This window comes from Equus quagga, chromosome 4, assembly GCF_021613505.1.
Source record: "Equus quagga isolate Etosha38 chromosome 4, UCLA_HA_Equagga_1.0, whole genome shotgun sequence".
NCBI lineage: Eukaryota > Metazoa > Chordata > Mammalia > Perissodactyla > Equidae > Equus > Equus quagga.
This window is the reverse complement of record NC_060270.1, coordinates 31,348,488-31,451,495: the sequence shown is the minus strand read 5'-3', so window position 1 is coordinate 31,451,495 and position 103,008 is coordinate 31,348,488. Positions and strand designations below refer to the sequence as shown.

The following is a 103,008-nucleotide window of genomic DNA, read 5'->3' as shown; positions in this document are numbered from 1 at the left end:
GTCAGAGAATCAATGTAAAGGTTCTGTTGACTGCTAAGTATATCCATCCTGATTATACATTTGTTGATTACGGAAATAACTATAAGTTAGTCTATAGACACAGAGGGCCCACTGAGAGACAGACTTGGATCACAACTCCACTTAACACTTCTTTAAAGTCTCTCTCTCATCAGGGGTTTAAGACAGCATTTCAGGTCCCCTGATATTACCTAATTCAGATCTCATATCTAACAGTCTTTTAAAAATCACCCAGGGCAAGTTATGTGGTCAAATGGCAAATGTCTACAGGTCCCTATGGAGAAGGTTGGAGAAAATGTATTGCGTATACTTGCAGGGATCCAGCCTCGCTTCAGTGCAAAGGACCTAGCTCTGTGAATAGACTTAGATGTGGAAACTGAAAGAGTTGTGATTTTCCAATGTGGATTCGATGTTATATACCTCTCCCTCTCTCTCTCCATTTATGTATATACTACAACTGTCCATCTTTGTTATGCCTAGGAAAACCATGACATTTACCATCACCATAGTCTACTGATGGTCAAACTACTCTGATTGTCACTCCAGAATTTCTGCACATTAACTTTGTATTTGACTGTGACCTTCCAGAATCCCATATTCTTCATATTTATTAGATAGCCTGGTTCCACAGTAGCATCTCCTAGTAATGGAGGCAGCTACCACTGAGCTTTTCAATCATGTGAATGCCTTCCTTACCCACGCATTCATTATTGCCTTAGTAAAGGTAGTATCTTTTGGGCTTTAGGTGATAGTTCTCAGGTGCTGCACAATAAATCCAGTCTAACATTTCCTCTTCTGACAAATTCCTCAGTACAACAGCATGGATGTTCTGGTATCACCACTTCATTTACTGCAGGCCATCACTATTGCCAGGTTTCAAGTAACCATACCAGCAAATTCTTAGGCTCGTACTTTCCTATTCAGGTTTTACCAAAACCTGATTCTGGATATCAGCCCTGGAGGCAATGAGGAATGGAAGGCATGGATCCTGACGACACCAATGGGCATATTAAAATTCATCTGTTTTGAGTAAGGTTATTACATACTTTAGGTTAGGTTGTTTTCCTCCAGAAGGTGGCAAGGACTGGTTCTCCTGGTCATGAGGGATCAGGGAATTTAGGAGGTTCAAAACCCAAATATCCTCATCCCAGGCATCAGAGACCTGTTCCTTTCCTTTGTCTTCAGAGATCCATCAAGTCTGCATTTACTTCTTTTTTTGCAAGTCTTGCAACTTGGTAATTACGAATGCCTCTATACTGATCAAGTGTAATGCCACTTGACCTCCTAATGCCTTCCTTCCACCTATACTTCATTCCACTCAACCAAAGGTGAAAGCTTTAATAATTGTGATTCCATTACAGGCCAGGAAGTTTTGCCACTTCATTTAACAATAGCACTGGAGTGAGTTGCTTTGGCTTCCAGAACATGACTGATCTAACCACAAAATCTTATCGCAAGGATTGGCTTTTGAGGGTCACTCTTTGTATCAATTATCTTTGCCTGGGGCAATTAGGAAACAGAACTTATGGCAAAACTTACTATATGCTAACCTTTTTGGGAGGTGTGACGGCAAGAGGAGTAAAGAGGAAAAGAAAATGAGTCAGAAAGAAGGGAAAATAAATACAAAGTGGTGTTTTCTTTGCAAGCCACATTTTTACAGGAAGTCAAGGCTCCTAGGATAACTGTATACTTAACATTAATAATCAAACAGTTTTGTAAAGTGTTGTAACATTTCACACTCACAGTAGTAATGTATGAGTTCCAGTTCCTTCAATGGTTGAAAAGACTATCCTTTTCCCATTTAATTACCTTGGCATATTTATGAAAAAATCAATTAAATGTGAGGCTGGTCCGGTGGTGTAGTGGTTGAATTCGCATGCTCTGCTTCGGTGGCCCGGGATTCACAGATTCAGATCCCAGGCGTGAATCTATGCACTGCTTAGCAAGCCATGCTGTGGCAGGCATCCCACACATAAAATAGAGGAAGGTGGGCACAGATGTTAGTTCAGGGCTAATCTTCCTCAAAGAAAAAAAAATCAATTAAATATATATATGTAAGTTTCTTTGAGGATTCTCCATTTCATTCTACTGAATTATTTCCTTATGCCAATACTACATAGTCTTGATTATTTTAGTTTTTTGGTAAAACTTGAGAACACATAGCATAAGCCTGTAAAGCGTAAGTAAGTGTAAGGGGGAAGAACTATTCCTCTCCCTCTATGTCCTTTTGGGTGGTCTAAGAATTAAACTGGGGGCTGGCCCCAAGGCCTAGTGGCTAATTTTGGCACACTCCACTTTGGTTGCCCAGGTTCGGTTCCTGGGCATGGATGGACCTACACTACTTATTGGTGGCCACATTGTGATGGCGACCCACATACAAATAGGAGAAGATTGGCATGGATGTTAGCTCAGGACGAATCTTCCTCATCAAAAAAATAAATAAATAAATAAAGGTGATTTGGGGCCAGCCCTGTGATGTGGTGGTTAAATTTGAACGCTCCACTTTGGCAGCTGGGAGTTTGCCAGTTTGGATTCCGGGTGCCAACCTACACAGCACTCCTCAAGCCATGCTGTGGTGGCATCCTGCATACAAAACATAGAGGAAGATTGGCACAGATGACAGTCTTCCTCAAGCCAAAGGAGGAGGATTGGCAACAGATGTTAGCTCAGGGCCAATTTTCCTCAAAAAAAAGGAAAAAAAAAAAGGTCTGCAAATGGCTTTGACGGACAGGCTAATACTTTTTTTATTTTTTATAATTTTTTTTTTTTAAGGATTGGCACCTGAGCTAACAACTGTTGCCAATCTTTTTTTTTTTTCTGCTTTATTTCCCAAACCCCCCTGGTACATAGTTGTATATCTTAGTTGCGGGTCCTTCTAGTTGTGGGATGTGGGACACAGTCTCAACATGGCCTGACGAGCAGTGCCATGTCGGTGCCCAGGATCCGAACCCTGGGCCGCTGCAGTGGAGCACACGAACTTAACCGCTCGGCCACAGAGCCGGCCCCCAGGCTAATACTCTTAGACCATAAGTATAAGATAATGTGAAACCTTTGTTAGATGGGGGAAAGGGCAAGATCACTGCAATAAGTGAGTAATTCAAATTAAATTGTAATATGGGAATCTGACTGAAGAGAGTTAAAAGTGGGGAGTCCCCATTGCTGTAAAAATGTGGCTTACAAAGAAAACACCACCTTGTGTTTGTTTTCCCTCCTTTCTGCCCATACCCAGAGTTATCTATGGTGATGGCCTGTCCTGGGACAGGCCTTCTGTCTTAAATCCTTTTAGGCAGTTAGGGGAAAGGTCAAAGTTTCTTTCAGAGTCTTTTATCCCTAAAAATAATCAAGCCAAACAGACACATTTTGAGGTGGCCCATTCTGATCCCCCACACCATCAACTTCGCTGTTTTTCAAAATTTCTTTGACCATTCTAATCATTTGCATTTCTGTATTAAACTTAAAATCAGCTTGCCAATTTCTACCAAAGGAAAAAATGGCTGTTGGAATTTTAAATAGAATTGCATTTCATCTATAGATCAGTTTTGAGAGAACTGACCTCTTAAAAATATTAGTCTTTGGGCCAGCTCTGGTTGCCTAATGGTTAAGTTCAGCACACTCTGTTTTGGCGGCCCAGGTTTGGTTCCCAAGCACGGACCTACACTGCTTTGTTAGCAGCCATCTTGTGCTGGTGGCCCGCATACTAAAAAATAGAGGAAAATTGGCAGGATATTAGCTCACGATGAATCATCCTCAGCATAAAAAAAAAAAAAAATTAATTTTTCCAATCCATGAACACAGACTGATTCCCTACTTTAGTTCATCTTCAATTTCTATGAGAATTTTTTGTTTTTTACTGAGGAAGATTCACCCTGAGCTAACGTCTGTGGCCAATCCTCCTCTTTTTGTGCTTGAGGAAGATTAGAACTGAGCTAACGTCTGGGCCAATCTTCCTCTATTTTGTATGTGGGTCATTGCCACAGCATGGCTGATGAGTGTAGGTCCGTGCCCGGAATCTGAACCCGCAAACCTGGGCCACCAAAGCAGAGCATGCTGAACTTAACCACTACACCACAGGGCCAGCCCCCATGAGCAATTTTTTGTAGTGTTCAGCCTAGAAGTCTTGCATTTATTTGTTAACTTATTCCTAAGAATTTTAGGTTTTGATGCTACAGTAATTAGACTTTTAAAAATTGTATTGTCTAATGGTTGCTAGTATATAGAAAAACAATTGATTTTTTATATATTGACCTCATACTCTGTGCCTTTGCTAAATTTATTATTTCTAATAGTTGCTTTGCAGATTTCTTAGGTTTTCTATTTAAGTAATATCATATATAAATAAAGTTTACTTCTTTTCCAATGAGTGTATTTTATTCTCTTTCTTTCCTATTGCACTGTGGAATGTTGCACGGTAAAATGTTGTATAAAGGTAGGGAGAGTTAATATACTTTCACTGCTTCCAATCATAGCAGCAGTACAATGTTTCACCAAGCTGTATGTTTTTCACGCATACCTTTTATGATACTAAGGAAGCTTCCTTCTATTCCTAGTCTGCTGAGAGTTGCTTTCCTTTTTTTCAAATTATGAATTGGTGTGGCATTTTGTCAAAATTGTTTTTGATAATATCTATAGAGATGATCAAGATATGGGACCACATTGACTGATTCTTGAATGTTAAACTAATTTTGGGTTCCTGAGTAACCTCAATTGCTGTTTATGTATTATTTCTTTTGCATATTTTTAGATTTGATCTACCAATATTTTGTTTAGGACTTTGTGTCTATCTTAACAAGGGATATTGGTCTATATTGTTCTTTTCATATAATATCTCCATCAGGTTTTGTACTCAGTGTATGCTGGACACATTAAATGAATTGAGTAGTGTTCCCTCCTCCTAACTTATCTGAATCTTTTACACTTCAACCTCATAGGAATTTAATTTCATTTATCCACCCATTACTTTGTGCTTTTATTGTCCTAAATTTTACTTCTACATACTTTATAAACACTACCTTACAATGATTTTTTTCTTTTTTGCTTTAAACAATAAATTGTCTTTTAGAGAAATAAAGAGAAAAAATAAAAGAAGCTAGCCTGTTGAAAACTTATCCTCATGTTTAGATTTTCTTTCTTCCCTCAAATCTGAAATTCCATTTGTTATCCTTTACTTTAGCCTTGAGCTTCTTTTTATATTTCTTGTAGTGTAGATACGGTGGTTACAAATTTTCCGAGTTTTCATTTATCAGAAAATATCTTTATTTTATCTTTATTTTTGAAGGATAATTTTGCTACACATGAACACTGATTTGACAGGTATTTGTTGTTGTTATCACTTTAAAGTTGTAATTTTATTATTTTCTGGCCCGTATTGTTTATAATTAGAAGACAGTCATTATTTACATAATCATTCCCTTGTATGTAATGTGCCATTTTTCTTTGGCTGCTTTGAAGATTTTCTCTTCATCTGTGGTTGTTAGTTTTTGGGCTAGAATGGCCCAGATGCTTTTTCTTTATATCTCTCTTTTTTGGGGTTTCCTGAGCTTCTTGGACCCGTAGATTGATATTTTGAAATGAAATCTGGGAAACTTTCAACTGTTATTCTCTCAATAATTTTTTCTGCCTCATTCTCTCTTTCTCCTCTCTGGATCTTTAAGTACTGAATTACAAACAGTATGATATTACACCACTGTTACCTGAGACTTATTTTAAAAAAACAATTTTCTGTTTTTTCAGATTAAGTAACTTCTATTGATCTGTTCTCAAATTCACAGAGTCTTTATTCTACCATCTCCATACTACTACCAAGCCCATCCAGTGATTTTTTTCACTTTAGATATTATCCTTTTTGCTTCTAGAATTTCCACTTGTTTCTTACTTTTTATCTGCTAAAACTCTATATCTGTTCACTGATTTTTGTATAGTTTCTATTCTCTAATAGATTCCCCAGCTGTTCATTCTTTATAACCATATATTTTGCTTTAAGTCCTTAAAAATATTTATAATAACTGATAGTAATAGCCTCTTTATATCCTTGCCTGCTAATTCCAACATCTGGGTCATCTTGGCATCTGTGTTAACCGATTGCTTTTTTCTTGATTATTCACCACATTTTCCTACTACTTTGTACATCTAGTAACTTTTAGTGGACGTTGTGAAAGATACATTGTAAAGAGTCTGGATTAGATTGCCCTTTTTTTTAATGATTGCTGAGTTTTGAGCTGGCACATAGCTATTTCCTAGAAGCTCTTCTTCCTTCTGTCAAAGCTTGGTTTTAGGCTTTGATAGGTTAGCTCCAGAACAGCCTTTGCAAGTAGGCTGTCCATATAATTTATGGCCTCTTCACTATCTTATCTGAATGCCAGGTGTGCTGATGAGATCTCTTCACTCTAAGTAGGTCTTTGATCTAACTTTTCCCAACAACCAGTGACCTCTAGAATCACTATTCCGTTATCTTCTTTGTGGATGCTGCTCTCTGTTAGGCCTCATAGTGTTTCATCTTGAGTATACACAACTCAGCCTTTGACCAAGGACTTGGGAACTCCTGTGTGCAGCATCCTCTTCTTCAGTACCCTACCCTACAAGTTCTGATTGTGTCAGCAGCACTACCTCCCCAGAGAGACTCTGCTTGGACCCCACTCCCTGTATAAAAGTTGGACAATTGTACCAATCTCCAGCATTGGCAAGGGCATGAGAGGCTCACTTCATGCAGTCATCTTCTCTCAGGGATCATTCTACCTAATGCCCTGTACTTGAAAACAATTGCCACCTATTTCTCCAGCTTTATCATTGTTTATGGAGGGAGGACACCTTTGGAACTATTTACTCTATCCTAGCCAGAAGAGCAAGTCTAAATACGTTTTTAAATTTTGAATTATGAAATATGTAATATTTCCTATGTAAAGGAAAAAACTAGAAAATGTAATAGTCACCAATGCATCACATTCAGATTCGTGGTCAGTATTTTCCCATATTTGTCTCCACTATGTGATCTTTTCTCAAAGAATCGAAACTTTACAGATTTAGTTAAAACATACTCTTTCGGTTATCTATTGCTGCATAATATACCACTCTATAGCTTATTAGATTTAAACAATAACATTCACTTATTTGTTTACTATTCCACAAATTGGGCAAGGACAGCTTATTTCTTTCCCACATGGATTCACTTGGAATGTCTCAATTGGCTTTTGAAGATCCATTTCCAAAATGCTTGGCAATCATCTTGGTGTTAGTTGTCAACTGGGAGCTCCACTGGGGATGTTGCCTGGGGGTATTGGTTCCCTTCCACATAGCCTCTCCACATGGCAAGTTGAGCTTCTCACAACATAGAAATATTAGGATAGTCAGATATCCTTCAAAGCAACTGACTTCTTTCAGAGCATAAAAACAGAAGTTGCCTAACATTCTTAATGCCTCCATTTTGATGAAGGGTCACAATGTCATATTGCAGGAGGCCACATGTGATAGGAACCGATGTTGTGGTCATTTCTGCAAATGTAATCTATGACACATTTTCCCACATTCTGTCTTACTGTCCCTCCCACTCAGAGGCAGCCACTGTACTCAATGTGTATACTTCTCATTTATACTTTTATACTTTCAGTACAGCTCTCTCTAGCACTGAATGCCTTTCAGACTTCCAGCATTCTCCACAGAGAGCCAAGCAAAATATTGAGAAATCTCACAAATGTGTTATAGGACAGGGATTCCCTAGATGTGTTTACCCAAGACTCTTCTAAGATTATCACATTGCTGACAGCTTGAGCTGCAAAAATTCATTCTTTTTCCTTCTCCCAATTTGAATTTATAGCCCTGCCCTTCTAGTTACAGGTTTCATAGGAAAAATAACATGTAGAAAAGAAGTTTCCTAAATTATGTGTCTCATGCAGAAAACCTGGCTGTGTGGCTCATCCTTTAAGAGTGGATTCCAATCTCTTCCAGGTTGAAGATCTCCTTTTAATTAAGACCTCTCTCCATACGTAATTGTTTTTAGTAGTCTTTAGCTGAAAAAAATACACAACACAAGATGTTACACTAATCTTAATACTACTTGTAAATAAATTTATGTTTATTAATCACTGTACTTGTGTTCATTTAAAAAATAGAAATATGCTTTATGAGATATTTATATATTATGCAGCCAGCAGATAATTATTGTTGTGTATATGACTTTGTGGAACTTATCATAATAACACCAGTATACAAGATGTTTGCAGCCCAGAGATGAGGAACTTTTACCACAGCTCACATTGCTGAATCTTGCTTTAGCTCTGTGTTAGTTCATGGTCCTCCTTACATTATGCTCCTTGCACTCATCAGTACCTGTGCCAGTGTGCTTAATATCCTTGAATGTGAAAACTGTTGACATCCCTCCCTAGTCCCTGCCAAGTCGCTTGGATGAGATTCCGTTGTCCTGGCTCCATACAGACTCAACTTCTTCATCATTGTCTCTTGCCTGAACTCTCGTGGAAACCATGGAAAAATCTGCCAAATGACACTGGTGTTCATAATTTACCCATTTTCTTTTCCTTCTTTTTCACACTAGCAATGTATTTATCTATAATATATAAATGGCTCTTAACAAATAGGCTTCAGGACATGGTGGTATAAGTTAAAGTTTCCTCTTGCAAAGCGAGATTTCTCTCTTTTTAAACTAGCTGTGTAGTTGTTTCTCTAACTCTTTTAAATCACGTCTGCTGTCTATTAAGGTCTAGATTCTTTTCTTAAAACTCATTTCTGAAAAACACATTTTTCTTAAAAATTTTCTTTTAAAAAAAATATCATTTGGTCGGCATAGTCATGATCTCCTTTAATAATTCTTCACCAAATGCTTTATCCAACAACTTACTCAAAATATATTTGTACGCAGCTATTATATGTACTGAGGATACAGTATCAATCCATAGACAATGTTCCAATCCTCTTGGTAGATTGGACAGACATAATAAGTAAACCTATAAACATACAACATTTGCAGGGATAAGTGACTTGGAGAAAAAAAGAGTGGGCAAAATATGGAACAACAGGGATTGGATAACCATTTTAGACAAGGTCAGGGAAAGTCTCTCTGAGAAGGTGGCATTTGAGGACGGAGACTTTGCAGGAAGAGAGACCAATTAAATGAAAAGGCTCTGAAGCAACAATATGCATGGCTTACTCAAGAAACACCAAGGAGGTCAGTGTGAGTGGAGGGCAGTGAGTGAGAGGATGAGAGAAAAGATATGAGGTCAGAGTAGTGAGGGGTGACTCTAGTAGATTATGGTAAGCACTTCAGATTGCATTCAGAAGAAGACATGTCATTGAAAGTTTATGTACAAAGGAATGCCACGCTCTGACTTACATTTTAAAATGCAGTCTCTCTACTTGCTGTGGGGGAACAAGGTCAGCAACAAGAAACCTTGAAAGAAGAGTATGATAGAAATCCAAGAGAGAGAGAATGAGAGTTCAGATTATGGAGGTAGTAGTCAGGTAATGAGATGTAATCAAGTTGCAGTTATATTTTGAGCCTTTAGTTGACTAAATTTACTAATGTGGGGTGTGAAAGACAAACAGGAGCCAATAGATGACTAACATTTTAGACCTGAGCAGCTGTGTGAGTGGAGGTGTTCTCTAAAGAGATGAAGTATACAGAAGGAGCAGGAGGTACTGAAGAGGTCAGTTTTAGTCATTCATGCTTAACTGCCAATGTATTAGTCGGCTTGGGTGGCTTTATTTCTCACAGTTCTGGAGGCTGGGAAGTCCAAAATCAAGATGCCAGCAGATTTGGTTCCAGGTAAGAAGTCTCTTCCTGGTTGGCAGATGGCCACCTTCTGTCTGTGCCCGGGTATGGAGAGAGAGGGAGCTCTGGTCTTTGTCCCTCTTCTCATAGAGACACTAATCCCATCATGGGGAGCCCCACACTCAGGACCTCATTAAAACCTAATCACCTCCCAAAGGCTCCAGCTTCAAAAACCATCACGTTGGGGGTTAGGACTTCAAAATATGAATCGTGGGGGGACACATTTAGTCTATAACAGCCAATTAACATTCAAAGCACTATGAAAAGTAGGCAGCTGGATACAATAGTATGGAATTCAGGAGAGAGTTGGGTTGAAAATATAAATTTTGGAGTCATCAGAATAGTAGGTTGAACCATATGAGGTGTAAATTTTTTCAGTCAAAAAGGTGTCATATTGGCAATTTGATTTACCTTAAGAGTTAGTCATTAAAGCAAAAAGACTGAATGAATTACCCAAAAGAGTAAGAACAGTTAGGAAGAAGAAGTTTGAGAACTGAAGTGCTGCCTGAAACACTCCAACATTTAAAGGTCTAGGAAATTGGGAGGAACTCCTAAAGAATATGATATAGGATTGTGAGTATGTGTACACGTGAGTGCACATATGTGTGTGTGTTCAGTTTTGGTATACCTTATAAGGGTGTCCAGTTGCCTAACTAGGATTACAAGTTGAGGGTATTGTAACCTAGAATTTTACCAGAAAACTACTCTCTAAAAGAAATTATAATAAGGACTTAAGTTACTTTTTAAAATTTTAGATTAATACCAGAAATTTTATAGCATAATTTAATGAATATTAGAAATGTGTTTAAAATTGTGGGTATTTGAAATATATGGATTGGCTGAAACATTTTAAAGAAACTCCTCACTCTTGTTTGAACAGGGTATAAGAACCAAGGGAGACTTTCGGCCTTTACTTTTTGCAGTGGTTCCCAAGCATGATTCCAAAATAATGTCTGTGTTTGCACAAGTCTTTTAGGGACCACGTAGTCAGAGCCCACAAAAGGATAAGAAATTGGGCTTTACCAAGTGTTCAGAGCAAGTTTTATGATTTCTTTGTACCTACTTGGTAATAAATAAATATATGTATACATATATATATGGATATTGATATATATACGAATGAATTCGGTTTCAGACTTACTTTCTTTGTAACCTGGTAAGGAGATTTTGGGTGGAGTTGCTAGCCTATAACTATCTCCAATAACTGGCAGATACCACTATCCGATAGAACCCCAAAACTGAGCTTTCATTGGCTTAAGTCACTTTTCAACAATGTGGCCAGTGGTGGAGAATTGTCTTGGGAAACAAGAGATAATCCCAAATACAAAAAGCAAAACCAAACCAAAAGTATGTTCCAAGACGGGGGGTAAGATCATATCTATTTCATGGTAACAATTAGCCAGTAAGAGGAGGGCTGAGAATTGACCTCTGGATTTGAGAACATGAAGGTCATTGCTAATGCTAATAAAAACAGCTTTTTTGGAGTTGGGGGCTAAAAAGTACGATAGGAATGGGTTCAAGAAAGGCTGGGAAAATAGGAAGTGAAGATCATTCATAGTCAGAATAGCTGACTATGTCTTATGATCTTATGGAGAGATTAGAAATGTGGACATTTTTAAGGAAAACAAAGCAATGACCCTTTGGCATATCTTTCCATATTGGTCAGAGTCTAGGCAGGAAACAGAAGACACTCAAAACGGCTTAACTGAAAAGAATACAATGAAGGGTCTATTTACAGAGGTGTGGAGACAGTTAAGGGAACGAGCAACAATGGGAAGCCATTACCATCCCACGCCTGAAGGGGCAAAGGAGGGAAAAGGTAGGAGACCCATGAGAGCTAGAGGCATGGAACAGAGGCCTCTAGACAGGCATTGTAGTCAGAGGGGCACAGTACGGCAAAAATTTTGGCCTAGTATATGAGGGGGAGGAGAGTGTAATACATACCCTGATATTTCCTTTCTCCCTCCTTTTGATTTTCTGCCAATGCTTTGTACTGGTCCAACTCAACAGGAAGCTACAGGGCAAGGAAGCCTGGTGATGTATTCATGTCAGCCTTCCAGGAAGCTACAGGGCAAGGAAGCCTGGTGATGTATTCATGTCAGCCTTCCAGGGCGGAGCATGACAGAGAAACAGAGACAATGGACTTGAGGAGGGAAATAGAGAATACTGTTATTATAAATATTCTCTACGACTGCAGGAAGTCAAAAAAAAAAGTCACTAGAAGGCAGGGAACTGAAAAATCCCCTTAAAAGTACCTAATATCACCTCCTTCCTATTCATACATTTAACGTACTAGGTGTTCTTTCTGCCTAGTACGGGGATCAGCAAACTTTTTCCGAAAAAAGTCCAATAGTAAATATTTTACACTGTGAGACCTAAGAGGCAAAATTGAAAACAGTATGTTGTATTTATATAACCACTTAAAATATAATCATTTAAACACATAAAAAGCAGTCATTCAAATCCAGTGGGCTAGACTTCGCCTGTGGGCCATAGTTTGCCACCTTCTGGCCTAGAAAGTCTTCTAAATTTTTTCTAGCCTAAAGTCTGCTTGTTTTTTCAACGTCAAGTCCAAATAAAACCTCCTTCATGTGGTTTCTTATACTGGGGCTCTTTGAGCTGTGAGTGACAAAAAGTCAATTTTTACTAGCTTGAGATAGTAAAAGTACCGGTTTAAATTCAGAGGATGCTGGGGGTAGATCCTAGAATCCAGGAGCTGCAGGAACCCCGGCTGCTCCAGGGACCTCCTGGTTTAGCTATTGTGGGAACATCAGAATATGCCTTCTTCTTTCTCTTATCTTTGTTTCTGTCTTCAGTTTGGCTTCATTGTCTACTAGTGAGGGCAAACCTTCCCCACAGGAAATAGAATACTTATCTATCCCTCTTTATGTAATAATTCCAGGGAAGTCTTCTGTCTTGGTCACACACCCATCCTTAAATGAACATGTGTGGGTGGAAGAGGATGGAAGACTGGTGGTGGTAGCCAAGAGGAGAGGCTCTATGATTGCACAGGCTTGGCAGAGGAGCCCACTCGCTCCTGAGGAGGGTTTCCCAAAGGACGGGAGAATTCTGTTGCTAGGAGATGCAGACAGGAGATGTCTATTTCGGGGAGATACAAATGTCCCAATTATAGTCCAATGTGTGACATGCCATAAGAGATGTCTGACACACGTTTTATCACCCCCAGTACCTAACATCACACTTGGTAGACATTCATGCGTTTTTGATGAATGAATGACTCAGTTCCCCCAGCTGGTTGTGAACACTCTCTTCTCTAAACTGGCCCAGATTTTTATCAGCTGCTCTCTAGTTCTATACGTTGTATTAGAGGATTTTTTGTGCCCCTATATTAGCTTGTCTTTAATCCCGGGAGGCAAAGAAGGCCCGGGAGAGCCAGGCACACCGTAAGCATGCCGCGGAAATCTCAGCCCCAGAACCAAAGCACAGAATGCTGACGGCACCGCTGACACTAATGATTCCGTTCTGGACGACCCCCGTGGCCTTTTTGTTGAGGCCTTCAGGACACAAAGCTCCCACCGAAAGACGCGACCCTCCTTTGGGAGGGAGGCAGGGCTGGGGGCGGGGGCACAGCGGGGCCTCAGCCTCAGGCGCGTCACCCGGCACAAAGGAGCCAGCAGGGAGGCGGCCGCGGGAGCCGATCTCAGCTCGCCAGCCACTCGCAACTGCGGTTCCAGACCTGCAGCTCCCCTCCCCCTCCATCTCCCCTCCCCCTCCCCACCCAGGCCCGCCCGCCCACCTTTCTGTCTCCTCTCTCCCTCCGTACTGGCCGGCCCGGGTCCATTTCCGGGCGCCGGCTATTTGGTATCGATCCGGGCCGGGGGTGCGCGAGCAGGTGGCTGCGGCGGGGCAGCTGGGCCGCCGCCTGGGGCGCCGGCGCCCGTCTCCCGCCGCCTTTGTCGCCAGCCCTTGCCCGGCGGCCCGCCCTCCTCGGGCCCGCGCGCTGCCGCTTGGACTTTGCGCCGCGTCGGGCGCTGCTGCTGCTGTTGCTGCGCGCGGGGCCGCGCTCGGGGCCGGCGGCGGCCGGGCAGCGGGGCGGCTGGGGGCAGCCGGACCCCGGGCCAACATGGCTGAAGTCGGCATCGACCAGTCCAAGCTGCCGGGAGTCAAGGAAGGTAGGGGCCGGGCGTGGAGCGCGCGCGGGGCCCCTCCCCTCCGCTAGCCCCGGTCCTCTCGGGGCAGGGGCGGCGTCCTTCGGCCCCGCGGCCCGGCGCCCACGGGTGCTGGCCTGCCCTGGCCGGGAAGGAGACGGAATGGAGGCTGTATTGTGGGACCTTGGGCAAGTCCCTTAGGTTGTAAGCCTCAGGTTTTTCCTGTTTAAGGAGATCGGGGAAGAGAGGATAGCACCACCCTCATCAAGTGGTTGTGCAAGTGTTCCAGGCACTAAGCACAGCCTTTCATGGACGCTCCAGGGCTCGCCAAGTTGGACTTAATTTGTGTTCTTAAAAATCAAGGCCCAGCCTAGTTGGCGTTAAGGCTAGCACAGGGGAGGGGTTGACATCCAGTTCCTTGTGGAGCCTTTGTTTTGAAACTTGACTCTTTCCCTCCTCTCTACTTTTTCTAGCTCAGCGTCTGGCTGGCTGACTTTCCCACCTTCCTCAAGGTTTAAAAGTTGAGTCTTGGCACTGCCCAGAGCGGGCGGCGCATGGGAAGCTGCTATAAGCTTTTTCCTGCGAAAAGCAGTGAGGGACGGGGAATAGGGGACTGACAGGTGACCTTGATTTTATACCCTATACTGGTATCCAGAAAATAAATATTGCTTAGTACTTGTCTGACTGGGCTACCAGCAAGTAGTCCTTTGACTTCCCTTCCCTGGTCTTGGTCACTTGCCCCAAGACCTGGCATTTTCGCTGCTGGATCACCTTAATCTTTAGTTATCTTACGCTCTTTTTTGGCCCTAGGAAGCTCAGAAGTTCCAAAGTGTTCTCTGGCCTTGTAAAGGTTCTCTTTGTTGTGGATGTCATTTGTTTCAGCTGAGCATTGTGGCCTGCGGTGTCTTGGGAATGTAGAATTGAAAATAAGGATCTTTGCTTTCTTGGAACTGCGTGTTTCATTGTCAGTTTGATTTGACTCAAATGGCCTTGTGGATGCACCGGCCAACCCCCAAATTCCAAGAAAGCTTGACTGCTTTCTTTCCCAGAGTTCCAAACACTAGGAGACCGAGTCACTGGTTTTATGTAGAATTTTTACTGGAGCTGGGCCTGTCCTATTGTTGCTGAAGGGTGTTAGAGCTTAGGCCTGAGATTTTAGCAGTAGTAGTTTTCATCCTTTCAGTTCCCAGCCTGGCTTTGGTGAAGATTCTGGCATTCACATGTAAATGTAGTTTTTACAGCACTGTCAAGACTGGAGCGTGAGTGATAGGAAAGGCAAATCTACACTTTGAAAGTCCTTTGAAGTTGTCTGGTTGTCCTAAGTCTTTTGAGAATGAGGTGTCTGTGTGTGTTGGATGTCTCTAGAGAAAAAGCGATTCTTATGTACTGTGTAGTGCTTCTTTGGGAGTGGGGGATGAGTAAAATGACAGTTGGAGTTAAACACAACCTTAGCATGTAAAGTATTCTACCATATTGAAACTAAAAAAAAAATCATATAGTGCTTTGATTTACTCAGCCAAGTATACATGTCAGTGACCTGGAACAAACTTGAAACTCATTTTCTGTATGTGCATTTATATTACTCTTAAATCTTCTGGTTTCTAACCAAGACATGAATGATTTGTTCTAGTGTATTTTTCAAGGGGTTCATCAAACACTTTCCATCTAAAAGAGTGCGAGATTTTTCCCTTGCAAAACTTTGGAGTTTAACACATTTGAATTGGCTTTCATTTTGTGTAATACGGTGTTTGGCAATCCAGTTTACATAATGTGGTAAAGGGGTAAGGAAATTTAGTGGGCCTCTTTCATTAAGTTAGAATTAAATATTGATTGATTTTGAAGGTGGTCAGAAATTGTTGAGAAGATCGATGTCTTTGTAAGCTTCTAACTTTTCTGGAAATGATGTAGTGGGAACGACCTAATGGTGTACTTTTTGATCTGGGAAGTACTGCAGTCTAATAAAGTGTATCTTTCTCTAATAAACTCTTAATTATGATCCATTTACTCCCTAACAATGTCTTTGGATCTAATTAAAGAGAATAAAGCTGGTTCCCATGATTGGGTAAAACATACACAAACATTGAGACTGTTCTTAATAACTGAAACTCCAACTCAGTTTGAGAAGGAAGTTTAGTAGTAATTTGCTTAATATTTCTGGCACAGTTTTTAAACTCCATTTTTAGAAATCTGTGTCCTCCACTTCTCTTTTCAGTTTAAACCTTTGGTGGGTTTATATACAATTATGATTTGGGATCATGGGTTAGATTCCAATAGAGATTGAGAAGAATAGTGCAGTGGGTGTCTGCCCCTGCCTGCTGTGTTTTCTCTAGGAAGGGGCGGGGAGCCCTGTGACCTTTGTTTCACATCTCAGTAGAGGTCTTGGGTAGCAGCTGACGTGAGGAAAAGGGAATACTTGAAAATTTCCATTTCTAGGTTGAAATCTAATGCTTGCTTACTTAGTTTGAAGACGGTCAAAAATAGTCATCATTTGGACAGACCTTTAAAAAAAAAGACTATGGTGGTATTTTTCCCTTGGGAAATCTTTTAAGATGGGAGACAGAGGGACACTTTTGAGTTCATATGTAGGTGAAAAGAATTAAGTCTAACTGAGTGTCCACACACTTCATTATTTCTGGTTTAAAAGCGTATTTGGAACAACCATTACTTTTTATAATAGAAATACTATTGCCGATGCTTAAGAATAATGCTTTATTTCTTCTGAAACATATGAGGTCTATGCAGCAAGATTAGAGATAATTCCCAGCCATGTTTTTAAATCAGTAGATGTATAACTGAAATGCGTCATGCAATTTATGAATAGTAGGCAAAGGTAAAGTCGTGTTCCAACAATATTCTGAAAGTTTCTTAGTTTAGATCAGAGCTGGGCATATGTTTTTCTAAAACTGAACACTTTTCATCAATTAACAGACTTACACTTTGGGTCAATTTTAGTTTCAATTTTGCTGAATTTTCTTTCTGAAACAACAATGGGGACTCCCCACTTTACTTTTTACTCTCTTCAGTTAGATTCCTTATTATGACTTAATTTGAATTGCTCACTTAGCGCTGTGATCTTGCCGTTTCCCTCATCTAACAAAGGTTTCACATTATCTTACAGTTCTGGTCTAAGAGTATTAGCCTGTCCGTCAAAGCCGTTTCTAGACCCTTTCAAACTTTATTAATTCCTTTGCAATTGTTTAGGTGTCGGAGTTTTCCCACTTTTAGCCATTTAGCATTTCTGTTTTACCCCTCCCATCCTCTCCCAGTGCCAGCCTTCTTTTTCCTTTCCTTGTAGCAGTAGGGGATTTTATTTTGTGTTATGTATGCTTCAGATGGAAGTTTCCACCATCTCCAAAGTTGGTTAACTCTGTGTGTGTGTATGTGTGGGTGTGCACGCGTAGCATCGGAAATCACTGCGTCTAGAAGTGACTTATTTCTTGAAGTAAAGGTAGCTAGCTATTCTGAGAGCAAATCCTTTTTCTTTCATGAAAGATAAAAGTTAATACTTTTTCAGAAATATACCTAGAAAGCACTGATTGATTTTTAGGCCCAGGACAACCCAGTGGCATAATAGGGTAAATTAAATTAATGGCATAAATCCAGAACTTTAAGGGAAAGTTACAGAATTACATCTGGTGCAGCCAGTTAGCCCAGTATTCCCAAGGATCTAAAGCACATCACATGCATGCTAGACGTCTAATGGGACTGCAGTCTGTGAGATGTACGTTACCAGGCTCCGGGGCAAACTCACTTTCCCTTTTCTTCAAAATTCCACAGCAGTTGTTTTTGGCGGTTGTTTTTTAATGAGACCACCACGGCTGGATGTCCTAGAGTTGGGAGGTTTATGTCTTGTTTATCTTTCTTCACCGTCATCTGGGGTCAGGTCTTTTACATAGGCAGCAGCTATTCAGCAAACATTCAGCAAATATTTGAATGTGTGAATGAATGAATGAGCGAATGAATAAATGTGTTCTCAGATGCTCCCTGTTGGTTCAGGAATCCTGTCTCGGGCATAATTATTTCATATTCCTTCTCAGAGTGTGAGCTCTTAAAGGGCAGAGATAATGCCTTTTAACCATGAGTATCACATATCATAATGCCACTATTAAATTTATAAAAACTTTTAATCTGTTTTTCTAATGTTTATTTTCTCATAGGTGTGTGTTAGAATTCATCTGACATAGGTATGTGTAACACAGAAAGTAAAAAAGTAATTCCATGCTCTTCTGTCTGGCCTTGGAGGTAATCATTATTAAAAATAAAATTTTAGTAAAAACACTTGTCAAATGCTATTTTATGGTTTTGATTTTTATTAAGTAATAGGTTGAATTTTTTTTCCTTGAGTACAAAGGAACATCACCCTTTGGAAGCTGGAAAGAATCTTAGATACGCATTTAAACAAACAAACAGTTTATGTGCTGTATGCCACTTATTGCTTGAGAATAGTTTCACATAAAAAATGCCCTTTAGTGCCTGGGTATGGTCTTCACTGTGGTGGAGAGGCAGGTGTGTGGAGTTCAAGGAGTTGTAAAGAACCTTCTAAAGTTGTCTGTGCACCCAAAATACCTCTCAGGTAAGGGGAAAAAACCCTTCAGTTATTGCTATATGCAAGTATGAAATAACTTTCTTAAATGAATCAGTGATTTTTATAAAAGGGATATAGCTGTTATTTGTAAAATAAAAATTCTTTTAATCAGCATTTCTGCAATCATTATTTTTTTTTTAAACAGGTCCTTGAAGGACAGCTTCTCCCTTGTGGGAGACTGTAAAGTTAATTGGTACTTAAAAAAAGGATCTCAGAGTAGAAAGCATTAAAAACCACTCATCTCGGCCAGCCTCCTCATTTTCCAGATGAAAATTTGAGGGCCAGGATGAGGAAGTCAGTGGTACCAAACCACAAAGACTGAATAGCTAGGAATTGGTGTATCGGGGCCTGGAATTAGAAAAGTTTAAAACTGTGAATTTTCACACCGTTCAGCCTTCCTTCCTCTGTTCTTCCCCGCCCCTTCTTCTCTTTCCTTTTTTCCCCTCCCCCTCTTCTTTTAAATTATTCTGTAGATACATTCAAGTCTTTCCTGATGTGTTTCATTAATACTGTCATATGTTTAAAACAGTAAAATGAAAATAATGAATGACAAAACAGTTTCAGAGATTTTTGAAGTTAGTTTAGGGATAATGTTTGATATGAATGTTAATAAGTTAACGTTGGTTTTATTTTGCTTTTTAGTTAAAAACTTTTTTAGGTTTTATTTTGATTCAGCAAATCAATTACTGGGTAAACTATAGGAGGTTGCACTCCTGCCTCAGTGTTTTTTTCTACCTAAAAAATGAATTTCTTCTCTGGTACACTCAACCTGAAGGAGCTAATGTTTAAAGATTTGGACACTTTAAGATTAAACATATTAGGGAAATAAACTCAAAGAAAGCCGTAGGCCGTGGTCTTTCCTCAGTTCTTGTAAAGGACATAGGAGTTTTTTGAGATAAACGAATTTTGCCTCGGTAACAAAAGGCAATGTGATATTCTGCTCAAGAAGAAAGCACTTAGAGATACCACAAAAGTTAAGTAAACTCTGCTTGGAATCCCAGTTCTCTAAGTACAGGAGCGTATTTTAAAATGACTACCCTGGCCTATAGGGGCGAAGAAAACCCCCTTATCGTAGCTATATTTGCAGTTTCAGAAGTAGCCACTGAAAGGGCTGTTGGATTAATGGTTTTAACTATTGACCCATTTAAAGCTGTCCTGTGCTTCAAAACTGTAAAATTAGGATACCCTAGATTTTGGATAAGACCTACATAGGATAATTGGTTTTTATATTCAGAAGGACCTTGCAGATTATTTAGAGCGTTTATTCCCAGATGTTTGAATTTAGAAACCAGTGCAAAAGAGTTCCCAGTTTTAAAAGGACATGACAAACACACACACACACACACAAGAACTGTCTGTTTTGCCATCATTTCATGAAAAAAAAGTACACATTGAGCTATGTAGGTATGCCCGTGATAGTTGGTAACCAGACACGGACATGAAAAGTGAAGACTTTCTGATAAACCAGAACCAGTGTATAACCAATCTTGTTTATATATCAGTGTTTCTTTTTTCTTTTCAGTTAAAACCCTTGAGGTATAATTTACATACAGTAAAAATTCATCCTTCTTAGTATACAGTTCTGAGTTTTGACAAATATGTAGAGTTTTGTAACGACCACAACAATCAAGATACAGAGCAGTTACATAACCCCTAAACTTCACCCTTTTTCCTGGCCCCCGCCAGCCACTGGTTTGTTTTCTGCCCCTATAGTTTTGCCTTTGCAAAAATGTCGTATAAATGGGATCATACATTAAGTAGCTTTTTGAGTTTGCCTTTTTCACTTAGCGTAATGTATGTGATATTATGTTGTGTGTATCAGTAATTCTGTTCGTTTTTATTGCTGGGTTTCGGAGTATGGCTGAACAGTTTGCTTATCCAATCACTGATTGAAGAACCTTTGGGTTAATTTCACTTTTGGTGGTTATAAATAAAGTCGCTATAAATGTTTGTGTACAGGTTTTCTTTTTTGGTGGGTGTAAATTTTCATTTCTCCTTGGTAAGCACCTTCTGGGGCGTGTGGTGAATGTGTGTTTAGCTTTGGAAGAAACTGCCAAACTGTTTTTCAAAGTGGCCATACCATTTTGCATTCCCACCAGCCATGTATGTGAGCTCCAGTGGCTCTGCATCCTTGCGCACACTTTGTATTGTCAGGGTCTTTTTTTTTTAATTTTAGCTGTTTTAGTAGGCGTGTCATGCTATCTCAAGTGCCTGTAATTTGCGTTTCTCTAGTGACTAATAATGTTGAGCTTTTGTCTTGTGCTTATTTGCTGTTCTTTTTATTCATTTATTTTTTTGAGGAAGAATAGCCCTGAGCTAACATCCACTGCCAATCCTCCTCTTTTTGCTGAGGAAGACTGGCCCTGAGCTAACACCTGTGCCCATCTTCCTCTATTTTATATGTGGGATGCCTGCCACAGCATGGCTTCACAAGTGGTCTGTAGATCCCCACCCAGGATCCGAACCAGCGAACCCCGGGCCGCTGAAGTGGAACCTGCAGACTTAACCACTGCACCACCCGGCTGCCCCCTCTTATTTTCTATTCTTATATCATTTGTTGAAGTGTGTGTTCTAAGCTTTTGACTTTTTTAATTAAGAAATCAGACTTTTCTTTTTATTGAATTTTGAAAGTTCTTCACATACTCTGGATTCAAGTCTTTTATCAGATGTATATTTTGCAAATGGCAATGACTTTTAAACCTTGGTGCATGGTTAAAATGATGTGGAGAGCTTTACTATAAACACATTTCTAGTCCTACTTGATAGCAGCTGAATCTCTTGGAGGCAGTCCCAGGAATCGATAGTTTTTAGACCCAGATTATACACTTGGATGTATACAGTGGACATTTGGAATCTACTGACAGAGGAGACTGGGGCCACCCTAATGCAGGGATCCTCCCTACGCTCATTTCTTCAGTTTTTGCAGTGACAAGTCATTTCTCTATCAGTATTAACAAATCAGCAGCACTTTTTTCTCTGCAGTAATTGAAATTTGTTCCTCTGAGATAGGAGTGTGCAAACTATGGCCTGTGGGTCAATCCAGCCCACTCACCACTTGTTTTTCTACAACAGGGGAGCTATCTTCAGATAGTTCTTATGTTTTTTAATGATTGGAAAAAAAAAAAGAGGATGGAGAGTGTTTTGTGACATGAAAATGATATGAAATTCACATTTCAAGGTTTATAAGTAAAGTTTTTATTGGAACATAACCTTGCTCATTTGTTTACATGTTGTCTGTGGCTGCTTTCGTGCTCCAAAGGCTGAGATGAGTAATTGTGGCAGAGACCAGATGACCAGCAGGCTTAAAATTTTTACTATCTGGTACTTTATAGGAAAAAAATGGTTTCTTTAGGACAATTTTCAGTGAAATTTAAAAAACTTCTGTATTTAACCTTTTTTTGATATTTCACTTATCACTGTGAACATCAGTGATCAAAACTTTAAGGGGCCAGCCCCATGATGTAGTGGTAGTTCAGCCTGCTCCACTTTGATTGCCCAGGCTTGCAGGTTCAAGATCCCGGGCATGGACCGACACCACTAGTCAGCCATACTGTAGCAGCGACGCATATATAAAGTGGAGGAAGATTGGCACGGATGCTATCTCAGGGCTAATCTTCCTCAGCAAACAAAAGCAAATAAACAAAAAAACCTTGTAATATAGTGGTGGTGTTGGGAACTATTGTTGATACAATATGCTATTATAATAGCATATTGTATTTTTATAATGACTTTTAAAAATATAGACTTATATCCTGATTTTTTTTTTCTTTAAGAAGAAAAAATTTTCACTCCATATAAATTTCTAGGGACTTGAAAATAAATTACTAGGTAGAAATCTTGCATGATGTAGGAGTATGCCGTATGCTAGCTCTGTGGGGCTTTATGAGTGAAGTGCTGGAGTAAACAGATGCAGCTTTTTGAAAAAGTTTGCTTATGATTTTTAGCCTATTACTTATTACTGCCTCCCTTGAAAACATGTTTCAGGCATTTGCATGAATGAAGTGTGACTTTGTCCTGTTGGAAATTTTATCAGAAGTACCTAGGCTGTTTTACCACTAAACTTTGAAGGCTTAGTAAGTGATGAGCGTTTCCAGTCCTGAGAAAACTCCTCAGTGACCAAATGCCAGGGGAGTCTCCACTGGACTTTTTTGGCTTTTATTTTTCTAGTGAGTCATAAAGGCTGAGTCATTTTCCATTAACTTTACCCCAGGACTTTTAACTCCGTATAGTAAAAGCATGAATGACTTGTGATGATCTCTTTCCCTCTTCACTGCATCCCCATAACAATGAAATTTGTTTTGTTTGCTGACTGTGTAGAGGAGTCCATGATTTACTGTAAGTATTATGTTCACTAATTTTCGAGCAGCACTTTCCCACCAAATACTTTAAAATATTAACTTTTTCTTTCACATGATGAGGTTCTGTAAAGTATGGAATGTTAGGATTGGCAAATATTGTCAAAAAGTCCTTATTGTCTAGATGGGAAACCTGAAGTAGAGAAAGAGAAAGAAGGGCCTCCATTAAGACCCTTATCTTCCCATCTGCACATCTTGAGTTTGGCCTAACATCTGGGCCAAGAGCTCTTTTGGAAAAGACTGTTCCCTCTCAATGTCTGCATTTACAAATCACTTTCTGGCTTTGCCTACAAACATTTCTTCATCCTGTCAGTGATTGCTCAATTCTGACTTCACGTGTCTGCTTCTGTCGTTCTCCCAGGTTCCCATGGTCAGACTTCATTATTTCACCTGGGCTTTAGTGTGCCCACAAGGCATTTCTTCTTTTCTTTTCTTTTTGTAATTGCTCTGTTAAAGCTCCACAGAGCTGATCCTTGAAAGATCGTTTTGGCTCTGTGTGTATGTTGGAGGGGATAGGCTGGAGGTTTAGAAAGTGGTTTTAGGAACCTGTTGATAAACTCCAGTTTACCGTGCTTTTAGCGTCCAAGAATTCCAGAAACTTGGTTTCAGTGGCGCTCACGCTCCCCAAACTAGGGTAACCACTGAGGCTTAACGGCAGGGGTCGCCAAATAATTTATAGGCCAAACCTGGACACTTGTGAGTAAAAAGGTGATTCTAATAATTTCACCAGAATAGGCGTATACTGGTGACCACACAACTGAAGGAGACTGAACTACCACCGTCTCTTGGATATGATGACTGAGTGAGGTCCTTGTTACAAAGCCCTCTCTGCATATGTAATGTAAAGCTTTCATTGGCACTTAGAACCTGAAGGGCACCTATCTCCCATGCACTGCCTTGAGTTTCTTAATTTATTTTTTCTTTCGTAATTGATTACTAAATGAAACATTTCATTTGGCTATTCATATTTGGGTTTATCAAAATTCTATTTTTATTTAGTTAGTTTTCTTTCTGTTCCCTCTCTAGGGGTTCTCTCCATGTATTCCCCCCAAATGTGGGGAACAGATGTTGAAAAGATTCGTGCAACTGAAGGAATGTAAGAAATGCACACATTTCTGATTCCTACTTACTTGGCAGTATGTAATATAACTACCATTTTCTTTTTTATTTTAAATTAGGAGGCTCCCTTTTTACTCTAAGCATTTTTGCTATGCATCTTTTCAGTAATTGAGCTCCTCCTAGAATTATTTAGCAGTATTTTCTCCGGTTTACTGATACATTGAATAATTCAACCCAATTGAAATCAAGCTTGTAGTATAAAATTTAGCTTCAGCAGACTTAATTTTTTTGTAAAGGCAAGTACCTCGAACCTAGACTTATAAGACTGGTTTCACATCTCCTCTTGACCACTTATTAGGTGTAAAGGCTCAGAGAAAACACTCAGTGTCTCTAAGCTTCAGTTTACTTATCTGTTTATTGGAGATGGTATTTACTGTGCCTGATACATGGCCTTGTGATGAGAGTTAACTGAAGAAATGGATATGAAAACGTTTTATAAAATACACTGGTATAGATTCAATCTCTTGATGATATTACTGTTCAAGTTGCCTTGCAATGCACCTGCTTTTCCTTCTTCCAGACCATTGTTCCCGTGAGCCCTAACCCTGTGCCGTGTCTGCCTCCCCACCGCCAGGCCTAGCTGAAATGCTCATTCTCTAAGTCTGCTTCTTTCCTGTGGATCTCTTCAACCCGTTTTGAAGTACTTCCTTCCTTAAGTAACATGTCTCATTCTCTATTTTGGTCTACTAGTTCTCTCTCAAGACAAGACTGGTAGCTGACGGATCTTAGGATTTCTTGGGGATTCTTACACAGAGGAGATACCCCAGAAAACTTGTCAGACTATCTGACAACTTGTGCTCAGTGGACAGACTGACCTGAGCTAACTGAACTAATGAGACTAGAATAAGAGCTATGATCATTTTCGTGCATTCACTAGAGTAGGAGCAAGTCACTTTTACTTTTTGTTGTATGAGTTTGGGCTAAACACATGGTAGTCTCTTTTGGAGGCAATGCTTTTTCCTGTTTATGGGTTGATTTCAGTTATGTAAGACCTTGTTAATGTGTGCACATTTTCCAGGAATGTGATATGGTGTCATTTTGTCACTGTTACTAGAGGATCCAGTTAGTTTCTTAAATGATGTTGGGTTCCATTCAGAATTTTTATGTTTACTATTCCCTCCTTTAGGTTTATTTTTAGATAAAGGGGCAGACTTCTTAATAAAGTTTTAATTTAACAGATGAAACAAAATGTATTTTTTAAAGTTCTTGATTGTAAGGGGAGATAGTTATGAAGAATCCCAAAGTTTTGGATTGGAAACTAAACAGATGAATGTACAGCTTGCAAACTTGGAATGGTTTATGATCAAAAGAGGGTGCGAAAGCGTGAACAAAAGAGTCAGCTCAAGAGTTTTTGCTTTGAGGATGGATATGTTTAATTCATAACTGATTTTAGGATGGTTTTCTAAATTAGGGCATACTAGTCTCTTAGCTTCGTATGGTGTATTAGAAGTTAACATTGTTGGAAAAACATGCAGTGCTACAAAAAAAATTATACTTCTAGGTAGATATTATATCAGTTTTTTAAAATCATCAAAATAGTTTTGACTCCTTAAAAAATGAGTCAGGCAAGTGAATCTTCTAGAACAGGAAAGTATTTAGGGACAGCTTGTCTTCCTGTTCACAGTTACGGGCTGCCCCTGATTTTCTTTCACTTCCTCTGCAGGGGAATTACATGATAACCAGTATACTGTAGGCTGTACTGAAGCCAGTTTCTGTAGCAATACATAGAGAAATTCAAAGCATTTAGAACACATTCCAGGTAAACTTAAAAAATTTGGTGATCTTCAAGAAGCCTTCTGAATTTGGAAGATGTTGGCGTTCCCAGGCTGTATGCTGATCCTCAGGCCCCAGGTGAACCTCTGAGTAAATGGCACAGTCCACATTCGTATCCATTCAACAGTAAGCGACTGATAACGTTGTCTCATTTTACCCTGATACCGAAGGTTCTGTGAGAACTGCTAGTTGAAACATAAGTCTCCCTTTTATAAGGCCCCAGATTGAATGAAAGGTTATTCTCAGATTTATTGGTGGTTAAAACTACTATACAGATGTTTGCCATTTTTTGTGGTAGAAATAGTAGAACCAGCAGCAGCGATGAAGAACATTTCGCGCAGGAGAAAGTTGGCAGGACAGTCATCCTGTGTGGACAGCCTTTCACATAGGCTGCGATGGTCACCTTTTAGATGATGTGCTGTAGCAAGAGACAAGTGTGTATCGCTTATCCAGAATCCGCTACATTTCATACAACCCTCTATCTAAGTTGGATGAGTTCTTAAAGGTAATTTGGGCTGTTACCTTCTAGATCAGGACTTTGAGGTTCTAATTGGGAAAGTGACTTGGCAAAGGTCAGTCGGTGAGCTGCTGACAGAGCCAGACCTAAAATTCTGACCGGGATCTGAAATTAAGAACAGGGCCTTTATACTTCAACTTGTTTGCTCCTTATATGCTACAATAAAACTATTATATTTCTATAAATTGGGCAAGAAATACCCACATTTCTTACAATAAAGGTACCAAAATGTCATATGGATTTGGCAGAAAGCTTTTCCTAGAGCAACTCTAGTTTTAAGCATGCTGTATTTTTAATCTAAATGTTAATACATTGTTTAGATTTTGCCCGGCTATGCTTATACTCAACAGTCTATCCTCCTGTCGTTCTTGATGGTGATACTTTGATGATTCTTCTACTTGAGGAAACTATAATTACGTGACTTTCACAGAGAATTCTATTTTGCTTTCTAATCCTGGACATTCAACTGAAAAGAATTTGGAGTGGTGGAACTTATTAAACATTCTAGACCTACTGATTTCCTTTTAACTCAAACACACGGTATGTATAGGAAACATGTTCTCCCTCAGTTGGACATTTGAGGTGAGAAAGCGCGATAGAATGTAGTAAACTGTTGATTATATTGTAATTCCTTGCCAGGAAACATTTCCACACATTCATAAGAGGAAGTAGTATATTCTGCTGTAGATTCTACACTAGAAAAGTGACTAGGTCTGTGTTAATCAGTGACTTAGTGGGACCTGAGTAGAAGAAATACTTACTGGAAAATAACTGATTATAAGAATTCATTAATTCTGTTAATACTAATAATAACAGGTTCAATTTATTGAACTTCCTTTTATTGAGTGACAGATTTTTGTTGTTGTTGGTTTTTTTTGAGGAAGATTAGCCCCGAGCTAACATCTGCCACCAATCCTCCTCTTTTAGTTGAGGAAGACTGGCCCTGAGCTAACATCTGTGCCCATCTTCCTCTATTTTATATGTGGGATGGCTACCACAGCATGGCTTGATGAGCAGTGCTAGGTCCACGCCCGGGATCTGAACCGGCGAACCCCGGGCCACTGAAGGAAAGCGTGCGAATTTAAGCTCTATGCCACTGGGCCGGCTCCAACAGATGTTTTATTTGGCCCATCACTTACCTAATTTAGTTGTCACAACATTTATCTTCATTTTACAGATGAGGAACCTGAGGCTCAAAGACATTAAATGACTTGCCCAAGGTATTTTAGTCTGTAAGTAAGCAGTATTTAAATCCTGATCAGTATAGCTCCAAAGTTGTTTTTCATCTCTGAAATAACTCTTTAAACACTATGCAAAATACAAAACAGAACCATGTTGCCACTTTCTGTACTCTGTTTGCTTTTGTATTATTGAGGAAATCTCAGCTTCCTCCCTGTTGGAATTTACCGCTAAGCTTCAGTTTGCTTTTCTCTTCCCGTACCACTAGCTGAGTTTCCAGCTTTCTTTGTGAATAGAGAACTGTGAAAAGTGCACATCTAACTTAAATACCATTAAGGTGAATAAGAATTTCTTTCTCAAAAAGGAAAAAAAAATATCCCCTCTGATGAACTATGTAGAGAGCCACAGTGGTTGACAGAATCACTTCTTTAAATCTACCCACAAATCCCTGTTACCTGTGTAGGAACTTTCTGGAAGTACTTTGAAACACAGGCTCGCTTCTTCCAATTTACTCTTGGGTCGCTGCCTTCTTCTGTATAGACTGTAATCCTAGGAGAGAAAATTTGATTTTAATGTAAGCCTGTTTGCATTGCAATTAGGAAGATAAATCCTCCTGATCTTCTGGGAAGGCATTTCCCTAGATTCCTGTAAAAACAGAGTTGATTCTAGGAATGTGCCCATGATCTCAAGATATCTTTTAGAAAAACGTATTTCTGGTCAGTAAACATGCCCAATTATTGAGCATATCACAGCAGCATATGAGTAGAATTCCAGAAGTCTCAAGATTGACCCATGTGTTTTCTGTTTATACTTTTTTACGTAGGTATGGATTTACATGATCCAAGATTACTGGAAATGTGTGTAGAGTTCTGATCAGTGATTACCGGAGTGGAACTGTGAGTGTTGCAATTTGCTTTATGGGAACAAAATTCTAAGAGAGTGCTTTTACCATGCCTACTTATCCCATGACCACTATTTAAAATAGTTTCTTGGGAATTTTGAGTATTACTCTCAATTTGCTGAAATGGGAATGAATTTGCTAATCTGAATAGGAAAGAAAGTGCTAGCTCGAGTATCTGCTTGCAGAAGAGAAGTGGAAAGTGGAAATATCTGCCTCAAGGATAAATAGAACTTGCAGTAGCTAGTACTTAAGGAAACTCTTGTCATGTGAAACCAATAAACCAAAATGGTTTTTCTTCCCTTGGTGTAAACTTGTACTTAAGTTGGGTTGGATGTGATCTTTTGGGTTTTCATGGGCATGACGGGGTTTATCCTACAGAGGTTTAAGGAGCTGGGTGGCTTTTCTTTCTAGGCTAAGGCAAACAGAAAACCAAACCACGTGAGGGCTGCCAAACCATTTGAGGGCTTGTTTAAGTGCCAGGAAAAGTGCCATTCAAATAGTGGAACACAGATGGAGTTTCTCTAGGGATACATGGAATCAAAATAAAACAAATAAATTCTTACCATGTGGATATTCTTAGTGGAAAATTGCTTTGGAAAAACTTCTGTCTGCCACTGCTTATCTGATGGTATTTACGCTTTTGAGGACACCTTGTGGTTATCAATGGTCTATTGTTTTCTACTTAGAAGATCTATCTCCAGAATAATTTGTGAGTACTTTTTAAAAAAATAGGCAAATTTCCTGCAGTGCTCAAGTACTTGCAATGGTTAGTGTTACTCTGATGTTACAGGTGAGCAAATGTAAGTGATATTAATTAGTTCAAAATTACTCAGCTAATGAGTATTAGAGTCAGGATTGGAATCAAAGTAAGAGTACTCTTGGTTATATCATACTGCATTCTTGTGCAGTAAGTATTCACTGAATATGTCATGTTATCAGGGCTTGTGCAATGGACTACAAAAAACACTGTATAAGAGTGTCGCCTTGGGGCCGGCCCGGTGGCATAGTGGTAAAATTCCTGTGCTCTGCTTCGGCGGCCCGGGGTTTGCAGGTTTGCATCCCCAGTGTGGACCTAGCACTGCTTGTCAAGCCACACTGTGGCAGCATCCCACATAAAATAGAGGAAGATTATAGCAGATGTTAGCTCATGGCCAATCTTCCTCACTAAAAAAAACAAAAACAAAAAAAAGTGTCATCTTTTTCTAAGTGTCATTTTGATAATCAGCTTTTTATGTTTAATTATGAAATTTTATAAATTTGTTTAAAGAATAAACTGAATCATTTTAAAGCAAGAGTGCTTCCTTTTTAATCAGTTTTATGATATTTAGAGTAATTATTTAGCTCCTTTGTAAGTTCATATATTCTTGGATTGTTCTAAAGTGGAGCATCCATGTAAAATGTAATTGTTCTTTAAAGAAGGCACCAAAGACAGTAAACGTAGGAGAATGGTTCTCCAGTTGTAATCAGTTTAATTTCCAAGGCAAGTTGAACTTCACAAATGCACAGATTTGCTAATCAGAATCCAGAGTTCTTCAGTAAGTGTTTGACTGGCAAAGTATTCAGTAGCAGCTGTATTTCCCAGAATTGAATTCCTTTTTCTGTGTTGAATACCAGTTCACGTTCCTTTCCAGGTGGAGGTGTGTTCACATTGTTTGTGTGACTATATCTGCACAATGGTTGCTTGATAAATGTAGAATATCGCTTGATCTTTTCACCTTGCTGAGGTTAGCAAAACTATCATCACTTGAGGGCTGAGGAAAAGAAGCATAGGAGAAATAATATACAAGCACTTTGAAGATAAATCAGTGGCTAACACAAGACCAACAATATATTTAAGAACCTTGGTTGTCCATACTGGCAAAGTGAGTTATATCTGTTGGTTAAAACATAAGCATGCATACGCATTCTCACACACACACATGAATGGTTAAAATGGTTTTTAAATGCTGCTAAAAGGTCCAGTTGTCTAAATTAGCACTGTCCTATCTATCACAACTGAGTATTGTTTAGAGCAGTGCTGTCCCATAGAACTTCCGTGATGGTGAAAATGTTCTGTATTCCACACTGTCCAAAATGGTAGACAGTGGCCCCATATGGCTATTTAGCCCTGGAAATGTGGCTAGTGAGATGGGGGAACTGAATTTTTAAAATTTAATTTTAATAAATTTAAAGAAATAGCTACATGTGACTAGTGTCTCCATATACAGTGTGAAAAAAAATTGTGATTTGAGTGGATGGAATAATAGTGGCTTATAGAACATACGGCTTTGATCCAGTTTAAGGAAGTCTTTCCTAATGTCTGTCCCATCCAACATTGGACCATGTGGGTGCTCAGCACTTGGCGTTTGGAGAAAGCCTTAGTGATCCTTTGGTGGGAATGTGGAGACAGAATCCAAGCATCAATTTGCTGGGGACTTAGACTCAGTGACCTCCAGGTTGAACTCATTTTGGGATTGTGGCTCTTTCTTGAGAAGAAAGGAAGCACACTTAGAGCAATTTGTGTTAATATCTGTATCTGCATTTTCTAAGAATAGACAAGGTCTGAGTTGTAACTTTTCTTTGTTTGGTTAGTGCCAACAGAAAAAGGTTTGGCTTCAAAGCACCAATCCATAAAGTTGACGCCTGCGGCGCAGGAAGCTTCTGAGGTTGTTTGTGTTTGTGGGTATTTTTTCTCATTTATAACTTGAGTCAGATATTTCCTTATGAAAGTCTTCTCTCTATCCGACAGTTCTCCCAGGATGAGTAAAAATTGCTGTTTCCACTCTGCTGCCTTCTCTCCTCGCTGTTTTCACCATTCCTCTCACCCCATCTTTTACCCTGTCAGATGGAAATTTCTGACTCAGCCATTTTCACTTTTCCAATAAGTTGCCCAGTTGCTCTGTGGTCTCTGATAATGATGTAGATGGTCTGTGATATTAAAGTGGTACTTCTGATTTGAGGACTTACATTATCTCAGCATTTCCAAAACCCACTTGCCTGCAATCGAGTGTGCCTGTGGTTAGCTATAATATATCTGCTTGCCAAACAAGTGGTTTGGGTTACTGGGATTTTCATTTAACTTTGAATTTGAGGGATTAGGAAAAAACTCAAGAACCTATTTTGATAAATTGCATCAGAGTAAAATGTTGAGATTAAATCAGTTGTTTTGGTTTTAAAACGTCTCTTTATTGTGCTTCGCCTTGTGCTTCTGTTGAAGGTGTGTCTGTGTGTGTGTGTGTAGGCACATGTTTAAAACTCATGCTTAAATTACTGATGATGCCCATTAAATAATGTAGGGCTTCCTATTTGAGTTACAACATGGTAACTGAATTTACTTTCATATTTGGTGCTAGTAAAACATTTCTCTGCAGTGAAGAACTGGTGTTATTTCTCCTTTATGTTAATGAGAACTGAGCAACTTTTCATATTTCCCTGCTTGCTTTGGTTCTCAGGAAGATCCGATATAAATTTGGGGCCTTATGTAGACTTTGTTTTTGCTGGCATACTTTTTTCCTTAGAAAAAACCTTCATTCTGTAACCTTAGGAAATGGTGTAATTAAATTGCATCAATAAAACGTTGCTACTGCAACTCGTTTATTTTCCTAGTAAATATCTGGTGCTTCACTGTTTAGATCCGTAAACTGGATTAAAAACATATCTATCTTTCATTATAAAGTTTTATGAAAAGGACTATAAACAATAAGATTCCCCTTCATGGCAGATAAATTGGAAAATGTAGAAATGTTTAAAAAGGAAAATAAGCTACACTGTAATCCTACAGTACATAATCAACATTAGGATTTTGAAGTCTATCCTTTTAGTATTTTCTAAATGGGATTTAGGTGGAAAAGTCAGGTATTTGAACTATAGTCAGAGTGTACCCTGTAGAGAGGCTCACAAGATCAGCTCTGGGCTCTGCCCATGTCACCCAGAGTACCTTTAGGACTTTACCTTTGCACAGCCCATATGATACACCACGTGGATGGTCATCAGTAGGGTGTATAAAACAACAACAGACTTCAGGGTGCCAGTGGTTGATACGAAACACCCATATTATACACCCTAGGGAGTGTACGTGCTCTGAGGCTGGGACTAGAACCAGTGGTGATCTCTGTAGATTGGCAGGTTTTGTCCTTCTGAGACCATTTTACCTGAAGGGGGCTGTGTCGAAAGGAGGTAGGCTTCCTGTGGCTGAAATATTTAAGAGGAGTCCAGATGATTATTTGGACAGGATAAGGCTGGACTTGACAACTATTAAGACCCTCTCTGATAATCAGTTTCTATAATTTTAAGAAAGTGATGAATCAGTCAATACCTTATGAACAGTGACTGAAATTTAGAAATAAGTGAGGAAACTTTGGAACCCAGCCTATCATCTGGGGCCTTTACTATTTTCGGAGGTGCTTCCTTGGGATTAAAGTCTCCATTCTCTAAGACAGTTTGGTGCTCTAACCAAGGTGGTGACTTTAGCAAATCAGATATTTGGTAGAACCTTGAAGAAGATTCTGAGTTGTACTCTTCTGATCCTTGTAGAACTTTTTATGAAAAGGGTAGCTTTCTATCTTTCTGTAATGTTAATGGCAAGATAACTACGTCACCATCAGTTTCTAGGATTTCTTAAGATTTTTCTTTTGATTTTGGTTCTGCTTTTTTTTTTTGATTCTGTTGAGTTTGACTTGTTTTTCATTCACCTTATAATTAATTTATTAACATTTTTAAATTTTCTGTACTATTTGGCAGCTGGCAACTATAGAGGATTTCTGAGGACATGAGACAGTTTTCTCAAACAAATGACTCAGGAGACTAGCTCCAGATTCTGAAAATTCCTGCCAGCGTCTCAGCACAAATTGCGTTTTCTGTTTCAAAACGCCACATACCTGCTATGCACCCTGTCAGATTGTTTAGCTTAACAAACATCCTCATGTATGCACACATTTTTCATTGTCCTGGGGGCCAATCTTGGAAATGCCTCTTATTTAACTGTGTGATCCTTGGCATGCTATTTCAGTCTCACAGCCATTGTTTCTTCATAAATTGAGTGATGTGTTTAATTGTGGTCTAAAGGGACCAACAATTGACGACCTGCCTTAGTGTACCACCTTTCTAGGTATTCTAGGATTCTATCAGGTAATTCACCTTTCCATTATAATACATCTGAAATTTGAGGTGATGGAAGCAGAAACCTTTTACTGTCATTTAAGATAGTGTAGGTAGGCATCAGTTCATTAGCCTTGTTTTAAGTGAGCTGGAGGATATGGATGGATTACACCTGCAAAAAATGCAGTAGTTCATGGTACATCATTTATACTAGTCATTTTTCTCAGGAGCCCTTTATTTCCACAAGCATTTATTTGAAAATCATTATCTCAGGTACTGGGATAAATATTGGAGAGAAAATGATCCATAAAATTTTTCCTGCCTTTCAGGGTCTTGAACGTATGCTGGGGAAACAGATAAGTAAAAGTAATTATAATATGATTAGTGTCCCAGTACTTTATTTGCTACATGCTGTGAGATCAAGGAAAACAAAAAGCATAGGTAAGTCTGCTAGGTGTGTGAGAGAATCAGTTGTGTGGTTTTGGTTGCATGTCCTATGGGATTGGATTAATAGAGAGATGACATTTGAATGAGGGTTTTGAAGGTTGATTATGAATTTTCTAGACAGTGGAGGGGTGCCTCAGGCAGATAGAACAGGGTTCTTACCCCTGCCCTCTATGTAATGGTGACTAAGCTTCCTTCAGACTTGTGAGGTTCTCCCATTCGCTGTGTTCCACACCCACACCAACCAGCCAACTCAAACTGAAACCATAACCATAAAAATCCCCAAACAGTCGAAACATTGGTTAATGATACTTAATGCCACAATCATTTGTACAATGTATGGAATGAAAGTCTTTTGTCTTTCATAAAGGAATTACAGAAATCTCTGTGCACTTTGTGGGTAGTTTTTTAGTAAGGGGGGATAATTATACTAAGGTACTCAGGATAGTAACTCTGGGAAGGTGGATCAGATTTAATTATATTAGGGATCTCTGCTCAGAAGGATCTTCTCTCTCTCTCAGGCAGATGGAGTAACCATAGTATATTGGAAAGAACAGCAGATTTGGAGACTTAATCAGAGAAGTAGCCCTGCCCTTGGCTACTTTGATTGGGAACAATGTAAATGAGGATGGAGCACCTGTGTTATTTACCTCCTTAGCATAAGCCCAAATTAGGTGCCACTCTCCTCCCTCTGTCATATGATATTTGGATTTTGTTAATTTCAAGAAGATGGAAATTTTAGGGCAGTAAAAGTCAGAGAAGGATCAAAGGTTTCTGTTACCCTTTATTCCCTAGTAAATTAATTGCTCAAACATGACTTAGATATTTTTCCCTTTGTTTTCAGCTTTCTTCCTGAAATTGGGAAATTTCAGTTGTCAGAGTGACCAGCAATGTTTGCTTTTTTGGGACTCATAATTGGGGCAGATGGGTAGGAGAGTGTCTGTAATCTGTAGCTGAGCATCTCTCAGCAGCTCCCTAGCTGCTACTCTAGCCACTGACGGTGGTGGTGATGGGAGGGGTGGTGTTTTTGGTATTGGTCTTAGTGGTGGTGATGTTGATGTCACCTTAGTCCCTGTATGTGTATTATAAACTTTGCTGGGGCTGGGAATGTGGACAATTTGGCATCAGAATGAGATCTGTTCAGTTTCCCTGCATCCCATTTCTCTTCTACTCAGGCAGTTTTATTAGAGCTTTAAATAAAGAGAAAAGACTCTTATAGATTAGGGAGACATTTCTCGTAGGGCAGTGAACAAAGGCATAGGGCTTTGCTTACCTTATCATTTCTTAGTTCAAATTGTCTTTAACATCTCTTAGACACTTAATCTAAAATTCATTAATACTGTCTTTCCAAAGGGAGGGAAACTCGTTGATGTTGGAGGGAGAGTGAGGGAGATGGGAGAGGTGGTTAGATTCCAAAGGGATATTTTCCTTGGAATTTCCCTCTGCAGTTCCTGCCTAGGATTTTTCTTGTAGGTCACCGAGGAAGCATGTGCAGATGAAAGGAACGTTTTATTGCTCTTGTTTTTCAGAAGTGAACACAGGCCTATGGTGATTACCACAGGCTTATTCTTGGGAGATAGTGAGACAAACTAAACCGTGTCCCATTTTTCTTGCTCTATTTTGGGACTTGGAACCCGACTTCTGAACACATATACTACCCATACCTAAATTTTATTTCATCCTCAGTTTTAAAGTACCTGGTGCGTGTTTGTCTTATTTTAATTAGGAGTTAATAATATCACTCTTCTGCCATACTGAAACATAGGCCTATTTTTTCTGAAAGTTCTTTGAGCAGAACTATTTGGGGCCAGAAGAGCTCAGTTCGGTTTCCAGTTCATTTGTTTATTTGTTGCGTCATCTTGGTCAAGCCACTTTATTTCTCTGAGCCTTAGTTTCCTCATAAATAAAATGAGGATATTGATAAAACGTTTATTTTCAGGTGGTTAGGAGGAATAAATGTGAAAGTGCGTTGTAATCTACAAAGTACTATATCACTGTCAATTGTGGCTGCTTGTCATTACCAAACTTTACAAGACACAATGTGTGTCTGGAACATCTTCATTCATAGAGGGTGTTTTGATGTACGCAGAACAAAGGAAACCAAGCATAATCCCTGCTCTCAAAGCAGCGAGTTTGTATTTCATCTGCTACTAGTAGCATTTACACAAAGAGAGAATAATTCACAAAATTATACTAGAACATAAAAGGCAATACAGACACAGTTGAAAGAAATAGTTTCCAGTGAATGTATTATTAATCCAAGCTTTTTTATGTGGGTGGAAGCTTGTAAAGATTGAGTCATAAGAATTGTATTTTCTGGGGCCTACCTGGTGGCATAGCGGTTAAGTGTGCATGTTCCGCTTTGGCGGCCCCGGGGTTCGCTGGTTTGGATCCCAGGTGCAGACATGGCACCGCTTGGCAAGCGATGCTGTGGCAGGCGTCCCGCATATAAAGTAGAGGAAGGTGGGCACGGATGTTAGCTCAGGGCCAGTCTTCCTCAGCAAAAAGAGGAGGATTGGCAGCAGATGTTAGTTTAGGGCTAATCTTCCTCAAAATAAATAAATAAATAAGAATTGTATCTTCTGAAAGTTTTGGAATGTGGGTAAAAGAATGACAGAAGGGGAGTGACTTCTTCACTCCTCTTCTAGTTTGTATAGAGTTAATTGTTCCTTCTGCCGCCCCATAGGAATTTTAACCTTCCTTTGAGATTCATTTTGTACTTTAACTACTTTAAGGTTTCCTGATAATGCTCTGCCCAAGTCACCCCTACTCCTTATACCTACCCCCAAATCATAACAAGCATAACTGCTCCATTGTTATGCCTGCAAAGATTTTCTCTAGATCTTTATAACATTTATCGGATTATATTATGCTATTTACCTTTCTATCATTTCCACCTCCTTGATGGCTTGGAAGTGACTTATTCATCCTAAAACAGCTCAGCAAATGTTTGTTGAACAAATGTGTTTACTAGTTGCTTACTATGCCATTTGTTTATTTAGGGGGATCTCAGATGAATGAGAATCATCTTTCTCTTCAAGGAAAATGGATGGAGGAGCTTTATATATGTATAAATCCTTCCAATTTCCGAGACTTGCTTGGCTTAATGTAAACTAATTTATTGTATACGTATATACATATCTGGATTAAAAAATCACTAACGCTCTATTTCTTTTAATGGGAATGAAGGAGGTTTCTAGTTTTTATTTAAATGATGTTTGAAAAATGTTAGAAGTTTCTATCATGCTATCCTAACGGCAGACCTTAATTCTATTCATAACATTATTTTCTTCCTTTTTCCATGGAACTCTTACTGTTTTTTGACTTTATTGACCAGGTTTTCTTCATTTTTTTCTATTAATGGGCATCTTCTGAAATCTTACTATATTGCTACATCCAGTGCTAATTGAGTGGAAGGCGCAGAAATTAGACCTCCAAGATCCCTACCCTGAAGAGTTTGCAACTGGATGGGGAGGCATCTACCTGCCAGAGTTGAAGGATAAAGTCTGTTTCTTTCTGTTGATGCTCTTCTAAGCAAGAAGGCGCAGTTGCATGGTTATTAGAGTTCCAAAGAGACTTAGCCGCCACACCCTAACTTTGGGGAAAATGTTTGGGCAGAGGGAAATGGCTACAGGACCACTGAGGTCTGGATGGGAATGAAGGAGAATGATAGGGTTGGCTTAATGGCAAGATCAGCCTGAGATTAGGGTGAGAGAAAGTCGACATTGGAGGGAAAAAGTTTGAGAAGTGGAAAGATAAAAGTCCAGAGTCCAGTGGTTCATCTTAAATGTGCTTACAGGGAAAGGTAGTGAAATGAGTTTATGCTGTTTATCATCAGTACTGTTTATACTGTTTACTTTGAAATAAAGTAGATTAGAGAAGGAGGAAAGATCGAGGCTCTGAACTTGGCCTGGCTGTGAAATGTTTTCTGTAATTCCCTACCTGGTTACTGATTTACAAAGGTGGCTGGATGTGTGAGTGTTGTCCAACTTGCATTAGAGTGGTGATGTGGAGAATACAGAGGCAGATCCTGAAAGCAGCTAGAGTGGATGCAGAAGAAATTATGGATTGAGCAAATAGTATTTTGGTATTAATGAGATTATATGTTTGGAAGTTCTTAGTAAACTCTGAAGCGCTAAATTGGTGTATTGACAATGCAATTCTGTGCGTATGAGTGCGTGTACTTCCTTGTAGTTAGTGAAGATCGTCTGGATTCTTTTCTCGCTCAGCCCCTACTCATATTTTGTGGGTACCAATTCAGCCTCTGCTGTAGGAAGATTCAGGGTCAAATCACAATGATTGACTATACTTCAGTCTTGCTGTTTAAGTATTAGGAAATCATTGAGAAGAGTCATTGTTGAGGTAATCAGTAATTCATAAATTCCTTGTGCCTGTTCTGATATGTCTAACATGTCTTCATGTTTATGGTTTAGCCCTGTTTGCTGTTGATGGAATAAAAGATATGAATTTAAAAGATTTTTATATTATAGAGTTTAAATATAATATATGTAAAACATTACGGAAAGGACAGAAAATATAGAAACCCAGGAACCTACTACCCAAATTTAGTAGATGTTAACATTTTGCCTTATTTGCTTCAGTCTTCTTTCTTTTGTTTGTAAGCAATAGAAAGAACAGCATATACAGCAATGGCACTCCTGCCCCTTGGCTCCTCTGTCTAGAGGTAACCACTATTCTACATTCAGTTTGTGTCGGTGCTGTATGTTAAAAACAGGTATTTTTACTACAGGTGTATGTCTCCATAAGCATTATGTATTTAATGTTGTGCTGACTAAAATAAAAAATATAAAATTATTGCAGTTCTTCACATGGTTATCCACATGGAAAACTGCAATAACTTTATAATTTTTATTTTAGTTAACACATTAAAAACATATAAAATATATTGTTTTGGCATAACTTTCTGCCATAATAATATAAATTGAAGTGGCTTTTAGACTTTTTCAACTGTAATGTACAGAGTGATACATTTTACTTTGTGATGTAATGCATATATACATGTTTGTGTATGTAAAACTGGGAAGATCTCTCCAACCGGTAGTTTCCTGTTCTAGGTTTGATATAGACTGTATTTTCTAGCCTATTCATTCTTAAATGCTTGTCCTAGACTTAATAAATTGATTTTATGACCCAATAATAGACTGCCACTCATGATTTGAAAAACAATCTTAAGATTAATCTAAAAAAACTAATCTTAATCTAAAATTAATACTAACTTTAGTATACAAGCATAAGCCTTTGTAGTATAATAAAAGTACTTCAAATAATAAGGCAGTGTATTTAAAATAGCATTCTTTTGCACAAGATCTGATTACATTCATTCTGAATATTTGTTTTCTATGAACTAAATCCGTACATGCCTTGGCCATTTAAGTAATTAATATTAATTAGCTAAATGTTGTAGAGAATGCATGTTAGTCAGTAGAATATCTCCTTTTAGTCTAGTCCGACTTTGGTTTACCTGGAGTCCGGGAGGGCTGTCTTGGTGTCCTGGTGTCAGGAAAGGAAAGTGATCTTGCTGGCTCAAAAGCTGGCTGCTAGCCGTGTCACCAGCAAGCTATGTCTATAGCCTTAATAAGTCCTTTCATCCTCTGGCCCTCATTTTTCTCACCTATCAATCAAGATGGTTAACTAGTTCATCACTTTCATTCTGTGAAATATAGAGTAACTTGGACCTGGGCCTCAGGTTATTAGAATTTGCTGAGAATATATCTGACGTAAAAGAACAGGACTGTCTGTTGGAATTACTGGCTTTACAGTTGCATTTGAGCAAGGCGTACACAGGTCATGTTCAGTTTAATATGGTTCTTGGGCAAAAATGATTCCTCCATCATGAAACCTTTTCAGAGGAATCTTGACATCTGTGAGATCTGCCTGCTTTTTTGTTGTATTCTCTCTCGGTGAGGGACAAGCTATGTGAATGGATATGGGAACATACGTAAGTGCTAAGAATGGCCAAGGAGTGTTTCTTCATTCCATTTCAGTTGAATATCCTCACAGGCAAATCCAAAGCTGCAGAAAGAAATCTGTCACCTGTGGTAAGCCCTAGAGGACAGTTTCATGAGTCCTACACGTTGCGGTAGTCTGAGGGTTTGGGGAATTTTCCTTTTTAGTGTGAGTTACGTGTTTGGAGTAGAGTAAGTCCATACTACCTAAATTACACGACCTTAAAATAAATAAACAAAGCGGCGCTTTTCATCCTAAGAGTTCTTTGTGTATATGTTTGTTTTAAGAAGCAGGAGTTTCAGTTGCAGTATAGGGTAGAATGGACCTTGGGGACCATCTCTTCCCATTTGCCGTCTGAGAAAATAGGCCAGCAAATACTCTTGCCTGGATGTCCAGGTGGAAGCAAAGTTAGGGGCAGATTTCTGGTATCTTCCAAGGTTTCCATTGTCTTTTGGTTTGCAGATTCTTTTTAGGCAGCTCTACATTTAGAGAGACCTAGAGAACCAGTTCTAACACATGTCTGAGGGTGTGGACGCATTGAAGAATGTGATTATCCTTAAAGTAGAGATCTGCTCATACCTGAGGGACCAATGTGTGTTTTTCTTAAAGAACACCAGAATGGATGTCAATCTCTGGGAAAGGATCCTCTGAACCCCAGATGACGGAGGCATAGGCTAGATTTCTTTTAACTTCTTTGACCATGGAGAACTCAGCTTTCTCTCAGCTGCAATATGCAAAACGTTCTCGTCTTTTTTATTATTGCAGCAGTACATTCCCTCCCTTTATGCAAGCAGATTGGAATTTCTGGATCTCTGGTTCTCATTCTGTGGTTAACGTCCTTAGGCCAAGGATCAGAGCTAAAGCTAACCGTTGTTTTCTGACACTCTGCTTGGCTCTAAGCAGGTGCTACGTGGATTTTTGTGAATGAAAACTTTATACTAACTAGTCACTATTTCGTGCATTGCCAATTATAAAATTAATCGTCCTGAAATACTACACTTGATTTTTTGAAGTAAACAAAATCCTTTTCTTTTTATGTTAAAATACTACTGATGAGCCTTCCTGCCTTCTTTTCCCCTCTCCTCCTCTGCAGTGTGCCGAGATTTCGCTGTCCTGGAGGACCACACCCTGGCCCACAGCCTGCAGGAGCAAGAGAGTGAGTAATGGCCCTCATTCCTGCTCCTTCAGTTTGCTTTTTTAATGGTAGCTTGAGGCAAGTTTCTTAGGGTGAGACAGGGAGAGACCATCTGTCCTTCCTGAGGGATTTGTCTAGACAAATGACACCTGGCTGAAGAATGAAGTTCTGGGTGTTTTGAAGTAAGACAGCAGCCAGGGATTGGAATACTGTTGGGTGTATCATCGGTGGAAAAGAGGGACTTGAACCTTTTCCCTGTCTTAGTGTTGTGGGAGGGCAAGACAATTATCCATGCATCTGGGGTGTGTAGATGCATCTGGGGTGTGTAGAAGGCTGGCCCAGGGGTCTCTTCCTTCCCCTAGAACAGGGGCCAGAAAATCTTTTTCCAGGCAGGCAATGGTGGCATCTAGATTGTGGGTTTTTCTGAATATTTACGTATATAATTATAGAAGGTAAATCTAGGTTGTATGTTTTATACAAAAGTACATATTTGTGAATATGTAATTTGTGAGTTATTAACTCATATGTCAGTATAAAAATTAAGTAGTGAAAAATGTAGGTTATAAATTGAGTGGCAACTTGTAGGGCAGAAAGAGCCCTGGCCCAGGCTTTGGAATATTTGTGTAGAAGTCCTGGTACTGCCTCTGTTTTGCCATGTGACCAAATGCAAATTACTTAACCTTTCTGATCCTCTTTTACTTAATGGAAAGATGAGAATAATAAGTCTGGTGCAGCCTATTATACAGTGTTACAGAGAGCATAAAATAAAGTGATAGATGTGAAGCTCTTTTTAATAGAAAAGCTTTTATTAAGTTTCTTCTGAGGTTTATTATTAACAAGCCAAAGCATTACAATTCCTCTCCTTAATGTTTCTGTCCAGTCGAGCATCACTTGGCATCGAACGTTCAGCGGAACCGTTTGGTCCAGCATGATCTCCAGGTGGCTAAGCAGCTCCAGGAGGAGGATCTGAAAGCTCAGGCTCAACTCCAGAAGCGCTACAAAGACCTGTGAGGATTTGGGGAATGGGAGGAAGTCGTACCAGGCCTGGTTTTCTCTGTGGAGCCAGCAACCAGGGCGGAGAAGGAGACTCCGTCTGTCCCTCTGATTCCTTTCACTATTAGGTTACAAATCCTGTGGTGGCTATTCCATAGTTTTCTTTGCTTTGAAAAATTTTCTTTGTTGTTGGAACACTTTACTAGCTTTTGGGACATGTGAATTGTCATGTGAACTCCAGTACTTTTAACTGTATGACTTTGACCATTTGGTCTCCCTCTCTGAGTCTGTTTTCCTCACCTGTAACCTGGGGAAAATAACCTCTCTCCCCTCCGCTCATAGGTTGTTTGGGGGATCCAGTGAAATACGGGATGTTAAAGAACTTTATGAGTTATGTTGGGTTCCTTTACTGTTTCCTAGCTGTGTTTGCTGCTCTTATCTTCCTTGAACCCCTTGCTTTTCAGGTAGAGGCAGACTCTTCTGGAAAGCTCTGAATTGTATACTCAGTGTTCTTCTTAATTTTAGTGTCTGACAAAAGTTCTTTCTCTGTCTTCTCCTTTAACGGTTAGATAGATGGAAAGATCATATCTAAGGTCTCTTCCAGCACAGTGACTTTTTTACTCTTTTTCAATGTTTTAGAGCTCACGGGGGAGTAGCTCTTATACCTAAACCTCTAATGGTGGATTTAACCACAAGATACTGTTTTGAGGAGGAAAGGTTAAAAGAAGAAGTGAAGGGATCCCTCAGTTTACTTTAGTTGCCGTGTTGAAATAAACAGGAAAGGCTGTCATTTTTGTTGCCTTTGAGAAGAGTTTGTCTTTCTGTTTTATTATTGGTAGAGAGGACTTTATTCATCATTTTGTTCAGCTTCCTTATTTTATACATAAATACTCTTATTTATTCTTACTAAACCTGACACCATGAAAGGCACTGGAGACCACAGACGTGAATAAAACATAGCCATCACCTTTAAGGGTCTCGGGGAAAAAACTCGGAGCACTCCATATCTAGTGATACATGTACGAGGCGCAGAGAATTGAGTGGTAAATTTCATACCTATGAAAGAGGAGACTGGTAAACCAACACAGGTGATATATTTAATCTGAACCTTGATGGTTAATTAGGAACTTGTAGTGACAATGGGGGAAAACCATTCTAGCCCAAGGGAGTAGCATGCATCAAGGCAGAGGTAAAAGGACCTGAAATCTCATGGTAGCTGCGCAATGTTCAGTATTGATGGAGTGGAGAGTATGGTTGGGGGTATAGGTCAGGGATGAGGCCAGCAAACTAGTCAAAAGCTGGACCTAAAGGCCATGTAAGTTATGTTGAGGAATGTAGGTTTCATAGATTTTATAGTATAAACAATAGAGAACCATTGAAGGATTTTAGATTTTCATTTTGGGACCTACCCTGGGTGCTGGGTAAGTAAAGGATTGGAGGGGGCAAGATTGAAGGCAGCTATTGAGCAGTGTTCAAATTAAGAAATGATGAGGAGGTTTGAATTGAGGACAAGGATGAGAGAGATATAGAGGGGAGGGAGACGATGAGGCCTGAATTGAGGGTAATGTTAATGGAGTTAGAGAGGAACAGAGAGATTTGAGATGTGTGGAGGCTCAGTGTCACACCGTTAAGATGAGAGCCAGAGCTAGAACATTCTAGAGTTCTAAATTATTGCCTGTTATGAAGGCCACTTCTGAGACTGTTGCAGAAGTTAAAGATCCTGAATTAGGGTAATGATAGTGTCATAAGGTTAGTCAGAGATTATCAAGACAAACCACTGTAAAATGTAAATCAGGATTTGGAGAATGATGGATTATAGGTCCTAGATGAGCAGAACCAGGTATTATTTTTCTGCCTAGGACTTCAGGGTTTTTGAGGCATTCCTGGTCGAAATAAGTAAGCTAGAAAGGAATTTTTTCAGTTTTCACTCCCTGGCAATCTTGACAGCTGAACATGATGGGAAGGATGAAGTGCTGTAGATTTTAATGAACTGAAACTTTTCACTCAGTCTGGATCCTGCATCCCCTGTCCGAAGTCAGGCTTACCAATTCTTAACTACTCTTTTCTAACTAGATTTTGCTTCCCCCAAATTGTGTATAATTAGCTGAGTGAGTTAGAACTGGCCCTTCTTGGATATATGGTTTGAAATAATTAAGCTCAGCTTAAACTTCACCTCTTTATTTTCTGTGCTAGGAGATACATCTTCTGTGTCACTTCTGACATTTAACATTTCATTTGGATTTGCCTTCTCTGCTCTGCTCCTGCTTTCTTCTCCCAGTTGTCACCCTGCGTGGACTTCGTCGTTGCTTACTCCTGTGTGGGTTTTACATTAGTTTGGGAGGTCCAGGTAGACAAGTCTGAAAACCAAGACTGTGATTTTGTGTATGATTCTTAATTATTAGAAATAAGTGAATGGAAAGAGGATATATAAATGAAAATTGTTCTGAGTAGATTTTTATTTATTTTCAGTTCTTTGGATTAGATGGTGGAGAGTCCTAAAATATTAGACCCATAATCCGAAGTCATTAAGTCCAAAAACTTCTATAGCCGATAAGGTGACATGACAGGGCTTCATTCACTGGTTATCGGTGGCAGGACCAGAAATCAGATCTTGCAGACATCTTCTTGTCCAGTGATTTCCCTGCTGATTCTAAGAAAGTCTTACCACTTCTGGCCTGTGCTTTCTGTCTTGCATTCTCTTCCTTCCTTTCTGTCTTGTGTGCACACACACAGACGTACACACCTGTGTGGACGCACATCTCCTTCACCTACATATACCTATTTTCAAACCATTGAAAGTGACCCTTTCCTTATATAAGTGAGAGTAATTTTTCATCCCCTCGGTTTTGTTAGTACTGAATATATGGGTTTCAGTTCCTCCAGAGAAGTTAGGGTGTTCCCCACCCCCAGCACTTTTCAGTTACGAAAGACTGCCATTCAATGTAAATATACAACCAAGACTGAGACTCATTGAGTACTTTAAGTTCAGTTAGCAGGGGGAGAATAAGAGGATATATTTGTTTAGCAAGCAAACTGTGTATATAAATCACAGTTGTAATTTTATCCCAGAATGTTTTTAGATAGTAAACTCTAAGCACGTTTGTGTTCATCTTTCGTCGCTACCAGTTTTGTGTAGAGGTTGGCTCACCAGAGCCATTGCGCTCTAGAATTTTACAGTGCCTGTTGGCTTTTCTTGAAAACTAAAAACAGAAGACTTGTTCACCTAGGGGCATATTCTATAGCATCTTGGAGAGATCCAAACCCCATTTTCTGTTGGAACTGCTGTTTTAAAGGTGCTGTTTTAAAGGATCTGTTTCTTCCACCGAGGTGATTTCTTGTTTCTCCCATCAGAATGTATTGTGAGCTGCTGAGTACAGCATGAAGATTTGTTCATTTTTGTATCCTCAGTGTTGAGCATAGTGCCTGGACCATAGCAGGTGTTGTTTAAATCTTTGTTGAATGCATAAATGCCAAAACAAAACAAAAGTATGGTAGCAGTGGTATTACAGCATTTGGTTTTTCTTTACAGCATTTGGTGGCCAGAGTATTACAAAAACGGGCATCAGCCAGAGAGGTTCTGTTGGGAACCAGAACTGGGGAATATGGTTTTTTTTTTAAGTATGATTTTATAAGTATTCACTGTTGAAACTGAAAAGAAATACACCGAATTAAAAAACTTATAAAAATCCTTTTGGAGTCATACCCCCACCTGTAGGTGACTGCAGTATTATTGACATTTTAGTGAACTTGCTCCCAAATTTTTCCTGTGTGCTTTATACATATTTGGATATTCGTGGACATTCACGTCACGGTCTACATGTCCTTTGCAGAATCCTGAGAAAACATTCCTGTCTCAGTAGAGTGGCCCCAGTAGGGTGAGATGATATGGTGGTGTGGAAAAAGCCTGGAGCATTCCATTGTAGTGTCTGGGGATCAGATTCTGGTTCTGCCCCTCATTTTCTCTGTGATCTCAAGGAAATGATTTCACTGCTCTGGGCCTCAGTTTTTTCATCATAAGATGTGACAATATCAACCCTGTTGTATTGTTATTGTGAGGATTAAATGAAATAAAAATACCTACTGGCTCAAAGTGAGTATTCACTAAATTGTGTTATTTTTAGGAAAAATCCTTTATTTATTCATGTTGTTTTCACCTTTGTTTTTCAGTGAACAACAAGACTGTGAAATTGCTCAGGAAATCCAGGAGAAGCTGGCTATTGAGGCAGAGAGACGACGCATTCAGGAGAAGAAGGATGAGGTAGGACTTAGTTAGCGCTCCTCATGCCATAGAGGAAGGGCTGCTGAGGTCTGGAGCAATTCCTTTCTGTATTCTTGGGCTCAGTGTAGGGTTGCTGAATAGGCAGCAGAATTCTCCTCCCCTGGGGTGAAGAGACTTAAGGATTGCCTTCCATGGACCACTGTTTATTGCCTCTTGACCAGTTGCGTAAGTGGTGAAGTCCTAAAGATGATGCTGGGTACTTGGACATAAGGTGTGAATTAGTTTCCTAGGGCTACTGTAACACCTTACCACAAACTTGGTGGCTTAAAGCAGTAGAAATTTATTCTCCCTCAGTTCTGGATGCTAGAAACCTGAAGTCAGGGTCTTGGCAGGGCCATGCCACCTACTGGGAAAGATCTTTCTTTGCTACCTCCTAGCTTCTGGTGGCTGCTGGCAATCATTGGTATTTCTTGGCTTGTAGCTACATCATTTTAGTCTCTACCTCCATTGTCACATGGGCTTCTTCCCTGTATCTTTGTGTCCTTTTGTTTTCTTTTAAGGGCACCAGTCATTGAATCTAGGACCCACCCTAATCCAGTGTGATCTCTTTTTAACTAATTACATCTGCAAAGACCCTGTTTCCAAGTAAGGTCATGTTCCGAGGTTCTTGGTAGAAATGAATTTTTAGGGGACACTGTTCCCCCTAATACAGGGTGTCTGTCTATGAGTTATTCCTGCAACTTCAGAGAGCAGACCTTGAGTGTAGCCTGAACAGGAGTCCAGGAGTAGTCAGTATGAGGCCAGGAGCTGTCGTTGGTCTCACTTTTTTTTTTGTTGATGGTTTCACTCTCCTATGATATGCTGCCTCAAACAACTAATCTGTTTGAGCCTGTATATATTTTTAAATTGTGTTGTTTTTAAAGTTGAAAATGACTAAAATTAGCAATAATATCTGGTTTGTAAGAAGTCTTGAATTTGCAGTTAACCGTTACTGGCTTTTGTTTTATGTTTTCAGCATTTCTTTTTTGTTTTCTTAAAGATTGGCACCTGAGCCAACATCTGTTGCCAATATTCTTTTTATTTTTTCTTCTTCTTCTTCTTCCCCCCAAAGCCCCCCAGTACATTGTTGTATATTCTAGTCGTGAGTGCCTCTGATTGTGCTATGTGGGATACCGCCTCTGCATGGCCTGATGAGTGGTGCCGTGTCCATGCCCAGGATCCGAATGGATGAAACCCTGGGCCGCTGAAGGGGAGTGCGTGAACTTAACCACTGGGCATGGGGCTGGCCCCAGAATTTCTTGCAATTTCTTTTCAATTTGCATTCATTCTCTGTCTCCCTTCTTTCACACTGTCTTGTGCTGTTCTTGGCCACTGTCTTGATTTATAATGAGGAAGAAAATGATTTATCAGTTTTAATAGTAGGATGACCATATGATTTATTGTATATTCAGAAACACTTTTCAGGGTTAAACAGGGCACTTTTAATTTTTACATAAACTGAGACTCTCCTGGGCAAACTGGCATGTATGATTACTCTATTAAATAGATGTGATCAGGGTCATCAGTAAGCTGGCCCACAGACACTGCAGCTCCCACTGAACCATGCTCGTTCCTCCAGGACTCCTTGTTCAGTGCCAGGTGAGGGTGAGACACCTGGTATGAGTCTATTTAGCCGTTTCTTTAGAAAACAAATCATGATTATGTGATAATCAGAACTGCAAGTAAGGGTTAGGGATTAATTTCCATCCTTCCTGTTATCAATACAGGAGCTCTTTCTTACAACAGGATGTGTTGCCTCTTTATAGTCAAGACTTTGCTTTGGGGATGAAACTGGGAACTGAAAGAAGTGATTATATGTTGTAGACAGGAAAGCTTCTATTTTAAAAATAATGGAGTAATGAAGTTGGCTTCTTGTAAATGCTGCTGGTGTCCTGTGATTTTCTTTCCCCCATTCAGAGAAAAACAGGCTAGAAAGAGAAACCAAAACACTTTATTTTAGGCCTGTAGAATCTAAATAGCAATCACAATAATCTCATGGTAACACTGTATAAAGTAAGCATTGTAATGATTAACTCCATTTTTCAGATGAAGAAATTAAGTCTTGAAGAAGTAAGTGACTGGTGTCAAGCTCTAGTAAGATACTAGAGAAATGTCTGTGCAATTCAGGTCCCCTGACTGAGTGCTTCTGCCTTAGATTTACTGTGACAACATAAAACATGCAGACTTTGGAGTTAGCCTGCCCTGGGTTTGAATCTTAGCTCTTTAACTTTTAGCTGGGACTTTCAGCATCTCACTTAACCACATGGAACTCAGGTTCTGAACTGGAGAAGTCATGATAATGGTACATACCCTGAGGGGCTGTTGGGAGGTTTAAACGCGATTGATCATGTGTATAAGGCCTCTGGTGCCTATGAAGTTAATAATTGTTCCTTCCTTTTGGCTTTCTGGCCAAGTGTTTTCCCCACCATTCTGCCCTTTATAGCAACTCCGATTTCTCTTGGAGAGAGATGTGTGCTTAAATCAGAAAGAGGGAGCAATAGACAGACTTAAGTGTATTCCAGTGTGGTGGGATCTGAGGATCTTCTGTTCCCTTGCCTGTCCAGGCCTCCCCTACCTTGCCCTCCGTTACTGCTTGAGCTGCTGAATGTCCCCCTTCCCAGTGCAGTGGAGAGATTAAATGAGACAGCCAGTTGTGGAGATTTACCGAGAGTAGCCTTTAAAAGCTCCATTCAGGATTTTTGATTTCTCAACCGATGGCTTAGATGAGAAGATGGCTGCTGTGCCAAGATATTCTTTTATTGCAGAAAAATGTGACTTTCAGCTGACTGGTATGTTGTTGATATTAAATGAAGAAAATTTGCATTAGTAGAGTATGTCTCTGAAGGATGAGGATAATGCTTGTTTATTTTATTCCAGGGTGCCTCATAGAGGAGACTGAAACTGAGACAAGAATGCTGATTTTTTTAGCCAACTCTTGAAAAAGCATTGCTTGTTACTCATGCACTGTCCTAATTCTTTTTTATTTATTTTTTCGCCATTCTTCTACTTCCTTGTAGAGTCTGCTTACCTAATAAGTTCTTGTTTAGCAGCAAGGCTGTGGAAAATTCCTCTCTGGATTTTCACCAAAATTTCTTAGAGATTTTTGGGGTCAACTCTCTTGGGTAGTTTATAATCCCCCAAAACAACCTGATGTAGACTCTAAGGCCCCTTTCCTCTTGGGACAGAGATGTTTTTTCTGAACAACATTGTATGTGAGAAGTAGAGTTATACAACTTTGTGAGGGTGAATTAGCATTTCTGAGTTTGTTGTGATATCATTTTATTGTTTTTTTTTAACAGAGCACAGATGTAAGGAAAGTAGTGCTTTTTTTTTCCCCCCTAAGGAAGATTCACCCTGAGCTAACATCAGTGCCAGTCTTCCTTTATTTTGTATGTCAGTTGCCACCACAGCATGGCCACCAATGAGTGGTGTAGGTCCACACCTGGGATCAGAACCTGCGAACTCGGGCCTTGAAGCAGAGCCTGCTGAACTTAACCACTACACCATGGGGCCAGGGCCCCTTCCATTTTTTAAAAATTCTTTTACTCAATGTCTTAAAAATAGTAGTTGCATTTCTCTCTAGGCACCCTATTGAAGGGGCTTGTAGCCTTTGGGAATACTGGACTGAGGAGTGTGTAATTAAGGAAAGTGGACTAACTCCAGTGGGATCTTTCTCTTTGGTCACAACATAAGCATTTTTCAGTGTTGTTTAATAAAGCCAAGGAATGTGTTTAGTTCATTTAACTTAGTTATTCTTACATAAAACTCTAAGTAACTGCGTGTCTGTGTGTGTATGTGAATATCTATAGGTATACATATGTGTCTTTGAACGTAGGTCCAAATTTATGTGCATGTGCAATTATTTTAAGGAAAAATATGTTTTTTTGCTTAAGTAAACATTAGTATGGCCGACAATGTTATGAAAAGTCTGCGTAACTAGTTCAATGATTTGAAACCATTTATAATATGAACTGTTCAGGGATAAACTTAGTAATCAACTTACATTAAAAATTAATCTAGTGTGAACCATGATGCTTTTCATAGTGTTCTTAAGATGGTTAGAATTTCATGTTCTAAAAGAGTATATAAGCTGCTAATATTTTGGGAATAGCTTAGATAGCAATACATTTTAGCTACTAAAAAGAAATTTCCTGTTTTGGCGCTTTAAAAAATAAGTTTAGGGGCCAGCCAGGTGGCGTAGTGGTTAAGTTCTTCTGCTCTGCTTCAGTAGCCTGGGGTTTGCGGGTTCAGATCCCAGGTATGGACCTACATACCACCAAGCCGTTGCTATGACGGTGTCCCACATACAAAATAGAGGAAGATGGGCACAGATGTTAGCTCAGGGCCAATCTTCCTCACCAAAAAAAAAAGTTTATACATATATGGCCAGAAAGGGGAAGTGAGAGGGAGGGAGGCTTTTGGTTGAGAAAATTCTTCTCTCTCCTTTTCCTAGTTATATTGATGTTTTTACATTCATAGAGTTGGTATTATCCTGTTTTCTTGTCTTATAACCCTTTCAGGATTATACCTGCTTTGAGTTCCTTACTGTGTTGGATGTTACAGTAATTGCCAGTTAGAAGTTTAGCAATCTAATGGAATAAGTTTCCTTTTTTGATTCTTTTTGACAGTCATTTGAATATCACATTTTCAGATCTCCTTTTGATTGTTTTTATACCGAAGATTTCCTCATTTCGAAACTCACTTTCTTTGTAGGATAGAGGTGAAAACTTTCAGGGAGAAGTAACCCTGATGTAAAATCATATAAACCATAAAAACACCTGAAGGAATCCAACACCGTGGCTCAGTGAGTTGTAATCTCCTTGGGAAAGCTGTGCCAGGCCCCCGTGGACTCCTCGGCCCTGGTTTGCGTGTGTGCCCCTCTTAGAGCCCTCACTCTGCCTGTCTTACGTTCTGCTGATCATTTTGCTTCTGACATTTAATAGATAAGAACTGTGAGGATGCTGACCACACGTCTTGTCTCTTCAGGTCTCTAGCAGGATGTGTGGCCCACTGAAGTGCATCAGTACATCTATGTGTTCATTAAAATGACTTTCCTCTGGCATTCTAGAGGTGTTTACCTGTGTCCTTTCTTACACTCACAGTTCCAAATTTTCCACAGCTGGGTGAGCTTGGATAACAGACAAGGGAGAGATGAGATATAATTGTAAATTCTCATTCTGATAAATGTGTTTATTGGAAACTCTTCTGTGTAACACTTATTTCTACATATTAGCCCAAAGTAAGCCCACTATATGATTAATTAAAACATTGTTGAAAATGACTTCAAAGGGCTTATAAATTCTTTTAGATTTTGTTTTGTGGAACACTAATTCCATAAGGTTTAAATTTTTTATGTGGAAAAAAGTTTTCTGTCTCAAAATATATTTGGCAATTCCTGGGTTACAGGGTAACTGGTTTCTTTTCTTTTATCAAAGTTATAAAATATGCTACTGTGTATTTTAAAGAGTTAGCTGTAATACATGCTTTCCATTGAATGCTTTGTGTTTTTTGGAGACCCTTGAGATCACTGTTCTCAGGAACAAGGCTTGGGAACTGCTGTTCTAGAATAACTTTTCACAGGAAGGAAGCTGAGGAGCAAGGAGGTTGTTTATGTCAGGGGGACTGAGCTGCATCCAAGCATGTGACTAAGAATTGCCATCTTTAGCCTGTTCCAGGGGAAATGCTTTATACTGAAATCACCTCACTGGACTCCTTCCACAGTAATGTTGGGAAGCAGTCAGGAGAACTAACTTGGGTTCAACCACAGTTATAATAGAGCATCAGTTTTTCTTTGACTCCTTTATCCTTTCACTCCTCAAGCCTAGCCAGCCTTTCCTCTCACCCAGTCGAAGCTTACTCAAAAAAGTGCTAAGAGGGGCTGGCGAGTGGCGTAGCGGTTAAGTTCGTACTCTCCACTGTGGCGGCCTGGGGTTCACAGCTTCAGATCCCAGCACGGACCTAGCACTGCTCCTCAAGCCATGCTGTAGTGGCATCCCACATGAAACAGAGAAAGATTGGCACAGATGTTTGCCCAACGACAATCTTCCTCAAGCCAAAAGAGGAAGATTGGCAACGAATGTTAGCTCAGGGCCAGTCTTCCTCACACACACAAAAAATAATTTTAAAAAGGCTCTGAGAGCTTAAAAGAGCAAAAGCTTTGGGTGCTAAGGTGCATAACACGTTTTGACTATTATTTTTCTACTTGATTAAAAGCACTTCCTTTGACTAGCTAATGTGTTGTAAAGAAGGAGCGTCATCCTTGTTTCTCTCCTGGTTCTTCACACTAAGAAAACAGCTTATTACTATGTATTCTTTAGGACTAAATTCAATGGCAGGAAAGCAATTACAAGGTCCCTGGAGTGTAGTTTAATAATTTCTGCTGGCAGTTGGACCTGGTAATTTTCCTTTATATTTTTACTCAGTTATAGCAAGGGAAATCTTTTGTATTCTATAAAACAAACCACTTAGGAAAATGTGGTGTTGGGTGCTTAGTAAACATGACAACTCAGAGAAGTTTTGCATTTATGTTATAAGACACCAATGTCATGAAACTGGCACATGGGCTTGGCCCCTGGTTATACAGATTTATCAAAATCTGATGTATCAGGGAGTCAGGACTTTTGACTTTAAGTAGTTCAAACTCTTCATTGTATAGATAAAGAATTGAAGCCCAAAGAAATTCATTTTAGTAGTTAATATTTCTCTCCCACTGTCTCGAAAAGATCTCTGGCTTGAATTGGAAAGGAGAACAAAATCATCTTGACTTTCAGATTTAGGGGAATTTTTTCCATCAAAGTATTATAAATTCAAATTTCTTTGCATGAAATTGTACTTGTGTTGAGTAGGATTGTGTTCTTTACCTCTCATTCTGAGATGCAGCATTTTGTCAATGCCCACTTAAGTGTGTGACACTATAGCATGGGCTTTCCCATAGATTATTTATTAGATGTTTATATATCTTTCTTTCACACAGTTTTATGAGAAATTTCCAGCATAGAAATCAGTTAAAGGCAATATGTTAATAGTATATGTGTAAGTTTGAATTTAGGCATTTATTTAACATAAAGTCAGATTTGTAAGGCTATTTTGATGAACATTAAAAGCTGAGTATGTGGATCATCGTGGCTGATTTACCTAGCCTCAGCATCCAACTTCTTTCTCCACTGACATGAAAGAAATTGATTCATTCAGGTGACCTTTTTTTTGTAAGTTTGCCTTGCAGTCAGTATATTCTTCATTTTGACTTATTCAAAAAATTGCAAAAGGAAGAATAGATTTTTGCTTCAAGATTTCCATCACTCACCACTGAGCTATCATTGTATTCCTTGTTATAAATATGAAGAATCAAACACCTCAGACTACGTATGATGGTTATTGCCATTTGCACAAGTGAATATTGTTGCCATATTTGTACAATCTCTAAGAATCTGGTGACAGCTAGGGACATTCTCTCCAAAAAAGTGTATGTGAACAAAGTTGGTGTGCTATTTTACTGGACTTGCTTAGAAATCATCTTCAGATTCAGAACACTGTCACTCTCCAGCTCAAAACCTTTAGTAACTCTTCATCCCTTCCGTTGTAGACTCTAGACTTCGTACGATTGTCTCTAAGGAGTGCCTGTTATCCAGCCTCAGACTGTGTTTCTAGTCTCATCTTTCTCTGCAACACCGCACATCCTACATTCTAATTAGTATATTGGTTTGTTTCCTAGATGGATGCCCATTAAAATGTTCATAACTTTGCTGATGTTGTTTAGTCTCCTTACTTTGCCTATTGGAATCCAGTTCTTTATTCAAAACCTAAAACGAATGCAAAACCTTGCACTAATTCATTTAAGCAGAAATAATATTGCCTCTTTTTGTACTCCTATATACATTTTTACCCTGTTTTTAAGCCATTTATAATTTATTTGTGTTGTAGTTATGTATAGCTTTGTTTTCGTGGGTGATAGAATGGGGAGGGTCGGAATGTTATTCATCATTTAGGAACTGGTAAAAACTTGCCTAGAGATGAAACAGGGGAAGATAGGAAGAAAACTTTCTCTTTTTCAGTTAAGACAGAGGTATTCTAATGCAAAGCTAATTCAGAATCAGCTGAAGAATTCTTTTAAAAAGTTTTAAAAGTATAAATATAATTTATAAAGCTTTATAGATTACTCTGCTCTTCCCCATCCAGAATGACTGAATCATCATCTTGGAAAAAGGGCCCACAAATATGTATTTTAAAATTCTGTTGTATAACTAGCTTTAGGAATACTAGGTTTGAATGTCTTCACATTGAGTAAGATTTAAATTTCAATTAAAAAAAGCCTTTCTTGCTCATCTGGATCATGAGCCTCTCCTGTCGAGCAGCCCTCTGTGGCATTTGGATAGCATGAGCTTAATGCCAGAAAGTCTGGAGAGCTGTAGACAGAGCCCACAAAAGCTTGGCAATAGAATGTCGAACCATTGACCTGGAGGATCACTGTGTGGAGTTTATTTATTCTTTCGTAATATTTATTTCCATTCTCTTTGTGTATGCAGGACATAGCTCGCCTTTTGCAAGAAAAGGAGTTACAGGAAGAGAAAAAACGAAAGAAACACTTTCCAGAATCGTCCGGGGCCAATGCTTATGGAGATAGTTACTATTATGAAGATGGAGGTAACAGTGCCTACAGCATGGGCTACTCTATCCTTAGACTCAACTGCAAAACACCCCTTTTTAAATTCATCCATTAAGTGACCTGAGGGCCCATTTAATTTGTAGCAGAATTCTATCTGAATCTAATAAATTTATCTGTTCCTTAGTTGGATGACTAGAGGCAGTTTTACGGCTGTTAGAAGCTGAGTATGGTTTTGTAAGATTTGGCATGCATTCTTTTGTGCTATTGTCACTTGGAATGCTGTATTACATTCTAAGCATATAAACTGGGGTGTGGAAAATGGCAGATGAGTCTCTGGGCTTGATCTTTCTCAAGAAAGTCTGGGCAGTACTGTTTGAAGCAGCGGGCTGGCACAAATAATAAAGAAGGTACACTATATGTCAATTACTGGATAACAAAGCTCTTTTTCAATACTTGTCTTTTAAATCTAGGCCAATGGTTTAGCCTGCTGATGATAAAATTAGATTTTAAGGTTCTCTCTTCATGTTTTGCTCTTGATGCTTTCTTTGCTATTTGATGATCATATAGAAAAATTTCTGAGGTAGAGGAGTTCTTCCAAGTTTCTCTTCTCGAGGCCCTGCTTTTGCAGTGTGGTGGTGGTGATGGTATGGTGGTGGCAATTGTGGTGGTGGTGATTCTTAATAAAGTGTGTTGGGAAATGAATATTTGCAAGTATTGTTCAGTCCTTTTCAAAGATCTGTCAAAGGAAAGATTTCTTATAGTTTCTAGAGTCAATATTTATTGTTGTTCAGCTTGGAGACTATACTTTGGAGACCAAGTAAATAAAATCTAAAGGCAGCTCCTAGAGAGCAAAGATTTTAAGGTTAGTGATCCCAAAGTTTTCTTGCAAACTAATTATCAATTGCTTTTCTATAATTTCATTATAAGAGGTAAATGTTTGTCTTTGATGAGTAGAATGAAAGGAATTTATACTTAGATGTTAGGATTATTATAGTTTGAGTACAGTCTTTTCCAGTCACATTGTTCTAAATTTGTCATATTCAGTAGAACTCAGCTCTCTGGCATAATTAGTAAGCAGGTTGATTCTCTATTTATTGCTTAATGTGTTTTTCTTCCATATGTAAAATGCTCAGCTCTGTTTTGATAGCCCTTTTCCTTATGCTGGCTTTTCTAATCAAATCATGTATTACATCATTTAAAAAGAAAAATTATTGCCATATTTTGCAATACTAGAAACCAGAAGGTAAAGAGTTACTCTTCAGCTTTAATTTAAATCTTAGAAATGTGGTGTGGTGTTTTTGTTTTTATTTTTAATCCTGCTCTAGAGGCATGCTCACTGCAATGAAAGTAACTATTTTAAACTTTTCAGGCTATAAAAACATTAGGATGGCAAGTAATTAAGTACACTCAAGTAGTAATTTTAGCCTTCCTCTATTAAAACCTTACACTAACTTGAATTAGGACTCAAACTTGGTTATTTTGACCAGAATGCTGTCATCCTGATTCATATCTCGGGGGCAGGAGACTATGTGAAGAGTTTAGTGGTTTTTCAGGGTCACCTAAAAGTTAAAAAAATCAATTCTGTATATATTTTAACTGCTTTCATAAATTTAGAGTGGCGTGTATGCCACTTTTTTGGAGTTGGGGGGGATTAGGAATAGGAAGTAGTGACCTCCTGAGCACATGCATGTAAATATTGGAAATTCCCTTCAGTCGTGTTGTTGAGAGATTCTGTGCTGCTGAGCATTTGATCCTCGTTTATATGCCTTTGAGTTAGACCAAGTTGAGTTCCGCGGAAGCCACTTTATAATTCAGCTCATATTTACGAAGTAATCCTTATGTTCTTTGCAGTGGTCCTTTCCCAACACATAAGGGATAGTCTTTAATTGTACTTCTCTGTCTTGTGCATAATATGATTTTTGCCTTACTTACATAATAATCACAGTATATCATTACAGAAATGGTCTTCTTTTCAGCTTTTATTTTACTTACACTGTCATAAATTGATCTTTTTAAAAGAATCATTTATAAATTCTCTAAAAATTTGAAATTACCCAAAACATCTGTTAGATTTATATCAACTGAAATGGTATATCTTATTCATTTGTGAATCCATGTTTTTCTTTCAAAGCCACTTACATGTATTGCAAGCATATTAGTAGTTTTTTTTTTAAGTCTTTGAGTCATAAGACCTTGGTTCAAGTTCCATCCCCTCCTTCAGCACAATTGTAAGTTATCTGCTATAATCACTCTAAACCTTTTTCTCATTTGTAAAATGGAGATTATAAAAATACATTCTTTACATGGATGTTGAGAAGATCAAATAATGTAATTTTGATGAAGACATAAACTTTAAAGTACCATTTTTGTGTTTATCAATGCTATGTGTGTATAGCATAGAATTTTGTATATCTAAACAGAAATCATCTTATTTTGAAAGACAAACATGGAGGCACACAAATAAAATGTGTACATATACATTTGTGTGTGTTTACATATGTATATGTATTAGCTACAATGAAGTGAATTATATTTGCCAAATAACATGGTCTCAAGAAACATACAAGTCTCAGTTCTGAACTGGACGAGGTTTTAAAGGATTCACACAGATTCCCCCACCCCTGTCTTTTTTTTTTTTTCTTTCTTTCCCAAGTTTAAAGATATCACAAATGAACTAGACAATAAGTATTTTTTTCCATCAACTCTGTGAAAATGTAGTGACAGCTCTGTTCTAATTCTTGCAACACATTTCGCTAAACTGCTAATATCAATTAACTTTTTAGAAAGAATCAAAACAACAGTAAAACAATCATAGCCTCACAAATCCATGTTGAAAACAAAACCCTTCTCGTTTCTTTTGGGCTTAAAGGCGGACTTCACTCTTGCAGCTGCTCTCTGGGAACGTTTAGTATTCACACTGTAAACCGTTGTTCCCTGGATGTGGTCCTCATTTAAGTAGCTGCTCAATATTATTTTGATTCACAGCAGTAGTCAATTGATTCTTTCTCAGTTGTCAAGATTCACTTAAAATAATAGTTTTGTTAAAAGAGTACTTTTTTATCACGGAGAGTAATTGTTCAGTTTCACGTTTGCTTTTATGTAAAAAAATAAATCTAACCACAAATTATGAAGATAAATACTTTCTGGAAGAGAGATTTTAATTTAAATGTCATCTTTGAAGCAAATTTCCTTTTCTTCTGAAAAGCTCAAGAGGAAACAACTTAAAGTTTTTGAGAAGCTTATGGCATCAGTGATGCATTTAAGCACTAATCTCCCCTTCCTCTATTTCTTTATTAGATTAGGAATAACATACTTGAAAAAAAAGAACCCATGGGTCAGCCCTGCCAGTCTGGTGGTTAAGTTTGGCGCGCTCTGCTTCAGCGGCCTGGGTTCGATTCCTGGGCGTGGACCTATACCACTCTTCTGTCAGTGGCCATGCTGTGGTGGCAGCCCACATACAAAAGGAGGAAGATCAGCAACAGATGTTAGCTAGGGTGAATCTTCCCCAACAAGAAAAAAACCCCAAAGCAAAACAAAACCAAAGGACCAACAACAAAAATCCCTAAAAACTAAGAAAATGCATATAGTCCTTTATTTCCTTTAAGTCTCATCAAATTAGGGTAGCTGTTTCAAAGGCAGTTCAGCAAGTGGCTAATTCCAGCAGGGAACATATCTGTGCTGTCTTAGCAATTTTCCAGGGAATTAGGATTTCTTTTTATTATTTCCAAAATGCACTAAAAGTTTTAGAAAATGTTAATATGCTTTTGCAAAGTGTGTATTAATTTTCTTTGTTTTCACCGTACACTTGTGCCTAAATGAGGCCTCAAAAGCACCCATTTATGTGCCATTTTTGAGGTTTGTATTAAATTTATGGACTTGTATATTTAGCACATACTGTATTTTCATACAGAGAATACAATATCATAAAGTTGTTTAAAATGTATTTAGGAAGTGACTCCATTTTATGTATTCCATTGTGGCATCCCTTTTTATTTTTATTTATTTATTTTTTTGTGAGGAAAGTTGGCCCTGAGTTGGCATCTGTTGCAATCTTTCTCCTTTTGTTTGAGATGTCACACTAGCATCTGTGCCAATCCCTCTCTACTTTGTATGTGGGATGCCACCATAGCACAGCTTGATGAGCAGTGTGTAGGTCTGCACCCAGGATCCAAACCCACGAACCCCAGGCCACCAAAGCAGAGCACACGAACTTAACCACCATGCCACCAGGCCAGCTCCCTGTTTATATTTTTGCTCTGCCAAGTTTCAAGTAAGACTGAGAGAGCAGAGTTATCCAAAGATAACAGGGGCATTTACTCACTTAAAATTCTCCTCTACTCCATCCTCTTCTACAGTGAACTGTAATATGGCTGGGAATATTTGCCTTGGCCACCTAAGGGGAGAGGCTGGAGGAATACTAAAATCTGTGAATCATTTCTCTGAACTAAGTGGAAACTAGCAACATTCTGATAGAGGTTTATTGTTATTTCCAATAAGAATGTTCGAAAGCCTCTGGCTGGAATCACACAGCTTAGTGTTTTTCTGTTTTATAAGATTCCCTTAATCCCCACTTTTCCCCCACATACTAGTTCCAAATTGGTTTGTAAGTGGAATTTAACATTTAATGGCTGTAATTTTTGTTATTGGCAAATATTAAAGTACTGTGGTAACTCTTCCCTAATCATGATCAAGGTCTTTCAGATTTAAGTTATTCCACTTAATTTTATTTTAGTTTTTACCTTTTTCCTATGTACCCAGAATCCTTCATGTATACATGGAACATTCCAGTAAATGCCCATTCCCTTTTTTCAGTTAAGTTGAAAAAGTAGTCTTCTCCATTTTGAAATATGTTCAACTTGGGCCCTGTCTCTCCCCTGTGGAGTGAGTTCATACTCTATTCAGTTAACCTGCGTTTCTATTTTTCACATCCATCCACCTCCACTCAGACCAGCTACGGTCAAGGAGGGCAAGGGAGTTGGGTTCTGGATCCTCAAGATCTTGTAGACTCCAAAATGAAGAAAAGACTGCGAAGCAGAGGAAGAAGAAACCAAAACATCCACTGGAGAACTTGGAAGAGCTTGAAGTACATTGTTCATCAGACAAATCTCTGTCTTCCTCTAACTCGGGTAAAATGAAGGATGATCCCCGAATTAACACTGAGCAGCATAAAAGGAAACGGTCTGATCATGAGAGGCTTCGGAGACCTCCTCTTCCTAAGATCAGTGGTGAGGTGTTTTTGAACGCTGAATGTGATGACTGGGAGGCTAACCGTAGCCATCGAACTCGGAATTTGGAAAAACAGTCCAGAAGCCAAGACCCACTTTCACCCAAGTCCCCACAGGAAGCAGGGCTTCACTGCAAGGAAGCTGTGTATGGGAGGGACCGTGGGAAAGGTGAGCACAGAGAAAGGAAACACAGGCCCGGGACTCCTCCCTTCTCGGAGAGTGAGGAACGGCTCCAACTTCATGACACAGGTAATAAAGGACAATCTCGTTGGAAGTCCTGGTATCGTGTACATATGTACAAACAAATTTATTTAATAAGCATTTTAAGCAACCTGTTCTTTCTCTCTAGTTTGTGCTCATGGCTTTGAAATGTATCCTGGAGCCAAATATTACAAAAGATATTTACTTAATCTCAAGTCCATGGGAAGAAGGAAAATGTTTGTATTCTTCCCCTTCTGCCTTCTAATCAAAGAATACGCTGATTCCTTACAAGGTTCTTTCAGCCCCAGACTGCAGTGGAGGTGCCCATCCCAGATACAATTCTTCATTTGCCAAGACCATACGTCAGAGATTCTGACACAAAATCAAAGCTTCTGAATTTCTGGTTTTAATTCAGTGAACCCAGAAGATCTGGTGACACTGCCTTCATACTGTTTGCCTAACTAGAAGACCAGCAGGGCTGGAAGTACTAGATTTTCTTGACCTCATCTTTCCCATCCGTAAAGTGAGATTGGATAGTCAATCTCTTAAGACAGCATTTTTCAAATTATAGGCCTTAGTCCATTTTGTCAGAATCAGCTGGGCTGTTTCCTAAAAATTGCGGATTCCTGATCTCACATATGTTATCATCTCTGGAGTGCAGCCTGGTAATTTGGGTGTGTTTTAGACCTGGAGGTGATTCTTCTGTGTTCAAAAGTTGAAAACCATTGCCTTAAGGTACTTTCTATGATCTAACCTTCGACCCCAACTCTAGAGTTGGCATTCTAAAGTACCGATATCAGGTAAGTTCTTGGTACTTGTATAGGAATGAGGTGAATATTAGACTTGAGCCTCAAATTTCTGGCATCTCAGAGGTTTAACTCTGAAGTCCATCATTGACACAGTCATGGTTCTCTCTATTCTTGTCTGGAAACTGCTGTGGTGATGTTTTGCTTGCGGCTGTACCACTGCAAGTCGTAGCACTACCCTGTCTGGTATTTTAATTAGATATACTCATCTCCCTGATTCTCTTTTACTCTTAACTGAAGTTTTACAGAGATGCAAAGGTTATTGGGAAAGGTTATTGGGAAACCAGGGAGGTATCTGTTCTTAATTTCTTCCTTATTGTTGCCCAGACAACCTATGCCTCTGACCTCTGGTCTGGAAACTGGTTTCTGGGTTGCAGATTCAGGTTTGTTCTTCCTATCATGTTAATCCCTTAAATTATTAAAGGACTTGGTCATAAAGAAAATGAAAATTCAGTTCAGCAAGCCATGTTGAGTATCTGCCACAAATATTCTTGCCTCAGGCTTTATGTTTGGAGATTTATGCTTGGATCTGAGCCTCAGAGGCTTAATAAGGCAAGCCAAAAAGATGGATATGTAAATAGACAATTGCAAATTAGGTATACTTTGAACAAAGAGCTCTGGGGCAATGGAAGAGGAAGTGGTACAATCTATAGAAAGTAGGCTTTACGAGTAAGTTACACTAAATCCAGATTTAGAAAGACACATTGGAGTCCTAAAGGTGTGGGGGAAGAATGGTGATTACACTGACCTCTGCGTTTCTGACTGTGAAGCTGACCTTCTGAGTGTGGGATGGTTAACCTTTGAGGGCTTGTTAACCTTTATTGTTTTTAGTTATAATGAGGGTATCTTAGGCTTAGGAGGGGTGAAACTAATGTGAAACTAAACACTGACTCACAGACCCTAAAATTGGAGTTGAGGCAAATGTTTTATTTTGCCAGCACAAGGGTTGAAAAAATAACGTGGGTAGGCAGGTACTAAAATGGCTACAACATAACCGCTAGCGTCTATCATTTTGTGTTCAACTTACTTTACGAATTTTACCTCCCTGGCCCCTGTAGGCATTTGATTTTGTGACCTCCTAGAATAGTCACAGGATTGCGTTAGATATAATTACTAGGTACCGGTCACTATTCTTGCTGTTGTAAAAGCACAGTTCTTAAAGTTATCACAGGTCGGACTTTTATTTAACTTAATGAAGAAACTAGCAGGACGACAAAGAGCGAGTCCTAAGAACATTTGCGGGACAGGATTTTATGGTCAGTGGAAAAAAGAAAACAAAATGTAGTTGCTAAATATAAGATTGGTTAACTTTCTAAAGGGCAGTAAAACCATACTACCTTTAAGAGTAGCTTCTCTATTGAGCTGTTAAATCATAACAGCTTATTAATTTTCTGCCCGTTAACTTCCGGCCTCTCAGGGCCATAAAATATCTGCACCTTTTTGCTGTGACATCCTCTGAGTGTCAGACTGGCTTATTACAAAATACTCTCGCATGGTATCAAAGAATCTGTCAGTAATCATTTTACCTTATTCCAAGCTTGGGATAAGTTTCTTTTGAATACCAGTGCTTTAAACAATTTTATGTTATTCTATGAGAATTTATTTAAAGGTAAGCTTTCTGTGTGTTTATTGAGGCAGATTCTTGTGTCCTCACATTGGAGAATGATGAACAGAAAAAGACAAGCAAGAATTAGATTGAGAAATGAATGTGGAACTGTTGAAAATATGACTCACCTGACCTTTTGAAAGCTAATTTCCAGATTATATTTGGGCTACCAAGATGAGACCAGGCATTCCATTAATTTCCTTCTATTAACTATATTTTTAAAATGTTTAAAGCGTCTCTGTTTTTTTTGTAAAAACAGCCTTACACTGCCCTATCGGAAGTTCCTTCTTACATACTTAAAAAATCTCTTTTCACCTCTGATGTGGAGGCCACTACATTGAGTGGGCAGTCCTGTCAGTCCAGATCCAGTATTCCAGGGTATGGAGACTTTCTACTTATGAGACATGCAAGCTCCAGTGGTATATCAAGAATTCAGATAAACTATTCCTGCTAAATATTTTGGATTTAGAGAGAGATTACCTCAAATTCTTTTTATTTATTCATGCTTTCGTTCGTTCATTTATTTATATTGAGATATAGTTGACACACAATTATATTAGTTTCAGGTGTACAACAGAATGATTTGATATCTGTGTATATTATGAAATGATCACCACAATAAGTCTAATTAACGTCTGTCACCATACATAGGTAAAATTTTTTTTTCTTGTGCTGAGAACTTTTAAGATTTACTCTCTTAGCAACTTCCAAGTATACCATACAATGTTATTAACTATCCTCAACATACTGTACATTACATCCCCATGACTTATTTTATAGCTGAAAGTGTGTACCTTTTGACATCTTTCAGTCATTGCGCCCATCCCCACCCCCTGCCTCTGGAAATCACCAGTCTGTTGTCTATCTATGAGCTTGGTTTGTTTTGTTAGATTCCACGTATAAGTGAGATTATACATATTTGTCTTTCTCTGTCTGACTTACTTTACTTAGCATAATGCCCTCAAGGTCCATTCATGTTGTTGCAAGTGGCAAGATTTCCTTCTTTTTTATGGCTAAATAATATTCCTCTGTGTGTGTGCACATCACGTTTTCTTTATTCATTTATTCATTCATCAATGGGCACTTAAGGTTGTTTTCATGTCTTGGCTATTGTAAATAATGCTGCAGTGAACATAGGGGTGCTTATACCTTTTCGAGTTAGTATTTTTTATTTCTTTCAGATAAATACCCAGAAGTTGAATTGCTGGATCACAGAGTAGTTCTATTTTTAACTTTTGAGGAACTTCCATGCTGTTTTCCATAGTGGCTGCACCAATTTGCATTCTCACCAATAGTACACAAAGGTTCTTTTCTTTCCATCCTGCCGACACTTATTTCCTGTCTTTCTGATGATAGCCTGGACAGGTGTGAGGTGATACCTCATTGTGGTTTTGATTTGCATTTCTCTGATGATTAGTGATGTTGAGCATCTTTTCACACACCTGTTGGCCATCTTCATTGGAAAAATGCCTATTCAAATGCTCTGCCCATTTTTAAATCAGATTGTTGTTCTGCTATGAGTTGGATGAGTTCTTTCTATATTTTGGATATTAACCCCTTATCAGTTATGTGATTTGGAAATATATTCTCCCATTTTATAGGTTGCCTTTTCATTTTGTAGAGGGTTTCCTTTGCTGTACAGAAACTTTTTAGTTTGATGTAGTACCACATGTTTATTTTTGCTTTTGTTGCCTTTGCTTTTTGGTGTCAAATCCAAAAATCATCTCCAAGACTGATGTCACAGAGCTGATACCTGTGTTTTCTTCTAGAAGTTTTATGATTTCAGGTCTTATGTTCAAGTCTCTAATCCATTTTGAATTAATTTTTGTGTATGGTGTAAGATAGTGACCCAGTTTTATCCTTTGCGTGTGGCTAGCCAGTTATCCCAACACTGTTTATTGAAGAGACTATCCTTTCCTCATTGTATATTCTTGGCTCCTTTGTAGTAAGTTAGTTGACCATGTCTGCATGGGTTTATTTCTGGGCTCTCTATTCTGTTGCATTGATCTGTGTATCTTTCTCTTTTTAACTGCCATGAAGTCATGTTATCACCCTGTCAAACCAATTAAGACTATTCATCTGGCTATTTCATTTGAATGCCTTCGAAGTGTCTTTGATAGATATTAAAACATTTTCTCAGTTAATTCTGTGGTGTAGAGTAGGAGGCATGGTAGTGGAGAGAGTTTAGTGTCTTGAAATCTGAGCACATCCCACTCTGTTGTTTCTTTCACTGGATGGCAAACTTGAAGGAACAAGACATAGGTGTGATCTCTCCTATCATCCTCAACTAGGCTTGAGGCTGCTCACTGAAGTGTCATTTTTCTATAGATATGAATATGGTATAGCAACCTATCTTGTCCACTGGCTTGGCCCAATACCAACTTCCCTATCTAATTTAACTTATTTTCCCTGAAATATTCCTTTCTAGTTATGACCAAAGTAAACAGCACTCAGGGAGGTTTCTATTCCATTTAAATACGGTCCACTCTTGGGATTATGCTGTTGTTTCCTGACTGTCCCAGACCACTCAGAAATCTAGGTTACAACCAGCCCAGCCTGGCGTAAGATTCAGTAGCCCTAGAGATGATGTGAAGTTGGAGTGGACCCTCTGTTCTGGGTAATCAGATGCTAATAGGCCTGAAGTTGAGAAAGCCAGGTTTAATCGTCTGATAGTCTTTATTTATGGGAAAGGCAGATGAGCTGTGGCTTTGGTTTATTGCAAAGCTAGGTTTAAAGCTCTACAAGGAAAGGCTTCACCAGGTAACTTTAACTCGCTTCATTTGCCCAGAATTTAGTTGAAATTTCCTAGAAAAGAAAATTCTTTTCTTTCCTTTTTTCTTTTTTGTTTAGAGCAAGTGAATCAAGTGTGGTGAGACATTTTGATAAAAATCGTTTCAATGTATGGTTATTTTTATTTTATTTTATTTTATTTTGAGGAAGCCCTGAGCTCCTATCCACAACCAGTCCTCCTCTTCTTGCTAAGGAAGATTGGCCCTGAGCTAACATCTGGGCACATTTTCCTCTGTCTTATATGTGGGACACCTGCCACAGCATGGCTCAATAAGCAGTGTGTAGGTTGCACCTGGGATCCAAACCAGCGCACCCCGGTCTGCCAAAGCTACGCATGCGAGTTTAACTGCTACGCCACCATGCCAGCCCCTCAATGTATGGTTATTTTGATGGACATAATACACTCGTGTTCCAATGCTAATGGCAAATAAGAATCAACTGTTTAAGATTTTTTTAAAAAAACAAACTACCAAATGCCAGATCTCACTCAGGCTACTTAACTTAGAATCCCTGGGATTTGGGTCAAAGATTTTTCTGTTTATTTACAGCACCCCAACTGATTGTAATATATATCATGGTTGAGAACCACTGATATAAAGAAATAGGCAATTAGGAGTAAATTTTCTTTCTCCCTTCAGTTATCCGTTTACTAAAAGTCACTGTTCCAGATGGTTAATCTTGTTCACTGCACTAAAAATTTCTATTTCTGAATATAAGTGTAATTTATAGAGGATACCAATAGGAAAATATCCACGATTTTGAAATAACCATTAGCATTTACCACTTAATTAAAAGTTATGAGAGGAATATGTGCTATTTACAACATTTCAAAGTAAAAAGCCAAAATTCCCTTCTGGTCCTCCATGTTCCTTTCTCCTCAGGCATAGAACTATAAAGTCATTGTATTCTCTGCTATTTCCCTTCTGTTCTATCTTCCCTAATATTTAGCCACACTTAAACTGTTCAGAGCTATGGGAAAGATCTAAAGCAAGTAGGGTTGTTGCCCATCAGAGCAGAAGCCATGCAGGGCCACTGGCTGGCTAACAGGTACTGTGATGTGACTCCCAGGTGACACTCTTTCTGTTCCCCTTCAGGTAAGGTATGCAAGGCTGAGGCTATAGAAGAAAACATCATTTCCTCCAGTCTTAATAGCTTAATCTCTTTGAAACTCCAGTTCTGTAACTTTCTTTCCTCTACATTCTTTTTATTTCAGGGACTTAACCTTTTTTTCAATTCCTCCTTTGCAAAAGCCTCTTAACAGTTCTTTGTGTTATTTTCTGCTGTTGAAGAAACAGTTTGCAAGGGAGGGTGGGAGCATGGTTTCCTACCAGGCAGGTTTGGGTAGGTAACTTTGTTGACATGTCTGGATTATCAGCATCACCACTTCCGTACCTAGGGGAAAATATTATTTCCTAAGTGCACCCTACACTGAATTTTGGAGTAGAGGCAATATTGTCAGTGTTAGATACTAAAGAAAAACTTTGCTTTAAATTTTGCAGCTTTTTAGAAAACAAAGTCAGTTGCCTTATTACATTGTGTTTTTTCTAGGAATGAAGCCAAGAGGGATGAAAGAAGCTGTCTCTACTCCATCACGAGTGACCCACAGGAATCAGGAATGGTATGATGCTGAAATTGCCAGAAAACTGCAAGAAGAAGAAATTTTGGTGAGCAAATTTTAACACTGAAGTTCAGGTAGATCAGTAGGTTTTTTGCAAATTGAATCATTCTTGAGATTATATAATAGGCATTATAGTCTTCTATCATTTAAGAATCTGATACCTTTTTTATGGGTGAAAAATCAAGACACTAGGAATAGAGTTGTCAGGTTTTCCTTACTGCATAAGCATTATTAGCTGAATTCCACATCTCTGTCTCTCCATTGTTGCGTTCTGATAATTCTCTAAGAGTCTGCTGTAGAATTTGATAAAAATAGACCCTGCTCTGGCTGGTGAAAGTATATCAACTGATTATCAACTTTCAGGATGTTAATCACAGCTAGTTTCAAATACCAGTTTATTTTATGTAATTTTAAAAAATGGACAACATAGATTTCAATTAAATTATTCTCTTTTGTATTTTCCATACCATAGGCTACCCAGGTGGACAGGAGAGCAGCTCAAGTAGCCCAGGATGAGGTGAGCTCATGTTAGCTAATGAGTTTGTTTAGCCAGTATTCTTTGGGAGTATCTCAGTAATTTTCTACCCGCAAATGGGCAGTCAATGATATTGACCGGTTGTTGTTTAGGAAATTGCTAGACTTCTAATGGCCGAAGAAAAGAAAGCTTACAAGAAAGCCAAGGAGCGGGAGAAGTCATCTTTGGACAAAAGGAAGCATGACCCCGATTGGAAGGTAGCATCTGTTTTTTGTTTATTTTTTGTTTTTTAATTGCAAATAAAATTACAAATGACAAAGGGACTCTGCTTTTAGGGTAAGCTTTGCAGATATATTTAGGGTATACAAATGGTCTATATCGTGTGTGTGAATCTGACTTATAAAAGTTGTTTCACTATGAAAAATCATATTGAATTCTTGAAAGTAACTGTGTAAAAACTTAGTGCTAAGATTGAAAAATTTAGCCCATTCATTTTAAGACCAACTGAGATGCAACTGCCTCTGGTCATGAGCATTCTTAGTTTACTATACTTACCTTACAGGGGATTGCAGCGTTTCCACATGCTCTCAGCTTTCCACAGTGGCCTTGTCTTCCTCTCTCTACTTTCCCTGTGTGCTTATGTTGTCTTTCATTCCTGATCATGTGCCAACTGTTTCTCTTTCCTCTGACTTAACTTGATGCATGGCAGATGGACAGACCTTGTCACCAGCAATCACAGCTTATGTCAGAGTGCAAGAACTATCTAGCATGAGCTTGAACTGTTATCTTCTCCTCATTCATCAGACATAGTAGACAAAATAGTCAGTGACTGCAGTTCATTTTGCTGTAATCTAATTGTTGTATATGTTGATTGCAAGTTCAATTTAACAGACTTTACTTATTAGGTACTGTGTGCAAAGCACTGGTCTGGACTTAGAGAGAAAGACAAAGATATATTATCCTCACAATAACGTATAAGATAGAGAGGAAGACGGCTATAGACAGCTGACAAATATAAGGTCAAGCTGGTGAAGAAAGTGTAATGGAAGAACAACAATGGAGGACGGGAGAATTCAGATAGTAAGGCTTTTTAGAGAGGGAGTTTGTGCTTGTCCTGGAAGCATGTAACTAGTGTGTGTATCCATGATATAGCTGATGGTTAGCACCATCTCCTTCAAACACATTCCTTCCTTGGGTCTCAGGTTCTGTCTCAGTCTCAGCATTGGTTAGAAGGAAAAAGAAGACGTAGAAACCGTGGTAATAGTCTTGCTCTGCTATTGTCTGTTGCTCAGTTACCCAGTTGTCGATCTAAAAAGAAATGACAGTGTTATTTCCATGTGAATTACTTATATTTATCTCCCTCTTTTACCCTCTTAGCAATGTAAGATTTTTCCTGACAAACATGTTTCAGTTTAGTAGAAGCATTCCCAAATGCTTCAGCTACAGAAATTAAGCCATAATTACTTGCCTAGGAGTTACTCAAATTCTTTGTTAACCCAACTATGAAGGAGTAGGTATTTTTAAGGCTTACAGATCAGGAAGGTAAGAGGGGGAAGGCTACATTTTCCAGCAAGTGTCAGGACTTCTAGAGTTTCTAGATTCTGTAACTGGTGCTGGTACAGTTCCTCTCCTGGAAAAGTTGGCTCAAATGTGCCTTAGTTTCCTGGCTTGAAAATCATCACGCCTAAGTCGGATGTTCAGAAATAAGTTGAATAGCGCAAACCTAGCTTCCACAGAGTCTGGGAGTCCACCGGTTCTTGTCAGTGCTGTGCAGCTGTGATGTTAATAATGGGTCTCCAAGCACGCCCTGTGGGGGAGCTGTTCATGTATATTTAGCCCACTCGTTGGCTGCACTGACAGCTTCCACCATTGCCTTCATGACTATTTTTTTTTTTCCTCTGAGTGGTCGTATTTAAAAATATTTTACGTCACTCAACTGAATGTAAGTCACCTGAAGTTACTAAAGGGGGGTTGATTTAGATATTTTCTAAACCTAATCTTTCTCTTTTTTTGCTGTTTTCCGTATATGTATTTTCTTTTTCTTTTCTTTTTTGTTTTTCTGCCTATAGACCAAACCAGCTAAATCAGCACACTCAAAGTCAAAAGAGAGTGATGAACCTCATCGTTCTAAGAATGACAGGCCAGCACGGTAAGACGACACCTGAAAAGGAGAGTGACGGTTGGCTTTGGGGTGAGTCAGGAGATGTTGGTTGCCTGAGGAGAAGTTGTACTCTTTGGAGAGGAGATCCAGAAATCTGCCTTTGTGAGGTGGTATCAATTCTTGCAGGGTTATTTTCAAACTTTATTTCCAGTCTTGAATTGGGTTGAACAAGTCAAATCAGGAAGGTGGGGCATTTTACAGAAGCTCAGGTGTATGAGGAAGGATGTGCTTTTTGTTAGGACCAGTTCTTGTCTCTGGATTCACTGAATTGATGCCCTCAGCTAAGGGATGGTACTAACCATACTCCTAAGTAAAATCTCAGGTTTTCAATTTTTACTGAGTTTCATGGTCACATTGGTATGTGCATGACATTTACATATGCTTAAATTCGTTTCTGTGTGAGTTTGAACGTCTTAGGCAAGTACGTATTTGAGTCATTGCAGTCTGTTCTAAATCACAACAGATCAAATACCTGTGGCTATGCTAGATATTCTTTCTGACTTCTTTCAATCAGTCTTGGGTCATATTTATGGAGCATCTGCTATCTTTCCACCTCAAGTTGTCAACATTTAAGTTTCTAGGGAAGCAGCCTTTTTCTTTTTTCCTTATTACTTTCTGTTGCTTTTCAAGAAGAAATATAATTGGAATAGGAAGAGAGAACATTAAATAGAAAAAGACAAAAGTAACACTAAATCTAACATTTTGAAAACTCTAAATTATTAAAACCTTGAATTTCAGTCCTGATTATTAATAGTATATTTATTAATTCTTAAAACATAAGTCTTATTACACTGAAAATTTGTACACTGTTGTTTCCACTCATTGCCTACACTAAACTGCTAGACTTGTTTCCTGAAAGTGAATAAATTTACTGTCCTTAAAAAGCCATAATCTATTTTTAAACTCTTGGGCTTTCAGAAGATAAATACCTTTCAGAAAACTATATCAGGTTTGGAAAGCACGTAGGGCAACAGTAGTAAGTCTCATTCTGTAAAATTGATTCTTCTTGTAGCTTGTAGTTAAGCACATGCCAAACATTTTTTAAAGCAGATTTTTAGAACTACAGGGTTCAGTTTTATTTACATCTCTACAACATCCACGTAAGATAAGAAATAACGAGGGGCTGGCCCTGTGGCCGAGCGGTTAAGTTCACACGCTCCTCTGCGGTGGCCCAGGGTTTCGCTGGTTCGGATCCTGGGCGCGGACATGGCCACGTTGAGGCAGTGTCCCATGTGCCACAACTGGAAGGACCCACAACTAAAATATACAACTATGTAATGGGGGGATTGGGGGAGAAAAAAAAAGCAGAAAGAAAAAAAGAGTAACTAATCTGTTCTCTAATAGGTGTGGTTTATTATACTTTGTTTAGTCAAGTGAATTAGAATCATCTTTAGGGTTATTTTGCTGTCTTCAAAGTCCTTGGCTCTTTAGAACACTAATAACTTTGACAGCAGATGTGACAGAAAAATCTAGGATGGCTATTTAAAAAGATTTATTAAATTTGAAAACAAGTTTCTGGAATGTAATAGGTACTCTTAAAAATATTTGGCCTATTGAAAGAACGAATAATCAAATGATCCTGTATTAAAAATGGCTGTTATAAATGAGTGAAAAGTGACCTATGACTAGTAGAACTGAAGCCTGTTTTGATTTGAGAGGAACATTTGTATTTAGATGTCATTTACAGGGGCCAGCCCTGTGGCCAAGTGGTTAAGTTTGTGTGCTCTGCTGTGGCAGCCCAGGGTTTCGCCAGTTCATATCCTAGGCGCAGACATAGCACCGCTCATCAAGCCATGCTGAGGTGGCGTCCTGCATGCCACGACTGGAAGGACCCACAACTAAAAATATACAACTATGCACTAGGGGGCTTTGGGGAGAAAAAGGAAAAAGAAAAGTAAAAAATATATATATATCATTTACAGAAAGATTATATATTTGACAACCAAAACTGAATAAGAATTTTATGAAATCTGTGTTTTCATAGTTAAAAATTAAAGTCTATCATCTTATTATTGATATCTTGTACAACTCGTATCAGAATGTATGCTTTCTGGTTGGAGTCTCTCATTTCCTCTTTCATATTTAATCCTGGTGGAAAAGTTTAGTTAGCCATTTGTACAGAAAGGAACAGTTTCAGGGATCAAAAACCAAGGAGCTTCCTAGGTCAAGAGGTTTACTGCAGTGTAGTAATTTATAATAGAGAAGAAACAAATTCTCTCGTAGAGCTTCTAACATTCAAAGTCAAAAATGAGTTTCTTTGTTCATTACAAGATTTTCTGCTCTGTCTAAGGAAATAGAGAATGAGTTCACAATCTGAATTATTTCCAACATTTTGTAATAGAAAAATGTTTCAACCCAAGTTCCAAATTCTTCTAATTATAGAATTTTATATTGGTAATACTACATGGTATCTTATTTGCATTTTTCTCTCAGAAAAACTTAAGGATTTTGTAAGTCTCATTTAGTTCCTGCAGCATTGTTATCAATGTGAAATATATTTATCCACTCATTCATCAATCAGATACTTATTGAGCACCTTGGTAATTGCCTAGAATTAGAGTAAGCAACAGTCAACAAGAAAGAACTGTTTCCTGCTCTGATTAAATATATAATCTAGACAAATAATTATTATGATTGCGTTCAATGCTATGGACGAGAAGTGCAGGGTGTCATAAGAGCATAAGGAGATAATTAGCCTGGTCTGGGTGTCTAGGAGGGCTTCTTGAAGAAATGACTTTTGAGTGAATTCTGAAGGATATTTGGCTATATATCACTAACTTAAAAATGTAAATCATTTCATGAGAACAGTAGGAAGCAGGTAATCTTAATACATAAAAACTGTAAAACAAACTATTAACACGATTTTTCCAACTTTGGATATGAATACCCTTAACTTTGAAACAACTGTCTCCAGTGCAACAAACTAATTTGATAGGACCCCTGGAAGCAGTAAGCCATAATTTGTTTGCCATGTAACCCAAGACTGGACAGAATAATATCCCAAGAGAACTGAGGGCATTCTGGAGTGATTTGTTTATCCTTATGTGCAGATCCTGGAGAATTTGTTGGTGTTCTGTGCTCTGTTTCACACTTTAGCTTCCTTTTGCTTGATGATGAGGTAATGGTGAGGCAGTAATCATGGAGCTGTTTTTGTTTTTGAGGCAGTTTAGCCCTGAGCTAAATCTGTGCCCATCTTCCTCTATTTTATATGTGGGATGCCTGCCACAGGATAGCGTGATAAACGGTGCATAGGTCCATGCCCGGGATTGGAACCAGCAAACCCCAGGCTGCCGAAGTGGAGCGCACAAACTTAATCGCTGCACCACTGAGCCGGCCCAGTGACGGAGTATTTTTGAGAGTACCACTCGGCTTTTGTTTTTCTGATTTTTGACCACCTAATGAGGTTAATAAAAGAGTGAAGAATAGACTTTACCACCCTGATTACCAATCCCGTTTTCTTGGGTCTAAGTTATTACTTTAGCCACCTGTTTTTTGAAATTGAGTTTCTTAAACCTAGAGTCAGATTTTTTGGGTTCAACTCTACCTATCAGGTCTTACACTACTTATTTAAGGTAAGTGTTATAAATGTTAGTTAACAATGAAAGAAAAACACTGTATTTATTTTCTGATTGTAAACAAATGGTTCAAAGAGAAAAACAAGAAAAATGCCACATGATTTGTTATGCTCACATTAATTATATGTGTATAACAAAGGCATGAAAATGGAAAAATGTATGCCAAATACCGTTTGAAAGTATAAGATATGTATCATATAGTCTTGAATGCAGATACTGCTCCTGCTGAGAACACACACCTATGTAGCAGAGCATAGTGTAGTCATTAAGAGCGCTGGTTTTGAAGTCCAGTTGAGTTTGAGCCCTGACTCTGCCACTTACCAACTGTGTGAACTTGACAGATCACTTACCTTGCTTAACCTAGTATATCTCTAAAATGTGTGTGATAGCCACCACGCAGACTTGTCCTGAAAGGGAGTTGAGATCATCTGTGTAGAACCCGTAGCGCAGTCCTCAATACATACCTAAGTTGACATTGTGCTGGCCTCTTCTGGAAGCTGGATACCCAGAGAGAGACTTACTGCTTGGGGACAGGGTGAGAAATTTGAAAACACTTGCCTTTATTCTTCTATGACAGAGCCCACTGTACCAAACGAATCATAACTTTCCAAACTTCGGAATACTTAGGCCTTCTGGATATATATAATTACGCAAAACATCCTACAGCGTGGTTATATGTTTGACAAATTTTCTTGATCTCCTCTGGTTCCATGCTTTAGTGCAAAATTTGAGTCCAGCTTTGAAAACAACAACAAAAGGACAGATTTTGTTCTCCACCTTCACTGCCAAATGTTTGCAAAATCTGTGTAACACAATTAAAATAATAAAAAGTGGAGTAGTAAAAATTTCCTGATGTTTTTCCATTTTGTCTTCTTTTCACATGAAAAGTTGCCAGTTTGTGACTGCCCTTTTCTTGTCTAAGCTCTGCTTCGCCACCTAGTGGATTAAGGAACTTCGCTTTAAATTTTATATGTTGACCAATGTCCCTCCTTCCCAGACTCCTGTCCTTCCTCCTTATCTGCCACCCTCTTTTTTTTCCTTCCTTCCTTAACTTTCTTTATTGCTTTCTTCCCTTCTATCCTTTCCTTTCTTCCTCTTTTTCTTCATAAAAACTACCAAAACAAAGTAAATTTCATGTTAATGGAAATGGTCACATTTCATTAAATTTTGTTTCTCCACCCCTTAAGACAATGCCTCACACATATTGGGTGTTCAGAAAATATTTGTTTTTATTGAATTATATACATCAAAGCAAAGGAACAGTAGGATAAAAATAATTTACCCAAAGTCATTCTCTAAAAAGAATTCTAAAACATTGTGGCTTTGCGTTTCTACCAAAAATGCTTTTACTACTGTGACCCAGCCAAAGGTGGAATTGTAGTTACTTCTTAGTGTATCTCTTTAAATTCTGACTTCCCTTCAGGCCCCCACCGCCTACCATGACCGATCCTGAGGATTTGGGTTGCTCTCATTTTACAAACCAGCATAATTCCACACGTCATTTCTCAAAATCAGAGTGCTCTCATAAAGGTAAGAAAAATATCTATGGTCATGTATAGGATCTTTTTTTATAATCCTCATGCTGTGCTGGAAAAATCAAATGTTGTCTCACAAATCACTAGACTGGAAAGGTAAGTTATCCTTCCTCTCAGATCATGATAGTATCCTTCATGTTTTAGAAAACAAACAAAGATTTAAAAAAAAAAAACCCAAAACAAAACACCTTAAATTGAATGCAAGATTTTCTATGTGTTTGCATTTTTCTCCAGAGAGAGTTTATAGCTTTCATCAGATTCTTAAAGGGTGACTGTCTCCCCGTTTAGGTCTACTGGGCATTTTTTATACTGGCTTTTGTTTTCCATCTGCCCATGGCTCTATTAATTAGATTTTTTAAAATACACATGTACATATGCACATCACACAAAACTTTTTTGCAAAAGACAAAAAGGGCAAAGAAAATGAAGAAAGAATATGAAATCCAAGTTGGACCAGATCTTTAAAATGAAAGGAATAGTGGGGTGTAGATGCTTTTCCAGGTGTACACATTCACTTACGTGTATTTTTATGATAGTCATAAAATGAGATAATGAAAACGTAGTTTCTTATATTAATTTCCTCATCTGAAAATGGAGATGATTTTAATAGTGTCAGTGTTGTCAGGGTCATATAAGTGAAATGTATGAAAGCAGATTGCAGTAGACTTTACATAGATTAAGTCTTATTAATTGATGTTTATTTGTTACAGTCTTTCAAGATTTCTTAGGTGACTTTTTGTTATTCTTTTCCCCAAATCCGAAGATAGCTTTCCCAAACTTCTTTAAATTTTCTTTTCTGCTGGCATTATAGAATACCGATGCACAAGTGCCCCTCCAGCCTAATTAAATTGGAATTTCTAGGGGAGAATGGTTGCCAGGCGTTGGTATTTTTTAAAAAGTTCTCCTTACCCAACCCCTGCCCCCACCAACATTATCCATTGTTGAGAATAAGACAAAAGACATTATTTAAAAGATGGATTAGTTGGATTAAAAGATGGATTGTCAAAACTACTCATACATTACAGTTTCCATCAGTTGGTGGCCTTTTCACAATCACTGGTTTTAACTGAAAGTAGCTCATGGTTTTTTTTTCTCAAATTATATGCATGTATTAACTTTTTAGGGATCCCTTCCTGTCCTTGACATACATTTGAAACATAATATTAAAATAACTTATTGATTCTGTATATAAACATTGTACAGTCAAGAACAAAGACAACATGAACCACTTGAAATGCATAGAAATAAAGATAAATTATGTTGCTTGAGCAAGGGGAAAAACAGAGAGTTCAAAGATTTTTCATTAATGGCGGTTCTTCTTTTTTTCCTCCTCTCCCCAGGTTTCCATTATAAGCAGTAAAAACCTAGGAATCTGCCTTGAACACAGACTCACTGTAGCAAATACTCCTAGATGATACAGAATGCATTCCGCGCTTATTTTTCTTCTTCGTCTGTTTGTATTCCTGGGCTTTATCTCAAGTGTTTTTCTGACCATAAATAATTTTAATTCATTTAAAATGTTCTGCTTATTCCTGCTCACTTGGGCAGTACAAGAAAATCTGGCTTCTGAATAGTGACCCCCTCTGCGCTGTCTATGCCTTCTGGGATATAGGATCTGAGAGCTCCATAAAATGCAGTTTGTGTTAGGTGTGGAGTATTGGTATCCAGGGACTAGGCTTTATTTAGCAATTAGAATTTTGTGAAGATAATGATCAAAATAAAACATAACATTTGGATGCAACGGAGAATAAAAATACAAGAAATAGCTTTTTTTGGTGCATTAGTGTATGATGTATTGAAAGACAGAGGCTTTTGCCTTTTGTACTCTTCAGGAAAAAAATCACAACCATAAAATATTTAAAACACACAGACACACACACCTGGAACAGTTGAAATACGTTATTCTGACTGCCTGGATCATAGAGGTTTTGCCTGTCCATATAAGTCCTCCCGGGAAAGTTGGCCTAGATGTCATTCTCTGACACTTTTCTGCTATTGCTTCTTCAATAGCAAGGCTGTATGAAGCCTCTGGGCATCGGGCCGTTTGTTAGTATTTATTGGCAGAAATTTAATTCTATGAAATTTTAACTCAGGTCTGTGCAAAGTCAACTGCAAATGAAAAACTTTGTATCCCTTCTCCTATTTTACATTTACTTGCAGAGTTGAGGGAAATGGAACTGGAAGATGGTCATACAGGTGATGATGCCATCATTCTCTCTGGCCATAGATTGAAGTTTTTCTCTTGCCAAAAAACATAGCAGTATTTGTTGCAACCTCTCTAAAATGTTTTGTGTATCTGTCAGTGATTAGATTAATTCAGTGTGAAGTTGATGTTGATAAAGTGGTTCTTTATCCATGTGTTTGGTTCTACACAATCGTTAATGATACATGGACATCAGATTCTTTTGTACAAGGCCATTAAACCCTTCCTCAAGATATCTTGAGTCTTTGTCTAGCTTCCAACCTCATGGAAATGCTTATTTTTTCAGTACTAGTCAACTTAAATGGCAACCGAGATATATGTATCTCTCTGTATTCCTTCAGCTTGAAATGCTATTATTTTCATTGTATGAATCTAATATATTTGGCATTTTAGTATGGTGGTTGTTAAGGAGAGAAATATATAGGTGACTAGAAAAAAAGATGTTAATCCATTCTTTTCCCACTGAGAACCACCTTCAGTTTGCCTTATCCTTCCAGATGGTCTTTAAAATTGGGGCAGTATTCAGGAAGCTGTTTAGAAGAGTTGCTCGGAGTCCATTTGCATCTTTCTTTGTGAGAAAGATCTTTAGTTTCATAAAGTTTTGGATTTTAGGAACTTCAGTAAAAGGCATCTGAGTTAAGTTTTGGGGAAATGGTAATCTAGAAAGAAACAGGACCGTGAGAGATGTAGTCATTTCTGAAAAATAGAGGAAAGGGAAAATAATAGGACTTTGAAATGGCCATGAGGAAATGAATGAAGAAAGATCTTTGCTTGTAAATAGGCAGGGGCAGGCAAAGTGGAGGTCCTGGCCTTAAGTCAAATTCCAGAGGCTGGTTTCAATATCCAAAGCTAAAGCATTGCTGACTTATAGTAAGGCTATATTTGCCTTTGTCTGCCCTGTGATTTTGCTTCATGTTTTAAAAAGTTTTTTATAGTAGCTTTAAAGAAAAAAACGCAGTGTATTTTTATTTGATAATCAGGCAAATGGACAACATCATTTGCTGTATTTTTATTTTATAAATGTTTATTTTTCTATCTCATACAATGATTGGTTTTTCTTTAAAAATTCTACGTTTCTCTTGCCTCTCATGTACTTTATCCAATCCTATTTATTATTGTAAAATGCTAACTGGAGATGATTCATTCAGAAAATGTCAGGCCGTTTAACACGTAACCAGGATGTTCGTGTTTCGGCTGTCCTAGGGAGTGACCAAAGGTGATATTTTCCTTGCGACGCCCAATTCAACATCTGTGTTGAAAAGTTGTTACTTTTTGTTTTTTAGGTTTTTAAAAGATTAGAATTTTAAGGCATTTTTATTTTTTTGTAAAGCAAACACTTTTTAAAGAGTATCAGAGTAGTTTTTTTCCTGTGAGTAAGGAGATAGAAATCAAACTCAGCTGGTTAAATCCTCTTATTCTCTTGCAAATAGTGTAATAATCATCTTTGAGACTGTAGAAGCAACTAACAACTGTGTTTTACGGAACTGCCAGACATTCTTCACTGTGTTCTCTGCTTTTCACTTTGTCATTTTTATATAAAGATGGAAGTATTTCTTTTGTTCTTGTTCCTACTGCTGGAACACACGCCATTTAATTTTTGGGCCCACAATGTGTTATGCTTTAATGTTAGGAAGTGGACTGACACTTCTGGCCTTGGAAAATCTTTCTGTTTCTATGACTCTGTTCTCTGGAGGCCAGGCCCCATTACCACCAGCATTGCTGAATGAGCACACTATGTTATGGAGCCTTATCGTAAGGCTGCTGGACATGTACACCTCCTCCCCACAGCCCAGTAACTTTTTGTAAGTGATTGCCTGAAAGCAAGGTTAGATGAGGGACAGATTAAATATTCTGAATTGAAAACAATTTGGCTCTAGAAGTGTCAAACCATTGCTAGACGTAATTATTTTATTGGAAGACTGGAGAGTTGCTACACATGCTTTAAAAGAACATTGAGTTTTTAGAAGGTGACTTTCAGACCACTGAATTACTGCTTCTCAAGTGACATTATGACAGCCAGCAGCAGACTAATGAACTGTAAAAAAGACGGTATGGTTTTTGATCATAGAGAAACATCCAAATTAGAAAAGAAAGATACGGATAGTTGCTTCGAGGAGGAAAACCTTTTCAGAGTGGCAGTGGTCACTTGGATCTAGACATATTGTAAAATGTGTGACCTTGGGCCTTGTGTTCCACGGAACTCCAGAAAGTTATGACCAGACCCTTTTCCTCCTTGTCTTCTCCACTGTGGCCTACAGCTGACCTGGGTGATGAATAAATTTGTTGCTGACTTTGTTCATACCTTTCCTTCAATGACAGGACTTTTCAGTATAAAAATAATTGACTTTTAACTGATAATTGTTTTTCCTTAATATTGTCAAATAGTCTCTAAATTTTGTCTTGTGCCAAACTTCCTTGGAAACACCTGCTGTAATATGGTGCAGTTTACCACATAAGTGGTTAACATTCTCGGGCCTTGATTTTTAATGAGTATTGCCTTTGTATAAAAATCACTTTGGGGAATACCACGGTTATTCATTTATTCAATGATGATTTTCTTGAAAGGTAACTGTGGTGATTGGCTCTAAGATCTTCAGCCTAATAAAGGAACAAGACCTCAGCGTAATCACCTTTCTGAAAGACTGAGAACAGAATAGAACTTGGACTCAAAGGCTTTTTTCCCTTTTGGGAAAACGGTATTTGTGTGGGGAATGTTAATATGGAAAGGGAACACTGTTCAGGTAGATTTCACTGTACATAGTGTGCCATGTTCTGATAACAAGTGGCTTTTTAGAAGCAATCACAAAATCATCAAAACCTGCTTTGTCAGCACAAAGGAAAAAATAGATTTTTTAAGTACTTTGTCCATTACTTACTGCTCATAGAGAAGTGACTAGATAAAATGGTCCCATTTTCTCCTCATATCTGGTGGTGCCTGTGAGTCTTAAAGCCATAACTGCTTATCTTACTGTTGATAGAATCCTTTTTTCTCCTTAGCCCATAATAGGTCATATGGACAAGGAGAAGCAAATGGGAGACTGCCTGATAATGCTGCATGGGGCAGGGTCATCCAAATTCCTGACAGAAGAGTCTCTTTTATCCCTGTTGATAGCTAAGATTATTAAAGGGAAGAGTTGAGGCTATTGTTGCTCCTACTCTTTAACCATTGTTAGAAATGCTGAAATTTAATCTAGAGAAGTCAAGAAGGAAAGGGTAAATTAGGAAAATTTCACTGCTACAGAGTTGCTTTTCTGATGAGACCTGCCTTTATGCCAGCAATGTCTGTAAGGAGCAGTGTTGCCTTAAATTAGTTTCATTCTGACTGAGGTCAGTGTACTGTACTTCCAGTATGTGAATGACTGTCAACTCTCCATTGAGATATAGAATTCACAGGTGATCCCCAAACATCCTTGCCATCAGAAGCTTTGCCATCAGAAACATCCTCCCACTGAGCTGTGGTGACCTGTGTATACACTGATGGGTATTTCAAGTTGCCTCTCAGTCTGTGAGTGAGCAGTGGCATGACCAAAAGGCTGGTAGGAGAGAGAATTTCCTGGCCAAATTCTTCAGGTGATCACTTCCTGAATAACTGAGAGTTGACCGTCCTTCCTTTCTGTAGTGACTATGTAGAAGATATTTCCAAAGGTTCTATTATGCAGTGAAGTCACTCATTATTGTTTTGTAAGAATTTCACCAACACTCTGATGTATTGAAATGCATACTATTCACAAAAAAAGGAGGAAACCAAACCAAACAGAGATATTTACTTGAAATGGGATTTCTTGATTTGAAGAGTGTTTCTATTTTTATTACATTTAAGAGAAAATTAATCAGGAAAACTTTTGCTATGGTAGGAAAGACACCAAGAGTGTTTTTTAAGGTTGTGTTTGTTGCCACAAACTAACACAGTCGTCTAAGTAATCATGTTGATTTGTGGAAATATCTGGTCCTGAAAAATATTCTCTTTCCCTTATGTATTTGTGAACACTGCCTAGAAACATGTTCCTAATCGATTTAATATGCCTTTATGTATTCTCAGCAAACTGGAAAATGTTTTTCTCTTTTTGAATAACTATTCATAGCATAGGGAGCCAGCACTGTGCTAGTTTCAGCATTTCAGATAAGGACAGAATTAATTGTGTAACTTAGTGCCCCATTATTCATTGCTGAGGTTTGTATAGAAAGAAGAATTGAAAGACAGGGTTTGAGTGACATTTCCTTCACATCAGAGCAAGGGTTAAGAACAATGAAGAGAGACAGTTGAGAACATACACTGTTTCACATCATGTACTTAGGATGCATTTTTTGTTGCACTGAACTTCAGACCATAATTGCTAAAATAGTTTCTAGCTGTTAAAATTTAGTTGAGAAGGTTTTTGATGCCAGAATTTTTTTCCTGATTAAATTAGCCTCTGAATCCCTGTAGGTTATAACTTCAGCCCTTGCTGTACCCTGCAAGCCAAATGCCCCTTCTCAGAAATAGCTGTATTTTTCACCTGCCTCTTGAAGGCAACCTAATATTTATTTCATGAAGTATTGTAAATAATGAGGAGGTATAGTGGGAAAGTAGCGTATAAAAATGGTGTTCCAAAATAAGAACCCTCTGTAATGGGGTTTCCTTAACAAGAATCCATTCCAGCACAGTGTTCTATTTCGAAAAGGTACTGAATTATAAAGTACAAGAGTTTTCCCATATTAATCAAGTTGCTCAGGAAATTAGAGGTGGTGCTGTCATTTGTCTTGTAATTTGGAAAAGTGCTCTCCTGACTACACAGTGCCCGGGTAGTTTCGGATTCTTTGGTAAGAACCCCTTTGACATTTGGAATGTGGATATGTTTGAAAGACAAGTGAGATATTGTCACAAGTGCTCATCAATTTGTAACCAAGGCCCAGACAGAGAGGCAGCTTTGAAATAGCTACTTAATGGAGCTGAACAGAACCTTAATGGAATACAGTTGCCTATCTGAGGATAGAAAACAGAGGCCACCTCAAACCACATGCCTATCTAGAGATTAAGTGAAACTGTGAGGGACACTTTGTGGATGCCTTAAAGGTGACTGGTGTTGGATAATGGTGGGTATGTATGCACCCATCTGGACTTGACTGGTAGAAACAGTCTATTTCAATTCACCTTCATACAGCACAAGTTGTTCCTGCTCCTGACCTCATTGAGGAGTATGAGGAACGTGGCGCAGGTGACTTTTTGTGTCTTGGGAGGGTGAGGTGGTAATGACATTCAGACCCTCCAGTGCTCACGCCGCCCTCAAATGCCGGTTATACATCTGCATTAATTCATCTATGCAAGCTTGTGTTTTTATGATTTGTCTTCTACACCTTATGTCCCATTTGATTCTTTAAACATCAGGTTTAACATTGGTATTATGAATAATTTTTAAACCAAAGTCTTGTGTAAGTCTGCTTGTTCTCCTGGATGGTCTGACTGAGGCAAACACCAATCTTGTCCTTCTCTCTTAATAAAGTCATCCATTTGTTAAGCCAATTGTCTCTGTCTCGTGTTTTCTTTCCTGCGTTAAGGATTTGGGAAGTTCTGGGAGTATTTTGTTTTTTCTTCTTTACAAAGTAACCTGAATATGTCTTTGTTTAATAACACTAGAATTTTCTTATTCCATTCCATCCACTTTCTGTAACCTGTGTAACATGATACTGGTGTCTAGTACAGTGGAATTCTCAACAAATACTCCCAAATCTAAAATTATGCAGAGAAATGGCTTTGTTTTGTGTGTGGTGGTGGGTGGCTTGGTTGATGTATTTGGGAGAAAAACAGGTAAGTGGATGTTCACACAATAATCTGTAAAAATAGTGTAACAACTCAGTCTGCACCACACCTGACACTCCATGAATTTGAGATAATAGATAGTAATAATAACTAGCGTTTATTTAAAATTTTATCTTTATAAGGCTTATTTGTCGTATTTGGTGTGGTAGAATAGTCATGTTGTGGGAACCGATTCTGCAAAAATTTAACAGGTATCTTAAAAATACCGTACTGTTTTCAGTGACTACTAAACTCATTTTTAAAGAGGCATCTTTTTGGTTTCCTTGGAGCAGATTTTCTAGGCCTCGATTTGTTTTCTGGCAAATATAACAGGGAATCGAAATGATCTCTCTTACATATCTGTACTACATACCACTGCCAGATGCCTGGGGAGCACCAGTGGTGTGCAGGTGTCACTGTTTTATTTAGTTGAAGAAAGTTGGTGTGTTGATTTCAGCCTTCATTTTCTAAGGGATTACTGAGTGAAAGTTGCCGGTGAAAAAAGTAGACACGTCCAGAAGCCAGTTTATTAAAGAGGTAATGAGATAGCTCTCTTTCATACTGTGGAGGAGGCGCTCAGTGTGATTGGCGCGCAGAGTTTTGTGGAATGTGGCTGAGTCTCAGTCACAGGCTGTGGCCGTGTGGTGTGGTGAGGCAGCGCACTAGAAAGCCCCTCCTCCAAAGAAAGGCAGCCTGGAGGGTGTTATCTGCCTCCTGCACCTTAGAAATATGGAGAAATCTTTAAGAAGGCTTCAGACTACTACAAGGCAGGGGCTAAAAGTTTGAAGACAACTTCATCCCCGTTTCAAGGGTCAGAAAGACCACTTGTTTCCTCCTCTCCATTGTATCTGGGTTACATGCTTAACGAAACACACAGAAATTAAAGGCTGAAACATAGTGTACTAAAGAAATCAACAGGAATAAGATCAGGGTGCCAGTCCTGGCTTGCTATGAACTTGCTTCAGAACCTCTGGACACCACTTGTCCTCTGTACCTCAATTGTCTTACTGTACAATAGGCACACCGCAGTGAGGGTTGCTGATCCCTAAGCTCTCCTTCAGGTCTAACATTCTAGGATTCCTGCTCTCAAGGGCTTCTGGGTTCCTTTAAGCTGCCCCAGAAAGAGGGCAGCTGCACATACTCCCATGGGCCTGGAAAGTCACAAAAACTTCCTAGGTATTCCTCTGAACAGCCTTGTTCCTAATCATCTGTTCTTTTTTAAAAAAATTTTTTTGACAAAAATTATATTTAAGGTGTACACTGTGATGTTTTGATGTGTGTATACGTTGTGAAATGATTACCACAATCAAACTTAACGGCCATCACCTCCCATAGTTACTGTTTGTGTGTGTGTAGTGAGAACACTTGAGATCTAGTCTCAGCAAATTTTAAGTATACGTTGTTGTCAACTGTAGTCACCATGCTCTTGCTTAGGTCTCCAGAACTTATTTGTCTTATAACTAAAGTTTGGACCCTTTGTCAAGCTTGTGTTCTTGACTGCATTATCCCGCTTCTCCTAGCTCCACACCCAGTAGAGTGCCCTAAACTGAAATGTGTTCTTCTAACCCAAATCTGTCTATCAACCCAAGCGTCGAATGAGAGCCTTCTTCATCAGATGGCCTTTGGAAGTTCTTGTGAACTTTTATACCTCCCACTAGATACCTTGCATTTCATACTCCCAGAACATACTTTTCTTACCAATTCCTGAGCCTAATTATACAGATTTGATTTTGGTCATGTTAATCGTGACATGCTCTTAATTACGCCTGCCATGCTTGCTTATTTGGTGTCATTACTTACCTGATCTTTGCCCTCACGAGCAGCAGTGCTCTCTGCCTGCCTGACCTTGCAGAAGTCTTTCCAGCTGACCCACCAAGCTCCTGCCCTCGTATCCCTGACTGAGCCTTGGGGGCTCTCAGAGACAGAACTGGGGGCGTGTGCGTGTGTGTGTGCGCACGCGCACGCGGGCATAGCTGACGTTGACTTTAAGGGTCTGTATATAAACGACATTGGGCTTTTCTGGCTTGGAAAGGTAAGTACCAAGTGATGTCTTATCAGTTTTCCCTTATGCATCATGCTTTTGGTGTCAAGTCTTAAGAACTCTGCCTAGCCCTACATCCTGAAGATTTTTTTCTGTGTATCTTTTTGCTAAAAGTTTTGTAGTTGTAAGTTTTATACTTAGTTGTTGACCTATTTTGAGTTAATTTTTATATAAAGTGCAACACTGAGGTCAAGGTTTATTTTTTTGCTGGGATGTCCAGTTGCTCCACCACCGTTTTTTGAAAAGACCATCTTTCCTCCATTGACTTGTTTCTACACCTTTGTCGAAAATCAATTGCGCATAGTTTGTGTGGGTCTTTTTCCGATTCTCTGTTCTGTTACATTGATCTGTGTGTCTCTTCCTCTGCCAGGACCACACAGTCTTGATTACTGTCGCTATATAGCAAATCTTGAAATTGAGTAGGCTGATGCCTTGAACTTTATTCTTTTTCCAAATTGGTTTAGTTCTGGTTCTTTTGCCTTAGCACATAACTTTTAGAATAATCTTGTATACATCTACAAGAAATATTGCTAGGATTTTAAAAGAAATTTCATGAAACCTCTACATCAGTTTGGGGAGAATTGACATCATCACTGTGTTGAATCTTTAAAAAAAGACTTTGGCATATCTCTCCATTACTTAAATCTTTGATTTCTTTCAACAGTGTTTATAGTTTTCAGCATATACACTCTACATATTTTGTTAGATTTTTTATAAAGAATGTTTTTATTTTGTGTCTATATGTTCCTTGCTAGTATATGGAAATAAATTGATTTTTGTATGTTTATCTTGTATTTTGTGGCTTTTCTGAACTCAGTCATTCAAGTGTTTTTGTAGATTGGTTGTCTACATAGACAATCATGTCGTCTTTAAATAGGGGCAGTTTTATGGCTTCCTTTTCTATCTGTTTGCTGTTTACTTCCTTTTCTTATTGTATTGACTAGAACTTCTAGCGCTGTGCTTAATACAGAGGTGAGAGTGGACATTCTTGCCTTGATCCCAGTCTTAGGGGAGAAAGATTGCTTTTGTCATTAAGTATGTTAGCTGTTGTCTTTAGATACTCTATATCAAGTTGAGGACCTTCTCCTCTTGTTGTCTGAGAGTATTTATCATGAGTTGGTGTTGAATTTTGACAAAACAATTTTCCTGTGATTGATATGATCATGTGATTTATCTTCTGTAGCCTGTTCATTTGGTGGATTACATTGATTTTTCAACATGTAACAGCCTTGCATCCCTGGAATAAACCTCACTTAATCAAGATGTATAATTCTTTATATATGTTTTTGAGTTTTGTTTGCTAATATTTTGTTAAGGATTTTTGCATTTATATTTGTGAGGGATATTGATCTGTAATTTTCTTTTTTTGTACTATCTGGATTTTGTATTAAGGCAATGCTGCAAAGAGAGACTTTTTTCTTTTCTGTTTTCTGAATGAAATTGTGTAGAATTGGTAGTCTTCTTTATGAAGATTTTGTAATGAATTCTCCAGTAAAACCATCTGTGCCTGGAGATTTTTCTTTTGGGGAATTTTTAAGTTAAAAATTCAATTTTTTTCTAAGTTATAGGGCTATTTCAAATTATGTATTTCCTATTGAATTAGAGTTTTTTAAGGAATTGAACAATTTCATCCAAGATGTCAAATGTATGTGTATAGAATTGTTTGTTGTTTTCCCTTATCTCTTTGATGTATGCTGGGTTTGTAGTGATATCTCCTGTTTTATTCCTGATATTGGTAATTCATGCCTTCTCTGTTGTTTTTTGTTGTTATTTCAGAGATTGATATGTTTTATTGACTTTTTCAAGGAATCAGCTTTTGGTTTTGTTAATTTTTCTCTATTCTCAATTTCATTGATTTTTCTTTATTCTTTTCTGCTTGTTTCAAGTTCATTTTGCTCTTCTGTTTTCTAGATTCTTGAATTGAGAGCTTAGATTATTGATTTAAGACTTTTCCTCTTTTCTATTATAAGCATTTCGTGACATAAACTTCCTTGCTTTATTAAATTAAATTGTACTACTGTAGCTGTCCCACAAATTTTGATTTATTGTATTTGTCTTTTCATTCCATTCGATTCAACGTAGTTTTTAAAATCTCCCTCAAGACTTGCTCTTTGATCCATGCTTATTTAGCAGTGTTCTGTTTCCAAGCTTTGGGAGATTCTCCTGATATCTTTCTGTTATTAATTTCTAGTCTTATTCTACTTTGGTTAAAGAACACACTGTATGATTTTGATTCTGTTAAATTTGTTGAGATTTGTTTTATGTCCCCGCATATTGTCTATCTTAGTAAACGTTCCATGAGCACTAAAAAGAATGTATTCTGTTGTTGGGTGGAGTGTCCCACAAATGTTGATTAGATCTTGTTGGTTGATGGTGTTGAGTTCTTCTGTATCCTGACTGATTTTCTGTCTAGTTGTTCTATCAGTTGTCAAGAGAGGGATGTTGAAGTCTCCAACTATAATTTTCGATTTGTCTGTTTCTCTTTTCAGTTCCATCAATTTCTGCTTCCCATGTTTTGCAGCTCTGTTGTTCAATGCATACACATTTAGGATTGCTGTGTCTTCTTGGTAGAGTGACCATTTTATCATTAGATAATGCCACTCCCTGTCTCTGGTAATTTTCTTGCTTTGAAATATACTTTTTCTGATGTCGATATAGCCACTTCTGCCTCCTTTTGATTACTGTTTGCATGGTATATCTTTATTTATCTTTTTAATTTCAACCCGCCTATATCATTGTATTTGAAGTGAATCTCTTATAGAAAGTATATAGTTGGGTATTTTTAAGTCCATTCTTCCATATATATCTTTTAATTGGTATATTCAGATCATTTAAAATTAATGTAATTATTGTTCTGTAAGAACTTGTTTCCCATTGTAAAACAAAAATAAATTACAAAAAAAATAGAACTTATCTGCCTTGTATTTTTTGTTTGCTCTTTTTTCCTCCTGTTTTTCATTTCTCAGTTTTCTTACCTTCCTGAGGGTTACTTGAACAACTTTTAGAACTCCATTTTGATTTATTTGTGGTGATTTTTGAGTATGTCCTTCTGTATGCTTTTTTGGTGTTTGCTCTATTTATTACATTATATATACGTAACTTATCACAGCCCACGAGTGTCATTTTTCAAGTGTAGGAGCCGTACCTCTCTTTGTGTCCCTCTCCCCATTTATAGTTATCTTACGTATTTCCTCTACATGCATTTTGAATCACATCAACAGTGTTATGTTTTTTGAATCAGCCATTAAATATTTAGTAAACTCAATGGAAAGGAAATTCATTGCATTTATCCATATTTTTACTTTTTCTGTTGTTGTTTTGTTCCTTCCTCATATTCCAGGATTCCTTCTTTTAGCACTTCTGGTTTGTTTAGAGAACTTTCTTTAGCCATTGTTTTAGAGTTGATCTTCTGGAGAGGAATTTTCTTAGTTTTTCCTCAAGTGAAGATGTCTTGATTTCTTCTTCATTCTTGAAGGATATTTCAACTGGATGTGGGATTCTGGGTTGACAGTTCTTTTCTTTTAGCACTTAAAACGTGTGCCAAATTCTGGCCTCAATAGTTTCTTATGAGAGCTCTGCTAACATTTAAGTTGATTTTCCCATGTAGGTAAGGCGTCATTTGTTTAATGCTACTAAATTTTAAGACTTGTCTTTAGTTTTCAGATGTTTAACTATAATGTGTATAGATGTGGATTTCTTTGGGTATATCATGTTTGGGGTTTGCTCGGTTTCCTTACTCTATAGGCACATGTTTTTTGCCAAATTTGGGAAGTTTTCAGTCAGTATTTCTTTCTTTCTTTTTTTTTTTTTTTGGTGAGGAAGATTTGAATGAAAGAATCTCATAGATGAGATAGTCCATTTTCTTTTTTCTTTCTTTCTTTTTTTTATTAACGATTGGCACCTGAGCTAACAACTGTTGCCAATCTTCTTTTTTTTCCTTGCTTTTTCTCCACTAAATCCCCCCAGTGCATAGTTGTATATTTTTTAGTTGTGGGTCCTTCTAGTTGTGGCATGTGGGATGCCATCTCACAGTGGCCTGATGAGCGGTGCCATGTCTGCACCCAGGATCTGAACCAGCAAAACCCTGGGCCGCCAAAGTGGAGCACGCAAACTTAACCACTCGGCCATGGGGCCAGCCCCAAGATAGTCCATTTTCTGATAGCCTCTTATTTCCTTAGTCTAAGCTGGTTCCATCCCTCACCTCTTCCCCTTCTAAGTTATTGTTGTCACAACTTATTCCATTTTGTGTTGTGAGTTTGTGGTTAAAATGATGAGATTATTTTTTATGTTTTCATTCCCCTTTTCTTTATTGTTATAATTGTTAACCTGTTCTGACAGAGAACTGCAACTTCTGATTTTGTCTGCCTATTTATCTCCTTGCTCAAGGTATTATAAACCCTTATCTTTTTTTTTTTTTCCAGGTATGAGAGCCACCTTAGTCATTTCTCGTGTGTGTGTGTGTGTGTGTGTGTGTGTGTGTGTGTGTGTGTCAAGGGGGAGATCTTGTGGTAATGAACTCCCTTAGCTTTTTGTTTATCTGGGAAAGTTTTTATTTCTCCATCGTATCTGAAGGATATTTTTACTGAATGGAGTATTCTTGGCTGAAAGTTTTTGTCTTTGAGAATTTTGAATATATCATTCCATTCTCTTCTAGCCTGTAAAGTTTCTGCTGAGAAATCCACTGAAAGTGTGATAGATTCCTTTGTAAGTTATTTTCTTCTGCCTTGCTGCCCTTAATATTTTTTCTTTTTCATTTACTTTCCACAGTTTTACTACTATATGCCTTGGAGAAGGTCTTTTTACATTGATATATTTAGGAGTTCTGTTACCTTCTTTCACTTGTAATTCCAGCTCCTTCCCCAGGTTCGAGAAGTTCTCAGCTATTATTTCTTGGAAGAAACTCTCTGCTCCTTTCTCCCTCTGGGATACCTATAATCCTTAGATTGCATTTCCTAATTGAGTTGGATATTTCTCTGAGAATTTCTTCATTTCCTTTTAGTCTTAGTTCTCTCTCCTCCTCCATCTAAAGCATTTCTATATTTCTGTCCTCCAGATTGCTAATTCTGTCCTCCATAATATTAGCTCTGTTATTCAAGGATTCCAGATTTTTCTTTATCTTATTCATTGTGTTTTCATTTCCAACATTTCTGATTGGTTTTTCTTTATAGTTTCAATCTCTTTTGTGAAGAATTCCCTTTGTTCATTAATTTTATTCCTGATTTCATTGAACTATCTGAATTTTCTTGTAACTCGTTAAGTCATTTTTATGATAGCTATTTTGAATTCCCTGTCATTTAGATTATAAGTTTCTGTGCCTTCAGAATTTATTTTTGGGTGCTTGTCATTTTCCTTCTGGTCTGGAGTGTTAATATATTTCTTCATACTATTTGAGGGGGTGGATTTGTGTCTTCGCATAGTGATAGTATCTGGTTGCAGATTCCACCTGCTGCCACTGGGGGATCAGGAGCTGTGTATTCTAAGCCTGCTGTGATCCCTGGCATCTGTGTCTCTTCTTTGGAATCTATGCTGACAGGGCCCATCTGCGATTGCCTCCTCGCAGCTCCTGCTTCACTAACATATGCATGGGCACTCTGATGGGGGTCCCTTGCTCTGGCCCACTGGCTGAGCTGGTGCACCAGGTGAGGGGAGGGATGCTTTCGCATGTGTGATCCTGGGGGCATTCTCACTCTGGCCTTGCTATCTACCCTCCTGGGGTGCTGTCTTGATGAAGACACCCCTGCAACAGCTTAGCCTCCTCTGTATGGTGCTTTTCCATGGGCTGTGAGGGAACTTGGAGAGTGAAGGTGTTCCACAGAGAGCCACTTCTCCCCATCTCTTCTCAGAGCAGCAGGTGGTCCCGCGCCCTAGGTTGCTGCTGGCGATGGAGAGGAGATCCCCTTACCTCCTTCCACTTCCTTTCATGGGGTCCAGCACCTCCACCTTCAGATGTATGGCTGCCTTGGTCTCTCAGATGTCTTTTGTGTTGTGTGAATGTCTCCTGTTGTTTTATGAATGTCCTTTTTGTTGTATTTTAGGGGGAAGAGTCTAAGGGAAGAGTTCACTCCGCCATGATGCTGACATCACTTTCTCCCTTTCCAACTGTTTTTGAGTTAAATTTTTCTTAATTTTATGTTCACTTGATTACTGTAAGCCTTTAACTATTTTCCAGAGTTCTGACAGTGTTGATTCTGACAGTTTCTGCCTATTTTGATATTTCTGTGGGGGAACGAGATCTTGGAGCTGCCTACTTGGTCACTTTGCTGATGTTACTCTTGGCAATTTCTTAAAAAGCAAATTGAGTCATTTTATAGATTAATATTGGAAAATTTGTCTCATATTTTTCATGAGTAACTAGGGGAGTAATAGACTCTAGAATACTATTTAGTTGTCAAAAGGAATGAGGCAACTCTCAGCCATAGAGTGATCTCCAGGATATATTTTGAAATGATGAAGGCAAGGTGGAGTAATCATGAAGGTTTCCATCATGTATCTGGAAAAAGGAGGTGGAGGAATGATGCTACTATGTAAGCATGTTTTCTTATAATAGGGAAAATGGAATGTTAATAAAATGTTTTAAAGTTAGCTATATAGGAAGAGGAAATACATGTGTAGGGGAGATGTAAAAGCTAGATATAATGGTATATACCTTATGTTGTAGATTTGATGTTAGAACCAGACATTTTAAATAACTATGAAACAAAATTTTATAAATGGGAAGGCAAAGTAAAATGAAGCAAATGAATTTAACTGTATGCCAGTGGTACACAATCACATACAGAGAAGTATTTTCAATGATTTGATCTATATATCTATGTCTCTCTTTTGATACACACACATACGCATATTTTTAACAAAATTTTTCAGCATCTTTGTTTACTGAAAAGGCCTAGAAACCCAGAAACAATGAGCACCCCAGTGGCAATGAACATCCTTCTTCCTCAGATTGTGGTCTTGAAATAATATTTCCTACAAAAAGTAACCAGACTTTGATAGAGAAATGGCTAATTTTAGGTATGAGTTTAAATTTACAAGATAGACCTGGAATATCTTGTACTACCAGATAGCAAATAAGCTATCAAAGACTGCTGGAGCCATGTCAAGGTGTTCTCAACCAGCCAAAGATAGGATAATTTGTGTATCAATAAAGATCATAACTAAAATGGATAGAAACACATCAAATATGTTTAAATACACATTTATAATGATCTTTATCCCCTTAAAATAACCCTTATTGCTCACCTATGGCAGGTACTATGGACCAAATCATTATTTTGAAAACTAGTGAATGGAATAATTGAGCGTTTATCCTGGCTGTTTTTGTTTTTTAACTAAGATCTGTACCTTATTGAATAAATGGCTGACAAAGATAAATTTTCCTTTATAGAACATTTTATCTGATAGTCAAATAAAAAATGATAGGATGAGATTATGATCATTTTGCAACCCTCAAAAAATTAGTAGATCTAGGCAATGGTCACTAACAGTTGGTGTCATAAAAGGAGAGGATAATTAGATACTATATTCCTCCAAATGGAAGCAGCAACACTAGCAACAAAATTACCAAGTTTCTAGATTTATCTCCTAATCTATAGCAAGTATAGGGCTTTGAGGAGCATTTTAAAAAGCAGTGTAAGGTTTCAGTCCACAAAATCCAAACTATGAGAAACTTTATAAAACAATTCCTCAAAATATATTTGTAAGGAAAATGGAGAGAGAGAAAGAGGTATAAGATATGAGCCTTACTTTAAATGCAAATAGACTGAAAACAATCCATGAGATGGTTGGGGCAATGTGAATACTGACTGTATATTTGATGATATTAAGGTTTTAGTGTTAATTTTTCAGGTGTGATAAAGGTATTGGGGTTGGGTTGTAAACAAAAAGAGTCCCTATATTTCAGAGATACACCTGAAATATTTATAGATGAAATGATTTGACATCAGGAGTGGGAAGTGAATGAGGTAAAGGAAGAAAAGATTGGGCATATAGCAATAATTGGGGATGGGTAAACTAGGTTTACCCAGGGAAATAAATTTTCAAAGTTTATAAAGGCACACTAAAGTAAATATGTACGTGTTCTTCAGTCAAAAGGAAAGTGATATTGGGTAAAAAGTCAGAAATACAGAAAAGGATAAATATAAATGAAAAGTATATATTTGTTGGTAAATATAAATGAATATTGACTGTCTAAAACACTGATAAGATATTTTGGTTTAAAATATAAATAAAATACACAAAATGGTATATAAATTATGAAAATTAAAGTAAATGGAATTAAAGTGCCCTAAGGAAGTATTTCTCAAACTTTTAATATGTGAATCATCCTGTTAAATTTTAGATTTTGATTGAAAGCTCAGGAGTGGGTCTTGAGATTTTGTGTTTTTAACAAGCTCCCAGGTGATTTTTATGCTGCTAGTCTCAGAAAACACTGAGTAGCAAGGTAAAATTCCTGCAGTGTCTTGGAAGAGGTAAAAATACTTACTTTTATTGGTCTCTAATATGTCAAGTATGCTTGCTGTAATCTGCATCATAACAACTAAAAGAGTAGTAAAACTACTAAGATAATAGTGAGGAAAATGGGATAAAAAAATAAAATTGATCTGAAAGGAACATGAATAAGATGGAACAAATAGAAAGCCAAAAGCCAATAGTTAGAGGGTAAAAGCAAACCTAAATATTCCAGTAGTTCTATTAAACATCTTTTGGGCTAAATGTTCCAATTGAAAGACACAAGATTGTCAGACGTGTAAAACCCTGTTATATGCTGTTTATATAAGAAGTACTTAAAATATATATACAGAAAAATTGAAAGTAAAAGGACAAAAAAAGATGTGCCATGGAAACACTAAGCAAAAGGAAACTGTGATAAATATCAGAAAAGGCAAATTTTAGTAAAAAATATTACTAGAGAAAAAGAGGAACATTTTTAACTGAAAGCTTTGCCTCACCAGGATGACTTTGACAAAGTGAGCCAAGGAAATTTTCTGACAGACAGAGCCATCTAAGCTGGGCTGAAGTAGCCGATTATCCACCATACTGTGCTCCTACCACTCGAAACTCACTTTCTCCATACATGCAGGCTCTTGTGTAATTCTAGGGGTAAACAGAAACAAAATCTTTCCAACATGAAAATTTTCTCAAAGTGAAGTGGCCTCCACTGGGAGATGGGGATTTCTAACCAAATGCAACCTGGGCTAAGACTGCATCTTATTCCCGTTGCCTAGCATGGAGCCCGACACATGGTAGTAATACTGGCTCAACACAATGTTGACATGAGGGAAGCCATATTGTAGAAAAGAAACCATATTGTAACTTTTAATGACCTCTGATCAACTAGCCCAGACATGCTTTGTAGATTTTGTAGCCCCTCCCAGCTGTTTTAAGATGATAACTTTGTTTTAAGTTCTCTAGGAATGTGATAACCCCTAGGCAGAGAGCCTGTGCTGATAGCCATCATCAATGACAACTGAACCATTCTCTGAAGCATATCCAGTAAAAGAATGGACTCTCAGGAACTGGGACCAGATGTCTGCCCCATCCAGAGACCAGCCCCCTCCCCCACCTGGAGACCAGCCCCGTATATAACTGGCCTGTAGTCTTTGTTCTGTGAGAGGTTCTTTTAGACATGAGTTGGCCATCTTCCCTCTTGCTAGCAAGCTGTAATAAAGAAACCCTTTCTCTCCTACGACCTTGCCTCCTGACTATTGGCGTGTCTTGTGGTTAGCAGAGGACCTTCCTTGGGCGGTAACAGTAGGAGCTCAGTGAAGAAGTTTCTGTGTTGAGTAAGTCAATGGATGGAAAGAAAAGAGGGCTCCTAAAGCTCTTTGCAACCTTGACCTTCTTGGGATCTCCATTTATTATGCCTAATGTTTAAAAATGATTAAAGAAGACAATTTAGGTCAGACAAACAAACTTTAACATTTCACGAAGCAGACAGTCTCCTTTCAGAGAACTGCAAAATGGGTTGGAAGGCAGGAAGTTGAGTGGGATAAAGAATAAAGAACATGGAAAAGACAAATAGAAAATATCTGATTGGCTGGAGCCACATAGTCAAGCTAGTTTGGGGTGAGAAGGAACAAGGAAATGAGTATGGAGCCCAGAGTTATCTTGCTGTTTGGGCATTAGCTGACTGGATATGCTGTGTGTCTGGTCAAGTGGAGCGTTTACAAGGACACGGATGTTATCTAAGTCTCAGTTTGCTGACGTGGCACCCTCCGGCAGGAGTGGCTCCATCTGCGCCAAGAAAGTTATTTCAGCAAGAGTCTTGCTCAAGATCTGATGAAAGAATGAATGAATGAATGAATAAATATTAAGGAGAGTCTAACGTATGGATCAGAGAAAGCCACCTGCAAACAGCTAGTGTGTTTTTATCCTATCAGTTGTTTATAGATTATGTTGGCAGAAGTGAACATTTCAAATGAGGGCCACATATCTTAGGTTCAGAGAAGATTTGTGAAAGAGGTGTCATTTTTCTTTGCAGTTTTTGGTAAAGCATCGAGTGGGGGAGAGCTGGCCCATTCACAGGGGCAGGGAGCATCCCATGACATGTCTGCTCCACTCTCCCCTTCACCCCCATCACTGTGGATAGCTCATCTTGAATTCCCAGAGTCTTGGCACTTCCCAGCATTCCAGAGTCCACCGCCAATTTCCATCTGTCATCATCCCCTCACCCCTCTAGGTGGCCCTCTTAGAGAAGATCACCACCCACGCCCTCTGGCTAGGGCACATGTAGTCCCCAACTAGGCTGGGGAAAGAAGCTTGCTTTGCTCTGACATAATCTGGAAATGCTTTACCTCCCTAGTCACGCCGTCTCATTCTGCTTCACAGGCCCAGTGGCCAGCCTCTAAGCAAGACCTCTCAGTGGTGCTAGTGACACCCCTCAATAGGCTTGTAGTGGGGCATAGGGACTTGCCACCCTTGCCCCCGTCTGAGGCTGTGCTTGGGACATCAATAACTTTCTCCAAAATTGATCAAAGATCCGAAATTCTCCCATCTTTACTCTCCTAGTCTTTTTATGCCCTCAGGGTACATTAGGATTTCAGGAGTCATCTAACCACATTTGAGCACCCACTTTGACATTTATGCCTGGTAGTATAACTTTAGTATGCAGCAGCTATGACTTGTTGTAAAGTAGAAATACAATGCAAGCTCAATACGTAACTTTAAATTTTCTGGTAACCATATGTAAAAGGGTAAAAAATGAGGAGGGGAAATTAATTTTCATAAGATATTTTATTTATCCCAGTACATCCAAAATATCATTTTCACAAGTAATCAACATAATTATTAATTATGTTAAATTCTTTTTTCCCATAACTCTTGAAATATGATGTGTATTTTACACTTACAAGGCCTGTCAATTCAGACGAAGTATATTTCCAGTGCTCAGGAGTCACCTGTGGCTGCTGTATTAGCAAGATCTATTACATACATCCGCTCAAATGGAGACGGGAAGAATCCCATTTTAACATGTCAACTAGCTATTATATAATAATGGGAGTGAAAGCATTTTATAAACTGGTAGATAAATACAAGTGATTGGTAAATGCAAAGTGGTGTTTTTTAACCTTCGCCGAACTGTAAACTTCTATTTCTTTGAATGTTGTACCTGCCTTTTCCCAGCAGAGGGCGCTCGAAGCTGGCAAGAGAGCGTAAACCTTGATGTGCTCAGACTTGGTGCTCTTCCAACTGGATTGGCTGGATGTAAAAACCAACGCGCTGGTTCAGTTAGGAGCAATCATACTTTTAGAAAAACAATACTTTATAACAGTATAAAATGTTAATTATGGAAATTTTTAGGATATTGATAAATAGAATCTAAATTAATTATCACATCTCTCATAGCCCCACTGAAACACAATCACAAACACTTTGTACTACATTCTGCTCCAGGCTCTTTTCTGTACATAGGATTTAATTCCATGCAATCGTAGTCATATTAAAGAGAATGTGGGGTTCAGGGAGATTTGAACATGCTTAAAAGTTGATGGAAATTATCAACTAGAAAGAAGAGTTTGAAGAACATGGACAGCAATGGCACCGTTGATAGAATAAAATTCCTGATAAAGAGTGGAGCCAGAGACACATAGTCATGTGCATTACATGTGTGTAACATAGACATATATATAAGGAATCGGCCTTATAGATCACATTATAGAATAGGTCATGTGTAATGTGACGGCAGGAGAAAAGGGAATGCACAGATTTGGTGGTAGGAAGTGGATAGAATTTCTATCATAATTTCTTTCTCTCTCTCTCTTTCTTTCTGAATTTCCTGTGCTGAGAGTGAAGGGGTCATTTTGAAAGTTTGAGGAGTGTGAAATAAAAAGCAAAGTTCTATTCTAGCATAGAAAAGTGGGATCTAGAAGCTTGCGGAGAATGGTGACAGTTTGGAAAGACGGCTGAGGAATTGCTGAGCGCTGTAGATTGAGAGGGAGCTGTGATTAGATTCTATACATTTATGGTGGCATCGATCTTCGTGGCTGCTTGGTTTTCAGCAGCTGCATCAGCAGCCCATGTGTAGACAGAGAAGATATGACTGGTTGGAAGTGATCCACTGTTGGGGTTTAGATGGGCGTGTGTAGCACAGTCAAAGGGCAAGAAAGAAAGAGGTTGAGGTGAGGCACCATGAGATCTTGTGATGAGGTCAAGGGACCGAGAAGTAGCATTCCTGGGGAAGAGGGGACAGTTCTCCGAGAGGTCACAGTGATCAGAGTGAAGGAGTCAGCAAATGAGGGAGCGAGTGTAAAGGATGAAACATTTTGGTCAGAGTAGGATATTTTATATAAGGAAGAGGACTTAAGCCCAAGGAGTAAATGATTGACATGGAATGCAAAGAAAAGAGGACTGTAGTTTGAGATAAGGGACATGGAAAGCGCCTAATGGTTGCTGGAAGTGTTGTTTACGTAGGCATTGCATCCCTGAACATGAACAAAGGTGTAGTCATGGGGATTTGCACTAACAGCAAAGAACACAGATCTGGGAAGAACAAAAATTCCTTGATGCCCATCTCCAAAGTAAACCTTAGGTAACCAGGAATTTGTGTCAATTTCTAGGCATCAGACTGGCAACGAAACAAAGGCTGCCAGGGTAAAATGAGAATGCTTTCAGGATAATAAATTTGAACCGTTGTCGGGTCATGTACCAGGGGGTTTAAGAGCCTCAGAGAGATTTGGGTTAAAAATATGTTTTTGACTCTCTTGCCAGTTGTGTGGCTTGGGCAAATTACGGATCAATTCTGAAACTTAATTTCCCCATCTATAAAATGGGAATAAAGATATAATCTACTTCAAAATTTTACAGTACCTTTTTCATATAAAATGTTCAATAAATGATAGCTGTCATAATCAAAACTAAGGGGAAAAACAACTCTGATGTGTTTATTGATAGAAGGCAGAACATGTTCGAGCTAGATGGATACTCTGAGTTTATCACATACAATGGCTTCAATTCTGGGCAAAGCAAAACAGAGATAGAAGCCAGGAGACGTTCAAGATCATAAGACAGGATTATCAGGATCTGTAACTCCTAGCTAGAACCTACAGCCTCATCTTTCTTTTTGTTAGACTAGCTGACCTATGTTCTTCTTAGTGTGGGCATCGCTTACTAAAGAATCTCTGGCTTCTTTTGAATATTTCCCAGAGCAGGGAAATCACCTCTGCTCACAAAAAATCCATGTTTTTTCTTTTCTTTTCTCTCTTTTCTCTTGGCAGCTGTAAGAGTTAAGAGTTTCTCCTTTAAGCAGCGTAAACCTATTTTTCTTTATTTCCAATCATTTGACCTTCTTATGCCCTCTGACAGTTCTATTTTCTCTACTCCATGATAGCCCTTCAGACATTTGAAGACAGTGACATTTGAAGACAGCCACTGTGTCTCCCTTGAGGTTCCATTTCTCTGACTTAGACATCCGTGGGTCATCAGAGTCCTTTCGTGGTATGGCCCAGGGCCTTTGCATTTCTCATCACCTCTTTGCCTCTTTTAGTCTGTCTCTGTCCCTGCTGGCACCTCACCTCCAGGCATGGTCTGAATTCCATCAAACCGAGCGGGGCCATCACCACCCTAAGTGTGGACATAGTTCATGCAGTTAAAGCCCACCTTGATCCTTCATTAAACTTTTCATCGGTTTTCTCATGCACCACTATATAGATTCCCCAGAAGTGCGGACAAATTTGGCAACAAAGAAGCCTTACTTTTTTTCCAGGTTACATTTCATTTTGCAGATTTGTCTATTATCTACCTTTGATGATTTTTTCTGTGGTCCTGCTTGTGGCAAACTAGATGTATGTGCAGATTTGAAGAACACTGGCTAAAGCTCAGGTGATTGGCAGCTGCTTCATTTAGAACCCTGGAAAATGTCTTCACAGTCAAAGGCCCTGAGCCTTGCCTCTCCGGCAACCCACGTGGGAAGGCGGGAGGGAAGAGGGTTACACACAGCCTCTGGCAACAGCCTCTGGAGACAAAGGGCTTGCAAACCCCAGGGCTTGTGCTGCTGGACTGGGACCACATTTTTCTCATCAGAAGCAAAAGTAGTATTCCTTTTTTGGGAAGGATTATTTTTAATTTTCAAATTATACTCTTCCTACTCCTTTGAGTTTAAGCGTTCTTTAGGTTACAAGATAGATGTGCCAGTAAATGGAATTTTTTATTTGCTTACTTGGAAAAATAAAATTTGGCAATCTGTTGAGCTACCAAATTGAAAACAAAAATGAAATCTCCAATTTTTAGAGGCCATTGGCCTCGAACTTATTTAGATACATTAAATAAGTTGTATGGACAATAAATGTTTTAATTGTAGAGGAGGAAAAAGTTTTCCTCGACCCTTTTAGGGTCCCTGGCTGGGTCTGAAAATTAATCTGACAAAGACAGATTTAACAGGAGAAAAGCACACAGATTTTATCGAATTTTTACACGCACATGGGAGCCTTCACAAGAGAATGCAGAGCCAACAAAGTGACCAGAGAAGGAAGCTTTTATACCTTTTAGACAAAAAAACAATAAATTTGTAAAGAATTGACAGGACAGAGGAGTTTGGTGAGGGATGGTAAATGGTTAAGAGGAAGCTAGGAAGAAAAGGGTTAGTTTAACAAGGTTCATTTGTATGGATTTCTTGGCCTCGAATTGTCCATCTCTGGTGATAAGAAGGTGTCCCTTCCTCCTGGTTCAGGGAGGGGACCCTTCACATGGAAGCTTTGTGACCCATTTCAGGGAAGAATGATGAGGGGCAGAGAGATCAGAAGGACCTTAATTCTGCCTTTTTCGTAAACTCCTTCAGCTTGAAATATTCATTATGCCAAGGTGTGCCACATTTGGGGGTAGCGTGTCCTGAACCCACCTACTTCCTCTGAATACGAATTTCTACTGAAGGAATAGTCCACAAACTAGACCTCCCTGTGTGTTAGGACCAGAGAGCTTTACCAACATTGACAGTCAATGCTCACAGCAGCTCCGTGAGGTAGGGACGGCTATGAATTCCCCCGCGACAGAGGAGGACACTAGTAAGTGGCAGGGCCAACGTGGTGTGGTAGGTTTAGCTTTCAACCAGGACACGGGATCGTCTCTCTAGGTCTTCAGGGGGTGGTTCTTGAACTTTGGCTAGCATAGGAACATAGCTGTGAAATGGAAGTGTGCATCAACCAGAAAGTGAGGCAGTGAGTAGAGCATCTGTGTAGCCCTGTGAAGGTCAGTTAAACCCTCTGGGCCTCAGTTTACTCATCTCTTAGACCCTAGGTACTGAAGCCCCCTTCCAACTCTGATGAGTAAGTTTTCAGCCATGCTGATGGAATGAAATAGAAAAAAGAAAAGGACAAATAGATGAATGAAAAAAAAATGAGGCTTCTTCTCTCATGAAGTGTGTGTGTGTGATTTGAGGGTTCTCCTCTAATGGAAATATGAGGTGGTTCTAGGGACAAACCCTCTTACTGAAGAGGAGAACAAATTATAGGAAGGAGAATAAGCATTGAGAGTAGGGTCAGAAAGACAGATGCTGAAATCACTTGCAGTGTTGGAGGGGAAATGGCCAGCCCATTAATCACGTAGGACCATGAGGCATAAAGAAAGCTATCAGCCCAATAGGAAATGGGTTATCTTGGTAAATGCCAGATCTTTCCTATCTTATTCTTCCCTATTCCATCCTATTTTAATTGACATGTTCAGCACTTTCTGAACTATAACAATTAAGAGGCAGCTTCTGCTGATGGCAGCTGGTCAGGCCTCTGAATCTGACACCAGGATGAGAAGGAGAAGGCACATCTGCCATGGGAGTCCGGGCTGTCAGGAGATGACAGGGGCTGCCCTTCCGAGGGGAGATGGCCTTTGGCAGGAGTAAGTGCTTTCACCCAGAGGCACCCTTGCTGGTGAGATGAGAACAGTGTGCACCAAGTTAGCAGACTCAGAGGAGAAGCTGGCAAAAAGAATCACATCGCATCTGCCAGAGAAAGTGATCAAAAGCAACAGGACTCAGGCAGCTGGCAAAAGGTGACCCAGGGATCCTGGGCTGCTGCAAAAACACAGCTGATCCCAAAGATTGTGAGAAAGTGTATGAGTGGCCTCCTGACAAGGCTCTGGCAAGTTAAATGATCTCTCTGTCTCTCTCTTTTTCTCTCTTCTATTTTCAGAAATCCATCCATTTACCACTTGCAGGTTATTAAGAAAGACTATTTTATACAATGTCTGTAATTGTGGATTTGGGGTGTCCCAGTTGGACCCCATGTATTGCACGGGAAACTCTGCCACTACTAATCTGAACGCTGCTTCAAGCAGGAGATGATGTTTGGTCTTTCTCTGCCAGATGTTGAAATGAAATGAAAAACTGCTTCATTCCAAATTCAAAAAGAGTATATTTTGATAAAAGCCACACCAGAGGCAGGTAAATAGTGTGTCCATTTCTACATGAGAAGGGATATTTTAATCTCCTGAATGATGGTTCTTTGGCCACATTCTTTGTTTTCTGTTTCATTCAGGCTGTGACTTCATAAACAGAAAGGGTCACTTTCTTACAGACGTAATTTAGTTCTATGTTTTCTTTTTTTGTGTGTGAGGAAGATTGGCCCTGAGCTAACATCTATTGCCAATCTTCCTCTTTTTGCTTGAGAAAGATTGTCCCTGAGCTACCATCTGTGCCAGTCTTCCTGTGTTTTGTAGATGGGACACTGCCACAGCATGGCTTGATGAGCGGTGTGTAGGTCTGTGCCTGGGATCTGAACCTGTGAACCCTGGGCCACCGAAGCAGAGCGCACAAACTTAACTGCTACGCCACTGGGCCGGCCCCTAGTTTTTCATTTTCTTTATAATCACGTGGTGACTATTTGGGATTACACTCTCAGCTGGAAAACATTTAAAATTTTTAAATAAATATGTTTACTGCAATTAAATCAACTACAGCTTGTTCATTGTGAAGGTTTGAATTTTCCCCAATTTTTCTTAAAAACATACTTTATGTGCTAGAAAAACAATTCACTCTCCTACTGCAGATGTTCACATTGTAGAAACAGAGGCCCAAAATGATCACAGGATCTGCCCATGTCAGCTTATTGATGGCAGACAAGTCTGGGATTCCACACCCTAACCTCACCCTTGTGCTCTCTCTAACCTGCAGTCCCACCTCCATTTTCAAGTAAAAATCTGTTATCCAGTGATAAGCAGTCGATGATTTCTACATTCTTCTAATTCAAAATGTGGCCTGGGAACCAGCACCATGGATACTCCCTGGCAGAAGGTAAAAATGCAAAATCCTAGGCCCCATCTCAAACTCATGGAATCAGAATCTGCATTTTATCTCAGTTCCCAGAAGATTCACGAGCAACTGAAATGTGTGATGCTCTAAGTTCTCAGGCTGGACTTTGAAGTGTCATTGATGGGTATGTTTTGTTAGGGTGGGCTCTTCCGGCTTCACAGGATTGCAAAACAATGTATTGTGCACATATTTTCATTTCAACTTATAGGCTCATTTCAACTCAGCTTTAATTTAGCTTGTTACATGACAAAAGTGTAGCACTGTAGATAACTAAGGAGATGACTATTTGAAATCAAGTACAAATCTAGAAATGATCTCTAACATGACACTGATTATTGGATACAGTAAAACCTTTTGAGCTGACAGTCAAGGCCCACCTTAACTTGGTGTATAAAAATAGGGGACTATGATGGTCTAAAAAGACTTGGAAATGAAATGGGAAGGTGTCAAATAGGGCTA

The 103,008-nt window shown here is 38.7% G+C and overlaps 1 protein-coding gene and 1 long non-coding RNA gene across 4 annotated transcripts; one reads left to right on the top strand and one right to left on the bottom strand.

The window, feature by feature from the left end:
- Window positions 1-5,308: 5,308 nt before the first annotated feature.
- LOC124237869 (uncharacterized) lies at window positions 5,309-13,687 on the bottom strand. 2 transcript variants are annotated; one of them, XR_006888166.1, is made up of 3 exons: window positions 13,551-13,687; window positions 11,738-11,936; window positions 5,309-8,018 (listed from the first exon to the last, which is right to left on the bottom strand). It is a non-coding gene; the product is annotated as an uncharacterized LOC124237869 (long non-coding RNA). The 2 variants fall into 2 exon arrangements; XR_006888167.1 differs by having other exon boundaries at window positions 11,738-11,896.
- Window positions 13,158-82,501, top strand: CCDC50 (coiled-coil domain containing 50). 2 transcript variants are annotated; one of them, XM_046657915.1, is made up of 12 exons: window positions 13,158-13,926; window positions 40,912-40,974; window positions 41,834-41,960; window positions 46,114-46,204; window positions 54,727-54,844; window positions 59,753-60,280; window positions 66,983-67,098; window positions 67,525-67,569; window positions 67,680-67,784; window positions 69,597-69,676; window positions 74,687-74,793; window positions 76,139-82,501. In XM_046657915.1, exons 1-12 carry the CDS (start codon window positions 13,242-13,244, stop codon window positions 76,156-76,158), a joined length of 2,085 nt encoding a protein of 694 aa, XP_046513871.1. In that variant the 5' UTR covers window positions 13,158-13,241; the 3' UTR covers window positions 76,159-82,501. The 2 variants fall into 2 exon arrangements, with proteins under 2 accessions (XP_046513871.1, XP_046513872.1); XM_046657916.1 differs by lacking the exon at window positions 59,753-60,280 and having other exon boundaries at window positions 13,227-13,926.
- The last annotated feature ends 20,507 nt before the right edge of the window (window positions 82,502-103,008 follow it).

Coding starts and splice junctions, on each gene's coding strand:
- CCDC50 (XM_046657915.1), top strand. CDS start 13,242: ATGCTGACGGCACCGCTGACACTAATGATTCCGTTCTGGACGACCCCC. Junction 67,785..69,596: donor AGCATGACCCCGATTGGAAG/GTAGCATCTGTT, acceptor TTCTGCCTATAG/ACCAAACCAGCTAAATCAGC. Junction 69,677..74,686: donor AAGAATGACAGGCCAGCACG/GTAAGACGACAC, acceptor ACTTCCCTTCAG/GCCCCCACCGCCTACCATGA.